A 140476-nucleotide genomic window follows, 5' to 3' on the forward strand; every position below is an offset into this window, starting at 1 on the left:
ACCCGTTAGTCCCGATAATACCCGTTATTATTAGTATTAGCCATATTCTATCTTTTAATACTCCATCCGTTCCATATTAATAAATGTGTTTAAATAGTCAAAGTGGAGAAAAAAAGTAAATAGTGAAATAATACTCCTACTTACTTAATAGCCATATACGCACTCATTTTAAAAATTTTAAACTAAATAGTTAGAACGGAAAAAAAATAAAGTTAGAGAGATAATAATGTAGAGAAGAGTATTTCTATTATTATATTTCCAAAATGAGTGAAGAAATTGAAATACCTCTATTAAGGGGAAATAATGGAAGTACTTTATATAATATAAGAGTCCTTTTAAAACATTTTTATATTCCAACGAACATACAATTGAAAACTCACCGGAATTAGCTATAAAGTGTCCCCTCACTTTTATTCTCAATTTATTCAACATCACCATCGATATTAATAAAGTAAATTAGGGAACATTGACGGTTATAATGGTTTTCAAATTTTTTATTAGGATTTTGGGTCGGGTACGGGTACCCGCAATATCGGGTACGGGATACCCGACACGGGTATCGGGTAATCCCGGTATGCCGCGGGGCGGGTATTGGGACAACAAATTTGGGTAAAATGGGTACGGGTACCCGACTTGTCGGGTGCGGATACCCGCGGGTAACCCGTTTCGCCACCCCTAAGAGAGAGGGAAAAGTAGAGATAAAGTTATTTCTATTTTAAGAAACGTTTCATTTTTAACGGGACAGCCTAAAAAGGAAAACGTTTCATTTCTAGTGGGACAGAGGGAGTATTTAAATTTAACGATATTGGTCTCTAAAATCATAAAATTTTGACAAATTCGGGTATTTCTCGTGAACTTTGTATTGATATTCCCTCTGTTCGTCATTAGGAGTCTGATTTATCATTCTAGTCCATCTACCATTAAGAGTATTGGTTTACTTTTACTATAAATGATATGTATATCTCACTTTCTATTGAATTATTTCACCCACGTTTATAAAACTAATAAGTATATATAAAAATTGATCTCACATTCCACTATCTTTCTTCACCAACTTTCTTTATACTCCCTCTGTCCTACAATAGGAGTCACATTTAGTGTGAGCACGAGTTTTAAGAAATGTTGCCCGCAGGGGCTTAGCGCAGTTGGTTCCGGGGGAGCAGATATTGCTACAAGGAGCTGGGTTCGAATCCCACTACTGGCGTGTGGGAGCTTCCATCTCTCAGGCACAAGTGTGAGGCCTTGGGAGATGGGCTCCTGTCAGGACAGTGGGTTGAAGGCCTCCTCTCTAACGGGCTGCTGTGTACCCTTATTGAACCCCCTCACAAACTGTCGGGCCGGGGTGTGGGGGCGGCCAGGGTGACCGCATCACCTTTTGCTACAACGAGTTTTAAGAAATGTAAAGAATAGTGAGTTGAAAAGGTCGGTGAAATATGAGATCTACTTTTTTATATTGATTTTATAATAAAATATGAGTGAAGTGAGTTAGTGGAATGTGACTATTATTGTGGGATGGACGAAATGGTAAAATATGACTCTTATTGTGGGACGAAGGAAATATTTCTTAAAACTCGTATCGAACTTAGATGGGGCTCCTAATAGCAGACGGAGGGAGTACATGATATCATAAACTTTACATTTTGTTTGTTATTTCCCAATCTATAACCAAAATAGATATTTTCAGTGAAAAACTTATTCTACTTGGACAATGGTGAAAAGTTTAAGATATTTTAGACCACATTTTAAAATTTGTTGCAAGTAGGATAAAAAGTCGTGTAGAAAATAATGTCGATTTAGTAGTATCAAATAAGATAAAAAAAATGCATGTAATTTAATTGGATATTATGATTGAACTGTTGTGGAAAATAACAAATAAAATATAAAATTTGTCATATTTTAAATCAATTTTAAAGTTCATAGTAATTACCAAAATTGACAAAATTTGTAGTATTAAGGATAAATATCCCTATATTTAAAGCTGATAAAAGAAAGATATCTTGACAGTATACATCTCATCAGTATTTATTTAAGAGTTCGCAAAGTACACACTCGATCAACTCAAATATAATTTTAATAATAGTGTATGTTTGTTACCTAAAACAAATTCTGTGTTTTTTTATATTAATGAATTTTGTTGGATCTAATGTGAGGGTTTATATTTAACAATTTCCAAAGGGGCTGAACCGCTCAAATTTCTTCAATTAAATCTTGTTGGATCTAGGATCATGATGCTGATAAAAAAACAAGGTTTTGATATCTCAAAATGGGTTTTCGCTACATGAAAAATAATTTTGGTAATGACGATGGGAGTTTTACTGCAAATTGTAAATTAAGAAAGTGATTGAAAGATAGACACGCCAAAATAAAATAGAAAGATACTACCTCCATCCCCCAAAATTTGCTACACTTTAACCCGACACGGGTTTTAAGAAATGTAATGGAAAGTGAGTTGAAAAAGTTGGTGGAATGTGAGTTCTACTTTTAAAGTATTAGTTTTATAATAAAATGTGAGTAGGAATGAGTTAGTGGAATATAAGATCCACTACCAAAAATGGTAAAAGTGAAGTGTATCAAATTTTCAAGGACGGACCGAAATAGTAAACTGTATCAAATTTTCAGTAGAAATTAAAGGTTAGAAACTCAACACCTTCCCACTCTCAAGTCTCAAGTGTGACTCCTGGGGGCGTTTTGAGAGAGAGAAGGCAGTAGTGTATACGTGACACAGTCTGATAGATCAATTCATTACAATTTACAAGTGGTAAATAACAGTATAGGCCAGTAGAATATAATATTAATGAAAATCAAGCCAAAGAAATAAACAGCGTCGCCCAAACCTAATTCAAGTTACCAAGCATTTTTTGGCAAGAAAAAAAAGAGGAAGAAAATGAAAACAGAAGTGAAAGAATATCAGAAAAAGGCAAATCAAAGAAAGGGAAACAGCAATCTGGTAAGTTACATGTAATCTCAGTGTCTCTATATCTCTCCAGTTGGGATAATAACAAACCTATATATTCTTCACAGTATGCAAGCAAGCAAACAAAGCAACAGATCTCTCAAAGCAATCCAAGTTAAAGATACTTATTGGACAGGTCAGACATATCCCCATCAGCCAAAATATCTGAACTCACCGTCGCCACTTCCGATCTGAAATATAAGCACGGGCATTCTAAAATTAGTTAAATGCGATGAACACAGCTTCTAAGCATAATCATAAAATATGTTAAGAATGTAACAGAAATACAGAATGATAACAAGTATATGTGCGTGCATGATCTGTAATCTGGAAGCGGCAAACAAATCAATGTACTATATAGTATGACAACCCAAGACTTTCTTTCTCTGCATATGGGTCTGCACTAACACCCCGAGATCCAGCCCATGTAACAACCAAGTCATGTATGTTTTAGCAATCATCAACCTCATTAAACATATTTGCTGATCCACGACACGAATCACAGGATTACCACTCAGTTTTTCCTTGACATGCATGGATACAATGAGTGGTTCGATATTTTTTCACATTGTAATCAACTAGGGACCAACATCCACGAGTGAAAAAGATATCAGTAAATTGCAAGTGGAAAATGTTGCTGGTGTTCAATGAGTGTCTTATCAATTATCATGTGCCTTCTTTCCTTCTAAGGAATATCTTAAGAGGAATATTATATACTACTAAGCTTGTGTGTGGATAGTATCAGAGATAAACAAAGAAAAAGGCAAATTAAGATCTAGCTCTAGGTTGTTCACTGAATAAGTTTCAAATATGACAATCTAATGAGACCTGAGAATGCTTTCTGGCCTGAGGGAAACTGGTATGGTGATTGGCATTAATATCAACAAGGCATATAAAACAGAAAAATCACGAGAAAGTTAATAATCTACCTTGAGGAGAATGGCTTGCATTTCCCTTTGTGTTCTGTTGTGTTTGTGACAGTGAACGATGAATACGAGGAGATCCTTGCCTTTCATCAGTACCAGGTAGTGAGTGTCTCTTCTTTATGTAGATCTCCTTGTCATGGACATCAGGACTTGATCTTGGAGAACCATTTGCTGTAGTCTTGGCTCTTGCAGATTCAGTAGCTTGCATGTAGCTTGGTAGAGAATTCCTGCTACTACTATCTCTTGGATCCTGTTCCTTATGATCCGGTTTTGCTGAACCAGAGGAGTTTCGCCTCTTTCCTGATTTATGCTCCTGTAACTGATCCAAGCTACTTCTATTAGCAGAGTCTGGAGTAAGATTGGAGGGCTTTTTATCATCCGATGAAGGCTTACTGTTGCGATTGGACTGACTTTTTTCACCTTTATTTTTTTTTCTTTTGACAGACCCTTGGCTGGACGGTGTTGCTACAAGTTCAGGGGTAGCTTCATTTTTTCTGGGAGAAGCTTCAGATGCTAATTTATTCAACTGGTGGCTTGTTTCAGATTCTGGCTTTACCTCTTGATGGCTCAGATCCACTGGCTTGTCCAGCTGTGGTGTATTTGCAGGTATGCAAGAATTATGAGATTCACCAGAAACTGAGTCAACACTTTCATTCCTTTCCAGCTTAGTTTTGCTATTACATGAAGGATCAGCATAAGTTGCATCTGAAACTTTTGTTTTTGTTTCACTTTCATTGGCTCCAACCTCTTCAGCCCTATCTGGTGAATCTAGGATCAAAGAAGTGGAAAGTTCGGTCCCACAATCAGAGCTACCTATTTGAACTGTGGAAACATTGGAAGTGAGGTTTCCAACTAATCCACTGTCTTTGTCCCCAGACCTGAATAGTTGATCTTGATTTGCAGAAGAAACCTTGTCCAAACTAGATTCAATTCCAGGATCCTGACCTGAGGAAGTGTCTAGTTTTGCAGATGGGGCAGCCAAGCTCAGTTCTTCAAATTTTGACTGTGCAGCAATGAAAGCAGGATTACTTGCCTTTCTTGAAATAAGTTTCACCTCTGTTTCAGGTTGCATGCTGGAAAACTTTTCGCAATCAGGTGCTTCCTGAACAATTCCTGTTTCCTCTTTTTTGAGAAAATAATCCACCTCCATCACCTCATTTTGTACTTCCTCATTTTGTGACTCTTCCATAACATCAACCAAATCTGTCTTTTTTATCTCAGCGGGAGAAGATTCTTGCATCTCACATTTTGGATCTGATTGATCACTATTCTGCAGATGGACGTCTAAGATGCTTGCATCATATTTTGTCATCTTGTTATCATTGGAAACATCATCTGATGCATTCAAACAAGATTCAGAATCTGTTGACAAAGGAATTATTTGAACTGAAGGGTACTCTTCGTTGCGACCAGGATGTCCAAGATTATCCTTTTGTTTCTCCACCACTGCTTCAGTCTCATGTGGCTCTTCATTGCTCACTGATGAAACAGACATCCATCTCTCCAGCCATGTCCAAGCTGAGTCAGGTTTTGAGGGGTCACACTTGATGTTCGTAGGTTTGGTCCTTGGTGAAGCTTCCATGAGCTTGAATCAAAATTCAGTAAGCAAGTCAAGGTCTAAATAAACTACCCCTGTTCTATGGAATAAAAGCTAAAATAAAAACATCAATTACAACAAGCAGTATATCAGAAACAGTCATTCACCTGACGAGCAAAGGCATTACTAAGAAGCTTCTCAATGGATACATAAGTGTGTGGCTGACTTGCTTTGGCTTCTTTCTTATTCTGAAAATGAAGGAATGATCAGAAGTTAAAATAAAACATCGTAGGAAAAATAGGGATGAAGATCAAACTATTTAGTCCATGTTCTATATATAGATAGATCATAAGGCTGCTTATAGTTAAGAGGAAGATTTGTTCCGACTCCACACTTGCAGTCAGTACACGGCCTCTATTCCAACTACAGATCGGTTGAAATTGAAACCGTTTAGGGTTGTTAGGTTTTCCGGGATGAGCAGCCTAATAACAGTGGAAACAAGGGGCAGTGGAATATGGAAAGCTAATTAAATTGTTACCAATGAGTCTGATCATTATTAACCTGTAAACGGGGATGGTGTGCTCTAACAAGAGCTTGCATTTTAATGATGGCTTGTACACACCGAAGAGTTCCCACTGCATGGCTGCGAACTATGTGTCCTCTGACAACAGCTTGCAATTTGGTTGCACTTTTTTGCTTCAACAGATATCGTCGAGCCTGGTAAGACAAAACAAAAATGATGCATAAATATGACTCATTAACTTAGAATGTAATACAAGAACACGTTGGCATACCAGCAGCCCCCTAACAGCAGTCTGGATTAAAATAATACAGTGCTCATCAGGAGGTGCATCTGCTCCCAAGTCATTCTCTCTGGATGCTTGACTGACAAGGCAAGGCAACTCAATCCTCTCTTCTTTCTGCAGAATTTCAGTGGTCTTCTCTTCTTTCTGCGGAATTTCTGTGGTCTTCTCTTCTTTCTGCAGAATTTCTGTGGCCGTCTCTTCTTTCTGCAGAATTTCTATGGTCTTCTCTTCTTTCTGCTCAATTTCTGTGGTGTCCTCTTCTTTCTGCAGAATTTCTGTGGACTTCTCTTCTTTCTGAAGAATTTCTGTAGTATTCTCTTCTTTCTGCAGAATTTCTGTGGACTTCTCTACTTTCTGAAGAATTTCTTTAGTATTCTCTTCTGTCTGTAGAATTTCTCTAGTATTCTCTTCTTTCTGCTGAACTACTGTGGGCTTTTCTTCTTTCTGCTGAACTACTGTGGGCTTTTCTTCTTTCTGCTGAACTGCTATGGTCTTTTCTTCTTTCTGCTGAACGTCTGTGGTCTTCCCTGTAATAGTCAGATCAGGCTGCACTTGGCAGTTGACAGAAATAGATTCTTGACTTTCCTTGTTGGTCAATGCAGGGGCTTCAGAAGTAACACTGTTACTCAGCACACGATGTCTTGCAGATCTCTTCCGGAAACTCCACCCACGCCGATCACTAGAGGCCTTGCTCTGTAAATAAGTTAAAATAACATTAAAAGGAATGAAACAACATGGACATTTTCTCAAAACTTGATGTTCAGTGTCCATGCCCCCAAATCCCAAATCAGAGAAAGCTTCACAAGATCATAACTAGCTACCTAGGGCACTCGTACAAGTAACCACTATAATAACAGAATTAACTTTATATTGTTGATGGAAACATTGTATGATAGAACTGCAACAAAAACCAGATATATTTCATGCATGCCTGAGCAATGTTTTACACAAGAAATGATAAAAAGAAAATTAATTACAGTTGTGAAAGCGCAATCATGGTTTTTAGTATAATAAATATACTACCGAGTATGGACGCAGGTTGGGGAGGGGGGAAGAGGACCGTATCTACAATTTTCCAAAAAAAGTATCCACCTGTACAAATATATGGGGCTCAAACAGTGCCAACGTTTTTTACTACATTTTGTGGAATAGAGTTACTAAAAGCAAAAGAAAAACTCAGGAAATTAAGAATTTATCTCGGGAAAAAAAATTGCGAGCAGATAACAGAGAGGACAAATACTATAGAGAGAAAACTGCATGCTGCAACCATACGACCCCAATATAAAATACACCAGAACTATGTTTACTGTTAGAGGAACATAAAATCTTAATTATCTCGGAAAGAAAATTGCAAGCAGATAATTACTACTTTAATTAGCAAAGCAACCTTATGCATTTAGTCCGGCACACAAAGCAAGTCGCTGTTGTCCTGTTGCCGGGATAAGCATCAATTAAGTGAAACATGTTTTACATTTAGTTGATGTTGTGTATCTAGGATTCAAATTCTTAGAGGTTGCGATCAAAATGAAAATTCCATTGTACTATGACTAGGAATCATCAGAAAGTTTGAAGTAACATATAAATTAATGGATTAATCGGTACATTATGAAATCGAGATAGCTTTTCTACACACTATACAGAATTCCTTGTCCCCTTTGTAACTTTACTCTCCTTAAAAATATCTTCCTAGTTTCGTATCTCAACAATTAAATTCATAAAACATGAGAAGAAAGTATCATTAAACTTCCTAAAGTCAGTAGCCAGGTTTTGCATGTGCATTTTTACTTGAGCAAAAAATCAAAAGATGATCAAAATTTGGGTCACGTGCACATTTGAAATCTTTTCACAATAAGGCTTTAGAAATATACTAAGTACAAAATATATAAGGAGTAGATAGATTTCAACAAAATATCATAATATATAACCTCTGAACATAACAAGTCCTTACAAATTCAGAGGTGAATGAAGAGCATTTCCAAAATAAACAAAAGGCACATCCCCTGTTGTTACAGGTAGGCATAGTTTTAATTGCTCACTACTTCCAACTGGAAACTAGGAGTGAGGCAATCATTCAACAGATATTGCCGTACAATGATATTACCAATCAATTTCATTTCTAACTGCCTTTTAAGCCAACTGTACTAAGTGACTAGAGGGGCCATATACTATAGCATCTAAAGCACAAAGATGTAGTTTCAGCAGCATTATCCAGCATCAGCTTTGTGACAGAAAATACTACTCCCTCCGTTTCCTAAAAATAGAAACTCTTTCCTTTTTGGTTCGTTTCCTAAATATAGAAACTCCCTCCGTTTCCTAAAAATAGAAACTCTTTCCTTTTTGGTTCGTTTCCTAAATATAGAAACTTCCCATTTTAGAAAATGGACCCCAATCCACTAACAGTAAATCCACTACTTTTTCACTTTACCAATTTTACATTAAAAAACCCATGCCGTTTCCGAAGTTCCTATTTTTAGGAAACGGAGGGAGTACATTTTTGCTAGAGTACCACCTAACATCTAACATTAAAAGTGGAAGTTGGTGAGTACTTTCATGCCTTCTACAGAAAAACACCATAGAAATAGATATGAATGATGCAGTAGATTGTATATACATTCACTATTTGTCGTGTTTGGTTATATTCGATTTGATGATTGATTGGGGCCATTTTGCGATCATGTATTAGCTGATTTAATGAATCGCATTAATGTTGGCAGCCGTTACTTCGGTTACGATGGAGTATAGTAGTGGAGGAAACTTTCATTGATCATTTCCCTAATGATTTTATTTATGCATTTATGTAGGAGACTATTATATATTTCCGCTTGGAACCTTGGAAGTTTGATGAGCACACTAGAATATTTTATGTATTCGAATGGCATTGTCGAGGCTTTCCACAAAGGAAAGAAGGTCTTCTTTACAAGGAGTTAATGAGTTATCTTTTATTTCAATCATATTTTACAGTTTCATTTCCGAAGTGTTCAAATTAATTTAATACGCCTTAATGTAGGCAACCACTACTTCGGTTACAAGTAGTGGCCGTCGGTTACCACTTACCACAGAGTGGAGTAGTGGAGGAAACTATCATTTATCATTTCCTATATGATTTTTGCGGATTAAGGAATTGATGTATAAAGGTTAAGTGGAGAGAGAATAAAGTGTGTGTTAGTATGCCTTGAATCTGTATTGTTTGCCGCTAGCCAAACGGGGCCTAGCCCGTCATCTATGTGCCTATTTATATAGAAGTATGGAACATAACACTGTAATCCGGAAAACAATCTGAATCAACCCTAAACCTTTCTCCTTTTCTACCCGTGGACGTAGTCAACACAACGTTGGTGAACCATGTAAACATGTGTCTCTTACGTTTCATGTTCGTCTCGATTACACAATTACTCTATTCTGTCACAACCGTGTGAAATAGAATAAAGTAGAAAAGAGAATGAGAGAGTTAACATAGGAGAGAAAATAAAGTTTTTGCAAAAAAATGGTGCAAGTAGCTTGGGATGGTCCAGATGGAATATTGTGCAAGTAGCTTGGGAAGGAGGGAGTATTTGTGTTTGGATGTTTGATGAGCACACCAAAATATCTTATGTATTGTACGACATTGTCGAGGCTTTCCGTAAAGGAAAAGGGGGTCTTCTTTTGAAGGAATTATCTTTCATTTCAACCGTATTTCCAATTTCATTTTTAAAGTGTTCGATGAGTTTCCGTTCGCTTTTTTGTCTAACAAATTGGCTCCGAGAACGTGAAAAGAAATGACTACACACACGAAAGGTTGTGGCGAGGCATTAGAAAAAGCGTAGGAAGATAACAATACTCGTATGGAATAAATAGAGGCCTGCATGGAAGAGCAAAATTCTTGTATGGATGCTATGAATGCCTAAAACAAGACTCAATTCAAAACTAGTAGACTCTTGACCACTACATGTGTGAAGCTTTGTCTCTGAAGTGTTTGACAACTCAGAATGAGCCAGCTAGGGAAAACAATCCCCTGATTCTGGTAGCAGCACCACCAGAACCGTGTGCTTCATGCAACTCCGGTGTTTGTCCAACTTTGTGGCTTCGTCCAGACCTCATTCCAACCCTGCTCGCAACAACACCACTGTCCCTACCTCCTGTTTACGTGGCAGCGTCTGCTGCTCATGTCAAGTCAACGATCTTAGTAGTTTCTATGCATGAACTTGTTATCGATGTTACTTATCTTTCGTAGCTAGTTCTTGCTCCAGCAGGAACGACTGTTGTTTCCTTTCCATCATCGGCAAGACACTCCAGCTCCGCGCCTGCTCCTGCACCAGCGTGTCGTTTCAGTGGTCGCTACCCACCAATCTGTACTCAAGCATCCCTTCCTTCATGTTCTTAGGGCCTCTTCATTTATGCTTTCATACTCATGTTTGTAAACTTGAGTATGAACCTCCATCAATCCATGCGAAGTGTTTAGGTTTCAGACCCAGCCTTGAGGACAAGGCTATTTCAACAGAGGTGCAATTGATACACATTAATGTTGGCAGTTGTTATTTCAGTTACAAGTAGTGGCCGTCGGTTATGGTGGAGCAGAGTAGTGGAGGGGACTATCATTTTATGTATTTTTTCCTCAATGATCTTCTTTATGCATTTATGTAGTAGACTTATATATTTGTGCCTGAATGTTTGATGAGCACACCAGAATATCTTATGTATTGAACGACATTGTCGAGGCTTTCCGTGAAGGAAAGAGGGTCTTTTTTAGGAGTTATCTTTTATTCCAATTTCCAATTGTATTTTCCGTTTCATTTCCAAAGTGTTCTATAAGTTTCCATGCGCTTATTTTCTTTAACATTCTATAAACATTAAGTACTCAAAAGAATTCACCATTAAACAACATGGATTGGACTAAGAAAATCAGCTTAATGCAGCCAAGATTAAAATAAGAATTCAAAGATATCACTCATAATGTTTATGAAACTCTTATGAATGATGAAAGTCTAAAACTGAATTTTAGCATTAAAGACACATGTTTTGATAGCTCGTAAGCTATGAAAATCGACAAATGGCTAAGACACCACAACTGGATTTGAATTACTTGAAACAAGTGAACCAAGAAGTATCATACAATGGCATTGAAGTGATCTCTGTCTATAAAAAGGCAAGAGTGGAAAAGGAAGCAAGCAATAACTAATAAGACTCCAATGGAAATTAGATAATGAACCTGATCAATTTATGAAAAGGAATTTTCCTGCACCGATTCAGTTAGAGTTCAACCAAATCAACTACCTATACTCGCGAATGCATCTACTTTAAAGATGAAATTTTCCAATTCCATTTCAATGTGTATAGCAAGCACAAGAAATATTAAATCCATCACGGCCTCTGTCATAGACCGAGCAGTAAACTAACAAAAGATGAGAGAAAAAGAAACAAAGCATATTCATACTAAACACGTTAATCGATATCCAATTTAACGAATTCAAAATGTGAGCTACTAAACCAGACGAGCAACTGATACTAAACGGATATATTTCAGATTCAGGCACAATTGCAGACAAAGCTTATATAAAATTATCGATAAAAAGCAATTTTTGAAAAATCAAATTAATAAACCAATAGCATATATACTTCGGGAGTATGGAGATCGTCATGGTCGACAGAATCGCCGCCGCAGCCGATGATCCTGAAACACGCCGGAGTTGATTTTCCCATACCGCTCTCTCACTCACTCAATTCTTGTGTGATCTCACTCTCTCTCTCTCTAGAAATGATGGTGTGCTCTTGTTTTTTTATGAGTGACAGGCCACCGCTTAGCAATATGCTAACTCAGCAAATGTAATTGTTGTACATTGCGTTGCTTAATTTGTACTCCCCAATTAGCCATAACCGAAATGATTCTTGGACATTAATTTAGAGAATTAAGTGATAGAAAATAAAGTAGTATTAAAAATATGTAAAATTAATCGATAAGTATATTTTTATTGGAGTTGCAGCTTTTGAAAAAGGGATACGTCAACATCTTGCTTAGATCTAATAACTTTGATTTGGATTTTGATTGAATAATTCAAACCGCTGTTACATCTACGATATATCCGTTGGGATGATTATTTGGATTTCTTTTTTTTTATACGTATATTCTTTGGTTTTATTTTGCTTTTTTTTTTGAAAAAAATGGAAGCTTGTATAACTGAATTCTAGTACGGCAAAAATATACACTATCGTTTTGGTGGGTGTTATGATTGGAGATTGCGATTGATTTGTTGTTTTCATTTTCTTTTCTATTTGGTTGATGACACTAGCAAAAAAACAAAATCTCAAATCCTTTTAAATACTAATACTATTATAGTTATAAAAATAAGAAAGGTTGAAATAAATGTGTATATAGAAGAAAATGAAGAATAAAAAAATAAATGAAAGTTAGTAGATTTTTTTTCAAACTGTTAAAAGAATGCCACGTGACGACCTCTGATTGAGCGACAAGAAAAATAATAATACCAAAATAGTAGTAATAAAAATGTATTATCATTTTGATAAAATATTTCTTTGCTTTGTAGTCATATATAGGAAAAATGTACAAAATTAATTAGTTCCTCTGAGTAAATCTTCGAAGGTGGCACCAACACTTTGTTTTATACGACGTTAAATGTTCTGAGGTGTATGTCTTGTGATCTAATAAATGCAAATAACATTGAAATGAGAATATCCACTCACATTTTTCAGCATTTTATAATAAATGCTTATATATGTATATTGCATCAAATGATTGTCTGTCAATTTAAGAATATATATACTCACAGTTTTCAGCAATTTATAATTAATGCTTACTTCCTATCAATAATGCATCAAATGATCATCCACCATTTTCAGAATATATATTGAAAATTTTCAGCATTATGTAATTAATTAATGCATATCTATAATAATGCCTCAAGTGATTATCAACCACTCATTTTAAAATATACACCCTACTAAAATTTGACTTAGACATGTGCATCGCCTAATGCATGGAAAATGTATAAGACCGGACCGCCCGATTCCACCGACCAACATATTGTCCGAAAACCCGGCCTATGTAGCCATGGATCGAGATCTACTGAACCAATTTTTATAAAAAAATGTATATTTTATAAATTATTTATTCTTATTACTTAATTTACTTGATTCAATAAAAACTAAATTAGGATTCACGACATTAAAATTCGCGTCATACGCCAATTGCTCTATTTTTTTTGGACGGAGGGAGTATTATATTCTCATATATTCTTACCAAATGAAGTTATATGCAGTTCAACGAGAGAATTATCATTGTCGACATAATTACTAATCCTAATCTCATATCATTACATACATCTTGACCTACTGCTAGCTTATCATAGATAATGATTCTAAATTACTACTTGATGATGATTATCTGTAACAGAAACTGTGCTTTCTCTAAAATAAATTATGACAATCTGTCATTTATCCAATTATTTAAATTATCAAACACATAGGGTGATAGTACTATATGGCACAAGAAGTGGGGCCTGTTCATACATTATCCACGTTGACATACCTAATTTCGTTAAAAATCAAGAACAAAGTTCATTTCATGTGCCACTTACATCTCAAATTGAAAAATATCACTTTTCATATATAAATAATACTATAATTATTTTCCATTACAATTTGGCTTAGTAGTGTTATTGCAAATATAGGATAAAGAAAAGAATTTGAAGATTCCAAAACAAGTGAATGACATGTGATCTTATATGTCTCCAGCCATGTATTACCATTTACCACATGTGGTACAGATGAAGACAGGTAATCCTATCTTAATAATTGAGGATTAAATACGTAATTAATACTAGTAGTATATGTTATAATGATTAAGCTTGCTTAGGCAGTAGGCAATCAGACCTATTTTTACATTTTTTTTTATCTTTATTGTTTTTTTTTTTAATTTGGAGTGTTTTAAATTTGGTATATGAACGTTTCCATAGTAATCCCAGCATCAAATGAATATATGTAGTCTCTTACCTTGAAGAGAATTATTGAAGGAGACATGCATAATTCTAGACCATTTGTTATACAAAATGTAAACAATTATAGTAAAATTTTAACAAGTATAAGTTGAGCATGTTTAACATTGATATATCCATTTATTAGTAAATATATATATATAAAAAAAATAAAAGATGGTGAAACATAAGTTGGTGATTAACAATAATTAGTTCACTACAATAGTTCATCGACCCACTTTCTCACTATTCAGATAACACGATTATGACTTTAACTACCAAAATGGCTAGATAACCTTTATTGCTAATCATAATGTTGAAAGTAATTCATTGATCATTAACGATAAAAATGATTTTCAGAACTCAATCATTATATGGATAAAAGAAATAATTATACTAAACTAGTTAATGAGCTTATATAACTAATTACTATAAATATAGAACAATCTTAAACACCAAAAATAAATTAAATTAAAATTGAGCCCAGAACACTGTAATTTGGAAATCGACGATAGATCAGTATTAATCACGATAGTGATACTGCTCAATATTAACTATGTAGTTAAATTGAATTTTAGTCAATTTAATTAAGCATAAGTGTATAAGAATAAGAGCTGTCCAAATTTCATTGGATCCCTAGTCAAGTCTGTTAAATATGATAGAATAATATAATAAAGTAATGCTAATGGAGACAAGACCCTATTTTTATACTCCCTCCGTCTGGTTAAATATGAAACATTTGCATTTTAGGGCGGGAATTTACGCGAAGTTGTTTTGTTAGTTAATAAAGAGAGAATAAAATAAGAGAAAATAAAAAAATAGAAATAATGTTGTTTACATTTTGGGAAACATTTCATTTTAATTAGAACAATCTAAAAAGAAAAAAAATTCACTTTTAATGAGACAGATAGAGTACATGTGAATGTGAAGCCGGAAAAATGAAAGTAAGGAATGATGAAATAGAATGTTTCATCTAATTTGATAAAATGAGTTCATCAAGTGGAGTACTTGATAGTTTCATTTTATCAACAGTGTGAATATGTATTAGGTAAACAAATTATGATAACGGTTGGACAACTTACACATAATTTAATGGTGAAGTGAGATTCTATCAATTAGTTGTATGACTTTTGTCTCCTTTTGCTTAATGATTTATCGTATATGGCCTACCTCTTTATCTTTTTAGCCCTAAAGTCATGTGGTACATCAGAAAGACGAATAATTAATAAATAACTTGGAAGAAGATAAGAACATGCAAATACACAAAGATGAAAAGAAGCAGCAAAAAGTAAAGAAACACACACAGTCCATCTTCCCAATCCCCATTCAATATATTTATTTGAGGTAGAAAATCACGACAGATAGTAATTGGTTCCAAGAATTTAAAAATAAGATCGGATAACTGATAGTAAAAATCTGGTGGTCCGGACATATTGTTACATGGTGTGTCTAACCAATCACAATTGCAGAAAGAGATAAAAGGAGGAGAGAAGTGATTTCTACAATTATAATTAATTAGACACCAAGTAAAAATATGTCTAAGCTATTGAATTTTTATCCTATAATGGACCTTAGTAATATTTTTACACAAATAAAAAATGGTTAACATTATTGTCAATATAATGTAAATGATTAACTAATTAAGTTCAATGTGCTCATACCTATAAGTCTAGCAAACTTTATGTTTAATTGATGTAACTAAAGCTTTTGCTTAGCAATCAATTGAATTGTGATATACTATAAATTTGGCACAACAGCTATTACCATATATCAGAATGAAACATTTATTTTTCTTCCCATAGGAAAAAGCTTTCTAATCATTATGTAACCTAGAGTGTTCATGTCACTCATCCTCACTGGAAAATGTAGAGTGTTGAGTCCATATCTTATAATGACCCTCTTCTCTTATCACTTTAGGTACCCTGTAGAAACAAAGAGAATGACTTGGCACTTGCCCTCAACTTTAACTGTAAGAGTGTAGACGTGTAGTCGAGGCTATTATTGTATGAGAGATACTCTGGTACGCGTGGATCAAACCCGGCCAGAAGAAGAGGAGGCATGGGAGGAGAATACGGAGGTGGCATCGGTAGAGGTAGAGCATGAACACATCAAAGTTTGTCTTTTTGTAATAATAATCATAGGGGTGGGTCGGTAGGGTATATATACCGTACCAAAATTTCCTATTGTATATCATACCGAAAATTCAGTATGAGTAAAAACCATACTTTTACATTACCAAAATTTTCAGTATACCACATTTTTAGTATGATCATTTTCAATACCATTATCATACCGTCATTTCGGTATGTCCTACAAATATTGGGTATGCATGATTTTTACAACATACCAGATTTCGGTGCTACTATTTACCACAATGTAGTTATATCATTATATAATACTTATATTATAAATATATGTAATAACATTAAAATGTACTATATTCGGCATTCAAGGTATATATCATTTTTACTATATATGTTAATGTAGGTATATACACTACGAGGATTGATATGCTGCGCGATTCATTTGAGCGACATATTTGAGCGCCCCATTCCACGTCAGCTCTTCTTCTCAAATTTTTTTCTTCTGTAAAATTGCCCCCACAGTTCCACGCTCCTCCTTTTCAATTTTGAGAATCATTCTATGCTACTCCATTTAAAAGCTATTCCAAATATTATCCCTGCCCATCCAATTTGCAAAAAGTCTCTCCATCCTTTTCTAGTCTTTTTTCACGTTTTTATCAATAGAAAGGTACGGCAAAATGGATATACATTCAGAAAATTTCTAACCCAATTCGATGAAGTTGATAATAGTGCTGGAAATGAATGACTAGAAGAGGATCCAATCATCCAATTTATTTGATACTACCGCCAATCGGAAGGCACAATTTTTAGGGAAATTTTTTCATTTTCCTTTTTAATGCCCAATTCTGAGGAGATAGAGATTATGGTCTTCTATGTTTAGGTGAAATCGATGAATAGTTGTTGAATCTTGATAAATGATTTGGAAATTTATCAGATAATTCATTGTTGAACAATTGGATTGGGCGATAATGAGATTTTGAGGAATTAGTAGAGAGATTTTTTAATTTTTGCAGAGGTAAATGTTCAGGGCTCGGGCAGAATTTTAGGGGAGTAAAACTTGAAGAAGAACTTAGAGAAATTAATAAAAACAATAATAATGTGGTAGCCGCATAATCTCTTGTCTGTTTAAACTAAAGACTAATTGTTTTAAGATCCAAAAAAAATTGCAGATAGAAAAAGTTGTGGGAAGGAATAGGGAAATAGAGAAGATGGCGATGAGATCTTGCAAGGACGACAAAGCATATCAAATAAAGAAATTTTTACATGGCTATAAAATTGCAGAACAAAATTTTGATGACAGATTAGAAAACGAGAATGGAGGAGGGAGGAAGAGAAAGAAGGAGAGAGAAGGAGAAGAACGAGGAGAGAGGAAAGAGGGAAAACTGATGATGACTCTGCCACGTCACTAGTCGCTCATGGAGCGCGTACATCGCGTCGCCTAGCATATCAATCCTCTATACACTACAGTATAAGTATAACAGAGATTGCGATATATACCATAAAATACATTATGTACCAAAATTTCAGTATATGAAAATTGTTTACAAGGCCACTTGATAGAAGGCAATGGGCCCTTAGACAAATATTCTTGATATAAATGGATTAAGGGGGTAATGTTTTATTCTACACATAGTAAGAAGATGGTTACATTTCATCTCATTCATAATAAATCATCATCTTGATTAAGCAAGTTAGGTCGATGTGTAAGTGCAAGGCACATGGTTTCTCAAACAATGGACAAGCCTTAGATGTCAAAAAACATCACCATAGACACGAACATGATGAGTTGTGAGATTCTGGGACAAAAAAGTTTGGTAATACTATAATCTTGTGGTCCAACACAAATTTTGACTCTTTATCTGTCCAAATATGAACAAATTAATTTTGAGTTGAGAATCTTGATGGGAAAACTCACACAAAATGGAAAGTGATTAGATTGCTTTAAACAATGACCAAAATCAAATATTCTTATATAGATATCCACATACCAAACATTGCAACATGATTTAATACTCCTTCTGTCCCACTGTAATAGTTCAATTTCATTTTTCATTTGGTGCATCTTAACATGAAACAGTGTTCATTTCATGAGATGATGGGGGGGAGTAATTCAGACGTTAAAACCTTCTAGCAACACGACCAGACCACGGTCCACGGCAACATTAAAAATGCTATTCTCTTTCAGCTTTCTTTAGTCATAAAAAAAATGTCAGTTACAAGACAAATAGAACTCAAATATCTTCCCTTCTACCACATACGAAGGTTGCATACCTTAGTTCTTGGATGACATTTTACTCGGAACAGCTTGAACTTTTGAATGAATCCGAGAAAATTGGTAAGAGAAACGCGCACATCATCAATTTAAGAATAAAAATATATGTGAATTCAAGACAGCACTCATGACTTCTTAGGTCTTCCCCTCCTACCCGTACCTCTTCCTCCACCAATTGACGCCTCAGATGCAGGGCGGCCCCTCCCACGGCCCCTGCCTTTTTTCGCTGAAGCAGATCTGCCTTTTCCTCTACCCGAGCTCTTTCTACTTCCATTGAGTGCATCACTGTCATCGCTCCCCTCATCCTCTGAAGAACTTTCATTTTTCCTTTTTTTCAGGTTTTGAGGTTTTTTAGCATTACTATTTTTTGGAGCTTTCTCGGGCACATCAGCTCCATTATCAGTTGGTTCAATTACTGCAGAGCATGAAAAATGTAGTGCATGGTCAAGAGAACTGGTCAAATCAAGCCATAGACAAGTCAGCTTCTTTAACCAGGCAAAAGAACACACTAAAAACACAAGCAAGGGCACTGTCCATCATCTTTGAATCAGTGCTCAGGGAACGAGACCAGGAAATTTTGTTATGGTTCATTGGTTTTGAATTAATTTTTAACAAGCAGTATATGTTAATTGTTAATATACCTTCTGCAGCTTTACCATCATGTACTTCAAGCTGTCGAGAAACAATTAGGAAATTCAGATACTTTCAGCAGTTTGAATAACTTTTCCAGGTGGGTGTCAACAAATTAATACCTCTTCAATTCTCTCAGCATTCTTGATTCTATCAACCACTATCAAGGAATGGGCAAAGCCACTGGCAACACTACAGAAAATCATACACAAAATCAGTGTCTATAAGGAGATACTATGTCTGGAATACTAATACTGGTACTGACCCAATAACATGCATCCCCTCTAGGATGTCCACTTTCTTTGGAATTGTGGATGATCTGCAATGAGCAGAAGAAAAACACGGCCTCAAAAACTGCGTAACTTTCTACATAATCATAGGTCCAGGTATGAAGTTGTGGAGAGTGGCTGTGCATGTGCAAGTGTGGCATGCAAAATTTACACATTAGAAAACCAAGTACTTTTGCCCATTAGGTCCATATCCCAGTTCCCCAGATTGTGCATGACCCCAGCTGATACAAGAAGAATCTGCCCCAACAAAGTAGTGTGAATTTCCTGAATCCATACAGCGCAGGTTCCAGCCACTGCGAAAGATGTTAAGCTTGTCAACACTGAATCAATTGGCATAGAGTAAGAAATTAATCTCTGAAGTGCATACGTTAAGTTTTGAATCAGTTACAAGAGGTGAACAAGATTCATCTTGGGTTGGGAGATTAGCTATTTTCTCATTTTGTTAAATGCAGTGCAGAGAAAGAGATCATATATGACAGGGTGTGTGCAGCTAAAAGAGAAAGTCATGTGATTTTTTCTTCCTCGCACATGTCATATATTTTTAGCACTTATATGAATAGAAACTGTCTTAATCATGGAATGATCGATCAATAGAAAAATCATTCAAACAATAAAACAAATTATTTGTAAATGATGCTGCAGACCTCAAATCCATGAGAGGCTTAGGGTACATCCAGTCATCCCCAGTGTTCTTAATCTTGCCCCAAACATAAAGCTGCCCACCTCCTGCAAAAGAAGTACTATTGTCAAACTAGTATTTTCTTACAAATTTGGTTTACATCTATAACACAGGCTATCAATCAATTTGAGTAAATTCTAATTCAGGTGTGAGACAATAAGCCCACAGCACTATAGGTACCACCAGTGCATGTCTTACATAGCCATAATCGGACAATCTTGAGATAAGTGAAATATTCATACCACAATCCAATGTGTATTTAAGAGTCTCTCATCTGGCACTTAGGGTCATTACTTTAACAACTCAAGCACTAGAGACATGGATAAAACTAAAAGGTTTTCTTTGTACAAGATCCAAGTTCTTTCTGAACATCACTGACATCTAAACAGTAACACAACATATTCTAAAAAACTGACACTGAGGAAAGCAGCATAAAAGGTCAGTAACAATTCATATTATTAGTGATACTGATTGTTGAAGTGAAGATCCCATAGCCAAGTACAGCCTACAACTGTACCCTCAATAAACCAATATACATTCCAACTTTGCTCACAACAGTATGTCCCAATACATACTGGCAACATACATAAAAGTATGCACATAAAGATGATGCAGCAAACACACAAAACTAATGGAAAAAGCTGCAGCAAGAGGGTGCCAAATCCTACCGGCTGTACATGCCGAGTTGGCAGCACCTGCTGAAATAATTGAATTCGGAGGTAGCATATTACGCCTAGTGAAAACATCAACAATGCGTGGAGCCCATTCATCCTTCTGCTCTCTATGCCCAAGCCTGCCACTTAGAAGCTATGAAATTTATCCCATGATGATCGAGAAGGTAACAACTGAGAACATAGCCAATGAGCCAAAAACAATTGCAATACCTTCCATAACCACCAAAGCCCCACCTATATTGCCACAAAAAAGACATTCAAAGAAATACACAATAAATCGAGTAAATTTGAATAAATGACAGATCGGTTACATTTTTTATAATAATTTTTACTGTGCAATAATGCTAAACTTACGTGTAAACATGACCATCCTTAGTAACAGCCACTGAAATAAAATAAACGAACAAGAATTACATGCCAGAACATTGTATAAAATATAGTACACTAGAATAATACACTGACTTAGGTAATTAACCATTTGAATACCTGTATGATTAGTTCCACAAGCAGCTTTTACAATAGTCTCTCCTGAAAGAGAGGCTATAGCTCTAGGCCTAGGCTGAGCTTCATAAGCAAGCCTCACAGAGCTGTCCTTGGTATTATACTGCCAATGATAAACTTGGCTTGTTACTACTGGGATGAATGGAACATCAAGTTACATGAGGACAAAGAACTGGAAGACGAGAGCAACGAAAAGGATAAGTAGAAGCTAAGTTCATCTTCAAAATGAGTACAAAAATCAATTTCAAATTATTTGAATTATGAACAGCAAAGTTACATCAACAGCAATGGAACTTGGAAAAAAGGATTAGTAGAAGCTAAGATCATCTTATGAATACAAGCTTTCAAATACATGTATTCAGAGTTCCAGATGATTAGGTTAAAACAGCTCTAAACCATTAGACAGTCCAAAATAGCTAAATCACTGAAATAAAAACATTGCAACTCCTTTACTGGGCCCACCTCATTGTTTGAACCATGCCCTAACTGTCCATATTGTGGAAGACCAGCAGTCCTTGTAGATCAAAATAAATTAAAAATCAGCATTAATCAGAAGAAGCAACAAGTACATTCTAGAAATGCACACAAAAAGAAGGTCCACAAACCATACATAATAGAAGATCCTTCAACAGAGGTGAGCCACACTGTAAATTCACCCCCACAAACAGCACTTTTGACTTCAGCTACTTGACAACGAACTGGAGACATCTCAAACTCTGCAAAATAGGAATACGTATTAATGTTAAGAACTGAAGACAATCAAACACAACTCTCACTTTACCCTCTATTACTTCACCCATTTTTCTCTTCCTCTCTCTTACTTTATAAATTTTTCATTAAAACCCGTGTTCCAAAGTTCCTATGTTATATAGAAGAATGATAATCTTAGGAAGCTTTCATCTTTGACCTCAATGATGCTCACCATTTTTCATGGATCCTGAACCGAGCTGTCCATGTTTATTCCAACCAAATGCAAATGACAGGCCATCTTCAGTCACTACCACAGAATGACTCCTACCAGCCCCTGCCTTAACAATTTTACGCCTGAAAATGTGAACAAAAGCTTAACGATCAGCCTGGCTTGCAAATTGCAATGCTGTACAAGTCACTATTAACAACTGGATAAAAGGGAATGGACTAATTATCACACAAGTCTCCATTCGCCAATCCTTTCAGTGGTAAAATACATAAACATAATAAGTACTTCAGACAATTCTTAAGATACAAAATTTTAATTTGAACAATGAGGTAAAAGAAGGTAACACAACACACTTGGACAATTCTGAAACAAATGTCGGCCTATCTCGCCGAACTTTATCACCGTGACCAAGCTGTCCTTTCTGCAGACTTAGCAAAATACAACAAAGAAGCACAATGAAGAAACACAACAAATCATCATCATAAACTGAAATTCCAGATAACATAAGAAACATGCCTCATTGCGACCCCAAGTGTAGCAGCGCCCCTCCACATCCAATGCCAGACAATGGCAAGATACTACATTATTACACAAATACATAAATCAATAACTACAGAAATGACAAATTATACAAAATTAAGTCGAAAATTTCACACAACCAACCACAGCCAGAGGCAACAAAGCGAATGTCGACACCCATGAGCGGCCTCAGCCTCGTCGGGGAGACCAAATTCTCCTCCGGCGTGGTCCTCCGGCGGCCCATTGCATCCCACGCCGTAGTGCCGCAAAAGAGCAGCTCCCCTCCTTTCACCTCCTCCTCCGTCTTATTCTCCACCTCCGCCGCCGCCATTTCCCGCCAATCCAACTCAACCACCCAAAATAAAATTCAAAAAAAGGAACAAAATCCTTGCTTGGAGGAAAATCCGGAGGGGTTAGAAGAAGGTAGAAGGGGCAATAAAAGCCCTAATTTGGTGAGCTGAAAAGCAACACAACAAATATTTTGAAAATTGGACACATTGCGACTAGAAGTAGAAGTGAAGTTGTTGCGCATAAATTTTTCTATTTTAATAAGGCGGGTGATGGCTTCTGTCATTTCCAAGAATGCTGATTTTGCTTTATTCCTAAGATTCCTAAGATTTTTACTATATACACACTCAAAATCACACTTGTGGTTATATTTGGTTTATCCCAAAAATTTTCAAATTTAGAAATATTGTTCATGAACTTTTGTTCTAAATATAAAATTGAGATAACAAGCTGAAAAAAAGTGTTAAACTATACTCATTCTATTTTTTTTTATCGATAAATGAATAAAAATTTAAAGATCTCGAACTCGAAATATTTGGCACCAAGTATTAATCAAATCTCGTACATAGTGAGTCTATATCAGCCATAATTTGAACTGGTGGCATAGTTTTAAATAATTATTATAAGTCTAAACCTTAATAATAAAATGGTGCATGTTAATTTTGACTCTGATAAATCTATGTTGTTGGTTTAAAATAAATTCTCTTTCAAAATGGATGATCGGGTCTTTAAGCCTGATTGGCCGCCTCCATCCTTGTGCTATTCTTAGATTGGGCCTAAGGATAATCGGCCCATTTCTTCTGATAAGAATCTCTAGCTCGGCCTGTGCCTTGAGACCCAATGTAGTAATTAAATTGCTAAATCACACTGGAATATACTATTCTCTCCGTCCACGAAAAATAGACCACATTATAAACAGCGTGGATTTTAATATGGAATTGGTAAAGTAAGAGATAAGGAAAAAAAGTAAGAGAAAAGTAGTACTCCCTCCATCCCAAGGAAGATGACCCTTCCTTAGACGGCACGGGAGTTTATGCAATTTTATTTTGTGTGTGAAGTGGAAGGAGTAAAGTAAGAGAGAAGGAATAAAGTAGAGAGAAATGTGTTTCCATTTTTAGTAATGAGTCATTTTGGTTGGGACAAACTAAAAAGGAAAGTGAGTCATCTTCAATGGGACAGAGAGAGTATTAGTGAAATGTGGAGTCCATATTATTAGTGGTGTTTAATTGTGTTAGGTAACAAATGTCGAATCATTTTTCAAACTTAATATATTTTTCGTGGACAATTAAAAATGGCAAATATGATCTATTTTTCGTGGAAAGAGGAAGTATAAAAAAGTAAAATAGAAACATATTTGACAAAAGATGAATAGATTCAACTGTCTTAAAGATATCCAAAAAAGAAAAATACGATCCAATTATCTTGAAATTGAGGGAATACAATACTTGCTCCTGATTCTTGTACTTAATTAGCATATAAGGATTATTCAAATAAAAGTTTTAGCTTTATTCTACTTTCCAAGATAAGGGGTCTGTCTTAACATTACTTAATCTTATGAAGGCAATCCACAACCTATATAGTACTATATCTTTTTCCTATACTGTTTTATTATGTCTCACAATACATTTTATTGCATTCCTTATTTAAAAAAGAAGGAATATTTTATTTTAGTCCGCGAACTTTGTCAATGTATCAATTTTGATTTATAACATTTCAAAATATGTTCTGAAGTCCATTAATCCTAGTATAATATTATTTGAACTACATTTTCACTACTTCAAACTTTATTGGATGAATCCCATGAAGGTTATTTCAGTCTATTTATTCTCTCTTCTTTATTAAAATATTTAATTTATCTCTCTTAATTTTTTTTGCCCCTTTATTTAAATAGAGAAGGAACAAATACGGAAGAAGGGAGAAAAATAGAAAGAAAAAAGGGACAAAGAGATTAAAAGAGATAAATTAAATATTTTAATAAAGGAAGAGATAATATGCTCTTCATGGGCTTGAAGGTATTTTTGTCAAAATAAGTTTGAAATAGCGAAAAAGTAGCTCAAACGATATTGAATCGAGGTTAATGAACATAAGATATTTTCAAAAATATTACGAACTAAAATTGATATCTTGGCAAAGTTTGCTGACTAAAAACATGTTCCCTCATAGCACTCAAAATCCAACACCCTTAACTATTATTTTAAATTATTTATTTTAAAATCTAATTATAGTAATATTTTTCTATTTAAATATAATATGTGATTTTTTAAATTAAAATATTTACATGCAAATTAATTAGTTAAAATTTTGAAATTAATCAAATTAAATTCATATTATATCATAAATATGAATATTATTTAAATTGAATTCACATGATAATAAAAGTATAAACATGGTACTAAAGAAAAGCCCATAAAAGGAAAAAGAAATACTAAAATTAAAATATATATATATATATATATATATATATATATATATATATATATTTACATGCAAATTAATTAGTTAAAATTTTGAAATTAATCAAATTAAATTCATATTATATCATAAATATGAATATTATTTAAATTGAATTCACATGATAATAAAAGTATAAACATGGTACTAAAGAAAAGCCCATAAAAGGAAAAAGAAATACTAAAATTAAAATATATATATATATATATATATATATATATATATTTATAAATTGAAATAAAAAAAAATATGGACTTAGGTTTTAAAATTATAATTTTTTATTTTAAAAATATTTGTAAGTATATAAAAAATGATTTTTTTTGTATAAAAATTAATTATATTTAAATATCTATTATATACTCCCTCCGTCCGCCATTAGGAGTCCCGGTCACTTTTGTGATACTACCTCCGTCCCAGATAATTCGTCCCAGTTTTCCATTTCGGTCCGTCCCACATAATTTGTCCCACTTCACTTTTACCATTTTTGGTAGTTGACCTCATATTCCACTAACTCATTCATACTCACATTTTATTATAAAACTAATATATAAAGGTAGGACCCACATTCCACTAACTTTTTCAACTCACTTTTCATTATCATTCTTAAAACTCGTGCCCAGTCAAAGTGACCCGAATTATCCGGGACGGAGAGAGTAATAGTAGTTAAAGTGTAAAAATAAGAGAGAAAATAATATAAACAAGACTCTTGACTACATTATTTTCTCTCTTACTTTACCATTTCAACACTCTAACTATTTATTATCATTTTTATAAAGTGAGTGTAAAAAAGTGACTGGGACTCCTGTTCGTAGACGGAGGGAGTAGTAAGTAGAATTTTAAAATCGGCAAGTGAAGCACACTCAAGGGGAGGCCAATGGACACGGACGAACCACGAAGAGCCATGTGTGGTGCGGAGCCGTGGAGGGACAGCCTGCGGCCCCTCCCCGCTTCGTGTACATTATTGATATTCTAATTAATCCTTAGGTAGAAATTCCTAGTGTACAACACATAAATGAAAAACGTGACAAAGATGTGAAATACTTATTGATTATGCCTGCACCTATACGGAAAATTTTCCATTTTTCTCTTTTGTTCTGTTTTCTTCTTTTATCTAAAATCGTGCTAATTGATTTATATACAATATACAATATACATCGTATATTAAACATCGTCGTGGTACAAATTTAACTTGATAAATAAGTTAACTCTTTAAGAATTCGTTGTAAAATATGAAAGTTAAGATAATCTAAAATTTGAAAACTTTAAATATTTTAAAAATAATTTGCTGAAGTAACAGAATACTAATAATATGCATAATTTGAATTAGTTGCGTCCAAATGATGTTGTTATTTAATTGACGTACAATTAATACTATTTAACTACAAATTTGTCATCAAATTGATTCACAACTGAATTCTAGGAGTAATAAATACTCAATTTGATTGAAAACTGTCTCTTTAATTATTGCATAGATTTTAAATTTGATATCTTTGATCTTCACCTGCAATTTAACGTGTATATTGTAGAACGAATAAACATATATATACATCTCTCAAGGAAAAGAATGTATTCATATACATATCTCTCAAATAATGGGTTTTGACCTGCAAAAACCTGCAAATTACTAATTGGTTTTGACCTTCCCTTGATCATTAGCAATTCCAATAGCGGGTTTAAGTTTCTATATATAATGACTCCTCTTTCGTGATCAAATAGTTCAATTAGATTACATTTATTCATCACAAAATTAATTAGTGAGGTTAAAAGTTATTCGAGCAAACGAACATATTCGATTATTTAACTTACATTTAAACTGATTTCGTTCTGAGACTTTTTTTTTTTTTGGAAGGAGAGAGTATTAAGTTATTAGCATTAATAGTTATAATATATAAAAATAAAATATAAAATTGAAATTAAAATTTCATACGGTTACCGGGTAAGAACCACCGGTTCTAGTTATTTATTTACGAGAAACAATCAAGACAAAATCTCATAGCCGGTCCGGACCAAAAACCGATGCTCTGATTCTTGGTTCTTCACATAACCGGTTAAAAACCGGTCCGGTTCTCAATCATTTGGGCGAGACAAGGTAAACATAAACCCGTAAATCTGTGCTATCGAATAAATGTCTGGAAATGATCACTCCTCAATGAAGTCAACCATTAACATATTTCTTGATTTCATGCCTTGTTCTTCATATTCACTTTTTAATATATTCCCTAGTAGTAGCTGACTGACTAACGCAACATATGATGCATTTACATTCTCTAAAACAATTTTGTTAGCGATTTTGTCCTCAATTTTAGCTCTTTGTATTTATTAATTGGTTGCACCTGATTTATGGGAGATCCTATTTCATGTTCTTGTTTAGTTGTCGGGTTCAAGTTACTTTTGGACTTGACTATGTTTGGAACTATTGATTTTGATTATATATACTGGTAGGGAGTTTGCTACATATATATGGTGTTTTGATTAAAAAAAAAATACAATCTCTAAAATAGCTGACCTATACATTTTAGAGCTATGTTTATCAATTATTTACATCCGTGAGTACATTTTAGAGCCTCGTTTAATTAGTTTATAGATTATTTACATCCGTGAGTACATATATATGATGTTTATCGATTATTTACATCCGTGAGTACATTTTAGAGCCTCGTTTAATTAGTTGTCATACCCCCAGGTATGATGATACCTTGATCATAGGCATTTACAATTTTGAAAATTGTTGGCCGACGAAGTGTAGGGATGAGGTGTAGTTGTTTTTATTCATGGGTTTGATGTTTGTTTCTGCTATTCGCGGTTATCGATCCTTCTTTGGTAAATGTATTGCTTCTTTGGTAATAGTGTTATTTTTTGGGTTTATATGTATTTTTATTTTGCACTCCTAATCAAGTAATCATTTTGGATAAAGTGATTTAATTTTTCCTATACATTTGATTTCGTTGTTTTATATATCAAAATGTTTATATATCAACATAACTTTGTTGCTAGCTAATTTTGAAATGCAGCATTTCTAGCGTATAAACAAATTTAGAAAAGGTAACAATTTTTTTGAAATTTATCCCGAGTCATCACCTTCCAGTCACATAAATATTGGTGGTAAAAATCTTGCACAATACATATATATATCGGCCAAAATTAGACTCCAAATAAAATTTAATTTATAATTACTTATGGAAAGTGGTTGTAAAAGGTGGCATTAAAATTTGTAGCTCTACAAAAAAGGGGTATTATATTAACAAAATTTTATAAACTATGGTATTTTTCAGTTGCTTTGACAATATAAAAGCAATATACAATATAGGATATGACAAAATAAATTATTTGGTTGAAAAGATAACTTTAATATGAGTACATAATTTACTTAACTTTTTTTATTTCTTTTTTCTTAATTCAAAGTAAATAGTACTATTTTAGTTGAAGAGGTGGTTATGACTCATCTATCTAAAATTAAATTATAACATTCAATCTCATAAATCAAATAATATATATATATATATATATATATATATATATATATAAAATTATGAAATACTATAATCTTTCAAATCAAATGGATATATGTTTATACTGAAGACATCTGATTAAACATAAACTTGAATATTTGGTAACATGATCTGATTGGTTTGTGTGCATGTGGCATTAAATTTGATAAACAAAGACATATTGCAATGATCCAAACTAAAGGGACCATTCAAGTAGTCATTCTCATATACACGACGTTGATGTGCTGTTTATTGTCAATAAAAACACATTTCGCAATTCGTTATTCAAATATTCATAAAAATGGCCGGGCTGTCAACCGGCTGGCGATATGGATTTCATTTAGTGACTCTATTTTCAGCCACCCTTTTATTGTTTTGTTATTTTCATGTTTTAATGTGGACTATTTTTTTTTACCACAATTGGGTTGGTGAAAACGATGTTCGGCCTATACCTTGTGTAATTACAATCAAGCATTGCAGATAAAATCCATAAATGTATGTGTTTCTAATATATATGGGATGAGATGCGTTATAATGCTAACCTTTTAAGTTGCTAATTCTGCTAACTCATCAATGCAGTGTATTAAAAATGTCAACACGGTGATATTAAAACATATCAACACATAATGTCAACAAAGTATACTGAAATGTCAACAAAATTATGTGATGTCATTTTAATGTCATCGCTTTGACATTTTTAATGCACTACATTGATGAGTTAGCAGAGTTAACAACTTAAGAAAGTTAGCAATTGATCACACTCCTATATTGACGCTTTTGGTTAAAATGAGATTGTATGATAGTAAAAACAAATACTATCTTCTATTGCGATAAGAGAAAAACACTACATTTGTCAGTCATATATTTTGTTTGAAACTATTCCTTGGATAAGTTATCATGAAACTATATTTGTTATGAGAGCTAAAAATATTATTCATAAATGTATAGGATTGCTGTAATCACGTAGAAATAAAATGCATCCTGAATTTCTTTTAACGACAAATCAATTCTTTTTATTTCGCTATTATTGTTGTCTTACCCTTACAAAAAAAAATAGTCATAGTCGTGTACGAAACGAATTTTAATGCAAAATTGATAATTTATAAGAGATCAATTTTAATGCAAAATTTATAATTTATGAGAGAGATAAACAAAGCAATGGTTAAAGTGTTATTAATGAAAAATTAGAGAATCTTGTTAGAGAAAAAATATTTAGTAAAAATAGATAGAGATTAATTTTGTTTTGAATTCATAACTCAAAACGAAAAAAAATAAAAATATTTCCAGTCTCAATTATTTAAACAAATCAGGAGTGTTGGGCATAAAAGCTAACTGTCTCAATTAATTAAATTTCCTAACGATAATCAATTCTTTAGAAAACATTTCGGTTGTCTATGAGAAAATAATGTGGCCAAAAAATGCCTCAATTATTTATTCTCTATCATATTTAGCCAAATTATTGACATGACGATATATACATCAACCAAGTTTCTGGCAGCATTGCATTAATTTGATTAGAAGAGCATGTGTATGCAAAACTTTGGAATTAAACCTCAACTTCTGTTTCCTAAATAAAATGATTTCTTCTGTTCCAGCTAGCTACTTTTAAGTATTTATGTTCTTGTATGTAAAATCGATTTATTCATCACGAACCGAATAATCCAAAGTTGCAAACATTTAATTAAATTAAACCATTTACTGCTAATATTTTGTCACACAAATAATTGTATACTTTGTATCTTTTATGGGTGACTAAACATAACTACTGAAAGCCGCGTCACAGGGAACTCAGATTCGGTCACGAGTATTAATCATTCTACATCTCTACCGCTTGGCCAACACACATTGTACCCTGATAATTTTATTCAACTTAATCTTCATCAATTATGAATATCTCCTTCGAAGAAAAAAAAAAAATTAAAAATGTGCCCATTTATACTTAATTGGCTCACACTATCAGTAATATATTTCAACAATTTTTAACTTTTAATTCTCTATTTTTTTGAACTCGTTGAAATTTTAACGACGGGCCATTATTAAAACCAAAACCAGTGTTACTTCAGTTTTTTATTTTTTGGAGAAATGGAAATGATGTGATAAACGTTAGCATCTGTGTGGATATTTTATAGAATTAATAGTATTTCATTTGGACGTATTTTATAATAACTCATATATGTAGAAATTTTTCAAAATATTTTAAAAATCATAACAGCTATAGTTTTTATAATAAAAGGGCAATTCTAATACGTACATTAATTTCCATAAATTTTGTCTATATATAAGTTTGTTTTTTTCTTCGTATGACCTACAATCGCATGTTAAATAACAATCATACAGAAATATTGACAAACCACATACACTAAAATTGAAGTAAGATATGTTCCTTGGGAAGTATATGAAATATTGACAAAACACATATACAAATAGAGATGTTTCCTTAAATTTATTTTATTTTCTACGTTAAAAACTCATAAAACTAATTCATACGTAATAATTGAATCAATTCATGATGAGTTAAATTGAGTTAAATGTTAGGAAAAGAACTGGAAGTTTTGGAGACCAAAATATTACTAATAAATAGGGAAAGAGTGAAAAAGAATATTTTTTCTAAATATTTTCTACTCCCCCTGTCCTCCACGAAAAAAATAGTCTCATTTTGGCATTTTGGGATATCCACAAAAAATAGTTTCATTTCTAAAAATGGAAAGTTTCTCTCTCATACTCTTTCTACTTTTTCTCTTCCCATCTCATATTTTACCCATTTTTTCTTCATATCTCTCTTACTTTACCAAATTTTTTAACCTGCTTCGTCCACAAATGAGACTATTTTTGCAGACGGAGGGAGTATAATAGAGTCTCGCTAATCTCAGTAAAAAATATACTATTTTCTTCGTCTTCAAACAATAGACACCTTTTTCTATTCTTGCATGTTCCATAAATTAGTTGATTTCCATTTTTGACACGTTTCTCTTTTGTGGTGAGCTTCATTTTCCATTATCAATATTCTAATAATTTTTTCATTCTTTACCTTTCCACTTAACTTATTTTACATTAAAATACGTAAAATATCAAAATTGCACTCTCTCCGTTTTTTTAAAATAGAAACTCTTTATTTTTTGGTTCATTTCTTTAAAATAGAAACTTTCCATTTCAGAAAAGTTCTTTCTCTTTAATGAGATGAGATTCATTTTCCACTATTACATTCACACCTTTTATTTCTATCTCTATCATACTTTATTAATTTTGCATTAAAATCCGTATCATTTTAAAAGATTCTATTTTTAAAAAACGGAAGGAGTATATATCATAAGGACAGAGGGAGCAATAAATACACACATGTTTAGGGGCGAGAGCTATAATTGTAATGACCACATAGTGCATTAATAGTATTAGTAGAGCCACTCATTGTGCTGAAAATTCCTCATAGTATGAAACAAGATAAACAAATCCATTAAGACCTCATTAGTACCCTAAAAACTCGATACTCACTCCATAACTGAATATATGTTGACTGCATTATTACAAATATATAACCAATAGAAGACTATACATTAAAATTAACTTCCCAAATAGTATACTCCTTACTCTATATTTAGTCACACGTGATATTACATATATGTATTGAGAGTGAGAAGATTCAAATAGTATAAAGGACAAAATGAAAGCCGATTTTGTATGCAAGCAATACTGCCCCAATTTTGACCCAATACTAATATTATATTTTTGATAAAATCCATTCTTTCAACATTTCAATTAATAATATCCACTCATTTTGCTTGCGTGTGGGAGTCTTTTATTTGAGCTCGCAATTTAAATCCCCCTGGCCAGTGACCACAATTCTCACTACCACTCTTCAACCAATGACCACTCCACTTCTTATTCTCTCCTTCTTTCTCCCCTTTGCCGCCGCGGCTGGCGGCGGCAAGTGGGACCTACTCCTCCCCAACATCGGCGTCTCCGCCATGCACATGCAGCTCCTCCACACCGACCGCGTCGTCATGTTCGACCGCACCGACTTCGGCCCCTCCAACATCTCCCTCCCCAACGGCCAATGCCACCGCGACCCCAACGACAACACCCTCCACGTCGACTGCACCGCCCACTCCGTCGAATACGACGTCGCCTCCAACTCCATCCGCCCCCTCACCGTCCTCACCGACGTCTGGTGCTCCTCCGGCGCCGTCATCCCCGACGGCACCCTCGTCCAGGCCGGCGGCTTCAACGACGGCGATCACGCCGTCCGCATCTACAAACCCTGCTCCGACAACTCCTGCGACTGGCGCGAAATCCCCAACGGCCTCACCCAGCGAAGGTGGTACGCCACCAGCCAAATCCTCCCCGACGCCCGCCAGATCATCGTCGGCGGCAGGGCTCAGTTCAACTACGAGTTCCACCCCAAAAAATCCGCCTCCGACGGCCCCCACAATCTCCCCTTCCTCGCCCAGACTCACGACCCTCGCATCGAGAACAACCTCTACCCGTTCGTCTTCTTGAACACAGACGGAAATCTATTCATTTTTGCCAACAATCGAGCTGTATTATTCGATTACAAGAATTCAAAAATCATCCGGACCTACCCGGCACTCCCGGGTGGGGACCCCAGGAGCTACCCGAGCACGGGCTCCGCAGTATTGCTCCCGTTAAGGAGCAATGCCGGAGCTCAGGTCTTGGTGTGCGGCGGCGCGCCGAAAGGAGCTTTTGTCAGAGCAAATAATCGTGATTTTGTGAATGCTCTCAACACGTGCGGGAGGATCCGAATAAACGACCCGAATCCCCAATGGGCTATGGAGACCATGCCCTCGGGTCGGGTCATGAGTGATATGCTCTTGCTGCCTAATGGCAATGTCTTGCTCATCAACGGCGCTGGCGCGGGCACTGCCGGGTGGGAAATGGGCCGGAGCCCCGTTTTGTCACCGGTTGTGTACTATCCAAACAAGCAAGCCGGGTCGAGATTCGAGGTTCAGAACCCGACCTCGACTCCTAGAATGTACCACTCTGCTGCGATATTGCTTCGCGATGGTCGAGTTCTCGTTGGTGGAAGCAATCCTCATGCATATTACAATTTCACTAAGATAATATTTCCAACGGATTTAACTCTCCAATCATTTTCACCGTCATATTTGGATCCGCAGTTTGAGAACATACGGCCGAAGATTCTTTCGCCCGTATCCGGATCCAAAACCGGGTACGGGCAGCAGATTCCGGTCCGGTTCAGCATTGGACCGGGTCAATTGGTTAAAAGTACAATCATGGTAACAATGATTGCGCCGTCATTTGCAACTCACTCATTTTCGATGAATCAAAGGTTGCTTGTTCTCGACCGTGGCGATGTGATGCCTGTTGGGGGATCCGTGTACCAACTCAAGGCCGGAATGCCGGGTTCGGGCAATCTTGCACCGGCTGGGTACTACCTTCTGTTTGTGGTTCACAAAGATATTCCGAGCAAGGGAATGTGGATCCATATCAATTGAGTTATTCGGGCTGACCCGGTTCGTTTGGATTATTGTGTGATAGATACACATTACTATTACTCCATTTGTGTACAAAATGACTTGTTTATAGGGAAAATATATGTATACTTTAATTTGTATCAAGATTATAGAAATGAACGTGTACGTATCAAACAAATGCTTTTATATCAATAAAAGTTCATGGTATATAGGCGAGAAATTGCATATAGTTGGCTTCCTACTACCACAAAGTGGAATTCATGACGTTTCAAACTTAAATTTTGAATATTAATGGTGAGATAAAGTGGGTATAATTTCTATTCTAGGTTATACACTAATGTATAAAAAGAGAGCTAGTGGAGACTATATGGGTAAGGATGGGGTTTTGCTGTAAGTGGTAAAATTTAGTCAATGTATATAAATCGTTTTTTTAAAATATGCCAAAGTGTGACTTGTTGTTTTACAAAATATAGCTGTGTTATTAATTTTTGACAAACAATCTTGTGCACCCACCAAAGGTATGGTTAGTATAATTACTCCCTCTGTCCCGCTTTAGCAGTTCCGGTTATTTTTGTGCGCTCATTTTATAAAAATGATATTAATAAATAGTTAAAGTGGAGAAATGGTAAAGTAAGAAAGAGATTAATGTAGATAAGTAAACGAGTGCACAAAAATAAGCGGGACGGACGAAGTAATTTTTTTTGGATAAAAGAAATTTTTGTACTATCAAATAAAATGAATGAATTAGTGTATAATTGTCAATCATTGTCTTGCAATTTTAAAATTTATTTTAAAAAAATCAAAAACTAGTTCGGCTCGAGGAGTGCATGAATTGAAATAGCATCTCTTAATAATCAACAACGAATTAGTGAATTAAAACCCGATAACGTGGGAGTTAGATTTAGGTGTATCTCATTGCACTATGAGGCTGGGCCATACTCCATATCCATACTCCCTATATTTAATTAATTACGGTGTATTTATTTTCACTAAGTAGTTCATTCATTTTTAACAATATTTAGTTAAATTAATTAATATTTACAATTAATTGTTAATAAATTATGAGTGTAATAATAACTTTTAAATTAAGGAATTTTGAACCCTAATTAGAGATATAAAAATTATATATTATTCATTCCAATGGAATAGTACTTGAATATTGTATATAGAGCATAAAATTATTACTCATTCCAATATTGGAATAGTACTTTTGGTTATTTGAATGCATTTATTGTTGCTTATGATATAATTATGTTACTGCTTATCATCATTTTAGTGGGCATTCAATGCCAATTACATCATCTTCTTTGGTTTAGGTAGGTCTTAGTTTAGTAATCGAGACCGATGGCAGTAATGTCATTCATGGGTATGCTGCTATTGATCATAATATTGTTGTTTCTTTGTATGTTCAGATATCACTTTTTTTTTATACAAGCGAAAAGCTCAAGCTGAGGGCACATCGAGCAAAACAGTCGATAACAAATAAACGAACATAGCAAAAATAACAAAAAAAAACAAAGTAGAAACCCCCACTAATCTGCCACTAACCAAAAGCTCATATGCTAAGCAAAGAAACACTACAAGTCAGCAGCAACCCGACCACGAGCCATTCCTCAACAAAAAGCCACACCACCAGCTCAACCAAGAGCAAGACACCAACAACAGAAAAGCAAACTATATTAAAATGGATCACCGAATCATGGACGAAGAGAGTAGCAATCTATGTTACACACTATATCAATTTTTTTCGACACAATATAAATTATTGACAATTTTCTTTCATAACTATCTTACCTTTATTGGACAATTGCACTATTATATGTATATTTAAAAATCGTGTGGTCGATAATGGTCTTTTGTATGGGCTGTGACCCAAAGATAGTATGATCTTTTGATAACATTAGATGCATTTAGAGGATGTGACCACTGACCCCAACATGCAAAATATTTTATTTTTGGTCAACTTATAAGATGAAGTACTATTATGATGAGATCTTCTTGTTTATATATATATATATATATATATATATATATATATATATATATGTTAGATAGAATTTTTTTTCACTAGAGCTATGAAGTACTTATATTTCAACACAATATTGTTTTATAACAAATATATCAATGAAGTTTTCTCTTTATAATTTATTAAACCGTTTTCGCTTTGCTTTTCTTCCATTTAGTTTTCGAAATTTCTGAAAATAAACTAAATACTAGTAGTACTATTTTTGTCGCTCATTCGCTATGAATGGGGGCATTACAGTTTAAGTAGGTCATATTTTAGTTACAGAGATAGATGACTGTAATGCCATAATTGAGTATGTTGCTATTGATCATATGTTCATGTTTGATTTATATTTTTCCATTTTCTTTAAATATATTTAATTTTCAATTTTGAGCGGTGTATTTTATTGAATTGAAATAGTAGAAAATAAATTAAATACCAAGACTACTTTTACAATATGTGTCAAAACAATAGCTGCACCATATGGCTCAAACCATGCCCCTTTTTCTAAAATGGCTCACAATATGTATCACAATATTTCAACTTTTCTTTGATTCTTTATCCTTATTTGAGCTCCGTTAAATTCTTGTAGGATCAAAGCCAATTTTGTATTAGAGCAATACTTGCCAATATTTATCCATACGGATATTTATCACACGTAATGTATTCATATAATCATATACATGAATTGGAACGAGAGTATGAATATAATTAATTATTTCCATGTTTAAATAGATTTTGATATGTTAATTAGATAATACCCACACGTTTGTGTTGGCTGTGGCCTGTGGGAGTCTCGTCTCCTTCACTATTAAAATGATCTAAACTTATATATACCTCTAATTAATTATCAGGATCGAATTGGTGAGTTTAAACAAAATAATGAGTGATTTTTATATCAAATAAAGTATATGTAACTATACTTGTCTTTCATATAAAGATCATTGTGTCGAATTAAGGAATATTGAGCCCTAATAAATCAATTAATAAACTATAAATCAATTAATAAATTATTCGTAAGATAATAGAAACTTTTAATTAAGGAATATTGAGCCCTAATGGAATAGTATTTGAATGTACACACATGTGTCGTTCGGTTGCTATGATTCATTATCATATGATTATCCATTTAGAATTAGGTCGCGAGGTTATTTTAGTTGAAGGGGATGACTATGACTAATTAATCATAAGACTATCCATATAAGATGAAATTGTGGGATTTAATCTTATTAACCAAACATACTGCATATACAATCACAAGATATAATTTTGCAAATCGAAAATAATTAACAATTTTCCTCCCTTACTATCTTAAAGTTATTGGAATTCTTATCAATATCTTGTCGTCAACCATCATGGCTCTTGATATGATCCTACTAATTTCGACATCTTGGACGGACTAGATAACCTAGAAGATATACTATGCCATAATGATATCAAATCTAATTTTGGTCATTTATAAATTTCTCCTTAATTTAATATATAATGGAAGAAAAATAAAATATCTCAAACCATGGCCCTTTATCTAAAATGGCTCACACTATGTATCACAAATTTCAACTTTTAATCCTTTAATTCTTATTTGAGCTCGTTAAAATTCTTGTTCGATCAAACCCGATATTGTATTCGACCAACACTCGCTAATATTTATCCATACGGATATTAATCACACGTAATATAATCATATGCATGAATTGGAATGAGAATATGGATATAATTAAATTTTCTCCATACGCAAGTATTAGATAATACTCTCGCCTCCTCTCCTATTTAAATGAATCCACCATGACCACAATTCTCTCATGCATAACTCTGAAAATTAACATGACTCCACAACCTATTGCTCTTTTCTTCTTCCTCTCCTTCCTCCTCTCAGTCTCCGCCGCTGCGGGCGGAGGGAAGTGGGACCTACTCCTTTCGAACGCGGGCATCTCCGCCATGCACATGCAGCTCCTCCACACGGACCGCGTGGTCATGTTCGACCGCACCGCCTTCGGCAACTCCAACATATCCCTCCCCAACGCCAAATGCGTCCACGACCCCGACGACCCCGCCTCCCGCCTCGACTGCACCGCCCACTCTGTCGAGTACGACGTCGCCTCCAACTCCGTCCGCCCCCTCACCGTCCTCTCCAACATCTGGTGCTCCTCCGGCGCCGTCCTCCCCGACGGCACCCTCGCCCAGACCGGCGGCAACGGGAAAGGCGACCACGCCGTCCGTCTCTACAAAGCCTGCACCGACAATTCCTCCTCCTGCGACTGGCAAGAGATAGTTAAGGGACTCGCTCAGAACAGGTGGTACGCCACCAGCCACATCCTCCCAGACGGCCGCCAGATCATAATCGGCGGCCGGGGCCAGTTCAACTACGAGTTCTACCCCAAACAACCCGGGGCGGATGGGTCCTACAGTCTTCCCTTTCTCCAGCAGACATTCGACTACGCTGACACTGACAACAACCTCTACCCGTTCGTCTTCTTGAATGCAGATGGAAATCTATTCATTTTTGCAAACAATCGAGCTGTATTATTCGATTACAAGAATTCCAAAATCATCCGGACCTACCCCACATTACCGGGTGGGGACCCGAGGAACTACCCGAGCACAGGCTCTGCAGTATTACTGCCTCTGAAGGGCAATGCTGCAGCAGCTGAGGTCTTGCTATGTGGCGGTGCAATCAAGGGAGCTTGCGACAGAGCACGCAAAGGTGATTTCGTGAAAGCTCTCGACACGTGTGGGAGGACCCGGATAAACGACCCGAATCCTCAGTGGGTTATGGAGACCATGCCCTCTGCTCGGGTTATGGGTGATATGTTGTTGCTGCCTAATGGTAATGTCTTGATTATCAACGGTGCTGGCACGGGCACCGCCGCCTGGGAACTGGGGCGGAGCCCGGTTTTGTCACCGGTTCTCTACTACCCGGATAACCAACCCGGGTCGAGATTCGAGGTGCAGAACCCGACCACTACTCCTTGAATGTACCACTCTGCTGCAGTATTACTTCGCGACGGTCGAGTTCTCGTTGGTGGAAGCAATCCTCATGAATTTTACAACTTCACAAACGTACTATTTCCAACAGAGTTATCTCTCCAGTCGTTTTCACCACCATATTTGGATCCGCAGTTTGACTATCTGCGGCCGAAGATCCTTTCGCCCGTATCCGGATCCAAAATCGGGTACGGGCAGCAGATTCCGGTCCGGTTCAGCGTTGACCCGGGTCAACTGGTTCAAAGCACAATCATGGTAACAATGATTGCGCCGGCATTTGCGACTCACTCGTTTTCGATGAATCAAAGACTGCTGGTTCTCGAGCGTGGGGATGCGATGCCGGTTGGGGGATCCGCGTACCAGCTTATGGCCACAACCCCGGGTTCGGGCAATCTTGCACCGGCTGGCTATTACCTTCTGTTTGTGGTTCATAAAGATATTCCGAGTGAGGGAATCTGGATCCATATAGATTGATTTATGGCTGACCTGGTTTAATTATTGTGTGGATTATTTCTGTACAAATAATTTGTTTATAGGGCAAATATTTGTATGCGATTTATTCAGAATTATGCTTTTATGTCAAGACCCTTTCATGGTATATATATAGGCGTGAAATTGTTTCTATTAGAAATAGGTTACTCATCTTTTAAAAAATATGGGACAAGATTTAAGAATTTTAACAATTCGCACGTGGTTGGTTTCCTACTGCAACTAATTCAAAATAATTTTCATTCCTGAACTACGGACCCCTACCACCAACTCAAGAGCTCCCATCAAGGGGACCTCTCCCACTCGCCCATTAGAGCATTTGATAGTATTGTGAATATTAAATACTTTTATATATTAAACATGAATTTTTTTTTATCTACATAAACTTATAATTTATGTGTAATTTTATATTTTTTTAAGTATATAGAATACACTAGCTATTGATATTAGTATTTTTTAAACCAAAATTAACTAACACAGGTTTAATTATATATATTTGGTATAAAATATTTCACATACACTTTTTTAAATTGATATGAACTTTATCTATTTTTATACAAAAATATTAATTTTTATATACACTAATTAATAATTTATATATTTACTAACAAACAATTTATTTAAATTTTATCATTCACTACATTACAATATATTTTTTTTTATTTTATAATTTTACACATAAATAATTATAGATAAGATTTAATGTATTCTTATGCGGTCTTAAATATTTTTTTCATTGCAAAATTTAATACTATTTTGTAAATTATACTCCTTGTCCCATAGAAATAGGAAATTGAAGATGACACGAGTTTTAATATATAATTAATAAAGTAAAAGAGAGAAGAAAAACTGCTTGAAATAATGTAGTGGATGGTGAGGCTCATTAATGATAAAGTTAAAAAAAGGAGAAAAAAAGGTTTTCGTAAATAAATATTGACTATTTCTATGAGACAGACGAAAAAGAAAATTCAACTTATTTCTATAGGAGGGAGGGAGGGAGTATACATTTAATTTTATATATTTGTATTAGTAAAACGATCCAACCAGTTGAACCCTGAATCAATAGCTTCGTTAGTACGCTCACCTCTCCAGTTTTTAAAACAATGGCGACAATAACATGGTAAGAGAATGCTGACCAAGATTGAAAACCAAATCAATAGTTGAATTGGAACCACAATTTTAGGAAGAGTGGATGCTCAAATCTAGAAAACCAAACTCATCATTACATAAAATGTTCTCTAAATAGTAAACCTGCGTATTTGCAAACAAGAATATAAAACCCACGCCAATACTCTGCTCAACTTTGACACATTTATGATGGGTTCAATTTCTAGATAAAATAGCATTAAGATATAATTTAGAATTAAGTTGGAAGATTATTTAATTGGAGGAAGTTGACTATCCATATAAGATCAGATTAAGTTACGAGATTCAATCTCGTGAACCAAATATAATACAAATTTAATAATGAGATATAATCTTGCAAACCGAACACCCAACATATATATATATATATATATATATATATATATGGTGCGACGATGACAATGATATGTTAGCTTGTGCATCGACTAACACTACCATTAGATGCATGCACTGCAACCGGCGGCCAAAACATTGACAGAAATAAAGTGTTGCATTGATGCAAAGTAAAAGAGAGTGTTATCGTGTCAATAAGACAAAACTCGCCATAATTAAATATGAAAATGAATATAACTTGGATAAATAGATGATAGATTTTCTTAGATCACATCATCATATGGTGAACGGTCGAACTATACACTACACTGACTTGCATCGTTAGCGATTTCATTGACATAAGAAGAGGCATCATAAGCATGAATGAAAAAAGTGTTACTACTATACTAAATAAATGAATATTTTAATTAATGAAAAAAAAATATACCTTGAATAGTCTACTTGTCATCTTCCCCCTAAATATTTGAAGGGAACCAACCTAGAGGAGCAGAGCGTATAAAGCAGTCAGTTGTGGATTATGTGGCTTCCTTGCTCATGCCCCTTTATAAAGCAAGGAAAATTGATAGGGAAGGTTACAAGTCAATAATGAAGAAAACGGCAACCAAGGTTATTTCTTATATCATTGTTTACTGGTCTTCCTCCCTGTGAAACATGTTTTATGTGACTTACTTTGTTCTATGTTTCAGGTCATGGAACAGACTACTGATGCTGAAAAAGCAATGGCTGTTTTTGAATTCTTGATTTCAAATGTAAAAATAAGGTGGGTATCATATATTCTCACTTATAAGGCCATATAACCCTTATGTAGTATAACCAATGTGATAGAGGACTGCAGAAAGTCCTGTTTTACACTCTAGCAGCTTGGGATCCATCCCAAAGAGTTGCTTTTCAAGAAACTATTTTGGCAACCTTGTGCCATGATTGCACGATAACATGTAATCAACTCTTCAAATTATGTCCTCTCAAAAGAAAGCAAAAAACAAATTCTTCATTATGTTAAAGTTGTCTTATAGGCTTTTTTGCTATGATTAGCACATGTATACAAAAAGAAATGTTTGTTCTTTCCCTTTGGTTTACCAAAAATTGCCAATCCATGAGCATCTCTCTACAGGAAGATTTTTGTGGTCTGCTGACTCTGCTCATTTTGTTTTACATTAGTCCTTTCATGTGGAATCTAGAGTATGTACATTGACAAACTTAACTTTTATGCCGACATTTTTAACCACAATTTTCAACAGTAAAGGTTACTTACGTGATCAATTTTTTGTGAAGGCTACTTATGTGATCTTTGTTGTGTTTTCCTGAAATGTTTGCTATTTTCCTCAGTTGCTGTATGCTCTCTTATCTATTTAATTGTTTTTTTTGTTTTTGTGTGGATTTTTCACAATCTCGCTTTATCATGTGGGCAGATTCGTGCATTTGTGGACATGCTGATTGAAAGGCACATGAGAATGAAGCCAGGTGCAAAGTTGTGATATTTTGACAAAGATTAATTGATGCACCCGAACACAGGATTGAGAAGCTGTGTGGCTATTTAGTCATAGTTCAAGCAGTTTCTTACAGCTTGTGGCTATCCCCAAACGGAAGCTCTACTGGTATATGGTACTTGTGCCTGCATCTGTACTGAATGCATACAAAGATTGGGAAATAGCTATTATTGTTTGTCTAAATACGGCCAAATCATGACGACATAGCAATGCCCTTAAACATTAGATGGGTGTAATCAGATCTTATACACAATTTTTCATCTTCCAATTTAAAAGTTGGTCGATTGATGTGGAATACTTTTTTGGAACTCATTATGCTAACTTGTATTTTAAAGGTAGAAGCTGGAGACCCCTAACCTTTTTCTTCAGGCTCAGAAGAGAAATGAATTGTTTTGTGACTTGTAAAATGTGTACAGCTTAGAAATTTTTATGGAAACAAATATACAGAATTCTGTCACATAACCTGCTTATCTCTTGGCTACTCTTAGTTTAATTTGTTACCAGTTATAAATTCAAATGTGTATGCTTTCAAGGTTAAATTATGCTCTTTTCCTTGCTCATACAAAAGATAAACCATCTCTAATAATGATGATGTTTTGTTGCTCTTTTGTCTTTATATTTTGGAGTTCAAGACTCGGTGCTTGGAAAATATAGCTTTCTCCCCTTCTTTTTAAAGGTCAAATGTGTAAAAGGTAATGTTTTTGTTTATTACATTAATAATTATGTTATTTGCTTGTAAAGGGTAAGATTGCATGTTTGTTTATGTATTCAGTTGTTACTTCCATGAAAGTTTACTGGAAAAGACATATTTTATCCCCTATACTTCTACTTTTATGTCATTTCCTCCCTGTACTTCAATTTTTACAGTGTTGCTCCCTGTACTTTCATTATATATATCCTGCTCCCTTGTACTAAGTTTCTTTATGTTGATCTCTTGTGTAATTCCATTCATATGCATTTTATAAGTATATAGAGCAAATATGTGTGGATCCTGTTAAATATATACTAAATGTAATTGTGTTTGTTGCTACCTTGTATTTTTCAATAAATGATCCTCGTCTCTGAATGTATATTTTCTGAATCAGAGAACATATAAGGTGGCTATTGCTGACTTTATTATAAAATTCTGTTTGTTGTATTAGTATTAGCACAAGAACCTATTCCTTTCTCCAAGTTCTCCAAGCAAGCCCCCACCGAGGTATAAGAAAGGATAGGATAAAGAAAAATTCTAAGTGCTTGATGATTTACTGAACATAAACTGATGCAGTTTATATATTTTGCTTGCAGGTATGATGATCATAAATTCCTATCTTGCTGTGGTAGTCATTGGACTCTTTTGGGCTTTTAAATTTATGAGAGCTGAGATTGTTTGAAACATCTCGTGGCTCCTTCAATAAGGTAACTAAGAGCATCTCCGGTGGTGTCCTTCCCACTAGGACTTCTCACAAAAACCTCCTGCCACGTCACTAGGACTTCCCATCCCACTACACAATGTAGGACTTCCACTAGGACTTCCCGCAATAAAATAAAATCACAATTATTCAATTTATGCGTTTCAAATTTACAAAATTTAACGAGCCATATATATAGAGCCGTATTTATAGAGTTTTAAAAAATAAAAAATAAATAAAAATAAAAAAATTTAACTCGGACGTCCGACCGGGACGTCCAACCCCCTCCCCAATGGCAGACGTTTGGTAGGACGTCGCGAGGATATCCGAGGACATCCGACGGGCTAATGGGACGGGCGTGTCCGACCTTTTGATCCACAATGGCGGACGTCGGGTAGGACTTCCGCGACGTCCGCCGTTGGAGATGCTCTAACTATAATGCCTACACACCCTCTGACATCTAGCTCGCTAGCATACTTTTATATACTATTGCAGAAAATTGTTATACATCTACCTTATTCTGTTCACAAGATGTTTCACTGAAGCCATGGTTACTTTGATAGATCACCTCAATTCTGTTATGGAGTAAAGTTGTATTCTTGTTCATGGTTCTCTTGCATATGGTTCATCCAGGAGATATAATGAGCTGAGGGGTTCGGTAAATTGATAGAACATACTTGATGGGCTTGTGATAGACTGTTATCTGCTAGAAGAGGATCCATGCTTTCATTTGCAGGTAGATCAGTAGTATACAGACAGGATGCAGTCTTTGAAGCTTCCTCTCTACATTTTCCATTTATTTTCAACTTTGATTGGGCAAGGATAATTTATAAATTTATGTAAATTTGTTTAATGTCCCATGCTTGGGAGAAATAGCTCATCTCCATCTCCCTGTGGTTTTAGTTGGTGCAGGGAAAGATTGTTTATATTGGAAGGTTGTATGGTGCAATTCTTGCAGCTTGGTTAAGTATGTGTTGTAGTGGAGTACTACTTTGGCTTTCGAGGATTAAAGAATTTATTCTGCACTTGATGTGTTTGATTTACGAGAACGGATCCCCTTCTGTGGAGAAATCACAGCAGGGGCTGCTGTGTTAAAAACGACAGCGTTCCACCACTCTATCCCTCTGTCTGATTTCTGTACATGAATAAAAAAATGAAATCATTTAAGTTTTTCAAGTTATTCTTCCACACCAAAAAGCTATATGCAATTTTCTTTTTCTTTCAAAGCTTCTGATAAGCCACGAGTATTCAATTCAAATACAAAATCATCTATATATTTGTCTATTATTAATGCTTTGTAGAGATAGAGACTTTCTGTAGTGAAATAATCTATTTTCTCAAAATTATCTTCTCCCGAGTATATTATTGGTTTTGATTGTTATGGAGCTTGGTACTTAGTATCCAAATACTGAGAGGAACATAACATTGCATACATATTATGATTTCATGGTTACCTCATATATTTTCTTCTTTTTTTGGATTTTAAAGACCCTTGCAATAATTTGTCATTGATGAATTTGAGTTTAGACACTAATTTTAAGCCTAGAATTGGTATGGAATTTGATAGCTTAGATGATGCTTGGATGTTTTGGGTTCAATATAGAAGCAAAGTAGGATTCAGAGTTAGGAAATATTATTTTAACAAATGCAAAAAAACTGGTCGAACAACATCATATAAATATATTTGTTGCAAGGAAGGAGTGCATAAAAGAGATTCGAACATATTGTAAAGTAAGATTCATTGAGTAAAGTAAGACAAAAGAGATTCATTGAGTAAAAATCCTCGACTTGAGACTCGAACATATTGTAAAGTAAGATTGGGGTTGATTTATGTTAATGGTATGTATAAATTAAACGAGTTTATCGAAGACCATAGTCATCCTCTTCATCTCCCTGAGACAGTACATATGTTATCTTTTCAACGTTGCATTACAGATGTTCAAGCACATGAGATTGATTTGGCGGATGCTATTGGACTCAATCAGAAATCGTCTTTTAATTTGATGAGTAGACAAACTGGAGGAAGAGATTTAATTGGCATGCACACTACTTGAGACACTTAACTCCAAGAGACCTTTAATTGGATGTCTTAAGTCTTAACCACAAGATACCTACTTACCTTACAAACTAATCAAATGCTACAAATGATATAACTCCTCCACAAATGCTATTCATATATTTAGTTTATATCAGATCTGACGTAATATCCGGTTTTTTACTTTTTAAAGAATAACTAAGTTTCCATGTCCAAGTAAAATAAAAGAGAAAGAGTATGTGGGAAAAGAGAAAAATTGCAGTAATTAAAACTTAACAGCGACAACTTTTATAATTGAAATAACTATTTTGGAAAAGGCGTCGTTTTTAACACAGCAGCGAAAAGAAAGTAGGGAGTATTTGGGAAAAGATAGAAATTGCGGCTGAATATTAAAACGTCTTCAATTGAATTAAGAATTGTCGAAACGGCACCGTATTAGAGTGGTGGAACGCTGTCGTTTTTAACCCAGCAGCCCCTGCTGTGGAGAATCCACAGCAGGGGATCCGTTCCCTTTGATTTACTTTGGCTTTCGAGGATTGTCTCATGTTTAAAAGGTTTTTTTGGGGGTTTATTTTTGTATGGAGTATATCTTAATTCATCTAGTCTTGGCTTTTCTTTCGAATCAAGGTTATCATTCATTGTTATGCTCATTGATTCTTTTCCACAGCAGGGAATCCGTTCCCTTTAATTTACTTTGGCTTTCGAGGATTGTCTCATGTTTAAAAGGCTTTTTTTTGGGTTTATTTTTGTATGGAGTATATCTTAATTCATCTAGTCTTGGCTTTTCTTTCGAATCAAAGTTATCATTCATTGTCATGCTCATTGATTCAAGACTATTATTCAATTTATTAGTACAAGTTAATAACAAATTAAATACTTTAAAACTTGCTCTGATAAGTATCGTAAATTTAACTCTGGGACAAATCCTTAATCATGTTAAATTTTCTAGATTTAAGGGGTTGCCTACATCTTTTTCATCAATATACTACTCCCTCATCCCGCTTAAGATGACACGTTTTCTTTTTTAGTTTGTCCCAACTAAGATGATACATTTCATTTTTTTGGAAACTTTTTCTCTCTAATTAATACATCCAATCACTTTTTCTCACTCCTATTAAAACATTCATCTTTCTTTCTCTCTCTATTTTAATACTTACACACATTTTTTCTCTCTCCAATTAAACACTTTAACCAATAACTCATAAAATCTCGTGCCGGCCAATGAATGTGTCATCTTAGCCGGGACGAAGGGAATAGTAGATTAAACTTTAAAGTTCAAAATTGTCGTATATTTTTGGTCAAATAAATTTTGTCGGCCATATACATCCTACATTCAATTTCCCTTGACCCATAAAATAATCTATCTACGATCAAACTTTAAAAATTTGTCATTTATTTTCATTTACGTATGTTCCACATAATTTGTCACATTTAACATTTATAACTTGGTAGACGTTCCACTAATTCAATCTCGCTCATATTTTATTATAAAATTAATATATAAAAGTTATATCTATATTCTATTAACTTTTTCAACTCACTTTCCATTATATTTTTAAAAACCCGTGTAAAATTATTCCATAAAAAGATTATTCCATATTTTATAACTTTTTAGTGAATTTTCATTCTCTACAAAAAAATACTTTAATTTTTTTTTTATCTCTTTTATGTTATTAATTGTAAATTAAAATTTTTGGCATCTAAAAATATGTAGGAGTAGTTTTTTGTGCGACGAAAAATGTAGGAGTATGTTTAATTTCATATTAATTTCACAAAAAATTAACGATCAATCGCGTGTTTTGACCTGATTAGTACTCTCTTCGTCCCGCTTAAGATGACACGTTTTCCTTTTTAGTTTGTCCCAACTAAGATACACATTTCCTTTTTTGGTAACTTTTTCTCTCTCATTAATACACTCAACCACTTTTTCTTACTCCTATTAAAATATTCATCTTTCTTTATCTCTCTACTCTAATACTTATACACACATTCTCTCTCTCTAATTAAACACTTTAACCAACTCCTAAAATCTCGTGCGCCGGCTAATTAATGTGTCATCTTAGCCGGGACGGAGGGAGTAAGTTAAATATACACTAGAATATACCGTGGAGTATATTGTTTTGAAAAAAAGGTTAAATCTATATCAAAACATTCACTATGTGACAACAATTTTAGACTTTTATTATATTGAAAATCTTGCTCGACAAGTATGCCAATAGAAGGATCCACTGACCTTCGATTCCCAGATCAATTCAATCCTTCTCTCTTCTTTCACAGTCAACCTCTCATTTTCACACATAGCAGTAGTTCTATAAAATCTTCATTTATTCTTTTCAATTCATTTATTCTTTTCAGTTTTCCAATTAGAATTTTTTGAATCGTATGAGAACTGCCCTTCGCCGCTGGTCCAAATTGCCGCGAGATTTAGCTACTAAAATGGCAGAAGAAATCAACTCATCCACCGCCGCCTCCGCCTCCAAGACCCGCTCGCTCTGGCCCTCCGTTTTGCGCTGGATTCCGACCTCCACCGACCACATCATCGCCGCCGAAAAACGCCTTCTTTCTCTCCTCAAGTAAGCATACCTGCAATTTAACTCAATTATGCTAATTTCAAGTCTCAATCATCGGATTTATTATTCATTTCGATTCTCCAGAACGCCTTATGTGCAAGAGCAGGTCAATATTGGCTCCGGTCCGCCCGGTTCCAGAGTCCGCTGGTTCCGCTCGGCCAGCGACGAGCCTAGGTTTATCAATACGGTGACGTTTGATGCCAAAGAGGGCGCGCCGACTCTAGTCATGGTTCATGGATATGGAGCTTCTCAAGGCTTCTTTTTCCGTAATTTTGATGCCCTTGCAACGCGTTTCAGAGTAGTTGCAATTGATCAGCTTGGGTTAGTATATTTGATTGCTGATTTAAGAGTCATTGATATCAACTTGTTTTCTTAATTAATTTCTCGTTTATAGCATGCCATTGCTTAAATGGAGCATAGTTTGGTATAACAATTAACCTTGTTTTCTTTCCTTTTAATATTCCATCTTCGCAATCAAAGAGGAATAAGTTATATTTGGAGTATAAAGCTTCAGGAAATACATACTACAGTACATGTTAGCAATGTACTCATGTTTTTATCTCCATTTTCGTGCAGTTGGGGAGGATCCAGTCGGCCTGATTTCACATGTAAAAGCACTGAAGGTCTGTTTTTCTGGTTTCTGAAGTGGTGTCGAAATGAACTCTCAGTTCTGTTATTATTGCCGAGGATGATTTATCAAAGGAATTTTATTACTGTACAAAATCTTTAACATGGATATTATGTATGTTGTAGAAACTGAGGCATGGTTCATTGACTCGTTTGAGGAATGGCGTAAAGCGAAAAATCTTAGCAACTTTGTTTTGCTTGGGCATTCCTTTGGAGGGTATGTTGCTGCTAAATATGCGCTTAAGGTAGATCAGTGTTTTTTTTCTTTCTAGTACTATATACATCTTTAACAACTATCCAACTACAACCCTAGTCATTTGCTTTCGTCATTGATACCATTTACATGTTAATTGCAGCATCCTGAGCACGTTCAGCATTTAATTTTAGTAGGCCCTGCTGGATTCACATCTGAAACAGAACATAGGTCTGAGTGGCTTACTCGATTTAGAGCAACATGGAAAGGTGCCATTTTAAATCATCTCTGGGAGTCTAATTTTACACCTCAGAAGATTGTAAGGTATTTGATATTTTTGTCATAAACCTGTTAAACTGATGCTAGAACTATGATAAGCTTTATACTTCTCTACCTATTGGCTTGTTTTGTTTGTTACGCCTTTGTTGAGCTCCTTAAACTTCTTTTGAACCATGATTAACAATCGCAATATCTACCCCTAGAAGCCACTTTATATCTAGTGTTGTGGACTGCAATAGAATGTAATGGAACCTAGCTACTCCATATGTGTGTTAATGTGTGCTTAAATAGTGGTTATACTTTGCAAACTGAGATTACAGCACATGTCATGTCTCACTTTGATTATGTGTACACTTGGAAACCACAAACACAAAGGCTTAAATATTGATAGGTGAACTGTGTAGCATGCCAGGTTCAATGTAGTTAAGTATCACATGACTACCAGAAACACCAAGTCTACTTCTGACTGGTGAAATTGGTAATTTGTTATCCAGGACTATTGAAGAGCATGAGAACTCTTCTGTCCGAGTAAATTAATTTATTTGGAATGGCAAGGTTTTCTAATTACAAATCACCTTAAAATACATATATGTTGAATGGAGCTGTCAACACCAGAGAGAAGCCTCCAAGTCTTACTCTTTCTTTTGTCATGCTTAGACCTTAATGTACGATTCAACTTGGCTTGGTGGTGCCAATCTGGATAAACAAGGAAGGGGAAGGGACGGGACATTATTAGCCGTGATATTTAGATACTAGCTCTGAATTATGGCTACCATTTTTTTGGAGAGAATGAAAGCAGGAACATGGGGTATCATAGCAATGTAGGTTATGTATTGGTTAGGGTTTAATTAATTTTCTGGCTTTATTTGGGTTGTCATGATCCAAATAATATAAGAATATTCATCTCGCTGGCTGTGAAAAGTAGATTCTTTTGCTTGCCTAAACGCTTGTTCCTTGGCATCCTTGATAATCTTTCCAAGGTTTATTTTAAGAGTTCGAGTATAACCCCAGTCATGTGAAGGATGCTTTATGAAGGATGTTTTGGCTGCCTAATGCTATTATGCTTACTTCCTATTTCGATTAGAATTTTGATCTTAAATGACTGCTAACTAGCATTGTGTCCAAATGAAGAGGTTTAGGTCCTTGGGGTCCAGACCTGGTTCGCAAGTATACCAGTGCTAGATTTGGGTCATATTCAGATGGAAGTATATTGACTGAGGATGAATCAAGACTACTTACAGGTATTTTTTGTGTATCTCGAGTAATATAAAAAATTATGTATTATAATCTAATCTCAAGATGTTTCTTCTATTGGAAGATTATATATACCACACGTTGGCAGCTAAAGCTAGTGGAGAGTTGTGCTTAAAGTATATATTCTCCTTTGGAGCCTTTGCCCGAAAACCTCTATTGCAGTGGTGAGTTGATTATTTCTTAATTTCTTAAATTGGAAAAAAATTTGGAACAGCCACTCATGTATTCATGTTTGAATCTTGTCGCCATTCATAAAAATGGTTACCATCTAATGTAATGTGGTCTTGCATATACAGATTGCAATTTACTTGCGAAGTTGCACTACCTTCGGATCATGTTTGTTATATTGTTCACATTTAAATTTATCCACCTGCCACCTATACATCTGAACTGCCTACCCTCCTCTTAGTCTACTTTCACCCCTCCTCCAGTAAGGAAAAACTCTCTCTCTCAGCCGTAGATGCAGTCAATTCCAAAAACTTCCCCACCACTATCCTAGTTATAGAATAATAGAACTTTCTAAAGAAAAATGTAATTCAATTTGCATATATGTGAAAATCGCTAATGTTTTGTACTCGGATAGGATAAGTCCTTGCTAGTTAATACCCCCCCCCCCATCCATCGCTACTGATAGGATAACTTCATGTTGAGAACATCATCTTCACCATAGCAGCACAGTTATATTTTGGTTCTTGGGAACTTAGGTAATACCTAAATAGATCCTTGGGGTATAAATAGGTGTACATAATGCTGGGTCGATGGCAGGGGGTAAGAGCACACTGCACAGTCTCTCCTCTGAGTCGAAGGTAGCATACCACATACATGCGATCTTCAAGTGTCTATGATCTCTGCAAAGTATCTTCCCTTAGCTGTTGATTCATTACCTTAATCCTGCTGATCCATTAGCTTCTATGCAATGAGCTGTGGCTGTGCTCAGTGTGGCCCAAAATTGAAGGATGAACCACCAAAATAGGAAGGAGAGAATAGGAGAAATATTGTCCCAGCAGATGAGAAACAACATTAGGGAGGGAGGAAAAGGAAATGAGAGATTGAAATTGGTCAGAATATTTGGGATTAGAGAAAAAACAATGCTGACTAGTTTGCGATTATTACATCATTTACATACTACAATGTTTGTTCAGCATTTTGTTTTCCCTTTTCCAATCTCGTGTTTAAGAACCCCACTTTTTGGTACAGTGCTTCTGAATGGAAGGTCCCGACAACATTTATATATGGCCATCAAGATTGGATGAACTACCAAGGAGCACAAGAAGCACGCAAGCAAATGAAGGTTCCATGTGAGATTATAAGGGTTCCTCAGGTTGCTTTCTCTCCTTGTTACTCAGACGAGTAGAATTTTCTTCGTTCATACTCTTCCTCTTCATCTAATTGCATGAAAAAAATATGATTCGGACTTCCTTGCAGGCTGGACACTTTGTATTTATCGACAACCCCAATGCATTTCTTTCAGCTGTGTTTTATGGATGCCGCAAGTTTTTCCCGTACACCCCGGGCAGTAACAATCTCCCAGAAGGCCTAGAAACTGTTTAGAGGAAGGAGCGTAGGGTTTCTTTTCACTTGTATTTTGTTGTAATACCAAATAAATGACTGTTCCATCACATTCATGAATCATTCATTTGTAACTATCATGTATAAGGTAATTTATAAAAATATGATTTGAATATCTGTTGTTGGTTAAACACTCATGGAACGATTAGTGCTCAAAGATTGTAGGGGGTATTTCTTTTCTAGTTCCGGGCTAAAATTTAAGTTCCATAAGTCTTCTGGGCTTTTTTTAAATTCCGATTTTGGGAGAGACGAATGACCCTCATGCGTCACCAAATTAATGAAACGCACTACAGTCATGCGTTTTATTGAAAGACGCATGACCTTCATGCGTCTATCAAATTTTGCATAATTTTGTTAAATGAGGTTGTACATTGAAAGACGCATGAAGGTCATGCGTCTTTCAATAAAACGCATGACTGTAGTGTGTTTCATTAATTTGGTGACGCACGATCCTCATGCGTCTCTCCCAAAACCGGAATTTAAAAAATGTCCAGAAGACTTATGGAACTTTTCGTGTTTGTAGCACTCGTAGAATTCCAACGAAGGGGAAGGGTTCGACAATGAGCACTTAACCACCCCCACCTCGACTCCCAAACCACTCTTATCCAGAGAGCCACTGGTGATATTTCTTGACTATTTGCAGCTTAGAATCGACTTTTTCATTTTGCCTTTTTTAAACACACAACGATAAGCATTTTGTTTGATAAATTGCTGGGCTGGTATGGTTTATGAAGCTGTGGAATCCCTGCAACAGACCTTACACATAATCATGATGATCTCATCACTCCTGTTAAACAACAAATTATATCCATCCACGACAAAGCTGTTGTCTTGCAGTTCAATCTCAAACGATTTCCTGATAAAGAAACAATAAGGGAGGTATCAAATGCAACTGAAGAGATTATTGTCCGACTTTCAGATTAGTTAGGGGAATTGGCTGAGGAGCTCGATTCAACTGTTGGATATGTGGTTTACTACAGCATGATCTACGGCGTGAGTGATTCTCCTGCTGTTAGTTCATCATCAAGATCTGCTCTGAAGAATCAAGTTGAAGATCTCGCGCTTGCAATAAATACAAATGTGTTTATGATGATCCAACGATCATGGACCAATATGATATTCGAGCTTGGGTCACAATATCACAAGATTATAGTATAGCAAGTATTCTCTCACAATTACTAGCTTCGCTCAAAGGAAAAATAGATCGAGTTGGAAGGGATTCATTGAAGGTAATCGAAGCAGAGAAGCTTGAAATTTACAAAATCTTATCGGAGAGGAGGTATCTCATAGTAATGGACGATATTTGGAGTGTGGAAGCTTGGGATCAGAGGGAGTAGTTCACTGACGAACGATGTAAAATGTTTGTTAATAGTATATCATTAAATGTTGTCAGAAAACCTTTTCGATAAAAATCTAGTTTTAGCATTTGTGCTGCACTGAGTTGTTTGTCGTTATTGACGCACGTACCAAATCTACAGTAAAAAAGTAAATAATTTATGTCGTTAGCATACAAACTAGCTCCATAAACAATCAACTAGAGAATATCAATCATTTAAAATTACCATAAGAATTTGAGTTGTAACTGCAGAAATCATCAACTTTATCAACTCTTTGTAGTTTGTATGAAAATACAAACATTGCCCATATTTTATGTCTGTCAACCTTTTTGAGTTGTAACTGAAAATATAAGTCTTTGGACAGATTTCGTGCGTCTTCAGTTAAATCATAATATTTGAAGAAAACAACAAATATGTGATATAATCCCATCTGAATGCAACCCTTGTAAATAGGGAATCAAGAAGCCCCAAAAAATGTGTCAACTGAGAGATTTCAAATTAAATCAAACTAGCTAGAACATTGTACAAAAAAAAGAAGGGAAATGGTGGGCACTGAAGCCGCAGTTGTGATCGATAGCTCCGTCCCTTCAACGGTTGCTGCTTCTGTGGCAGTGGCTGCTGAGGTTGAAGTGATCAAAAATACCGAGTCGAAGCTCACTAACCTTGACCAGCAATGCATTCTCGATTTTGATAAGTATGCATTGTTTTTATTTTTCTTCATTTCTGTTTTATGGTCTCTCTTTCTGTGCATTGGTGTGTTTTTTCACACATTGTGTGCATAACCTACTAAGTACTATATTTCGGTGTGTGTTGAGCGTGTTTTAACATTTGTGATGCACAAGTTTTTTTGTCGTTATTGACACGCGTACCAAATCTATGATAGAAAATAAATAATTTATGTGGTTAGCATACAACCTAGTTCCTTAATTAGAACATAAACAATCAAATCAATCATTTTAAATTACATACCATAAGAATTTGAGTTGTAACTGCCGAAATCATCAACTTTCACTAATCTTTGTAGTTTGTATGAAAATACAAACCTTGCCCATATTTTATGTTTGTCAACCTTTTTGAGTTGTAACTGAAAAATTGAATCTAAGGACAGATTTCATAAGCCTTCAGTTAGCATAATAATACTTGAAGAAAACAACAAATATGTGATATATTCCCAAACCCCTATAAATAGGGAATCAAGCAGCCCCTCAAACTAGTTAGAATTTTCTTGAGAAAAAAGGGAAAATGGTGAGCACTGAAGCAGCAGTTGTGATCGATAGCTCCGATCAAAACTACCGAGTCAATGCTCACTAACCTTAATCAGCAATGCATTCTTGATTTTGATAGGTATGCTCTGTTTTTATTTTTCTCCAGTTTTGCTTCTGTTTAGTTTTTTTTTTTGTTTTGTGGCCTCTCTATTTGTGCATGTAGTGTGTGCGCATTTGTGACACATTGTGCACATTCAGTGTGTGTTGAGATTGCTGCATGTGTACATTTTTTCTGTACGGATGTCTTGAGAAATTAAAAATTGTGGAATAATAATATCCCCACCATGTACGAGGCCTATTGGAAATCACCATTTCAGCTTCCGAAGCCCTCAGCTACTTCGCCAACCCCAAGAGCTTCTGCTGGTTTATGCTGCCTAAACTCGAGCAAGAAATCAAGAATCTCCACAATTATGTCGGAAATGCCGTCGTGGAAGTTCGCCACATCGTGGTGGGGAACGGCTCCAGCCAGCTCATCCAGGCTGCCCTTTACGCCCTTGCTGAACCCCTCGACCCCCCAAGCCCCATCAACGTCGTGTCCGCTGCTCCCTTTTAAAATCCTCATCAATTGAAATGTTTGTCATTGATTGTTTCATATTGCTGCTAATTTGGATCTGAGATTAAATCTTTGTTGATTGCAGTGCTATCCGCAGATAGCAGACTATGTTAGATCTGGGTTGTTTAAATGGGGAGGCGACGCCCATGCTTACGATCAGCCTTACATCGAGATGGTCAATGGCTAACTAAGGGGCCCTGTTGTGAATAAGGCCAATGGCATGCTCGTTCATGACCTTGCATACTATTGGCCTCAGTACATGGCCATCACGAGCCTGCAGATCATGACATCATGCTTTTCACCGCTTCCAAATGCACCGGAGGACAAGCGGGGTTCGAGGATCGGGTAGAGGATCTAATTATAATGCTTTGGTTTTCATACAAAGAAGTGCTCTTTTGTTGATGTGTTTCTATATATATGTGGCTAGTTTCATTTTCCTTTTTTAGTGTATGTGAAGATGGGCGATAGTGAAGGACTCGCACGTGGCAAAACAAATGGTGAGGTTCTTGGAGATCAGCACCATCGGGGTATCCAAGGAAGCTCAGCTCAGAGCTATTAGCATCTTGGAGATTATCTCCACCAACAGCTACTCCACTAATTTCTTCGAGTTCGGGCAGTTTGTGATGGCTGGGCGATGGAAGAAGTTGCGAGAAGCTCTCGAGGGAACTGATGTGTTGCAAGTCCCCGATTTCCCTCCTCGACACTGCAACTTCAGAAACTATAAAGAATGCAATCCAGGTAAAGAAGTCCAGTGATTGTTAGACTTTGTACATTCGCGTTAGCGAACAATACTTATGATATTGTCTGTTTTGTTTTGAACAGCTTATGCCTGGATGAAGGCCCAAGAGGGCATAAATCTTGAAGAGGTGATGAAAGAAGAGAGTATTCGAGTGCGAGGAGGCGGGACTTTCGGGTGCCCTAGCAACTATGCTAGGCTTAGTATCCTTGGCAGGGATAACGACTTTGATCAATTTCTGAAGAGGCTTCCCTCAATTTTTAAACGCCTAGCTAATTCAAAGTTTTAATCATCTCCTGCGTATGAGCTTTAGTCTTGCACTCCCCTCATCTGTTTCCGCCATGCGGTGCAGTGATTTTCAATATTCAATCATCATGGTTTTTGTAATCCCAGAACTTGTAAGGTTACTGTTCTGGTTGGTGTTTTGTGTAATTGGTGTTCTATAACAACTCAGTTATAATAATACAATGAAGAAACTCAACTTGTGCATCAATCTGGAAAATTGACAATTATTAATTAAGTTTGAGAGCATAAACAAACGACAATCAGCACGATGAGTAACCTCGCAACTGCAGCCCGAAGAGAGGGTTGGCCATTGAGGTGCAACCCAAAGATCATGCGGCACCTCAAAAGCCAGCCCAAAACAAAAAATATTTATTTTTCTAAAAATCCACAAAATTTGACAAAACTTAGTAAATTCATAGGCAATTAAATGAATTAATCCAAAAAGATTACAATTTCTCCCACAGACAAGACAACCAAGAGATAGTATGGGTGCTTCTCCTATAAGGGTCCGTTTGTTAGAATTGGTGAGGTTTTAATGAGTTTACGGATAAAAGCTTTTCCCATATTGTGTGATAGTCTTTTCCGGATTATACATTGTTTGGTACAAATTGCCCACATTAAGAAAACTCATTAACGTGTGTTTAGTACAAGCCTTTCTACAAATTGCCACATGTGTAAAATGATAGAAAATGACATTAATGATGACCCTAAATTCAATAGTGAAATGTTCATACTTCATCTGAAAAAAATGGCGGCTGCAGCCTTCTCTTTTGTGCCATCACTTCTCTCGACCTCCATGATCCGAGGCGAAGTGGCGGTGAGCAAATGGATCAATATAAGCTCCAATATTGCTCGTTACAATCATGGCAACACATTCTTCTCGTCCTCCTTCATCGCCTCCAAATGGGCCTATCTGGAGGCGGGTGTGGAACTCCTTCAAATTGCCATGGACTGCAGCCTCCGGCTCTGCACAACTACTCGTTGCAGTAGACGGGAACGACACAACTGCTGCATTTGAACAGTCACAGACTCTTCTCACGGCTAAAGAGTCAGAACTGGTAGAAGAAAAATTAGAGATCCAGCATTTAAAGTCTGAACTGGTTTCTCTTCAACTTATATTGAAGCAGAAAAACTTGGAACTCTCAGATGCAAAAGAGATGCTGGAGGAACTCAATCATCAGATTGTTGAACTCAAAGGGATTTTGTCCAGCCGAGAAGAGGAGCTCATTGGAGCTGTGTCCAAGCTCAAGGAGAAGGGCCAACATGTCCTAACAATGCAACATGAACTAACCAATGCACAGTTAAAATTCTCTGAAGCTGAGGCTGTGGTAGGAAAGATTGTAGATCACACTATTGAAGTAGTTCTATCATTCAACGACCTAGGATACTGCGCACTAATCCCAACTGATAAGGAAAACCATGGTTTGTCATCTCCTTTGCTAGATAGGCTGCCTGATAGCTCCAAGTGGCAGGTGAAGCAAAATTCTGGCGCAAATCCTTTCCAAAATGACAGACACAACTCTGTGCGAACCAGGTGCAAATCCTCTCCAAAGCACTACACTTCACTGAAGAAGAAAATCACATTAATCAACACTAAGCACACACTACTTGGATAATTCTTAACCAAACAATAAGACAATATGTGGTTGAAACTAATACAACGCTAAGACATCAAGTTAATCCAAAATTCTCAAATTCGATTGATTTATTTTTAGATATAACATTCACCACAACAATTCCAATTTCTGATCAAACATTCGAACACCTGCGTACACCATTCGAACAGCACCAAGAATGGATAGACAAGAGCAAATATCAACATAACATACTCAGTAGTCACCTATGAGCTTCTTTAGTAGACTAGTAGATAAGAACCGGACCGGCAAGCGAACCGGTATCAATACTGGTTCACTGGTTCAACCGATTCATTGGTCGAACCGTTTTACTGTTACAAATACATATATTATATATATAAATACAAAATATATAAAATTTAGTAAGTAATAAATTATAATTAGCAATAATATACTCCAATAATAAAAACACACTATTAAATTTTATGTATAACAGATTATTAAAATAAGTGAATGATAAAATTTAAATAATCTTCTTATCAATACATAAATTATTAATTAGTGTAGCTAAACAAGTACATATTATATATAAAAATAGATAAAATTTATATTAATTCAAAAAAAATTATATGATGAAATAATACTATAGCAATTATATAAAATTAAACATGGATTCGTAGTTAATTTGGATAAAAATATATATTAATATTATTAGTTATTACATATAAATAAACACGAATTGTTAGTAAGTTTGATAATATTTAGTAAATAATAAACTTTAACAATCTTAGGTATAATTAATTATATATATAATATAAACAAAATTTAATGACTAACAAAATATAGTTAAAATTTAGTGAGGGATAATTAAAATTGGACAAAAATTATGTTTAATGTATGAGAATAATTAATGTTCATGATAGACCTCTAGCCTCATATTTTATATAATTTTAAACAAGCCATTTTAAACATACAAAACCGGTTTCCCATTCCCGGCCCAATCGGTTTCATTGGTTCAAAGCGGACAGACATGCTCACGGTTTTTAGGGGTGAATTGAATCGGATCATTCACCAGTTCGCGGTCCAACCGATCGGTCCGGTCCGATTTTTAAAACACTACGACAAACAGAAAGAAAATAAAAGCTAATACATTGTATATTTATGAAGACTAATATAATCAATATTAACGTAGCAAAACATCAAAAATACAAGATGCATTTTCAATTCCGTAACTCTCTTTATTTAATTGTATCGAACAATTAGTAGTATATTGAATTGGCATATAGTACTATATAAAAGTGTATCTATACATATATAAAAGGGGAGTTTTGGGGGTATTTACGTAATAACTATTAGAATTTTAGGGGTATTTATGAAATAACCATTTAAGCTTAAAGCTATAATTTCTGATATCATAATCTAGCCATTTAAGAATAAAACCGATTACTATATAGATGTTGCCTTCCACATTTTGTAACTGCATGCCATGAAGATTTAAAATAAATTTAGCTTGGCAGTTACACTATTAAAAAATTTGTAACTGCTAGAATTGTGTTAATAATAATTATGTTCATTTGTTCATACATGTATCATTCAGCTTTATAATTGACGCGGATATTACTATAATCTATACATATATAAAAGGGGAGTTTTGAGGGTATTTATGTAATAACTATTAGAATTTTAGGGGTATTTATGAAATAGCCATTTAAGCTTAAAGCTATAATTTCTGATATCATAATCTACCCATTTAAGAATAAAACCTATTACTTTATAGACGTTGCCTTCCACATTTTGTAACTGCATGCCATGAAGAGTTAAAATAAATTTAGCTTGGCAGTTACACTATTAAAAAATTTGTAACTGCTAGAATTGTGTTAATAATAATTATGTTCGTTTGTTCATACATGTATCATTCAGCTTTATAATTGACGCGGATATTACTATAATTATTATCATAATTTCTAAATTAGTTATAAATGTGCATGACGCCAAGAACGTGTAGTAACGGTTACTAATAGTTATAATATTGTATTCCATGGAAGGTGTGAAATGATTCAAAAAAATAACTCCCACCCGTTTGGAAAAATCTAATATTTTGCCTCCATTCAATCTCTTACACATGCAAATAAAGAGAAACCTAAGTTAATAACAAATTTAATTTTAACCTAAGTGGAGAATTTGAAAAGTTTTAAAAGAGCCTCATATTTCATTTTTTGCCCTATAAATATGACATTTGATCTACTCACACATGCCTACTTACCTTATACAGTTCAAACTTCATCTTTTTGTTCTTCCCATGAATAGCAAGGTTGATACCATGGTACTATTCCACACCTTGCTCAATGATCTAGAACTAACGAAAACTGATTCGATTATCAAGGTTCGTTGTATCCATGTCTATGAAGTTACCGCTCCTAGAGCCAGAGAACCAATGTCGTGAGTTTAGTATGTGCGCTTCACGATCGAATGGTATATTGTTTTATGCTTTTTCGTTATGTTTGTTTTTAAATGCTTCTCTGTTTTTAAATGTGTGTGTAGACGGATTGTAAAGGCTTCTCTGTTTTTAAATGAGCAGCGAAATATTTTGGAAAATGATCCTAATTAGTACTTTTTGGGCTTATAAATATGTTGGGTTGTCCTTTATGTTAACACAACAAACGAGGCAATAGACAACCTTTTTATGTATAAACATGAGAGCATGCGGTGATTGATAATGAAGAACTTGAGCTTGGCGAGAATGGATATGTGATCCGAGAAGATTGAGCCTTTGTTGGCTAGCAAAAGACGCTAACACCGAAACTATATTTGCAATCCGAGAAGATGGATCCTTTGGATACTAGCAAAAGAGGACAACTCCACAACTATATTTGCAATTGTTTATCTCTCTTATCTCCTTTTTTTTCAATGGAAGGGAAGGGAAGGGAGAGAGATGATGTTGAAATGAGGATTGTGTTCATGCATTTGTTGTAGTGGTGGGTGCTATTTTTTTTTCCTTCTTTTATTATTTTTTGTTTTTGATTATGTGTTTTAGTTGTCCTTAACTTTTTTGTACATGCACCCAAAATATATTAATGATTTATTGGCACATGTACTGGGACTATATGTACATGAACGTTCCTACTTATTTATTAATAATTTCAAAAAAAAAATATCAAAAAATATATATTTTATATATATATATAAAAGGAGAGTGTTGGGAAAATTAAAAAAATAATGTCATTGTTGTTAATTTAAATGCATATTATAACAATAAAACTATATAATACTCCATATGACATGATATTTATAATAATGTTAGCTATTTTATAGTATTAGTATTGTGGTTTTTTTATGTAATCTTTAAATGTTAATAATATATTTAATAGTATATTTTTATTTTAAAGTTAGTGAAATTTGTATTCAATTTTTAGTATATTTAATATATAAATACAATTAATAATAAAAAAATTGTGTTAAATTATTTACTTTATGAAGTTGTTGTAGTAGGATATATCATGGGCTTGAAAGAATTATTAAAGAGGTAGCTTAGCCGTTTAACATAAATATGATATCTAAAAACTGTTATAAAATTAGATGCACAAAATTAATGACAAATAATTTATTGATTGACAATTAATATTATTTAGTGCCAATTTCATTTTTAATTTTTGGAATTGATGAGATTAATGAAAATAATGGTATTTAAATAATTAAATGCATAATCATGATAATGTAAATGGAATAATGGTATTTAAATATATAAATAATATAGTACTACATGTTTTGAGCTTTTTTTCCTATTACAAGAAGATTGATTTGAGTAGTAAAAGTGAACTAAACGTTGATTGACTTGCAACTTTAGTGGCACAATCTTTTACATTGTTCTACCACGTTTCTACTTAGTTACGTTAATTGTACATTATAAGTTAAATGCGCATATTAAATTATATGAATAAAATATAAATAATTTAATTTAATTTTCGGCTCCAATAAAAAATACCATTGGGTGAATAGATGCTTAAATGAATGCAAGCAAGATTTTTTTTGGTTTACCGTTCACATAGCCCTATTGTAAGACACTTTCTTGATATGAGTATATAAACATATTTACAGCCAAGATTCAGGTAAAAAAACTTCTACTATCAGTAAGGATTAGCAAGTAGGCCAACCCAATGTAATGGAATATATCGAATACAGATCTAAAACCTCCAAAATAGAATAAGTGATCACCAAAGTAAAATTGAACTGTGATAGAGGGAGAATTTTATTGATATATGGATCATTTGTTGGTCATGATGAGTATATTTTAAAGTTAAGGGTTTAGGATTTAGATTTCAAGGTTTGGGTTTTTAGTGTATAGGGTCACTATATTGGGATGAAATGAAGCTCGACTAGAAAGTGTCTCACCAGTGCAATCTTAAATTATAGCTTTTGATAAATAATATCTTAAATCTCATTAGGAGAAGTGGTAATTATACATTACTTAGGTTTTTTTGTTTTGTGTGATGTAAATTTGCTTTATTTTTTAGTCTCACGGTCAGAGTTATTTTTCTATTTTACAAAAATAATGTACAATATTATTTTTCACGTATTTATATTTTAGCTGAATCTCAACATAATCACATTAATCAACACATATTTGTGGTGACATTTTAATAAAATGTGTTGACATTTAAAATTTATGGAATTTTAAATGAATGCTTAAATGAATGCAAGCAAGATTTTTTTTTGTTTACCGTTCACATAGCCCTATTGTAAAACACTTTCTTGATATGAGTATATAAACAGTTTTACCGCCAAGATTCAGGTAAAAAACATCTACTATCAGTAGGGATTAGCAAGTAGGCCGACCGAGTGTAATGGAGTATATCAAATACAGATCTAAAACCACCAAAATAGAATAAGTGATCAACAAAGTAAAATTGAACTGTGATAGAGGGAGAATTTTATTGATATTTGGATCATTTGTTGGTCATGATGAGTATATTTTAAAGTTAAGGGTTTAGGATTTAGATTTCAAGGTTTGGGTTTTTGTGTATAGGGTCACTATATTGCGATGAAAATGAAGCTCGACTAGAAAGTATCTAACCAGTGCAATCTTAAATTATAGCTTTTGATAAATAATATCTTAAATCTCATTAGTAGAAGTGGTAATTATACATTCCTTAGGTTTTTTTGTTTTGTGTGATGTAAATTTGCTTTACTTTTTAGTCTCATGGTCAGAGTTATTTTTCTATTTTACAAAAATAACGTACAATATTATTTTCACGTATTTATATTTTAGCCGAATCTCGACATGATCACATTAAAATGTCAACACATATTTGTGTTGATATTTTAATAAACTGCGTTGACATTTAAATATCAATGTCAATATAATATATTAAAATATCAACTTAAGTTTACGTTGACATTTCAGTATCGTCGTGTTGACATTTTAATACATTGCATTGATGAATTATCAAATTAGCAATTTAAGAAAAATTAACAACGGATTACACCCCTATGGTCATATTTATTAAAAATATGGAAATGTACATTGATTTTTTTTCTATATTTATGTACAATTTTCAATATTATCATTATATAATACAGTGAAATTTTCTTATCTCAAATTTGTGACACAAATTGTTATAAACTCATCATTTGTATATCACAACTTTATTTTAATAAAATTACTACTTTAATCGAATGTATCATTGATATTAATTATTAAATACATTATAATTTTAGACCTCATATAATTTTATTATTTAAAAAAATATTTCATATTTGAAGAGAATAAAGTGGACCGTGCATAGTTAATTTGTTATTAATGTTATCATGTAAATTAATTTATAATCTTAAATCAATGTTTAAAATACCTTAGTCCGTGCATAGCACGGGTGTGATACTAGTTGGCATAAAAGTTAAGAGTCATTAGTATAGAACTAAAGAAATATACTGTATATAAAACAAATGTTTCAAATATGTACTCCCTCCGTCCCATTAAATATGCAACATTTGTTTTTCGGTACAAGATTTTATATAGTGGTGTTTTGTGAGTTAATGAAGAGAGAGTAAAGTAAGAGAGAAGTAAAAGTAGAGAGAGTATTGTTCTCATTTTTAAAAACGTTTCATTTTTAATGGGACAGACCAAAAAGGAAAAAACGTTTCATTTCTAGTGGGACAGAGGGAGTATTAGTTTGGATTTTTATGAAAAAATAGTTTAGTGAGATTTATTAAAGAGTTTATGTGAAAGCTTTGTCTTATTATTAAAAATAAAGTCAATTTCTTTGCAAAGTGTAAGGGCATCCGCAATGGGGCGGACGATGCGACGGACAATGCATCGTTCGTCGCATCGTCCGCCACTGCAGCATCGCGGACGATGGGTTACCCATCGTCCGTGCTCGATACATCTTCCGTGGACGATGCGTGGAGGATACTCATCGTCTGCAACTGTGGACGACGCGGACGATGGGTCACATACAATGCGACGCGTTTCCGTTTTTTTTAATTTTATTAAATTTTCAAAACTTATATATTCCTCTCATTTCACTTCATTTTTCACTTCACTCTTCACTCTCAAATTCATTACATTTTCTACATTTCAAGCAAAATGGATTCCGGAGATTCTCTGAATAGTCCGATGTTCGGTGGTGCACGATGGCCGGGTACAGAACCCGACGAATATCGGCCATTCGACACCAATGCCGAGTATGATCCCGACTTCAGCACCGATTCGTACGAGTTGTCCGACATGGAGCCTTCTCCCCACCGCCCCTCCTCCGCCGCCGCACCTCGCCGCTGCATCTGGGTCCGCCACCAAGAAGAAGCGGACTAAGGCACGAGCCCAGAAGTTGCCTACCACGGAGGTGTGTGAAGAGTTCGCCCCGGGAATGACGAACTACTCCGACCCCGAATCCATCGTCTTGACGAGATGTTGGATTGATGTTTCGGAGGATCCAGTGTACGCCAACAACCAAAAGGTGACTGCGTATTGGGAGCGCATCGCCGAGAAATACAACGCGGCCAAGCTGGCGTACGTGTACAAGCGCCAACGGGAGCAGCTCCACAAGCACTGAGATCAAATAAAGAAGCAGGTAAATTTGTTCACGGGGGAGTACGAGAAGTGCGAGAGGGAGCAGGCCAGTGGCGAGAGTCTCGCGGATGTGCGGGACAAAGCGATGCAGTCGTACATTTCATTGTACGGCGATTTCAAGCACTACCAATCCTGGGCGCTGTTGAGGGACAAGTAGAAGTTCGTTGGTGGTGTGATTCCCCAATCGACGGCGGCGGCGAGGAGGGCGTCGAAGCGCACCCTCGCTGATTATAAAAGTAGCGATAGCGGCGCGTCTCCAATGGACCTCAACAGTCCGGTGTTCGATGATGAGAGTTCCGGCACACCGATGTCCTCCCGGCGTCCCCCTGGCATCAAGGCTGCCAAGGGCAAGGGCAAAACCACATCATCCTCCGCCGTGCCGCTTGACCAGGCCCCGTCGCCGACCCCGAGTTCGACGCCGTCCACGACTTCGACTGCGGCCCATGCGTACGCGGATTTGGCGGCTTCCTCCGACTACCGGACGTTGTTGGACGCGCACACCGCCCTCATGCAGGCGACCAACCCGACTCAAATCGAGGGCATCCAGCGGATGATCGATGGCCTCAGCCGCAAGTTGGGACTTCTCTAGACTAGCCTCCTTTTTTTGTATTTAGTGTTTTTTTTTTAATTTCTTATTTTGTAACTTTTTTTTAATTAAGTAAATTTAGAATTTCCCTTTAATTGTGTTGTTTTTATATGTTTATTTTTATTTTTACACTTGCAAACATAAAAATATAAATACAAAATAGAAATAAAATGTTTAGGGCGTCGCTTAGGAGGGGCTTTAGTCCGCCCCACTGCAGGTGGAATAAGAGGAGGATAAAATATTGACGTGGCAGTGCATAGGGCGTTGCTTAGGGCGTCCCATTGTGGATGCCCTAAATCTCAGAAGGAATATCAAAATTGGGCAATCAATTTAAACAAGACCAATAACATTTAAGATTGGACGAATAATTTTTCATTGAACCATGGATAAGTTAAACCCAAAATGGAAATATTACTAATTAACGGAAAAATGAGTCTTCCAAAAAAAATGAAAATACCTGATTTTCAACTTTTGAATTGGAAAAACTAAAGCATGCAGTAAAAAATAGATGACCATTCTCAACTAAATTACAAACTAAGATACATGAAATCCGACGTCTATGGAAGTATTCCTACAAAAACTATCAGCTCAAGTTGAACCGCTAATGACTGGATACAAACCATCAACAAAACAAAGCTGACACCAGTTGCAAATATTGTTAATCTTGTCACCTCATCTCAACGAAACCGTGTTGTTCAGATATGATGTAATATCATCTTACTATTCGTATGTAACTGTTCACGCAACAACCCCTTTTGCAAATATTGTTAATCTTGTCACCTCATCTCAACGAAACCGCATTGTTCAGATATGATGTAATCATCTTACTATTCGTATGTAGCTGTTCGCGCAACAACCCCTTTTGCAAATATTGTTAATCTTGTCACCTCATCTCAACGAAACCACGTTGTTCAGATATGATGTAATCATCTTACTATTCATATGTAGCTGTTCGCGCAACCTCTTTTGCAAATATTGTTAATCTTGTCACCTCATCTCAACGAAACCGCGTCATCATCTTACTATTCGTATGTAGCTGTTCGCGCAACAACCCCTTCCTATTCCCAGTATCATAATTCCTCTGTTCCAGTTAATTTTGCAAATTCATTTTCATCGATCCTACCTTTTTTCAATTTCTTCAGGAGGCGATAATCCCGTTCTAACTCATCTGCATCATCTGTTGATTGAACTGCTCGTCTCTGTTTGGCTGTTTTCTTACTTGTGGCCACAGAGCTAGAAGCTTTCGTCGTTGCTTTTGACTGCTGCTTTTTTTGCTCTTTTGCAGCCTGTTTCGCTACCAGGTTTTTCTTCCTTTGCTTCTCCCGAGACTTTTCTCTGATAATATTGAAATAAGCAAACAGTTATCTAGTTATGCACTTTATAAGTAAACAATTATGTGTTAAAACTAGCTCATCTTGGGATAATGTTACTGACTCCGTACTTCATATATTTTCAGGTGAAAGAAACCATTAGCAAAGAAGATTATTTCCGAAACAACCCTTACTTGTACTTGATATCCTCCAGTTTTATATCTTCAACGGGAACAAAACCTTGGGTGGATAGAGAGTAGTGCCTTACTTCAGGCATCGCTGGGAGCTGCAACAGTCCATATCCCATCCCCAACTTCCCGATTTCAAGATCTTTCCACCTGCATATCAGAGCAATTAACGAGAACTGACTAATTATACAATTAATATCTTGGATAAGGGCAACAATTTAACAACCTGAAGATAAAAGAACATTGGTGTTCTTTATAAGCACGAACATAAGATACAAAGGCCTTGACTCCTTTCTCCATAATTTCACGGTCCTTTTTGGCTGCTAAACGTATCTGGAAAGTTATTGATTCGCTAATTAGAGAAACAAACTAATTATTATGTGAGAGAAAAACCTCCCTAATCAGCGGCCAGGAGTGTATCGAAAGGCTCTGGGACAAGGGACAGAAGAAGAGGCAGACTAGCAAAAACAATTGGCCTAACTTGTACAAGCAAACTCACATGCTCCATCCATGAGAAGCACAAATTACTCTACTGGAAAAAGAACAGTGCAAAGAATAATGGATAATGTCAGCATAAAGGTATTTACCTGGGGTATGATATCGGGAGCCTCATCCGAACATTGTCTCTCTTCGAGTGGAACTCTCCTTATCCTGAGGAATTCAATGTATGCCTCCTCCTGTTAATCAGAGATGAGTTCTATGAACACAAAATCAATGGTGCAGCAGTTTGCCAATAAAAGAAGTAGCTATGCTGTTCTGCAGTATCAAACCTTTGGTAACAAGAACACAATAGCAGTTCCTTGTCGTCCCATTCGGGCAGTTCGGCCAACTCTGTGTATGAACACATTAGGATCCTGTGGGGGGTCATACTGTACAAGAAAAATGAACAACTCAAAATATCAGTGTCAGCTTTAAATTTAAGACAAAATCTATAACCATGTTATATCTTTTAGCATAAATAATAATGTTAAGATTGAAATTAACATGTCATAACATCCATTTATGGAAGTGTCGAACCAATTTCAAAGCCATTTCATTGTGTCAAATAGCTGAACTTGAGATAAAAAGTCAGTATTCAGTAGTCAGTAGCTACCTGTATAATGCAGTCAACACCAGGAATGTCAAGCCCTCGGGCTGCTACATCAGTGCAAAGAAGAATGCCGCTTGAAAGAGATGTAAATGATGATAATGCCTTCTCCCTTGCAGCCTGCATGCATAATATAGTGTCAGAGGAATGCTTAGTCAATGTATAAGCTTCCTAAGATTTTTCCATACTAAAAACTACCTGCTTCATCTTTCCATGAAGAGGGATCAGAGAGAATCCTTTCAATAAGGAAAGTCGTGGAAGTACAGCTCCCCAGTAATCAACACAGGCACAAGTCATGAAATAGCTGCAGAAGAAAGGAAATACAATGCGTGTATGAGAAGTGAGAACTTATTTCAGCTGAAGCAACTTATAAAAGAGTACTGCAGTTTCAAAATGTAAAACTGTATCACCACTCACATAATTATTTTCTGGGCTTTGTTTTTTAGGAGAAGATCAATGAGCTGTTGAGGTTTCTGGTCTGCTTCACACTGAAAATACTGTAGAGTCAGGGAACCATGGAAACAAGTACAAATATCAGTTCATGTGATTAAGCATCATTTATGATCTGGATCTTGAAATGAGCGAGGCAGCATGATTAAAATGATGAAAACCTGCATTTGGAGCCCTGAAGGAGTTTTAGAAGAGGCAATTTGCTGTGAAGAGGTTACATCCTTTGGTCTTTTTATTTCGGATCGCACTTCTACCCTCACAGGATTCCTTAATCCTGCTCTGGCTAGCTCTTCAACTGCTTCAGTTTGAGTAGCTGAAAAAAGGCCGGTCCTCCGAAGCTTTGGTAAGCGAGATATGATTGAACTTACCTGTTTCTGGAATCCCATGTCTAACAACCGATCAGCTTCATCCAGAATCAATATCTGTTTCACAAGTTTAAACAAGTAACATTACAATGCATAAAAGGGAAATGATTCAGATAGTGACAGTTTGCAAATGAGAAATAATGGTGGCAAAAAGAACACCAAATAATTTCACCACCAACATCAACTAACAATAGAACAAATGGGGAAATAAAAGTCATCATTAATCACAATAATCTTATCCACAAACTTTCAACTAAACACAGAACCAGAATAGCCTGGTTACAGAAGAAGAATATCTACAATAAATTTGACTGACCTCACAGATACCACTAAAACCAAAGAAAAATCAGTTATTAAACCTCTTGCAGAAAATAAAGCTTTCTTTACCATTCAGTTTTGCTTATAAAGATTAGCACATCCAGATAATATTTGAAAAAAACATGTTGAATTAAATAATAACACAAAAAATCAATGTAATAACCAAGATTTTTATCAAGAGCTAAGGAAATGAGTAGAGTGTACAAAAGATCCAAAAAGCCAAAGAGAGTCCTAAAACAGCCAGGAAATCACGAATGGAAAATCAACGAGCCAGCACCTTATTAGAATTTAGAACCTTTAGACAAAACCCACTAAGAAAAAACCTCCAGTAGGAAAAAGAAGACCGAATCTAAAAGAGTTAAACAATATATAAAGAATAATTTACAGGTGCATCTAAATTGACAGAGCTAGAAAATGACAAAGCATCTTAATCACATTGAATATTGATACAGAATATGCCAACATAGAGCTAACGTGATTTACAGATAAGAAACAAAAAGAGGTATACAATTACTTCCAAAAAGACAGGCAACTTAAACGAACCTCAAGGTTTCGAAAGTCCAGCATTTTCATATGCTCCATTATATCACTAAGCCTTCCAGGCGTCCCGATTAACAAATTAGCACCTTCCTCTTCAATTTTAGTGGTATCAGCTTTCACTTCAGCTCCTCCAACTAATAGCATTGGTCTAACATTTGACAATGTCGCAATAAATGGCTCTGCAACTTTAAATATCTGCAATGCCAACTCCCTAGTTGGAGAAATTACTACTCCCACCACCTGTATACACGTAAGGCACTCAAATATAACAATATTTTGGCTCTTAAAGTTGCAAGCTTTTTCTTTCTACAAGAATGGAAAGAAGTGCATTTTAACACGAATTGCAGTACGAACAACTCCTTCAAATAATCAATTCAGTAAGTCTGAGAAATAAATCTGCTTTTTATCATATAGTAGTAGTAGTAGTAGTAGTAAATAAAAAGAGAAGGAATTGTACAATAATAGAGTAAAATTGAAGACCTGGTGGGGTTTGGGAGGGGCGGCGCGGCGGAGAATTTCAACTAGGGGGAGGAGGAAGGCTAGGGTTTTCCCAGAGCCAGTGGCGGCGTCGACCGCAACGTCTTTGTGGGTGCATAGCCAGGGTATGGTGGCGGCCTGAACCGGTTTGCAGAACTCAAAACCGGCGGCTGAAATAGCTTGGAGCAGTGGTTGGGAGAGTAGCGGTTCGAGTTCGAATTCGAGTTCGGAGAACCTAGTGGTGGTGAGAGCTTTGTTTGGGTTATTGTCTTCAACGGCGGCCATAGCAAAATCGAACCAACCACTCCTAATCCTAAATAAATATGCAAATTCATTCATATACCATTAATTTTATTTACTAAAATTATCAGCCCAAAGCCCATTTAAAACCTACAAATAAGAACCTGGTTCGTCTGTATGTCTTCCAAAATCAAGTATGGAAATTTTGAGTGAATGAGGGATGTTAACAGAACGATCAAGCATATGATCATACAGTATGTTTTAAACACTAAATTATTAATTAAACCTAAATTCTTAATTAAACAAAATAGTACTACTCCACAAATTAGTCAAATTCTCTATTTACCTATGTTTCCCATCTTTCTCCCCACCATTTTTGGGGAGTTACTCGCTTGGTTTTTCATTATATCGTCTGCCTTAATCCTCTTTAGATTTATTGGAATTTCTATTGATGATTTTGCTAAGACAGTATCGGTTGGAGATGGCCTTATAGGAAATTGGAATTGTTTATGTTATGGAATAAGATTTTCTGTTGTGAAAGAAGGACAAATTGGAGAATGTTTTCTAAGTGTATAAGTAATTTTGGTTGGCTGGTTTAGCTTGGTATGGAGTCTGAAATTCAATTGAAAAGAACATTTTTTTCAAATTCATGTTTCAGTTTTGAAGCATTCGACCTAGAATGGTTTTCATTTCAATTGAATACGCACTTGTATTTTTTTCAGCATTAAATAAACTGGAAATTCAACTCTTTGCCAGTAGAAAATTTAGAAATTTCATATGTTAGCCTTTGATATCTGGTGTGGAGATTGATGCCTAGCCTTCGCCAATAGCTTGAATAGTGAAAGAATCAGTAGAAAAAGTTTATATGAACTAGGGAAATTGTGAAATCTTGTATTTTCTGACTGAGTGTTGATTTGGGGGTTTAGGGTTAGGGGAGGGGATTGGAGGATCATATCAATATTCAATATTACTCTTGGAGCTGTACTTGAAGGTCGAGAAAGACGGCTTTTCTGTCCTCGCCTCTGCTTGATTGTGTGTACATCATAATAGCTCAGATTTCGTTATGGTTGCATCTATAATTTGGATTTAATTGTTTTGAATGATAGCTGAAATACACGTGTTCTTTGTTTATTCATATCACAGAGCAGTTACATTGGAGTGAAAGGTTTATGGAGAATGAGGATGAAGTGAGACAGGATCGAGTGGTTGAAGCACGGGCCAGAAATATAAGCCACAACGTGCGGTGCACTGAATGTGGTAGTCAATCTATTGAAGACTCGCAAGCTGACATTGCCATTCTCCTCCACAAGGTGCCTATTATTTCATTCTTTCTAGGCATGCCATGCTTTTGCTTCTTCTTCTCTAAGATGCTATTGTGAGATGGGAAAGCTGTGATGATCTATCTGGAACTTCATCTCTGATAAAGCCTGTAATTTAAAGTAGGTTGATTTATATGTATATCATTATGTATATAGGGATCGTATGAGGGGTATGTTATTATTTTAGATCTAAACAAATTTGATGAATCTATACTAAAAGAGAAGTTTTCAGTCATTTGTGGATCACTCTGATAAATTTGGAACACATTTATTTGACCAGGTTCAGCTTTTAGGTACTTCTGCTATAAACAGCAAATCCCATTTCTCTACTAGCTTTTGTAATGTGTATACATTTGATTTTGATATCTCTTGCATCTTTGTTTGTGTAAGTTAATACGAGATGAGATTCGGTCTGGTAAAAATGACAAAGAGATCTACAAGAAGCTGGAGGAAGATTTTGGAGAGACAGTGCTTTATACACCAAAATTCGATATACAAACAGCGGCTATATGGCTGGCACCGGTTAGTAGCATGACGCACTCTGAAATTTACGTTCGTCTCCCCAATTACCTCACTAATGTTGTCGATTATGCAAAATCTGAAAACAGCTTACACTTACTGGTGGCGCTGTGTTGATATGGGCATTCAAGAGATACAGGCGAAAGAACAGCGTGCATATCATGGCCCTAGACCTCGACCGAGGAGTCCCATTGACTCCGAAGGAGAAGGAGGCGATGCTTGAGCTTCTGACGCCACCTTCTACTCGATGGTGGGGAAAATGGCTTCCTCGATGATTTGAGAGTGTCAAACTTTTCACCATCTTGCAAACTTGATTTTAGCAAAGTGCAGCTATTTATCTGTTCAAAATAAATAATTGTAATGTGGTGTTGAAACATTGAATATGTATTATTCAGGACAGTTAAATGGGCTTCATAATGTATTTTTGAAGTGGTATGAGTGGTAAATAAATTGACGTAGAGGGGCGTAAAGATTTCCTAAAATAGAAAGTTTGAAAGTTGTAATTTTGACAGAACGGACTAAAATGAAAAGAGTTGCTATTTTTAAAAAACGGAGGGAGTATTGAATATTGATATGATCCTCCAATCCCCTCCCCTAACCCTAAACCCCCAAATCAACACTCAAGTCAGAAAATACAAGATTTCACAATTTCTCTAGTTTATATAAACTTTTTCTACTGACTCTTTCACTATTCGAGCTATTGGCAAAGGCTAGGCATCAATCTCCACACCAGATATCAAAGGCTAACACATGAAATTTATAAATTTTCTACTAGCAAAGAGTTGAATTTCCAATTTATTTTAATACTGAAAAAAACATACAAGTGAGTATTCAATTGAAATGAAAACCATTTTAGGTCGAATGCTTCAAAACTGAAACATGAATTTGAAAAATAAGTTCTTTTCGATTGAATTTCAGATTCACATGTCAAAAAATTATTAGTGGGGCATATCACGTCATACTGCCATATTTTTTCTCTAAGGCTTGAGGAATATTGATTTATGTATGTTGTTTGGGCTTATAGTATGGATTCTGAAATTAAGATTTTGGTTTATAATTTTGTAAATTGATATTCTTTTCAATTGAATAGAGTTTAATTTGAGTGTTGAATTTTATTATTTATTTTATAAAATTATAATTCAGGAGTAATAATTTATTGTTTTATGATATTATTATTCTATTTTGATAAATGAATGTTTTGATCATTATTTATAAATTTTCATTAGTAAATATAAATATTTTTTTAATTAGTTACATGAATTTTTTTAATAATTATATATTTGAAGTGTGGTTGACTTTTTCATTATTTGGAAGTACTTTAATCTATTTTATCAAAGAATTATTGATTTATGAATTCCGTTAATTTTGTTAGTACTCTATTAATTTATTTGTTGATAATCTCAAAGTACATTGTAAAATTTTCAATATAGATTATTTATGTCAAAGGTCAATTATAGTATTTTGTATTTTCAAAAGTCATAAAATTTTTGTCTAAAATGAAGAGGTTGACGTCACATTTGATTTTATTATAATGTTGTTTATTAAGAAGCTTTATATAATGTAGAATATAATTATTAGTTCATTTCATTATTATTTTATCTAGAATTTTTTTATGTTATGTTTAATACTTATATACTCCATAATTTTTTTTTTAACATTGATGATTAGTAGTTACTACTTCTTATTAATAATGTCATAAAACAACAAAAGATTAGGTAAGAATTCTTGAATATTTAAAAGTAATTATAAATCATTTTTATAATTGATTTTTAAAATCTTCAAAGCTTGGGCACATCGATTTTGTATATGAAATCGTTAATCTTAAAAAATACTCATAAGAAAATAATTATTAAAGATAAAAATATACAAAAATTCTACAGAATTTAATATTTAATAGAATAAAAAAGTATATAAGATATATGGATAAAGAAATAAAAATATGAAAGTACACTATTAATCATCAATCTTAAATATTTAATAGAATAAAAAAGTATATAAGATATATGGATAAAGAAATAAAAATATGAAAGTACACTATTAATCATCAATCTTAAAAATGATTAGTAAGAAAGTTGTTACTTACACAAATGCGTTTTATTAATTACTAAAATAGTATTCCCTTCGTCCCATTTAAGATGACACGTTTTAGTTTGTCCCAACTAAAATTGATATATTTTTTTTTTTAACTTTCTCTCTCCAATTGATACACTCAACCACTTTTTCTCACTCCTATTTAAGGGCATCCGCAATGGGGCGGACGATGCGACGTCCGTCGCATCGTCCGCCACTACAGCATCGCGGACGATGGTTAACCCATCGTCCGCGGACGATGCGATGAGGATACCCATCGTCCGTCGCATCGTCTGCCACTTTGGACGACGCGGACGATGGGAACGCGTTTCGTTTTTTTTTTTTTTTTTTCAAAAAAAATTTCTTATTTAAACACTACTATTCACTACCATTTCACACACTCCAATTTCACATCTCTTCAATTTCTCTTCAATTATTCTCTCTCAACGTCTAAAAAATGAATCCCGGCGACTACGATTTGAGTACATCGGATGGCTGAAGACAGGCCTTGACTCGAGCCTTGTTCGATGCCGTTAATGAAGCCAAGGCGGAATGCTTGGCACAAATGCAGCGGGAGCAGGCGGCGGCGGAGGCGCGGGTCCCCCGCCCGATACGACGTCGGACATTTGTCCCCCGCGAGCACGACGTAGCGCACGAACGTCTGTTCGCAGATTATTTTGCCGAGAATCCAAGGTGGGCCCCGAATGTTTTTCACCGACGTTTTAGAATGAGCGGAGATCTTTTTCTCCGCATTGTGCACATGTTGGAGGGACGTGATGAGTACTTCCAGTATCGGGAAGACGGGATCGGCAGACCCGGCCACGCCGTTGCAGAAGTGCACGGTTGCGTTCCGCCAGTTGGCCTACGGCACAACAACGGATATGTTCGACGAGTACCTCCACGTCGGGGAGACAACTGGCCGCGAATGTCTCAAGACTTTTTGTAAGTTAGTTGTGGAGGCTTTTGGCGACACATATTTGCGACGCCCGACTGCTGATGATTGCCAGAGCCTGATGCGGATGCACGAGACGGTGCACGGCTTCCCTGTGATGCTAGGGAGCATCGACTGTATGCACTGGCAGTGGAAGAACTGCCCGACGGCCTGGAGAGGCCAATTTACTAGCGGCTACAAGGGTAGCCACTCGACGATGATCCTAGAAGCCGTCGCTGACCACCGCCTCTGGATCTGGCATGCCTACTTTGGTGTAGCCGGGTCGAACAACGACATCAATGTCCTCAACTCATCCACCATATTCGCCGATCAGTGCAGGGGTCGCGGTCTGGCCATTCAGTTCACTGCCAACGACCGCACACATCATATGGGGTACTACTTGGCCGATCACATATACCCAAGGTGGCCTGTTTTTTTGAAGACGATCAGCTGCCCAATTGGTGAGAGGAGAGTCTTGTTTGCGGCAAAGCAGGAGTCCGCGCGGAAGGATGTGGAGCGGGCTTTTGGGGTGCTCCAATCGCGGTGGGCAATCGTGAAAGGTCCGGCGCGTTTCTGGTACAAGGAAGTCATCGCCGACGTCATGTATGCGTGCATCATCATGCATAACATGATAGTCGAACAAGAACGTGGACATGTCACCGATTGGGTGGATGATGATGATTACCGACTGGTTTCGGTGCGGTTCTACAGCGACAGGCCTCAATGCGCAACCAACAAGACCATACTCAGCTCATGACCGACATGATTGAAGAAGTTTGGAACCGCAACCGCCGCCGTTGAGAAATTGTAGTTTTTTTATTTCGTATTGTAATGTTTGAATTTTAATGAAATTAAGTTATTTTTCCAAATTTTGAAGTATTTAAATATTCAAATAATAGATAAAATGCTTAGGGCGTCGCTTATGGCGGGCTATAGTCCGCCCCACTGCAGGTGGAATAGGAGGAGGATAAAATGCTGACGTGGCGGTGTATAGGGCGTCGCTTAGGGCGTCCCATTATGGATGCCCTAAACAAAGAGTTCGTTCCACATTGGAGGAAAATAAGTACTACTACTAATTCATCTAACAATTCATGCGTCTTGTTAGAGGTTTTTTTTTTTTTCCTTCTAACACCTTCACGGTGGAGGGTTGAGTAGGTCCCTCATCCCATATATATCATCAAAACGAAGAGGATACAATATTACAAGATATATCATCAAAACGAAGAGGATACAATATTACAAGAGAATCATCAAATATATTCATCTATCAATTCATGGGTCTTATTTTAAATATGGGCCATTGTGACGTAATTTTTCAATAATTCTTATAATATTAAAATTGAAGTTTTATATTGAAAAAATAATTTTAACAAATAAAAATAGGAATTTAAAAAAAAAAGTTAAGTTTCAACACTGCCGAGAGTGTTGCAGTGAATCCCTTATTCTTTCTCTCATTTTATATTCTAAATGGATACAAACAAAGCTATTTTCCGTTTCAACATGAATGCGCAATAACAAATGGATGAGTTTGTTCGTTCAAAGGATAGGGATCCACAAGACCGACAGAATATGAAATAGAACTAGATAGCCACCTTTATTTGTTGACAGGGTCGACCGACAGCCTGTTCCAACTGTCAGCGGTGATGAATACTAATGACTACAAGGTGAGTGATATGGAGCCAAACTCGGAGAGCGGCAAGGGCAAGGGTCGCAGAGTTACATCTCAAAGGAATCATTATATTTGGCGCACATCTACATCGACGTGTCGGAAGACCTCATCCTCAGCAACAACTAAAAGTTCAGGATGTTTTGGAACCGAGTTGCCGAGAAGCACAACACGACCAGACCGAGAGATGCACCCCCGTGCCTGATTACAACATGTTACTCCCTCCGTCCGCGAATAAGAGTCTCGGTTCATAATTACTCCCTCCGTCCCACAAAAGATGTCACACTTGTTGGACGACACGAGATTTTAGGAGGTTTTGTTTTATGTGTTAAATGGAGAGAGAAAATATAATTTTTATATTCATGTGAGAGAGAACTTTTTCCAAAAAGAGAAATGTGACATCTTTTGTGGGACAAACTAAAAAGGAAAGTGTGACATCTTTTGTAGGACGGAGGAAGTACTATAAATGGTAAAGAGACCTCACATTCCCCTAACTTATTTTACTCACATATCATTTTAAACTTCCACTAACTTTCTTATACCCACACTGTTCTTAATATTTTTTTAAACTCGTGACGGAAAGAAATGAGACTTCTATTCATAGACAGAGGGAGATGCTAAACAAAAATTGAGATGAATAGTAATATTCGTGGATGGCCTAATAGCCATGTTTTAAAAATCGGACCGGATCGGCCGGTTCGACCGGTCCGACCACGAACCGGTAGATAGGCCGGTCCGCTTCACCTATTTAAACCAGTGTGCTGTTGAACCGTTAAGAACCATTTGAACCGGCCGGTCGGATCAGTCCGACCGCGAACCGGAAACCGGTTTTTTATTTTTATTTTTCCAAAATTTTTAAAATTGTTGTTGAGAGGGGTTGAACTCGTGACCTCCACTCTAATTAGTAGAAGTTAAACCACTCCACCACAAGGCCATCTTGGGAAAATATAAACACTAAATATTCTTATACTAAATCATTAAACTTTTGATAATGGAAATACTAGTAGCCTCAAGGATGATTTTTGTGATATTAGTTGCCTTAATCTTGATGCTGGAAATGAAAGTGATTGATATGATAAGTATTTTGTTCTGAGTTAGTAGTTTGGTATTTTGATAAACTCATATATTTTGTTAAAGATTTGTGTATTTTGCAAGACTTATGTAGCTATTGGTCTCATGTATTTTGGTTTTTGAACTCTCAAGTATTAGTGACAAAGTGACAAGCATGGCATGGCAGTGTGTGGAAAAATCTTGATTGCACTCCCCAAATATTTCATTTTTTATAGTTTTATAAGGCTATTTTTTTATTTTTATTCACATATGTTATTATATGTATTTAATAATATATAATATATGTGTTTATTATATATTCCGGTTCAACCAATGGTTCGACCAGTGAACCGGTTGAACCAGTGAACCGGTAATGACCCCGGTTCGCCAGCCGATACGATTTTTAAAACATTGTCTAATAGTGTATTGGATTTGGATTCCCCGCCGTGATTGATAGCACAGCAGGGGGCTGCTGTTTCTCCCATTGTTAAATAATAATGTTAAAATATTCATATTTGTTATTATAAATAAATTTGACGTGTGTGTGCATAATAGCACAGCCCTGTGCATAGCAGGGGATCCAGCCCCTAGTGTATTTGGGGGTGGTGACATCATTTTGTCTCCCAAAAACCCTGACTCAAGCCCCCAAAAACCCTTACCACAACATCTCCCGCCAACGACCGTACGATTCTTGAATTCTCTGAGAAATACATACAGATTCGTATAGAAATTACACGTGAGATGCACCACAGTTATGCAGAAGGTGCTGCGCCGAAGCCCCTCTTTTTTATCCGCTAACACTCCTCTCTCCTCCGCCGCCAAACAACTCAACCTCATGTCTCCTTTCACCGCCGCTCTCCGCTGCCCTCACAACTTCTCTTCCGCCGCCGCCGCCCCTTGGAAAACAACGCCGCATAGGGCATCGATAACTACGTGCTCTGCCAACTCGAATATGCAGAGAACCTCCGTGGCTGGGAATCCGGATTTGCTCACAATACCTGGAGTCGGGCCCAGGAATCTGCGGAAGCTCGTGGACAAGGGCTTTGACGGCGTCGCACAGCTTAAACAGCTCTATAAAGATAAGGTATCGAAAATTTTCACCGATTATTACTGTCTTGTTTAATTGCTATTTTTTCCTGAGATTCATTTGTTTTCAGTACTGTAATTTGCTTATGAATGTTCCAAATTTTGTTTCTCCAAAATTAGTGAGTTAACTGGAGATAAAGTAAAGTAGACAAATGAATAAAGTAGGAGAAAAAAGAGAGAATAAGTAAGGTTAGATGTCTTGTTTTTGGCCTTTATACAACTCAAGCAACTTGGGACGGAGGGAGTATGTTTTTGGTTAAAATTTAATTTCGTAAATAAATGGCTTAAGCAAACAAAATTTGTTGGCTTCGTGCTTGAACATGTGCAACTGTGGTGCAGTTTTCTGGGAAATCCAGTGAGAAAATGGTGGAGTTCCTGCGGAGTTCGGTGGGTATCATACACAAGAACCATGCTGAAAGTATAACAACGTTTATCAAGGAAAGTGTGGATGAAGAGCTGAAGGATGGTGGTGTGAGGCCAGCTCAAAAGAAGCGGATCACTCTCTGTGTCGAAGGAAATATTAGTGTCGGGAAGACTACCTTCTTGCAGAGAATAGCTAATGAAACACTCGAGCTTAGGGATATTGTGGAGGTTGTTCCTGAGCCAATTGACAAGTGGCAGAATATTGGTGCGGACCACTTCAACATATTGGATGCTTTTTATGCTGAGCCGGAGAGATATGCCTATACGTTCCAGAACTATGTGTTTGTCACGCGAGTTATGCAGGAGAGGGAGTCATCAGGCAGTGTTAAGCCCCTCAGGCTCATGGAAAGGAGTGTTTTCACTGATAGAATGGTAAGATTTCACTCTGTTTTATTCGTATATGCAGATTATAAAGTATGAGACGAGTGTGGATGGTCTTTTTTTACTAGCTTTTTAGCTTGAAGCATTCCTACCACAGTGGTTTAGCATCACAAGCTTATCAGAAAAGTGTCATGTATTATGCTTTTTAGCTTATTAGTTATGCATTTTGCTGTTCATGTTGTTTGTGATTTTTTCATGTGTCGGAATTGTTAATGCAATAAAGGATGTATCTGCTATCTACTGTCCTCTAAACGTATAAAAAAATAATGAGAGAAGGGTCGTGCTAATTTATTAGTAATACGATGCATAATTTCTTGTTTGCTGATGTACATGTCTCAACTCTCGTCATGCAAAGGTCTTTGTGAGAGCTGTTCATGAGGCCAAGTGGATGAATGAGATGGAGATCAGTATCTACGACTCGTGGTTTGATCCTGTTGTTTCAAGTTTGCCCGGTCTTATTCCTGATGGCTTTATCTACCTTAGAGCAAGTCCCGGTACTTGCCATAAGCGTATGATGATGCGCAAGAGAGCAGAGGAAGGCGGAGTCTCCCTTAAATATCTGCAAGACCTGCACGAAAAGCACGAAAGCTGGCTTTTCCCTCTCCAAACTGGAAATCATGGAGTATTGTCAGTAAGCAATGTACCTGATGACATTGATTGGTCCGTACATCCAAAGATAAAGGATCAGGTGTTCTATCTGGATGGTGGCCATATGCACCCGAGCATCCAAAAGGTATTGCGCTTCATCCTGTTGTGATTGTTTCAACATCTCTAATCTTTCAACTTACCTTACTTTTGCAATTAACAGATCCCTGCTTTGGTTCTCGACTGTGAACCGGATATTGATTTCAGCAAAGACATCGAGGCAAAGCGAGAGTATGTTTATCTTTCCCTTTCCCTCTTCTCTGCTCTGGATTTGTTACTGATCATTGCTTCTGGTTGAATGTTGCAAATATAGATTAAGTGCACAACTCTGAAAAAATGTTTCATTTACATTCACTGGCTGCATTGTTATATTCATTTCAATTAATGGCGAAAATCTATACCATCTCATTTTGTTGCGTAAAATTGTTACTGGTGAAGGTATGCTAGTCAAGTTGCTGAGTTCTTCGAATATGTGAAGACGAAGAAAGAAGTTTCTGCTTCTAACGATGGGGAAGATGCAGCAAAGGGCAGCCAGCATCAGTTATTGATGCCCCATAACGGAAATTTGTGGATGCCGGGTACACAGCCCTTCCCCGAATCTGCCCTCAAGTCGCTTGGTCTTACAAGGTCCATGTCAATTATGCCTCAGTAGTAGTGTAAGTAAATTCTCTCTATTGAAAATTGTTCATTTCTTCATCTTGTAAAGAGACGCTTGTGGCAGAGCTCTTTGTAGGGTTGTAGATTTGGTAGATAGTGTTAATTGTTATTTCTGCTCTGGAAAAAACATTTTTGCTGTCATTTTTCAAGTTGGTCAGCAGAATCTGAATGCAGCAATCTTCTTCTCTATAAAACATGAACTTGACATCAAGAATTGCAAATTCGGCGTCATTGGAAAAAAAATCAAGAGAATTCTCTGGGGTTTGGACTTTGCACGTGTGTGGTCTTTTAATCAAAAGGCCCACAACCAAATTTAGCAAATACAATTTGAGTTTACTAAAATGCCCTCTGATGATGGAGGGTATTTTAGTCTAAAAAAGGTTCTAAATAGTTGGATAGGATTTCGAATACGTGAAGGGCAAATTCCAAAAACTTCTCATAATATGCAAACTAAAATCTTTAGAACATTTTTGTATTTTACTCTAGCATAGAATGTTAATTTTAACATTCGATTAGTAGCGGTAAAGGGGCAAGGCCATATCCTGGATGTCACGAGTTCGATCTCTGAGAGGCGCAACCTGAGATTAATTTTCCCTGTGGACCTGGCAAGTTAACTAGCATTACCCAGCTCTAGGCCGGCAACTAGCCATAACTTGCCATTACCCAGCTCTGGAAGTTGGCCGACAACTAGCCATAACTCGAATTCAACAGGAGGTAGATGGGGAACCATTGACAATCCTTTTAAAAAAAAAAAAAAAAACATCGATTAGGACTTCATATCTAGAAAATGAAGTTATGTGAAATTAGCATGTGGAACAATGTTTACAAACAATATTCTGGGCCGGGTATATGGCCCAAATCAAGTGGACTGATTTTAGCGAGTAAATTGGAGCTAAGAATAAAATCCCCAAGCCCATTTTTAATTTCTTGGACCAGGTGTTGACTCGTTTAATTCCACCTTAGTCTTTGTGCTGTACACGTTGTGAGACAATTAAAATAAAATTGCATGAGTAATTCAAATATTATTCCTAACAAATTCTGGAAGTTGGAACATTTTATCGGCTTCCAACAGTATATTTGTGTATGCTTCACAGATTTAAAATAATTTCTATAGCTTACATGCGGTTGAACCTTTTTTATTAGACGATATGACTATTTGGGTTCATATTGCAATGTGCATATTACTATATTAGGTAGTACGTAACTCGTAGGATAACAATGAAGGAACAGACAGCGGAAGCGTTGCAGTCGTGGGATTATCATAATTTAACAATTATTAATTGAGCAAATAAATCATATAATAATCAGATCTATTTAGCATATTATTTAGACAAAATCTATTCGCGTAATTCTCATATGTATCATGCTCATAACTTGAATTAATCATGCTTTAAGATTATTGAAACCTAAAACATGCTTTTCTACGGAGCAGAAATAATACCTAATTAATTCTCCATAGAATTGAAGATGGCTAGCAGCTTCTCCACGTGACGCTTTGAATACTAGACCACGAATCTTCTCTCTGGTTCCCGAACTGTACTCCGATATCAGTGTGGGCTGATCTCACCGGAATACTAGGACTTAAATAAAGAAGACAAAAATTCTACTCCTATGAGGAGATGAAAATTTCGAACCCTACTCTATATGGGGGGACGAAATTTTGGCTATATAAAATTATGATTTTTGTCTCATTTATTCTCCTATTTATATAAAGTTCCTTTTGGGCCTAGACAGGGATCTATGGAAGGTTTTGGATATGGCTCATCCAATTTACTTTTTACTAATTAAATTGAACCCACAATTTAATATAAGCTTTAATTGGAATATTACGAGCAATCACTACAGAAGTAATATTGAACTCTCCCCATTCAAATCCGAAATTATAAGTAATCCAGGTTTCCATTTTAACTTTCATTTCCCGCGCTTAAGATAAAAATGTCCATTAATTAATTAATGTCTGCTATGGACTTAATTAATTAATTTCTTGTTAATTCCAAGAGTGGACTTTGCATGAAACGCTTATTTATTATTCATAGAGTAATCAAACTCCAACTAGCTAGGTTCCGAATAATAAAACCTTGTTTCGCGCTCCTCTTGAGGACATTATCAAACGAGACTCACCTCGCGCACGATTCAACATAATAGCAATCCTAACACCGCTAGATATTAATCACCACTACCCAATATATCAAGATTATTGGGTTACGAAAAACCCGCACCGTTTGATAAGTCAAAGTAATGCATAATCAATACCGTATGCTCAATGCTAACCTACATTGATTAAGAAACAAATATTTATCAAGACCTCGCCTTTCAGTAGATAGCCCAAGGACAATTCTTGCTTTTAGATCCGTTCAGTGCTATACCACACTAATGTCATCTTATTTCAGTAAGGCTTAGAAATATGAGGACTGACATTGCAACCTTTCACGATGGATAGTCTAATTCCATCTAGGTTGTGAAATTCTTCTTTTTCTTTGTTTAGGACTGACCATGTTACCTTAAAGTGGACGCCGTCCACAACCGATCTACTAAAACAAAGACTTAGACTCTGTTAAGTTAACTTATACATTTAAACATGCAATTAACATCCATTAAATGTAAAACATAACAACATTATGACAAAATTAATCTGTTTTATTCATTGAAAAATAAAATAAGAGTTTTACAGTATTCAATAACTCGAAACGTGATTTCTAGTATACAAACTCTAACAAACAACACATAGATACAAGCATACTGTTCAGTTATTTATTCAAATCGAATCGAATTTAAAACTAAAATTGTATAAAATTAAACACGAACCAAAAAATCGAAATTCTAACTACAAACCGATCCAAACCGAAAAACCAAAATTGCACAAATAAGTTTAAAAAAATCGATTGTCCAAACTACAAAAGCTGAAAAACCAAAATTGCACAAATAAGTTAAAAAAAATCGATTGTCCAAACTACAAAAGCTGAAAAACCAAAATTACATATATATCCAAAATCAAAAAATCTGAAAATAAAAAAATTAACTTTAAATATTCATAGTATCAACTAATTAACATATTCAAACAATTATAATGTTCATAATACCTAAATATCATATACTAGCATTTATTAGTACAAACAACACAAATAGAGTTTGTTATAGTTATAATATTATTATATCTGAAATATTAAAAAGTAAATTCATTTTTTCATTTTTTTTTATTTTATAAATTCGAATCGAACCGAACTAAAATTTAAAACACCCCAAACTAAATTTTTTATTTTGATTTGGTTTCATATCAAATATTCAAATTTTGATTTTTTGGGTATTTTACACACCCCTACACACAGGTGATGACATTTTCCATGTTTTTCAATCAATAGACATAAAGATGTTGATTATATGTCACATTGACACTACAAAATTGGTGTATTGGTTTTATTAAAATTGACATAATATCGTGTTCATTTAATACTTTGGTAGTTGTAGGCGGTCAATCCTTGTGAAAAGAAAAGAACATTTGCAATAATGTGATCATATGCGAAGAGTGAGTGATGGAAAAATTTGAACTGACTTTATATATCGGAATTATTTTAAAATACTCCATGGGTATGCAACTTCTTTGCCTTGCTTAAGAAGAGGTATGAAGTTTTCATTTATTTTGGACATCCATAGTCCATAGATGAGACGTTAATGTGCTTATCTGTTAAATATTTTATTTCTGCAATAAATTATTATTGAAGGGCTATTCAATTTATTTTTTAATTATAGTCTGAATATATGACAAGGTTGTCCTTTATAATTACTCCTCCTGTCCTCATTAAATGTCTCATATTTCAATGGTCCTCAATAAATGTCAATTTTCATTTTTAATATTTTCATAGTGGACTCTATATTCCACTAACATATTCTCACTCATCTTTTATTATAAAATTAATATATAAATATATGACTCACATTCCACTAAATTTTTAATAACCCACATTTACTAACAAAGTCAAACAATTCTTAAAACTCGCACCGATCAAATATGTGACATTTAATAAGGACCGGAGAAAGTATGTTGGAATGGATATCGCTATACAAATGCTAACAGTATCTACAAAAATTTCCGATGTCTTTACCAACAAAAGTATATAAAATTCGATATCAATAAATAAATATTCTTTGGACGAAAGGAGTATTATAATTTATTTCTCTAATTATACTCATTTCTTTCACCAATAATCGTCTCATTTTACCATTTTCGTCCGTCCATCAATAAATAAATACTTCCTCCGTCCACAAAAAATAGATCACTTTTGTCATTTTGGGACGTCCACAAAAAATAGATCACTTTCTAAAAATGGAAAGTTTATCTCTCATACTTTTCCTAACTTTTCCTACTTTTTCTTCCATCTCTCATACTTTACTCACTTTTTCTTTCCCTCTCTCTTACTTTACCTACTTTTTGCCCCCCTCTCTCTTACTTTACCAATTCTACATTAAAACTCGTTCCGAACAACAATAGATCTATTGTTTGTGAACGGAGGGAGTATCTTATTTGCTTTTTATTACTTTTGGTAACGCACTCCACATTCCATTAAATTTATTTTACTCACAATTCACTATAAGACTATATAAGAGCATCCACATCCCAGCTCCATGCCTTCTCCATCTCGTCTCGTCTCTCGTCTCGCTGAGACGAGACGATGAGGAGCTGGGGCTGCAGCTCTCTCATCTCCAAAATTTCTCGCCCAGTAGAGAAATTTTCGAGCTAGCTCGCCATGCGTGCCCGCCCACGTGGCACGCTCTCATTGGGGTGTGACGCTCACTCGCCGCTCCATGAGTGGACGTCAAATTTGAATGATTTTAATTTTTCTGAAATTAGAAAAAAAAATTATCAAAATTAATAAAATTTCACCAATTCCTCAAATGTTAAAGTTTCATGACCGTTTTCTTAAAAAATGATTTTTTTTCTTTTTTTATTATCCAATTATTCTAAACTATTATGTGAATACCTCATGCATCATATAATTGTTTTTATACCAAAGAAACACACTATCTCACTAAATATATGAAATATGTAATTCGTATTTTTGTATAAAATATATGAATATCATTTTTAAAATAATATTTCATCTCAATTTAAATTAAATTTGTTTGAAAAAAATAATAATAAAAATAAAATAGTACTCCCTCCGTCCCACATAATTTTACACATTTTGATTCGGCACGGGTTTTAAGAAATGTAATGAAAAGTGAGTTGAAATAGTTGGTGAGATGTGAGTCCTATTTTTAAAGTATTAGTTTTATAATAAAATGTGAGTATGAATGAGTTAGTGGAATATGAGGTACACTACCAAAAATGGTAAAAGTGAAATGAGTAAAATTATGTGGAACGGTCCAAAATGGAATACTGGATAAAATTATATGGGACGGAGGAAGTAGGATCTATGAACATTTAATAGATGAGATGGATTGGAGATGGAGAATGGTAAGTGTCGTCTCTTCTATTAACCATGTGCAGTTGTGCACCCACACTCTTTTACATTTATTAAAACGCTTGGTCCCAAACAAGAGCGTCATTTGAAAACAACATTAGCGAATTCCTCAGTCAGCCAACTTTACTTGATCAAAGAAATTCAGGAAATAGACTTTGTAAACTAAAATTATTATTTATACAAAGATAGTACTCCTACCTAGCTTCAACTTAAATGCCTCAAATATAGTCATTGAAAAAATTGAAAAAATGACTCAAGTCAAATTAGTGAACAGGCTATCATTGTAGAAGGATTTACCGTGGTAAAAATAAATTGTGATTGAGAATAGTAGATTCATGAAAATGGACAAGGAGGCCCCAACTAACAGCCAACCAGCGCGCGACCCCAGCTGAAACGGTACGCTTGCCCTTTTCCGATAAAAACTGTCCTCACTTCCACATTTCCATACCCTGCCCCTCTCTAACGGCTACTTTCTTCGAATTCTATTTTAAATAATCCTATATTATATTCATTGTTACTATTCACGAACTGCAACATAACACGATTCTTTCTGCAGGAATCTGGCCCTCTTTTTTCTGCACGTTTCAGAATCACGGCCACCTTTATTCATAATTGCAATTGCTCTTTTGCATATACACATGCAATGCTAAAATAAATTGCAGTACTACAATAAATGTGCATTTCTCTCTAGAGTCTAGACTAGAAATAACAACAAGGATGAATAAGCTTCATAATCTAGTGCAAGTATATTCTTGCCATTCTACAACAAGCATCACAATTGACACACAAAAATAATGTAAAAAATACTAGATAAAAACAAATCAAACATACTACACCAAGTTCTCTCAAACATGAAAGAATACAACAATAAATGAGTTCTTTTCAGCTAGGCGAAGGCATTGTGGTGGGATCAGCAGAGGAGGGAATTTCGGGGCCTAACCGGCAGCCTTCGAGCATGAAAACGACATCGTTCATTGAAGGCCTTTCGAGAGGGTCTGGCATTGTGCAGAGCAATCCAACCTTGACCCCTAACAAGAACTCTTCCCACTCCGATGACTCCGGGTCGAGCTCCACTAAACCGGGCTCGAGCAGTTCAGAAACTTGGCCTCTTTGCAGCTGCCTCTTCACCCACTTCACAATGTCCTCATCCTCTGTGAACATCACCGGCTTCTTCCCGGTTAGAATCTCCAGCACCACGATCCCGAAACTATACACATCCGCTTCTTTAGATGGCTTCCCTGTCAATGTAGCTTCCGGTGCTACATAGCCAAGAGTTCCAACGGGGCTGGCGGATGTAGAAGCCTCAGCTGATGTGGTAGCGATCGTCACTTTATCCAGCCCGAAATCCGAAAGATGGGCTTCGAAATCAGCATCAAAGAGCACGTTCTGTGGCTTCACGTCGCCATGGATGATTGAGACCGAGTGCAGAAACGCTAGACCGCGAGCTATGCCTAGTGCGATCAGGTGGCGCATTGGCCAGTTCAGGACGTGGCCTTCTTGGTGCGACGCCTCCTGAAGCAGCGTCGCGAGATTTCCATTAGGCATGTAGTCGTATACAAGAAACCGCATGTCAGGAGGCGGCCCAGCATAGTAGCCACGGAGGACAGTCAGGTTGCGATGCTTAACTTTTCCCAGAGACTCGGCTTCCTTCCGGAACGTGCTCTCGTCGATTGATGTGTCGGGGACGCGGCGGATTGCAAGCACCATACCATCAGCATAGGTGGCCTTAAACAGTAGCCCATATTTGCCCCTGCTTAGCACATTCTCCTCATCATACTGCCTGGTTGCTTCCACAGTCTCTGCATATGTAATCATGTTGTTGAACATAATAAGCTTTGGCTGCCCATTCTCCTCACTTCCACGAGCCTGTGAGCCGGGACTGGGGCTTCGTTTCTTCACCCCTTCTACCCCGGCTCTCAGCTTCTTTCGCCACCTAAGAAGACTGTACACATACCCACAGCAACACAGTAGAAGCATCAAACTCCCAACAGAAACCACAACCATGAAAAGAATCAACTTCCTCCTCTTGCGTTCGATCTCCCTTTTGCACTTCCTTCCCAGTGGCTCCCCGCATAAATCCTTATTCATAGCGAACACAGAAGGATCACCGAACCGCGCAGCCAAAGCAGATGGGATCTCACCCTCAAAACCATTGGCAGACAAATTCAATCTTTGTAAAGAAGATATGGTGGAAAGGCTTGCAGGAACAACACCAGTCAGATTATTCGAGGAGACATCCAATTCATTTAATATCGGTAACTTGGATAAGGCCTCTGGAAGGCCGCCCGAGACTTGATTCGAATCCAGCAACAAAACTTCCAAAGAAGAGCAGTTGGAAATGCTTGCTGGGATTGTGCCAGTTAAGTTATTCTGGCCCAAGTCAAGCCTCTTTAAATGAGACAACCTTGAGAAATCAGCAGGAATTTGGCCAGTTAGGCCATTCTCTCTCAGCTCTAAAACTTCAAGACCAGTACAGTTGCTCAACTCCACCGGAATCGCACCACTTACTCGATTACCAGACAGTGAAAGAGCATTCAATGATCTAAGAAATCCATAACTGGCTGGAATCTCACCAGAGAAAGCATTCCCTGAAAGATTAAGTTTCTGCAAACCAGACAAGCTGCTGAAACCTTCAGGCACATTTCCAGAGAGTGAATTCTCCTCCAAAGCCACAACTTGCAGCCTTGGTGACCCGAAAAGCTCAAACGGCAACTCCCCCGACAAGTTTTGCTTGCTCAAATCGAGAGACGTGAGCTTCAAAAGATTCCCAATGCTAGAAGGGATCACTCCTGAAAGCTCACAACCACTCATATTCAGAACTTCTAATCCTCTCAATTCCCCAATATTCATAAACACCTGACTGGAAAATCTGTTAAAGCTCAGATTTAGGATAGTCAAATTGGCAAGGCTCATCAACTCTACAGGTACAGTTCCACTCAACACATTATCACTCAAGTCCAAAACCTGTAAAGACTCAAGACTGCCTATGCTCGACGGAACCACGCCAGTAAACACATTCCCACCGAGAATCAACGTCGTTAAGCTCCTCATTTCCCCCAAAAACTCGGGTATTGAACCCGAAAAATGATTTTTCCCAAGATCAAGCACTTTAAGAACCCCACATTTGGCCACACTCTCAGGAATTCTGCCGGTTAACGAGTTGTTCCCAACTCGAAACTCCTCCAAATTCACCAAATCCCCGACATTTTCCGGCAATAGCCCGGAGATCAAATTTCCAGAAACATCAAGCGACCTTAACATAGAGAAACTCATTAGAAGATCAGGAAATGTTCCAGCTATCTGATTCTCGTGAAGATCTAAAACTTGGAGAACACTGCGGCAATTTTCTCCATCGTTATTTCCAATGCCCGTGAGTGAATTAAAACTCAAATCCACAATCCGAATGGTGGCATTCGATACCGAAATGTTGCAGAGCAATGATTGTGAAACGACGCCGGTTAGGTGATTACGTGGCAGCGAGATGACCTGGAGATTCTGAAGCGCGCCAATCGTGGCCGGAACCACGCCGGAAATCATATTATCGCCGGCGCTGATGTGGATGAGCGACGAGCAGTTCGATATCGCCGAGGGAATTGTTCCGTAGACGTAATTGGCGTCGATCCAGAGATACTGCAGGTTCTGCAGCGCGCCAATGGTTGCTGGTATCTCGCCGGAGAAACGGTTGTGTGACAAATCGATGAGCTGGAGGTGGTGAGCGGCGGAGAAGTTGGACGGAATTGGACCGGAGAAGGAGTTGGAGGAGAGGTCCAGCACGCGCATACTCGCCGGAATGTGGTCGGAGATTTGGCCGGAGAAGAGATTCTGTGAGAGATTCAAAACGCCGAGATGAGTGAGGTTGGTGAAGAATTCAGGGGGGAAGTCGCCGGAGAGGGAATTTCCCTGCAAGTAGAGGGCGCGGAGGAGGGAGCAGGCGGAGAGGGTGGGAGGGACGGAGCCGTTGAGATTGTTGGAGTGGAGGCTGAGCGTCTGGAGGTGAGCGAGGTTAGAGAGGCGGGGAGTGAGGGTGCCGGAGAGGTGGAGGCGCGGGAGGCGGAGCTCGACGACGACGGAGGCGGCGGAGCATCGAATGCCACGCCAATCGCAGGGGGCGGAGGGGGTGGAGGCGCTCCAGTTGGCCAATGCGCCACGTGGATCGTGGAGATTGGACTTGAAGGAGAGTAGCGCTTCGATCTCGGAGACGAGGCCGGCGCATGTAAAGGTAGCCGTTAGAAAGGCGCAGAGCGCAACGGCGAGGAGTGAACGAGTAGGCGTAGGCATTGGAGGTTGGATTTCAAGAATGTATGTTAGCACTTAGCAGTTAAGGCCATGTATTTTGAGGTAGCGGCCGCCGGAGAGAGAGAGATGGTGGAATGTGAAGTAGAGCTTTTTCACCCCTACTTGAGTGAGAGTGAGTAGAGTCTACTGTCTATGCAGAAAAAGGGGATTCAAATAAATAGAGGAGAAAAGGGAGTGATGTGAAGAATAACTTTTTGCACTTTATATATCCACTTAATTATTACACCAACGCCGCGCACGCACTAATTGTGTTTTGGCAGTATTTGGAGTAATTTTACGTGGAGTATTTAATTAGAGTTCGGAAAACAAATTCGCCGGAACATGTTCTCCCCAAACTGTGACTCCGGTGCGAAGTAGTCCTCGTACAACCGATAGTGTGCAGCGATGTGGTCCCGGGGGACTATAGATCGACGCTGGATGGGTCGAGGTACCGCCGGCTGCCGCTTGTAACATGTGATTTATCTCCCTCGATGTAATGGACCTCTTTCATTCGCCGGCGTAAGTCATCATCACCCCCTCCACTACCACCCGCACCACTACCACTATCACCTGCCATTTTGGATATACTAAAAATAAAAGAAACGTAGAGAGGGAGAAACTCGTTTAATAAGAGAAGTGGTGCGAATGAAATGAAGTTCAACGAGTTGTATATATAGAGTTTTTTTTTAAATTAAATTTAGAAATGGGACGTCCGCCGGCGACGTCCGCCGGTTCTCCGCAATGGCGGACATAGCGCAGATATCTTGACGGACGTCCCGGGAACGCCGCGGATATTCGATGTCCACACCTTACGTCCGTGTCCGCCCCTTGATAGCCTAATGGAGGATGTCCCGAGCGGACGACCGCCGTCCGGCGGGACATCCGCCATAGCGGATGCTCTTAGGTAATCACACTATCTAACTTTTATAGACCCACCCATGTAGTATTTCAATTATAATATGAAATTATTGAAACATTGTATTCGCATCACAACTATACTTTCTTCGACTGTAAAATAATATTTCAATTTTAATATTTTGAAATGCATGTAATTTAATTTTATTAAAATATTCAATTTTCAGATATTAGTGTTACACTTGAAGTTTGATGATGTTACATTATTTGTTATATTAAAAATATGGAAATCTTTATCTTTCACACCTCCAACTCTGTACACTAAGATGGAACTTTAGTCGCAACTCTTCTTTCTCGCAACCAGTCCGATCCCACCATTTCCATCATCTCTCTCACACTCCATGAAACCTTAGTTGTGTTTTCACCTGTTCCCAAATTCATCCCCTTATTTAGGATTCGAGATGTCGACTCCAATCCGTAATTTTTTTGACGCTTCCACTATGGTATCAGAACTATCTACACTAAAATAAACATTGTTATATTTTTTATAGCTAAAGGTAACCACATATATATCAAATTCGCACGGACTAATAATTAATTTTGAATTTGCAACTTGGATATCTAACAATCTAAACAAAATAATTTAAGATGGATTTATTCAACTAAGAAATTGAAATAGAAATTAAATAACTAAAGCACAAAAAAAATTGTAAGAAAGATTCATGAAGTCCTTTTTTTTTAGTCCATATATTAAAAGGTTTAAATAGTCCTATTTTTTAAATTTTGGTCCATCCATTAAAATTAATTTTGTAACTTTTAATCATTAGAGTAAAAAAAATAATTCCAACGGTATCTTAAAATCCATCTCATTTTGAGTTTTTGACAAATAAATGTTTATTTTCGGATTTACATTATAAAATACTTAAACCATTTTTTTACAGATTTCGTGGATATAAAAAGGTTAGTAGATAGGGAATATTTTTTTTAAAAATTTAAAATTAGTGTAAATTTTTTAAATAAAAATCACTATTTACAATAAAATATGTTTGAGTTCAGTGTAACAGTTGAAAATGATATAACTTCTTTTTCTTTATGTTTGTCTTTTTATTTCATATTTTACATTTTACTTTAAAATTTATATCAGCCTAAAAATCTCTATTTGAAGGGCAAGGGTAATATTTAAAAGTATTAGCGTATAATATTACGAAACTTTCCACAAATTTAACTAAAGAATAATACATGCAAATTAGTAAAATGTTAGATTTCATCGAAGATTTAAAGATATTATTTTGATAATAAGAAGAAATATGAATTGGTAAAATAAAAAATTAAAGAATGGAAAACATATGTTGAGGGTTGAACCCTAGACGTAAAAACCCATCAACCAAACAGCTGGGCAACTACATTTTATATGACATTTATTGAAAATAAATATATTTCTACACTCTACGGACGGGGCGGATATGCTCTTTCCAGCTCGATTCAAGAGAAAGTTTAGGCTCTCCGAACGGCCGGTGGGGGCGACCGCCCCCTCCTAAATCCATCACTGCTTATAATTTTGCTTCTTTATTAACCAATATGGTGGAATGGTTATGAAAGACATTTATTTGCGACGTTATAGTTTTAATACATATTGATTATTAATTTTGTGGATTGCAAATTGATTTTGTTCCTTATTTTATTGTAGTTTTAGGTGAGGCGAACGGCTTTAAAAATGACAAACGAGTTATTTTACCTATAAGTTCTGTTGAAGAGTAACAAATTGTGAAGAATTGAAGGTTTTAGTTTATAGGGATGAGATTGATTTTAATTTTAAAGTTAATGTAGTGTATAAAGAAGTTTTAAAAATGATGAGTAATTATCCATTGTGTTTAATTCTTTATTGTGATATATTTTTATCTTCCTTCTCCATGATTTAATGTTTAAACATTATATTATGTAATTTATTTCAAATTTATTATGCTTCAATGTTGATTTGTATAGATTTTTGATTCTCATATAACTAAAATTGTTACTCATATTGTTCATTGTTAATATAGATTCTAATTTTATTTAATTAATTTAAAATTAAAAATTAATATTTTAAAAATATATTAATATGTGCATAGCACAAGTGTGATAGTAGCTATAAGTTAAATTTAACATCTATACAATATATAAAAGAGGAGAGTTTTGAGGGTATTTAAGGAAATTCTCTTTTAAAATAGATATTACTCCATTCGTTCCGCTTTAGCATTCTCATTGACTTTTCTGACATCTTTTTGTAAAAATGATAAAAAATAGTTAAAGTGGAGAAATGGTAAAGTAAGAGAGACAATAATGTAGATAAGACTCTTCTCTATATTATTCTCTCTTTTAATCTACCATTTCTCCTCCTTAACTATTTTTTATCATTTTTACAAAAAGATGGCAGAAAAGTCAATAGGATTGCTAAAGTGAGACCGAGGGAGTATTATTCTCTTACATGCCTACTCAGCAATGTTCTTGAGTTTAAACCACACAATTTGAAACTATTATATAAATTAACATTATGAGTTGATTGGAATATTAAAGGAGCACTTAGAAGTTATGAAGTAGAGAATAATGCATATGACCTGATGATTTCTAGCCGCCAATGTGTATCATTGGTCTGTTTGGAGTCTTTGCAAGGTCGAACATCCCAGCATGAGTTTCTTTCTTTCTTTTTATCTGGTAAATGGAATAAATGCTTGAAGAAGTGAGATGAAAAAAATCAGATGTGATTGCGAAAATTGGGTAGAATATCCACACATACCTACTTACCTTATACAATTTAAGTATACCCATTTTTGCTCTTGCCATAGGAAAAAAGCTTGATGCCATAGAACCATTCCACACTTTCAAAGAATATTAGAATTAGTAGTATTTTATTAGCTTATATTCACTTCCTTATTATCTTCTCAGGTTGCATCACTGAATTTTTTAATAAAGTTTATGGTTTTCACTCTTTACTTATAATAGTATTAGCACATTTATATTCATTTATTTTACATACTTATTTTGAGTGATTATTATGTTACTAATATTTTGATCATAATTCTTACCAAATGAAGATATTAAAACCATGTAATTCACATTACATGATGAATCTGGAGACAAAATATAATTTATTTCAAATTAATTATGTTTCAGTGTTTCAATTCATTATTGTATATATTTTTAATTCTCATATATACTAAAATTTTGATACTTAGTTTTTTTATTGTTATTACGCTGTACAGTTTTATTTATAATAATGTCGATTCTACTTTTATTATATTCATTTATCATCAGAAATTAATATTTTGATAAACAGAAAATTGAGTAGTGTATTTGTATAATGAAGTTAGTTGAGTGAGTAAAAACTGAAAATGGAAGCTCTTTCGCAGCTGAGCGTAGCACCCTACCCTCGCCGCCTCCTATCACCTCCGCCCAACCGTAAACCCCACTTCAAACTCAGCGCCGCCGTCAGCGGTGGCCCCACCACCTCCAGCAGATGGGCCGATCGCCTCTTCGCCGACTTCCAATTTCTCCCTTCCCCCTCAGACAATCCAGACGTCGCATTTTCTTCGCCGCCTCCGCCTCCGCCTCTTCCTTCCCTCCCGGAGCGCCTCGTCTCAATGCCGCTAGATTTCTACCGGGTGCTCGGAGCGGAGCCGCATTTCCTTGGAGACGGCGTTCGCCGAGCCTACGACGCTAGGGTTTCGAAGCCGCCGCAGTATGGTTACAGCGACGACGCCTTGATTAGCCGGCGCCAGATTCTTCAAGCAGCGTGTGAGACCCTTGCGAACTCCAGTTCTCGCAGGGAGTACAATCAGGGGCTCGCTCATGATGAATTTGATACCATTGTCACTCAAGTGCCCTGGGATAAGGTTTCTCTCTAGCAAATGTTACTTTTTAAGCTCAATTGTGAATATATTTTGGTTGCAAATGTGTTGAATTGGAATTTCTGCTGCCTAATTTCGACTTTGCTATGAAGATTGCGAAATTGGAAGTAGTGTAGTCTGAGGGCATATTTCTGTATATTGAGTATTATTGAAAATATTGGAAATTATTGATGTATACTTTTTTGGGAATGTGAAAATAATATCGATACACATTGTGATATAATCTCACAAAATAAGATACTAGTAGTATGTTTTTCGAGAAATCAGCAAGTTGAGGATAGTGTTAATACTGCTATTAGGACGTAATAATTGGTTTTTGTGCGTTGATTTTTTCGGTTGTGAGAGTGAGATTGTTTACAACGGGCATTGGCATTGTAGGTTCCGGGAGCCCTGTGTGTACTGCAAGAAGCTGGGGAGATGGAGTTGGTTCTTGAAATTGGAGAGAGCTTGTTGAAAGAGAGGTTACCCAAGTCATTCAAGCAAGACATTTTGCTGTCAATGGCGCTTGCTTATGTTGATTTATCTAGGGATGCCATGGAATTGACACCTCCTGATTTTATTAGAGGCTGTGAAGTGCTTGAGATGGCACTCAAGCTATTGCAGGTAAGATTTTTTTTTTTATCATTGTATCCTTTGTATTCTATTTCAACTTGTTTATTCACTTTTATGAAATGGATTTAGATCAGTTTTTTTTTTTTATCACCATCTTAACATCCACATGGCCTGAAATCTTTGCACTGTCAACTTCTATTTTTTGCTCGAATCTTTAGATTTCTGATAAGTTTTCCCAAATCTTATGTGCATACATACATGATTTACACGTCTTTCTTCTTTATGAGTTCCTTGGAACTCTATAAAAATGAATTTAATTATGTAGGAAGAAGGTGCAAGCAACCTTGCCCCTGACTTGCAAGCACAAATTGATGAAACCCTAGAAGAAATCAATCCGAAGTGTGTTATAGAGCTCCTAGCACTTCCACTGGATGATGAGTACCAGTCAAGAAGAAGACAGGGTCTTCAAGGTGTGCGGAATGTTTTGTGGTCTGTTGGTGGTGGGGGAGCAGCTGCTGTGGCTGGAGGATTCACACGTGAAGATTTTATGAACGAGGTTTTTTTGCGTATGACTGCAGCAGAGCAGGTCTTTATTCACTTCATCCAAATTATATGTTCAGGTCCGAAATCTATATTCTTACTTGTTTGTTTTTTGATGTAAGGTTGATCTTTTTGCTGCCACACCACGTAACATACCCGCAGAAAGTTTTGAAGCATATAATGTGGCCCTTGCTTTAGTTTCCCAAGCCTTCTTAAGCAAAAAGCCCCATCTCATTCAAGATGCTGACAACCTTTTTCAGCAACTTCAGCAAACCAGGATTACTGCTAGTGGGAACTCCTCAACTGCCTATGGCACCAGAGAAAATCGTGAAATAGACTTTGCACTTGAGAGGGGTCTTTGTTCTCTTCTTGTTGGTGAAGTAGAAGAATGCCGTGCATGGTTGGGATTGGATAATGAAGAGTCACTTTACCGAGATCAGTCGATAATTAACTTTGTTATAGAACACTCTAGTGACGACAATGAAGATGATCTCCTCCCTGGCCTCTGCAAACTATTAGAGACATGGTTGATGGAAGTGGTATTTCCTAGATTTAGAGAGACCCAAGATGTTATATTCAAGCTTGGAGATTATTATGATGATCCTACGGTTTTGAGGTATTTAGAGAAACTGGAAGGTCAGGGACGCTCACCCTTGGCTGCTGCTGCAGCTATAGCAAGGATTGGAGCTGAAGCTACAGCTGTGCTTGACAGTGTGAAGGTTAGTGCAATTCAGGCACTGCAGAGAGTATTTCCTCTTGGCAGTGGGGAAAAGAATGTCAGACATTATCAGAAGAATGATATCAAGAGTTATGGTATGCCGGTTGTGAGTGGAGAGACTGTAATGGATCTTGATCATGATGACTCCCACAGGTTTGGAGTTCCGGAGATTACTGGTCGTGATGGACTGCAGCAACAAGAAATTATTACTAACAATATAAAAGATGCAACTATAAAGATCATGTGTGCCGGTGCTGCAGTTTGTCTCACGACTTTAGTGGGGTTGAAATTCATGTCATATCGCACTGGCTCTTCTGATTTACATAAAGACCCTAGCACAACTTCTGTGGCTTCCGATGTCATCAACGTAGGTATGTTTCAGTGGATTAATGTAATTATGTTTCTTTAGTAGCAGTTACTAAACCCAAATTTCCTTCTCCTCAACAAATGAACCAGTAAAGTAATAATTGGAAAGAAATCCTCTCCTTGGTTAAAAAGTGGATTGACTGCAAAGCTAAGATGTATAATAATATTTTCCAATTTTGATTCTTGGTCTGTTGTTTCGTGGTTTAAAAATTTTGTATTCATCTCAGGGGCCCCAGTCTTTGAAAATTCTGAAGAAATACCCCGAATGGATGCAAGATTAGCAGAGAATCTGGTGCGCAAGTGGCAAGCTGTTAAATCTCTAGCGCTTGGTTCTGATCATTGTCTTGAAAAATTATCAGAGGTGAGTCTGAGAAACTTGTCTATCATGCCTGACTTTGACTTAATTGTTATTTTACCTACAAAAGCCCCTGCTACATCTGGTACCTTTTAGCCCTTAGCTTAATTTGATCATGATCCTATAGAAAATCACATTCAGCCATTATACATCCCTTACATGGGCTAGAAACTCCTAAATACTCCGAAAAATAAAATAGTTGCTTGAGGTAAGCATCTAGTTATCATCCCATATGATGAGTCATAATCTATTACCATTTCAGTTGGGCTAATCACTTGTATGTAATGATATTATGGGTAGGACCTAAATATAGAAAGATGCTCATTTTGTTATATGTTCCACATTTTTCCTCTAGAATTATTATCTTTGTTAAAGTGCTCTGATTATGAGTTTTCATTTAGCAAAATGCTTCTGCCTGTCGTATTATAGCTGGTAATTCACGTTGCTAGGTATTGGATGGTCAAATGCTAAACATCTGGACTGACAGAGCTATGGAAATTGCTCAGCGTGGCTGGTTCTGGGATTATCAACTTCTGAACCTTAATATTGATAGCGTTACTGTGTCAGTTGATGGCCGTCGTGCTATTGTGGAAGCAACTTTTGAAGAGTCTGCACAGTTAACTGATGATGCTCATCCCGAGCATAATGACTCGTATAGTATAAAATACACAACACGGTACGAAATGTCATTTGCAAAGTCAGGCTGGAAGATTGTTGAAGGAGCTGTTCTCAAATCTTGAGTGCATTGTTGATACTAACCTCTGTACATTTTGTATTTTTTTTTCCTGAAGAGTGCTGTTCAATAAATTAGTGTTGTTGATGCTAATCTTTCTTTGAGATTTCCCTCACTCAAAGGCCTAACCCTAATTGCAACATACTCCCTCTGTCCCATTAAAAATGAAACGTTTTCCGTATTGGTCTGTCCCATTAAAAATAAAACATTTTCTAAAAATGGAAACAATACTCTCTCTATTTTTTCTTCTCTCTTACTTTACTCTCTCTTCATTAATTCACAAAACAACACTACATAAAATCTTGTGCAGAAAAGCAAATGTCACATATTTAATGGGACGGAGGGAGTACATTTTCTCTCCACAAACCGATGCCATTTTCTATTCTTTTTTCTTCTTCAAATGCAGAGCAAACTACCCTTGTTTTTTACAAGCAGATGAATAAATTTAAAGGTCGTGTCATGGTGGATTCAAACCTAGACTTTTGGCCTTAGGCATTTCCACTCTAACATTGCGTGGATTAAGCAACAATTCAAACAAAATCGTGCATTTCATTAATTTATGCCTTAAAGATCATAGTAGTATATTGTAAAGAAAATTAGAAATGTTACAATGAACATCATGGTTGGTGAGGAGAGTAGGCATCCTTTGCATGAGGTATAGGAGCTCCATATCCTCCATCACCAAAATACGGCGCCGGATTCCATATAGCATAGTCTTTTTCGTCGTCTTCTTCTACCTTCATCACAGGCTGAGCTGCCACAGCCTTTGGCCATGGCGGTTGACCCTCCGCCACCACCTTTTGCCGGACATTGGTGGAGGGCGGTGGAGCAGGTGACGAGGATCCTCCTGCAACCGCCGCAAATATCAACAACATAACTATCATTGCCATAAATAAGTTGGAAGAATTTCCTTATTCTGTATCCATTTCTTTTTCTTGATACCGATTGTCAACTGAATCGCAAAAAAAATGGGAAGTGGTTTCATGCAAGATGTGTGATGGAATCATGATTCAGGCGTGTAGGTATTATTTATATTATCTGAGTATAACAGTTAAAAGAAAATGATAATTGATTTGTAGCTCAAGACTTCGATTTTGGTGGCATTTTTGTGCATATGCGGCCTGGTTTTTTTCTTCTTCTAAATATCGTTGGATTTGTAATTTGTTTGTTTTAGTTTGGAAGGAAAATAATTCCGGCGTCCAATATTTTCTTGAGTTTGGGTTACTTTGAAGTGTATCACCCAGCGGAAGCGAGTACTCGTGTGAGTCGCTGAACATGGCAGAACAAACGGAATGCATGGAAAAAACTGGTGTGAATATGTGAAACGAATGATGTGGTGTCAAGTGTGAAATTCGAACAATGAGTCGAAATCAAAATCCGAAACGAGCATTTTGGTACAAAAAATCAAAATCAAAATCAAAACTAAATGATAGTAATTTATAAACCTTTGGAATTAAGTCCTAGTCGCCACCCTATTGAAGATTTAGAACATGCGGCATGAATATCGAGCATAAGATGAATCCCTACTTAACAAACTCAAAGGATTCTAAACACAAATCTAAAATTTGCCTCTCCCTTTAACACTATAGCTTAAGACTCTTGTTGGCTCAATCACCTTACTGACAAGTCTCTCTCTCATATGCGAGTTCCACGCTGCTCTTCAGCTTCAACGACTGTTCAATTGGCCAGAAAAACAAAAAAAATTCTATGGTCAGGTTTTCAGGTATACCCTGTTACCCGACCAGGTAATACCTGCATAACTCACTACCTGATCCCGCCCCGTTCGAGTGACAATCGGGTGTTAGGGTATCCCATACCCAGCCAGTTTCGCCTGTGTACATCTACAGCTTGTACCGAAAAACTAAGACTAATGCTAAGAATGAATTGTTTATATTTTAAGTTCTGAAAGAATAATTGCTCTTTGAATTTCTCGAGATCATTTCTAGTACACGGTTATGTAAGATAAAATAATTATACAAAAGAATTTGTTAGAATAACAAAATTCTTCAAGATCCCCTAATATCTCTACAATCAGCACAAAGCATGTACAAGCATCAGGGATAAAAATTTCATATCTACTTCTCTAGTTCCTGTGAAATTAGTTTTTCTACAGCATATGAACATACTAAAAATTTGTAGTCACCCAGGTTCAAAAAATGTGGTTTTGAATAATGAGTAAACGGATGCAAGAAAAATCTCGGTACCAAGAAAACAACGGTTTATAATCTGCTAAACCCCTCCTCTCACAGCGCTATCGATGTATTGCTTTATCATTTTATGGCTTGTCATGAACTCAAAGCTCAATCCCCTTACCTGCAATTTAGAGCATTGATTAATTTGTGATAATTACAAAAGTTCGTTCTAAAGAAAAAGAAAATCATGCTGTTCCCTGTATGTCAGATGGAAGAATTAGCCGTAATACCAATTAAAGTGCGATATATACCTCAAGAAGACAGCCAGAATTAAGTGCTACGCTCTGTCCAGGGGCTACTTCTTTGCCATTCATGTAAACTTGATTTCTTCCGAGGTTCTTCAAATGGAAGATTCCTTTCATGTCCATCTTCAGCATTGCCTAACCAATGCCAATAAAAAAAACATACGTGTAAGTGCTTCAATGGTAATATATTGTGCAGTACATCATTTTGAATCTTGCATCGCAGAAACCTCCTAACAGAAAGATTAAGCCATGAAAGTCCAGTAAAAGAAATGAAGAAATTATCCAGGAACTTGCAGCTCAGACCAATGTTCTAACTAATGGTATTGCCATGTTTTGTCAGCACTATATGATGGAAAAAAATCGAATGGTGGGTTCCAGATGATAATGAAAACTGGGTCAACTCATTCAGTAAAACTGTCAAGACAGTACAGACGCCTAGACTTTTTCGTTCTTTTTCCTCTTTTAATAATCTGAAGTTGGGGCATCGCTAACAGTGTCAGACATATATATTTAACATAGAGAAAGCATGCATAATTAACAAATGTCCTCTGTGAGTTGGAAAATGTACATCTTATGGATTATGAAATCAAGAAAAGCTGGCTCTTATCTCATACAACAACCAAACAAATAGGAAACACTTCAACTAAATGGGGACCCTGATAGAGTTAATTTTTAGTTATTTACGTCTGAAATAAAGTAACAGATCCGGCTTGTTTGTGGGGCTCAAGTTTCTGTAGGTCTTGAAATAGGTATTAGTGAGCCTGCTTAGGATCATTGTCATTTGAGTATTATTCAGGGGCAGCTTCTGTTGAAGGGACTCGTTTGAGGTGTTTGGGAATTGGGACAGCGCTCCTCTAGCTGTCGGGCCTCGCAAGAGGAGGGTTTCTCTCTGTTCCTGATACCAACATGAATTCCGCAGATCCGAGTTTTAGGATTTGTTATTTCATAGTTATCTTTTATTTATTTCCATGTTTTTTGGAGTATAGGATTTGTTATTCCATAGTTAACATTTATTTATTTCCATGTTTATCCGGAGCAAAGGAAGTAATTTTCATTTGGGGCAGAGGTCTTTGTTTAGAATAATATCCTATTGAGGTTTGATCAGAGTTGGTTGAGAATGTAGTAGGAAATACAGATCAATGACACCCAAAAGGAAACTTCTTAAACTAACAATTATGATTATCTACTCATATAACATAAGTTTAGTGTTAGCATACCTGTCTTCGAGAAATTTTACCACCATTTTTTTCTCTTCCCAAATCAATGTCAACTTTAACACCATCTGTTGCCCTGCCCAGTAACACCTGAAAGCCATGATGTTTCATTTTCTAAGTTCAATTCAAACAGGAAATTGTATATAAATTACCTCAAAGTTCATAGTATTTCCATTAGTCACAATATAAATCTTACAGCATTTTTACCTATCTCGGTCAAGCTAGTACTGAAATCATCACAACTAAAACTTATGCCTACTATATGTACTCAATTAATAGTTTTGTAACTCATTAGTCATAAGTACATTAACAAGTTTGAACACAAGTTAAAGAGCCGAGTATCAGAATCAAGAATCAAGATTGACTCGTTTAATTAAACAAGCCTCAGCAGACAAACTCAAACACGCTTTAAGTATCATGCTCTAAGTCTCACAAAAGAACATGGCCAATTGAAACACCTAAATGTGACTAGTTGTGTTAATTGAGCCTAAGTATTGAGCCATTTTCCAATTTAAATGATGACCAGACCTAATATTTGATTAGTGGCGAGGTAGTGGATGGAATTCCACCTCCAAGCATTGATATATAGTCAAAGAAGACGACATGGAAAGCTTATTGCATAATTTGTAATCTCTCAAATGGCAGTGTTCTCTACTTAGCAATGAAACTGCTCGGAATGGCAGAGGTAAGCAACATTTTGATGCAAAATTAATAGAGTTGTTTAAGAGGTGATACCTCAGTTTTCTTTATGAAATAAGTTGAGAAACGCCCATATAAAACAGCATATGCGCCCTGACCAGCAATGGCTCTCTGCCTGGAAGCATCAGCTGCCTGCTCCAGCCTTATGATTGTTCTCTTTGTTTCTTCATGTTGATATCTCTGAACTGCAGGGGTTTCATTGTGTATAATGTGAGAATCATGATAACCTAAAGATTACAGCCAACTAAGGGACAGAGTTACACTCTATATACTACAAGAGCACGCAGGGTACTATAAAAAAATTGCTATTAGCCAAATAGTAAATCAGTGTCAGGTAAGTTCTTTTCTGGTAAGAATATAGGCTAAATAGATTCAAAACAAGGAAGTTAAAACCTTCTACAAGCAACTCTAGCGAACATACCCCCTAGAACTAATTTAAGATTAGAAATACGAACATACATACAATCTAAGTTATAATGTAATTTTATGTGTACGAGCATTCATTTACCTAAGAGTTTGGAATAAATACAAGTCAACATGTAGGAAAGTAGAGAAATACCTTCAGGATTGGTGGATAAATCAAATCCATTTGGACTCAAATCCATATCTAGAATCTGCAAGATGTAACAGAGGCTGAAATTAACACAAGTAAAGCACAGGAAACTAAAAAATTGTGAGCCTTCAGATGTTATACCATTGCTTCTACATCAGAAAAATAAGGCACGTCAGATTCATTCTCAGACAAGAGCTCCTCCTTATCTGAGAGTAGGGAATGACCAATTGCCTTTGGGACTGCAGTGTGCTGGAAACTGAAGTCGACATTTGACGATATATTAATTGGAATTTCAGCTATGCCATCCACTCCACTCCGACCACCAATAGAATTATTTTGAAGGTTTTGATGAACATCCAAACCACTTTCTTGCTTGATTAGGCATGAGCCTAGAGATACACGGCCATTATTCTTTCCCTGTCCCATCTCTGTAGGACCTCCCTTGACTCCAGTAATTAAATTGTTGGCATTCACATTTGCAACACTGACATGATTCGGATTATCACTTTTCCGAGTTTCTCTAAGTGCTGCATGCTGGACGCTACTAACATGATTCGGATTGTCACTTTTCCGAGTTTCTCTAAGTACTGCATGCTGGACGCTACTTTCAGGCAACTCGAATTTAACTCCATGGTCACTTTCGCCTCTTAAACCAGCATCTGACGGATGGAATGATCCCATCCTTCCAGAAGGAACATATGAATCTTTCTGGGGGCTTTTCATAGCAAGTTGTCCTCCATTTGCACTTCGAGTGCTTGAGATATTCTTAACTGATGGAGACCCTAGATAGCTAGGGTTATGCAATCCCCAGTGGGCCCCTGAGGAATTAGTTGGAGAAGGAAACCGAAAGGGAAGAAAAACATCATCATTGCTAGGAATATCTGGGTCTTCGGTATTTAATGTGCAACAAATGACTCCATTGCGATATTCAGGACCTACTTTCAGAGTAGAATCAGAAGCTGACACTTGAGCATCTGTAACTTCCTGCTGATTATAGAGGTCCTCGTTACATGCCGCTTCATTATGTGCATCAATTCTATCAACTAATTGTCCATCTGCAACCACTGCAGCCTCACCTAGACCCGAACCAGACAAATCGCACTGGTTGGGAGAATCCAATAATAGTGAACTCAAACCATCAAGATAAGACTTCTCTATAACCTCTTTTCCATCATTATCCATGTAGAGAAGCTCTTCGTCATTAGAAAGGTCGAACAATTCCTCAAGGTATTCTTGTGTGTTAGAGGTCATATCTATCAAGCTATCACAAGAGAGTGAAGTTTTCAGTTTAAGGTTTGAGGGGCCACCACCATATCCTAATGCCTCTGACTCATTTGCAATCTGGGGGATCATAAATTCATCTCTTAGCTGCAGGTCTGCATCTGGAATTTCAATGTTTAGTTCTGCTGCAGTAATGTCCTGGGAAATTTGCCAAATTGGAAATGACTGGTCACCAAAATCTGGACACGCACTAGCCTGGTTCACTAAATCCTCAGCTTCAAACAAGTTACAGAGAGGCAAATCACTTGATTGGGCAAATTCAGGGATCTTACTGCAATCTCCAGTTATTGAGATATTCTCTTCATATGGATAAAGGAGGTTGCCTGACACATTTTTTCCATGAAGATTGTCTTGCCCATGATTTTGAATACCACCGAAAGAGGGTGTAAGACCATTTCTACTGGACTCAGCAGCATGCGGCCCAAATTTGGCAAATGGATGAGGCCTAATGCTGAAGTCTGGGCCTTGAGCTGCCAGAATATTTGAAGCTGGATTGCCAAATTTGCCATCTTTGGACAATAATTCATTTCCTTCTCTAAAGTTAGAATAACCAGGCTCAGAAGCAACATTAATCCCCCCCATATCCGATGGTTCAACAGAGATTCTTTTACGCATAGCATAATATTGTTTCCGGATACTTTCAGCTTTTCTCTTCCCTGAACTGATATTTTTTACTCCTTCGAACTTATTAGGTCTCAATTGATTTATAACCCCATAGCTTTCAACCTCAATCATGTGGGCTGATGCCTCTACAGAAACAATGGGATCATAGAGAAGAGAAAGCCATCGATCTTTCAGCTCTTGTACAGTATAACACCGAGTAAATTGCACAGCACCCTTAGCTAGGGATTCCAAAGAAGCACCAGCCTAGTAAAAAAATAAACAGGGAACAGATGGAAATTATAGGAAAGTACAGATGATTGGGTCATGAAGGACAACCAAACATGATAAATACCATGGAAAGTAACAAATAATCTCTGAAAAAGACACCAAATCCAGCAATCAATGAATTTTGAAAATATTCATTTATTTTTGTATATACTCATTATTTTAGAAAGAATTTACCAGGCATGCAACCAAACACTGACTATTATTTAAACATATGCTTGTACTACATGAATATAGAAATTAATAAGCATTTAACAGCTGTCTTACTATGGACAAGGAAATGGACATAAATAGACACTAATTCTTTAATATATGTTTCACATTAAGCCATTTATAATAAAGATATGGAGAATTATCACTTTCCGGCTCGAAGCCAACAATAAATACACCACAAATACGACATTCCTTACTTTCTCTAATCTGGAAGGCGTAATTGTGATACTTAATGCCTAACACAAAAAATAAAATAGGTACCCAGACTGAGATAATTGTTTCTTTCAAAGTTAAGAAAAGGGCTTCCAAACGGCAGAATTTGTCTTAATAATCCCCTTTCTTACTTAACATGTATTAACAATTGAAAAGTAGGAACCTCAGCGCGCATTGATAGCATACGGTAATAAATACATTTGAGTAGAACACCATATATCTCATCTCCATACACCTTTATATTATAATCGAATTCCACGTAGTATGAAGAATCAAAGAAGCGTTACCTTTATTAAAGTGCATGATCTGAACAAGCATAGAGAATACAGTATGAAGTTAACCATTAAGAATATTCTGAGCAACCAAAGCAGCAGCTTTCAATTCACCATCCATAAAATAGTTTAGGAAATTACTTTTTGATATTTTATCATTAATTTCACCAGAAAAGTTTATTGTTAGTGGACTCAGTGTAGAGCAGTGAGCAAAACCAGTCAAGGTTCTAGAATAAATTACCAATTTACTATTGCAACTAACTTTTACGTTTGCTCAAAGTTTTCTACCATTCCGACGTCGGTAAGAGTCGAGTAATTAAGCACCAGCTACTCAGAGAACATAAAGAAAGAGGTTGCACTATTCGCTACATATGCTCATTTAAACTTATCATCTGGCAGGTGTGATTCATAGCCATCTCACTAGTTAGTCACTATCATTTACGACGAAAGCTCATGCCCACTTGAAAGAATTTTACCCCGATCGTGATACCAGCCTATATTGGACAACTAAATAAATGTAGATTCCTAGAACTACACATCATACGGAACAACAACGCATCGCATAGCAGTAATTACAAGTCCACAGCAAAAACACTGAAAATTGAAAACGAAAACATTTAGTTAATAAAAAGCACATCTTCATCAGCATGACCATATTTCGAAAACTACCTCTTATCATAATATACATCCTTACACCATGCATTTCTAACCGAAGATAAACCAAATTCCACATATTTCTCTTCATTAAGATATCAGTTTTAACCCAATTCTACATAATGCAAGAAATCACCATAAAAATAAATGTAGTCAGTTAACTATCATGTAGTCAAATTCACATATAATCACAAGAAACTCATGCCAAGCACACAAACAATGTCCATGCAACGCACATCAAGTATAAAATTGTTCAAACCAAAAATTAAAGTTGCCAATAAAGACTTCAAATAGCAATAACACACAAATCTAGATAGCAGAGAAACAAACATTTACTAAAAAGGGGAAAACAAAACAAAAATTGAACTCGATAAAAGATAAATCACTTCACTCGTTCCATCTTAAACAGCTCCAAATCAATACAAGGGTTTTAAGTTTTAACGAATTAGACCTAGATACAAAAAAAAAAAAAAAAAGGAGCAGTAGCAATTGGCGGGAGAGGTAAATACAGCAAATTAACGTGCTCAAGGAAAAAAAATCAATGAAAATTAGAGGTTGTTGGAGATGCACCTCAACGGAGGTTTTGAGCAAAACGTCGTCTTGAGGATTCCAAGTAGGAGGCGGAGCCATTGCTCCCATTGTTGTACAACTCGTTGTGGTCTGCGCCGTTTATTTCTTTGTACAACTCTCCCTCTCTCTTTCTCTCTCTGTATCTCTGTCAAGTGGTGGGGACAGTGGAGAGAGACAACGGTAGCAGGAGAATAATGAAAGCTTTGCTAATATTTTGTATTCGGAAAATTCACTTTGGAATATTTTGGTTGGGGCCTATCTTTAATTTAATTTAATTTAATTTGAATGATTTATTCTTTTTCAAAATTAAAACGATAATTTAATTTAAATTTAATGGGTTACTTTTTTCAAAATTGAACAAAATCGGAAACGATTTTCTAATGATTAGTTTCCATATTATTCACCGGGTATTTGTATTGGTAACTTTGACTATTTGGGGTGGGAGAGTTGCAAGTTTTTTAAAAGAGTATTCACTTCAAAACACACAAAATTTAAATATATTTGTAAATAATTACATATTGTTGAAAATCAAATTCGATATGACTATTGAATTGGCTTCACTTCGTATGGTTTTACTTATGAAACATATAGTTGTATTGTTATGATTTTGAGTGCATCTTGGTTTTGCACACACATTTTGAAATTTTTAAATAAATACATAAATTCAAATATTACTATATGTTTGGATAAATCTACGTGGCCATATTATGGAACATACGACAAAATATTTTTGTGCGCCACTAATCTCGACACACGCGCACACACGTTCCAAATATGGAAGAGCTTTTTCTCTTCTAGCTTTTGTGGCAACTCGATCTTTTAAAATTTTTAATAAACTTAGAAAATATACGTTTGGTGTTAAGCACGTGAATATTTATTTTAATTTCTTACGAGAGCGCGAGATTTTTAAAGAAAATCAATATTTTGGTTTAAGAAAAAACGAGACTAGTTGTATATGATTTTTTGATGTGTTCTTTTATTTTAAGAAATATGTATAATCGAGGGTAGCTTTGAAGTATTTAGAATAATCCTATTTAGAACGAAATAATATTTCTAAAGAGGAAATTAGTGGTCGAGTATATGCAGATGTTAATCTATAATAAGTAAAGGAGAGAGACATATAAGTCTCGAGCAACCCTTTTGGCGGCCACACACACGGTATACCTTCGTGCATCTTCAAAACTTCCAAAAAAAAATTTCATAAAGAATAAAATTAATTATGAGATACAATTAATGCAAAATCATCATATCTTATTAAATGCAAAAGTTATCATGGCTAAAAGCATTTATTGTTATTACATTTCCATGGTAGCTAAGGAAAAATGTAATAATTAAATTTTGTCAAAACAACCATCAACTATATCTGTCATATTAATAGATTTTTTTATTTATTTTGGTCAATCTTATAAAAATAGTTCATTTTCATTGGTAATTTATTTCTTTCTAATAAGGTGACTGTCTTCTCCACCAATATATTTCAATTATTTTTTTATCTCTCTCTTATTTTATCAGTTAGACACTAAAATCTGTGTCGTTCCACGCATCTATATTTAAAGCATCATCAATAGTCAATCCTTTATTTCATCCTGTATCTTAGGGACAACACATGTCATTTATCCCTTAAACCATTTTAGCAGACCTACTCCATCCGTCCCGCTTAAGATGACACGTTTTCCTTTTTAGTTTGTTCCAACTAAGATGACACATTTCTTTTTTTTGGTAACTTTCTCTCTCCAATTAATACACTCAACCACTTTTTCTCACTCCTATTAAAATATCCATCTTTCTTTATCTCTCTACTTTAATACTTACACCCACTTTCTCTCTCTCCAATTAAACACTTTAACCAATAACTCCTAAAACCCTGTGCCGGCTAAGCAATGTGTCATCTTAGCCGGGACGGAGGGAGTACTATTTTATTTCTTCAATTTAAAAATACAATAAATAAACAACTAATCCAGTAATAAAAATTCATTAACAAAATCTAAAATTACATTACAAGTTCATAAAAATTAAAAATTACATCATTAAATGTAACAGCCCGATTTCTAGGATATAATAAATACGGCGACTGCTACCAAGGCGGACTTAAAAACAATAAGAACATAGGCTAGGGTTTCATTTACAGAGATTTGACCAAGGTATTAAACGAACTATCAAAACAATAAGTCAACGGTTTAATCAAGAAAATCAATGAAGAATAGATACCATAAACTATGATCAAAAGTCAAGGGTTTGACATAAATCCAACAAAACACAATATGTCTCAATCTTCTAATTCAAAAGGAATAAGTTCAAAACAACCAAATGATAATAAGTTTCATAATTCAGCGGAAGCAACCAAGAGAAAGTGAAGTCATGTATGAAGACACAACTACACTCGAAGTTCAAAATATCCATCTTATTCAATTAAATTTGCTCAACACCGCCAATCGCTCGTCGCCGCTCAACCTGCACATAGGAAAAACACATGCAGGGCTGAGTATTTTAAACATACCCAGTGGACTCATGCCAAAACATTTTAATAGTTATGCCACCCTTACCATAGTGAACTCGAGTTTGCATTTATTTTAAAGAATATCATCGAGTATCACAAAATAATTTCATAGACTAGTCAGTCAAACAATACCTCTCATTTTCTCATCAATCAACAATTCCATAGTGCGACGAAAGTGTGGCCACACTATTCGCCCACGAGACTGGCCGACTAGCAAGGACGGCTCCCGATCCCAACCGTGTACACTAGCCTGATAGGGTTTGCGGCCCTACTCAGACCCGAATTCGTTTATATAGCCCTATAGCCTAATGGAGCGCACTCGCAAACTAGGCATCAGACACACACAATATCCAAAACAATCACAGGCATGGCATAACAGTTTAATCCACCCTTATTTCTCCACTTTAATAAATTTGCAACATAAAAGAGTTTAAGAATAAAGCCCACCTCGACTCCTTAGATTTCAAGTATGTTCTTCTTCTTGCTATCACACCGAGAGCGCGAGTTATCACCTTTAATTTATGTGTATCACAAGTAAGTCTCATTCATTGATCAAAATCATGCATGTTCCCAACGTTTCCCTTTTCCCATCAACTCATTTTAATATCACTATTCAAAATCACGGTATGATTATCGTATCACTTTTATTCGCCTAACAACTCCAGATCTATCATCAAATCGTGTCACGCATGAGTGTTTTTCACACACATCACACATCACACGCACACACACCACACACACACACGCACACCGAGGTACGCACACATACACACACACGTTCCACACACACACACACATGCATCCCATATTCATCAATTGTTTTCCCCTTCACTCAATCTAAATGCATGTGGACTCAAGAACACCGATTAATCGGTTAGATGAAGAAAGATTAATATAAAAGTACCTTTTCTTGCTAAAACGAACGGTAGAAACAAGTAATAGTCTTGATTCTTCAAAGATTCTTGAGTTTCTAACTTCAATTCTTCTCAAAGGATGAAGAAATATTGGAGAAAGTGGAAGAAAATTTTGAGAGAGTGGGGAGAGAGGAGTGGCGTGATTTTGGAGAGTGGGGGGGGAGGGCGATTTTTTTTGTGATCTAGGGTTAGGTTTTGCCTCTTATTTATAGAGTGCAAGATATAATCCCATAATTAAATAAATAAAAGATTTGGAAGAGATATGAGAGAGATTGGCGTTAATATGGGTGAGAAATAAGGGGGTTTCGAATTTTAGGCTATTTAATTAGCCTATGATTTAATTTAGATATTTCACGGAGTAGAATAAAATATCACGGAGCAGAATAAAAATAATAATCCTCCCCAAATAATATGAAATAGGCGTTTTTTTATTGGTTCCCCACAAGGAATAAATTTCAAATATTATTTAAAATAAGATATGGCAAGATCTCCTTAGATATGGTAAGATTTGCTAGGATATTTGAATTTATTTATGGAAGAGAATAAACAAGGGATCAAATAATATAATAAAATAATCCATTTTCCCATAATATAGGAGATTTTCGAAAATCTCCTTGAAACCATCATAGGGGCCGAAAATTTCATGAAATAAATAAGGAATAGTTGGACTTTGGATTTAATTTGGATAATTATCCCAAACAATAATTAAATCCAAGAAAAATAGAATTTCTTTTCTACAAAATAGGATGGGTCGAAAATTCCATGTAAATAAATAATGCTCCTATTTAATTCTCACTCATCCCTTAGGAAAATAATTCACCACGATATTATTTCGCCCTGTATCAAATTATTCACATATTCGCATCACAAAATCCACCATTCAAATTTCACCGCCACGTCACATTTTCAACGACTTTGACCATTCCACGACCACGTCATATTTTTCACAATATTGACTATTCAATAGCCACGTCATATTTTCCACAAGTTTGACTATTCAACTCCATCTCAACTCCAAATCGCAATTAGGTCACAAGAAATCATGCAATAAATTACTCATAATTAAATCCACATATTTCATAGCATTAAGAGCATTTAATGCGAAAATTTTCACGTCTTAAAAATTAGGGTTCGAAAAAGTGGGATGTTACATTAAAATTCTAAAATTTAAAAATTACATAATTTAAAATCATGTGATGAATTAGGTATTTATAGAGGATTTTGAGATGAATTGGAGGATAAAAAAATAAAATATAAAAAAAGAAAATAAATGATAATGTTTGGGAAAGTTAGAAATATTTATTAATTTTAAGTTTTTCCCTATTTAAAAAAAAAATAAAGATAAATTAACGAAAATTGTAAGTACAAAGTGCCCTCTCAAATTTGAATAGGATAAGATCAAACTATTTTTAATTGATAGCATCATTAATTACATATTTTATGACTAATTTGACCCCATTAACAATTATAAGAGGAAGATTATACTATTATAATTTTCCTTAGTTATTTATATATTTTTAAAATATTTAATTGAAAATTTTCAATGTTATTAAAAAGATTCACAATAAAATTTTTGGATAGAACAATCATTCATAGTATATTAGCAGAAAGTTTTTTTATTCGTTTTATTGTAACTATCAAAATGATATGAAGTTAAATAAATCGTTCCTTTTCTACAAAGTAAAAACTGGGAAAATACTCTTTTATTTGAAATTTCTCTCGTATTATGCCATATATATTTTTAAAACTACTGCTTTTTTTTTTTTTAAATATCTAACTTTTAATTTCAAGTATTATATACATATTGGTAGATATTTCAAAAAAGAAAAATTATTCGTTTTCCAAAAAAAATTCTTTAAAATTTTGTTAATATATTTCTTTGTAACAATAATTTTTTTATCTTTTAAATATTATTTTTCTAGTATGTATACTATTTATTTCTTTTATCTAGTGTAATATACATTGATAAAATTTCAAAATGAAAATTTTATGTAATTAAAAAACTATTATCATTGAATGATATTATATGGATATATGACATTGCTATAAAATTTTATTAATAATAGAGGTCAGATGATAGGAGATTGTTTGACTGGATCATATAATACAATCTAGTACTAATATATAGCTTGTGCTACACAAATTGATAAGGTAACGAAAAGTTAAAATTATATGATAAATTACTATAATTTTAATATTTCACTAAAATATTTTAAAATTAGTTTCATAATTATTTCCGTATTGCATTAAATAATATTCATAATAGAGATGGTTGTATGGTAGCAACCCGTGGCGCCCAACATGTGGTATATTCTTTAATTGTATGGTGATCAGATAAATTATATAGTGAATAGTATATAATAAACCCTTATAATTTTTTTAAAACTCATATCATAAAATTAGTTTTTTATTAATATTTTGATATATTTTACGGTGCATCAAATGATAACATAATATAGCTAATTCGATATGGAAGGTCGTCGCACTTGGCGCTTACCTATGCTCGTGATACATTCTTCAAATGTATGTTTGTATTCAAAATATATATTGTATATACTAGATAATTAAATCTTTCGTTCATGTGATCTTGACGATAGTATCAAATGACCATATATTATCATAAGCTTCAAATTATACCAAATCACAAATATTAAAATAATTTCAAATAACATATAATGTACGTGAGACCCAAATTTTAAAAATATACAAATTAGTTTTTATAATAAAATGATAATTTAAATGTTTTTATGAAAAAAAAGTTTAAAAGAAATGTTTCACAGATAAAAAAACGTTAAGCATTGAAGGAAACACTAGCAAACTAATCTTCAAATAATTTCATAGCAAAATTATATCCATTTTTTAATCAAATTTTTTAAGTATCAATGTTTACTACTCCCTCCATATTCAAAAAATAGAAACATTTGAAACGGTACGGGTTTTAATGCACAATCGGTAAAGTGAGTGAGAAAAATTAGTAAAGTAAGAGAGAGGAAATGAAAAATGGCTAAAGTAAGAGATATGAAGAGAAAAAATAGTGAAAGTAAAGTTAGTGGATTGTGGGGTCCATGTCCTAAAATAGAAAGATTCTAAAATTTCTATTTTTAAGGAACGACCTAAAATTGAAATAGTTGCTATTTTTTAAAAACAGAGGGAGTATTTATTTTATTGTATTCTTTTTTTAAACTCATGTTTCATATTTTTTTGCTAAAACAATAAAAGCATAATGTAAATTTTTGTTGAAATTTCTAAAAATCAAATATTTTTATCAGAAAAAAAAATTTAAGTACAATATTATTTTATATTTAGTTGAAAATATTATAGTCCATCCCTTAATTAACAGGAAGGGTTAAAATGTAAAATTAAAGTACAATTAAAATAGATAAGGATCCTTATCTGATCAACCGAATACGAACCCAATGATTTTGAGTTAAGTTGGGTTAGGTTCAAGTTATCCGATAAGATATTTTAAAAAAATATTACTCTCCCTCTGTCCTACTGTATGCGACAAATTTATTTTAGACACAAGTTGTTAGGCAATGGTGTTTAGTGGTTAAATAAAGAGATAATAAAGTAGAGTAAGAAAAAAAAAATAAAGAGAAAAATTAGAAGATCGGAGGATAAAGTAAGAGTGGAATAGAGTGTAGCTTTTTGACAAAAAAGGAAATGCGTCAAGTTAGTTGGGACAACACAAAAAGAAACACGTCTCACTTATTGTGGAACGGAAGGAGTATATTTTAATTTTATTATTTCAATTAAAATCATGATAAAGTTTTAATTAAGTTATAACAAGTTTTAATAGTGTAATATCAAATTTTATCGAGTAATATTAGATTTTAATTATGTAATATTAAGTTCAGGTTGTTATGGTATCGTGTCAAGCTAAATTGTATCGTAACGTAATAACGTTGACGGTAGGACTGATAATTTTCGACATGACACGAATGTGATACAAACACACACGAAGTTAATTGGCGGAACCTAATAAGAATCTGATGATTATAGGTTAGGTTAGGGTTTAACCTTATTGAGTTGGATTGATAATAACCTAATTGCACGATTTGACAGCTCTAATATTATGGAGTTAATGATGCCACAAACCGGTGCGAAAGTTTGTTTGATAATTCGAATAAAAGTTTCAATGAATTTAAAATTCAAGAGAGATCAAATTATGTTAATATTAATTTCAAGGCATCTAACAATGAAACCTTTATATATGCAAATAAAATCACAAATATAATGAAAAAAAAACCTTAAAGAAAATAACATAAAATGAAACTTTAATAGAAAGAAATAATACCAAAGTCAATTAATATGTTTCCATCTATTTTTTTTCAATTTAGAAAAACAAATAAATAACAAAACAATTTAAGAAATTTAAGGAACTTAAAAAAAATGAAATTAAAATAATTAATTCCAACCTTGCATATACATATCCTCACAAAATTGTGATATAGACAAAACTAATTTCTAATGCCGAACCATCAAACTAAAAAATAGTATTTCATTACTAGACAACATATAGTTCATTTTAAGATCATTTTAGTACAGTCTTTCTACAATGAAGTAAAACGATCAAATAACGAAGGTCATATAAAATGAAGCAAAACGATATAGAAATGAAGTATATCGTATGCTTGATTTATTTTATCCACTAGATTAGGAAAATGGATGGCTGAGATTTGGTCTCTAGTTCGGTCATTAAAATTAGTTCGGCATTGAATACAATGTTTATGTACTCCCTTTGTGAAGGAACTGGCAGCGGAAGCGTGCAGGGATTTCGAATTGCATAATTACAATAATTAATCGAACAAATAAATCACATAATAATCAGATCTATTTAGCATATTATTTAGACAAATTCTATTCGCGTAATCCTCACATGTATCATGCTCATAACTTGAATTAATCATGCTTTAAGTATATTGAAACCTAAAACATGCTCTTCTACGAAGCAGAAATAATACCTAATCAATTCTCTAAAGAATTGACGATGGCTAGTGACTTCTCCACGTGACGCTTTGAATACTAGACCACGGATCTTCTCTCTGGTTCCCGAACTGTACTCCAATATCAGTGTGGGCTGATCTCACCGGAATACTAGGACTTAAATAAAGAAGACAGAATAAATCATACTCCTAAGAGGAGAGAAATTTCGATCCCTACTAAGAGAGGGGGACGAAAATTTGAGCAATAATAATTATTTTATCTGTGTCCTTTATTCTCCTATTTATATTAAGTTCCTTTTGGGCCCAGACAAGGATCCGTGGAAGGTTTTGGATATGAGTTCATCCAATTTACTTTTTACTAATTAAATTGAACCCACAATTTAATATAAGCTTTAATTGGAATATTACGAGCAACCACTACAGAAGTAATATTGAACTCTCCCCATCCAAATCCGAAATTATAAGTAATCCGGGTTTCCGTTTTTACTTTCATTTCCCGCACTTAAGATAAAAATGTCCATTAATTAATTAATGTCTGCTATGGACTTAATTAATTAATTTCTTATTAATTCCAAGAGTGGACTTAGCATGAAACACTTATTTATTATTCATAGAGTGATCAAACTCCAACTAGCTAGGTTCCGAATAATAAAACCTTGTTTCACGCTCCTCTTGAGGACATTATCAAACGAGACTCATCTCGCACACGATTCAATATAATAGCAATCCTAGCACCGCTAGATATTAATCACCACTACCCAATATATCAGGATTATTGGGTTACGAAAAACCCGCACCATTTGATAAGTCAAAGTAATGCATAATCAATACCGTATGCTCAATGCTAACCTACATTGGTTAAGAAACAAATATTTATCAAGACCTCGCCTTTCAGTAGATAGCACAAAGACAAGTCTTGCTGTTAGATCCGTTCAGTGCTTTACCACACCAATGTCATCTTATTTCAATAAGGCTTAGAAATATGCGGACTGACATTGCAACCTTTCACGATGGATAGTCTAATTCCATTTAGGTCGTGAAATTCTTCTTTTTCTTTGTTTAGGACTGACCGTGTTACCTTAAAGTGGACGCCGCCCACAACCGGTCTACTAAAACAAAGACTTAGATTTTGTTAAGTTAACTTATACATTTAAACATGCAATTAACATCTATTAAATGTAAAACATAACAACATTATGACAAAAATAATCTATTTTATTTCTTGGAAAATAAAATAAGAGTTTTACTGTATTCAATCACTCGAAAAACGTGATTTCTATTATACAAACTCTAACACTCTGTCCCACTAAAAATGAAACGTTTTACTTTTTGGGTTGTTCTATTAAAAATGAAACGTTTCCTAAAATGGAAACAACATCATCTCTACCCTTTCATTTCTCTTACTTTATTCTCTCCTCGTTAACTCACAAAACAACACTACATAAAATCCCATGCCGAAAAGCAAATGTTTCATTTCTAATGGGACAGAGAGAGTATTAGTCCTTTGCTCAGGGGCGGATCTACAGTCATGAATAGAGGGGCAATTGCCCCACCTCATATTTTCACATTCACGTGTATATTGTACTCCCTCCGTCCCATAGTAGATGTCACACTTTTCTTTTTAGTTTGTCCCACAAAATATGTCACATTTCCTCTTTTGGAAAAAGTTCTCTCTCACATCAATTACTCCCCCCATCTCACTCAAGATGACCACATTCTTGAGTGGCACGGGATTTTAGGAAGTGTTGTTAGGTGGAATAAAGTAGAGAGGAAAAGAGTAGTTGAATATATTAATGAGGAGAGAGGAGAGATGATGTTATTTCCAAAATGGAAAAGTGGTCATCTTGATTGGGACAAACAAAAAGGAAAAATGGTCATCTTATATGGGACGGAGGAAGTATAAAATTATATTTTCTCTCACCACTTAACACACAAAATAACATTTTCTAAAATCTTGTGACATCTCCCCAAGTGTGAAATTTACCTTGGGACGGAGGAAGTATATTTTATCATTTTTTTCTTTCAATTTCTCAATAAATGCCCCTCCACAAATTCTTAAAATTTCCTCATACATAAATTTGCCCTCCCCTTATAAATTTCTGACTTTGCTTTAGCTTCTCGATAGGGGTGTGTTAGGGTCCTTACAGCATCTTAGTGTAAAACACAGCACTAATCACAGCCCTTGGACCATTAGATTGGATGGTTGTGATTAGTTACATTATCATACTAAAAATCTACATTATTAGCCGAGGTACATTATTAGACTAGACATGTACATTGTAAGACTAAAACTGTACATTATTAAACTAAAATGCTACATTATTATCCGAGCTACATTATTAGTCTAAAATTCTACATCATTAGATGACACGTGGCATTAATCTAACCGTTAGATCATAAGATCCAATGGACTGCAAGTGTTTTGAGTTTTACTTATACTTAGCGTTCTGACCTGAATACATCCCTCTATATATATATATATATATATATATATATATATGAGAGCATTAAACTCCTATTGCCCTCTTAGAGTTAAGTTCCAACACAATCTCATCCATTAGATTTAAATGGTGGACGGTCCAGATGATTTAATATCTCAGTCCGTGTTGCATTATTTATTCAATTGGTGCATTATAAGGGTAATACTGTAAAAAGACATTAAATTACACACGATTCAAAACGGCAGGTGCGATAATTAAGCGAGATTTCGATTGACCTTCCGTCTTCCCACTCTCTCTCCCTCCAAACCCCTCACTCCACGATCAAAATCTCTCTCTACCAATTCCCCCCATTTTCAAAACCCTAGCCGCCGTTCCCCCCATTCTCCTCATTCACAAACCGCGTCGATCACCGTTTAAACACCCTCCGGTCGACGGTTCTCAGTTGAAGTGTGTGTAACTACGCGAGCGACAAGCATCATCGATTCCACAACAGATTAGAGTTGCCAAAGCTTGGATTTTTGGTAAGATTCCCGTCTAATCCTCGATTTTCGCCGTTAAAACACCAACTACTCGACGATTCACGGTGTTCTCCAAAACAATTTCACTGTTTTCACAAAAGCTTGGTCGATGTAATGGTTTTTTTTTTTGGGCAGTTTGTTGACGACCTGTAATGGTTTTTTTTTGGTTTTTCTGCCAGAACACAACCGTTCTACAATTGTGTACTGGAAATCGTAACCAATTTGAAATTTTGTTCGTCTAACAACAGACCCACAATGACAAAAAGAGGACGGCCATTCAAATCCCAACCCACCCAGGCTGCAGGTGTGTAGTAGATTACATTTGGCTTTGTAATTCATGGTGTGGGGGCGTGAATTATGGTTTATTTGAGCTTTGCATAATTGGGATGCATTTGTATTTACATTACTTGTAGCATTATATGCCGGTTGATATACATTATATGCCAATTGACATAATTGGTGTAACAAATGCATTATACAGACCGTCTCGTACATTATTGAACTTTATCTGCTGCATCATTTAGGTTTCCTTAAATTGTTGTGGATTTATTTTATGCTACATTATATGGACTTGTTTGATACATCTTTGAAGTTTTTTCTAGAATCATCAAATTCAGCATGGCTTTATTAGCTTCCTGCTATCCATTATTTTTTTAGTGGTATCCTTTTAATTAGATTTTCTGTGCTTTATATGACTGTCTGTCCTTCATGTTGTCCCTTACTGATATGCACATAGACACCTTTTTAAAATTGATCTGTGCATTATATGGGTGCATGTGTGCATTATGTAATATATATTATGCAATACATTACAAGCATGAGATACATTATTAATGCAACGAATTGAACTCCTTGCTTATTCGGCAACAGTGAAGCAGCCAAGGGTGGACTTCGAGGAAGCTGTTGACGATGTCATTCCTATAGCTATAGCACAAAAATTCCGGCAGAGATTGGCCGAATATTGTAACCAAATATTCTTAATGTAGGATAAGGGAAGACTAATGTACAAATTTGATATAATTATGTAACCAAATCTTCATAATGAAGGATAAGGGAATAATAATGTACAAGTTTCATATAATAATGTAGGTGAAACTAATTGAATGTTGATAAGGTAATGTAATTGTTTAATAATGTAATGTAATGGATTAATAATGCACAAGGTGTACCATGTACTGAACCAAAAGATTCGAATCGTAGTATAAGGGAATAATAATGTGCATAATTGATAGAATAATGTAGTTTCAACTACATGAGTTTATTAAAGTGACTCTACTGTATAATAACTGAAGTGTAATGGCAAACAATTAATAATGTGGTTTTAGTGGGTAATAATGTACTATAAGTGACTAATAATGCACTAGGTGTTAAAACCTTTCATAATTGCAGTGTTCGAAACTGATCTGAAACCCAAGCTCATGGAGTGTAAAGAATAATAAAGACAATGGGAAAAGCAAAACATATAACGCAGTTTGCAAAAATAAATCAACATTTCCTCTTTCCCTTCCGCAGCTCTGTGTCGTTCTCCATCTCTTTAAGCATTCGAGAGTCATGACGTTCCATCTCGTCGCAAGCCTTACAACGTCGAAGGGGCCTAGTAGCCTCCTTTATAGCCTTTTATCTCTTCGAAATCAGACGGCTAGCTGAGCTGCTAGCGTGACCCTTCGTCTTTACAACATCCGGAGGATGGACCTGTACGACTTCAGGCCTTTCCATTCCATAAAATCCAACAGCCCGAGCATATACATCGTAGAAAGCGAAAGCAAAATCTAGCAATTGAAACTTCAGACCGACTACCGGCTTCAACTCCGGAGAACATTCAGGTACAACGAACACTGCATAAAATCATAGCAAAAACGTATAAGGAAACATATACATTACAGTACAAAAAATCTTACTAATAAGATAAAATACATTATGCAAAGATATTTGTACATTATATTCATCAGAATACTAAACTCTAGCCGAGATGAGAACTAAACCCTATAGGAATGGGTAAAACTCGTCAAGTTTGAGGGCAAATGTGTTACTTACTCCATACTACACCCTAGCCCCAACGATTGATAAACCCTAGGGGGAAGGATTTAAATTGCGCAAAAAACTCAAACACTGCCAATGTTACCGTATAGAATAACAACAAAAACTGCTCCGAAACATATACATTACAGTACATACATCGACCATTATTGATTTGATAAATTACATTACAAACAGATATTTGTGCATTATGTTTGGCAGAAAAAACTACACCACATAGGTTACATGAAAATTCGAGATGAGAACTAAACCCTATAGGAATGGGTAAAACTCGTCAACTTTGACGGAAGATGTTTTACTTACTACATACTACACCCTAGCCCCAACGATTGATAAACCCTAGGGGACAGGATTTAAATTGTGAAAAAAACTCAAACACTACCAATGTCACCTTAAAAAAATGACAACAAAAACTGCTCTGAAACATATACATTACAGTACATACATCGACCATTATTGATTCGATAATATATTACAAATAGATATTTGTGCATTATGTTTGGCAGAAAAAACTACAACACAGGTTATATGAAATCTAAACCCTAGCAATAATGGCTGAAACTTGAAAATTGAGTTAATAAATTCATACTACACACCCTAGCCCCAATGATTCCTAAACCGTACGGGAATAAATAAAACTACTGTCAGGGATTGCAAAAGAGTAAGATGAAAGAGCCGGATTTTTTAAAGATTACAACAACGTTTGAGAATCAAAATATGAACAAATTAAATTACCTTCTTCCATTGTTGGAGAACAAGAACAAAATTCACAAAGGGTCCAACTTTTTCGATTCTTGTAATTCAATAATTTCTACAACTTAACGATGCATTCCCGACTCGAATCTTCAAGAGAGGTATCAGAGGTTTTTGTCAACAGAGAAGAAAAGATTTCAGTTTTGAGAGAGAAAGATTTAGTCTAATTCAATGACAAAAACCGCTGTGATGAATTGATAGAGAAAATCAAGCAAGTTTCCATAACTAACTCCATTGTGAATTCCTAAAAGGCCCTGCTCGAATTTTAAAAACAGTTTAATTAATTCCATGTGGCATTATTTTGGACCATAAGATCTTGATATTGAACCGCCGAGATTCAGTTGAACAATTGAACAAAACATATAAAAAGGATATGAATAATCCCTATATATATATAATATATATACACTGATGCACATAGCCATGTGCAATCTACTTTACACGTTCTTTCCAACAAGTCACTGAAATCACTCACAAAACATATATCACTAGAAATTAGGTAAAAGTCCGTTGATTGATAAAAGTAAATCTAGTAGCATGAGCTAGTTGGCAGATAAATAAGTAGGAAAAGTAGGACCGAAGAGCAAGTTGGGGTGGAAAGCAGTGCAAAGCAGCAGACCAAATATGACCAAAACAGACAAAGCCGAGAGGAAGAGACGAAGGGCATGAGCGACTCCATCGTTCACCTCCTGCGCGTATCTTGTGGATGCCAGTGCAAGTATTGTTATCGGGTACGAATACGCCCACCATGCCACGTTGAATTTTCTCATTGCTTTCTTGAATAGACACGGCCTGCATATCTTTTTTTTTTTCCAAACCAAATTAGATACTATTATAACAGACATTCAACTTTAAATTATTAACATGGAGTATTTTTTAATTGCAAATTTAGTAATATGAGAGATCTAGAAAATAAAAGTGGTTGAAGTATTATTGGCAGAGAGAACGAAGAACAATCTCATAAGAGATTAAAAAATTATCAAAAAAGAAAATGAACTATTTTTGTGGAACTTACCAAACTGAAAAGAAATAATTTTATGGGACAGATGAGTATATTATGAAATTTATTTTTTAAATGCATCTACATATTTACTGATCAAAATCATAATTAAATTAAATTAGGAGCAAAATAACGATAAATTAGAAGTATTGGCATATTTGTAATGGAATATGGTTTTATTTAGAAAAGAAAGAAAAGATGATTTGTAGCCGAGTAGTAATTTTGGTACTATGATGCCCGACACCAAGAAAGAAAGCCTAACGCAACTAGACAAGAATATGCCAAATTGTTCTTGTACTATTGTGGGGAATAACTTATCCAAAATATTGTTTTTATCAAATAAACTTGTCATTTAGAACTGAGCATTTGAATTTTGCTTATATTTATCAGTTTTATCCATCTGAATTGTGGGGGGTCAATTTTCCTGCTGACGTGCTTAAATGGTTGGATTTATCTCTAGAAAAGTCACAATATACTACTAGTAAGTTTATAGTACTATAGTACTCTCTCCGTTCCCAAGATAAGTGACTTATATTTCTTTTTAGGGTGTCCTACTATAAATGATCTATTTTCATTTTTAGCAAAAAGTCACCTCTCTTGCTTTATTTTCCACCTACTTTATTCTCTCTTCTCTCTTCTACTTTTCTCTCTCTCATACTTTACCCTCTCCATTTTAACTTATTTAAATACCATTCCTTAAATCCTATGCCCAAAAGAAGTAGGTCACTTATCTTGGGACGGAGGGAGTATACAATTAGCCTTTTCTATGCACAGATGTTTAGGCCTATATTTTATTCATTGGACGGAAAAAAGTTCAAAAGGCTGGATGGTAAATTTATAAAAGCTAGACTTTCTAAGAAAAATACTACTTGTATTATCTTAAACTAACATACTTTTTCATTAAATATCAAGCACATACACTAAACAAAAAAAAAGTTCAAAAGGCTGGATGGTAAATTTATAAAAGCTAGACTTTCTAAGAAAAATACTACTTGTATTATCTTAAACTAACATACTTTTTCATTAAATATCAAGCACATACACTAAACAAAATATAGTGAATTTATATTAAAAAATGGTAAAGATTAACATAAATACCAAACCCCTTTTTTGATACGGTTGAATGGAAGATACTACTTCAATTCTATTCATTTGAACAGGTACAATGAAATGAAAATAGTACCTATTTTACTCTGTCTTACTTTGTCATTTTGACATTTTAGTACTTTCCATAATAATAGAATTATTTCTCTTTTAGTAAAAGTCAACACATTTCTCTCCACCTACTTTACTCTCTCTTACTTTTATCTCTCTTCATCTCTTTACCTTTTTCATTATCCACTTCATTCTTTATTTACATAACTCACCTAACACAATTTTTCTTAATATCCGTGCTGAAAAGAAACGCCTCCGTTACTATGGAACGGAGGGAGTATCATTCTATTCCAACTCATTCCATGTCAGAGTACGACTAACTAAAAAGGACCTAATTAACTAGCGGAGATAATAATTAAGTACTCCATCCATTTACGACTTTTATTATACGCTCTTCATCCCATAAAAAACATGATAACGATCAAAATAATGAATATAGCAGTGACTTACCAGTGACGTAAACAGAAAAAGCGAGAGGAAAAACATCATCTTCGAAGCGGTATCAAACCTTCCAGAAATAGAATACCACGCCAGGCTAGCAGCGCTGGGCGCCGCAAAGAAGAGGAAGAAAACCGGGCGCAGAACCACCGGCAGCACCTCCCCTCCGGAGAACCGCTGATACAACGTCACAAACAGCACAAGATAATGCACCATCCCCAGCGAGAACAGAAACACCGACACCTCCCGCCACCCCATTTTCGAAGCCGCCCTCGCCCCCACCAAGTTCCCCACCACGGAGAGCTGGCTGCTCGGGTTTGCCACCGCCGTCAGCACCTTCCTACCCTTCGTGAACCACTGCCCGTAGATCTTGACGTCGAGGACGACCACGGGGACGGCCAGCACCACGAAGGAGGCGTGGGTGGGGGCCGCGAAGGGGGCTGACTCGAGGATCAGGAGCCACGAGATCCATGGGGCGAAGAGGTAGTTCACTCCGACGTGGTGGGAGAATTCGGCTTTGATCATGTGGAAGAGGAAGAAGCATCGTAGGAGGTAGAGGAGGGAGAGGAGGAGGAGGATTGAGAGGGAGAAGGACCATAGGATGGTGAGGAGAGGGAATGGGATTTTTGTATCTTTGAGTAGGATTTTCCATAGTAAAGCTTGCCATCCGAGGGAGAGGGCGATTCGGAAGTAACCGGCGTGGGTTCTTGTTAGTACGGTTAGGGCTATATCTTTGCATGATTTTTCACTACTTTGAATCTCCATAGCTTTCTCTTTTTTTGTGTGTGGGTTTGTGTTTTGAAGAGAGGATGGCCTAACTTTGACTATTAATATAGGGCTTGTTGAGTGAAGTAGTACATATGAGATAAAACAAATAAAAAGGATAAGTAAAAGTGCTAGATAAATTGTTAATTGATTTATTTGTTTTGTAGTGAAAAAAATGGATTGAGAGTGGTCAAGTTGAATTTTGCAAAGTAGTAGTACAAAATTGGCTAGTTAAGATCTCCTCGAGCAGTGGAGGATCTGCGGCGTGTATAAGATATTTTAATTGCTTGTTCACAAGTTAATTTAATTGAACTGATTAAACAAACATGCTCAATTCCAACTAATATATATATAGGCACGTATCATTTGAGTATTCCTGCAAATTAAGCCAACAATTTAATTCCTTATAAGAAGCATTTCACCTGACTTTAAAATCTTTCTAGGGGTTCACTAGTATTTTAATAATATGATCTTGAAGGACCATCCACTTTAGTCATTTCGTAAACTTTAATCCTTAAAAATCCATAAAAACACTATTTTTGTTGCAATTTTTTCTGTTTTCGTACATGTTACAACATCAATCACTCGCAACCCTGGTCCGACCGGATGGAGGCTGGAAGAGCGGTTGGATCTTGATGTGTGTGAAGCAAATGTTCACTCTAAACGCCCTTAGGCTTCGTACATTTTATTGTGTTTCTGGACTCATATTTAGACTAAATTTCCTTCTTAGATTGAGAATCGAGGTGAAAATGAATCGATGACATAGCTCGGATTGAGAACAAGCTTAAAGTAAAAGTCGTGCAAACTGCGTAGTTTGCACGGAACTCCAGCTACAATTCTACCCGGGCCGATTTGATGTGAATCCGGGAAGTGCCAAACCAATAGAAGGAACGAAGGCATCCAATGAACCACACCGGAGCTGGGGTCCATTTCAAACATCAATATACCTATCAAGATAGTGTCCAAATTCTCTTCTAAGACCATCATTGTCTTCATCGTCAAAATAGCTTCACGTGAGTACCTTACACGCCTCAATCGGAGCCCGGATGAGAGAGTTATGATCGTTTTAAGAAAGTCGCGTAATGCAGAAAGAAACACGCGGGCGGGTGTTTTGCCAACCCGAAAACACCCGGTCGGGCGTTTTTGCCGAGAGATCAAATTTTGTCCAGAAACTTCACCCGGGCGGGTGAAATGAGCCGTGGGAATCACCCGGTCGGGTGTTTTGTCCGGAATGTGACTTTTTTACCAAGACTTGTTTTGTTTTGCTTCTTTTTAACTCCTAGTATAAATACTCTTGCTAGGGTTCATTTCAAGGAGCTTTTGAATATTTGTAAGAGACAATTTCTCCATATTTGAGAGCTCACCTTCTTCATCTTTTGAAGACTTATCAAATTCCTTCGGGTTGCATTCGATCTTTTACCGGGCTAAGATTGATTGTAAAGGTATGCTTGCTAGTTCTTGTGTTGCTAGTTTGTGGAGCCATTAGGTGTTTGTATGTGAAAGTGCCTTTGGGATTTCTTTCTTGTTTTTCACCTAAATCATAACACTAATCCATCCTCTATTCTTTTATCCATTTTTCTTGTTCCATTTCTTGGTTTATCTTGTTTATTTGTTGGGTTTATTTACAAGAATAAGTTCGGGGCAAATTAATGAGTCTTCAATCTAGAAGATTCACATTACGATTAGACTACCTAGTCTTTGTAACTACCCACCTTCCGCCACACGATTTTCAATTTATACAACCACTTTTTGAGCAGTTATTGACATTCTTCCACACACGAAAATTGAGAGAAAGGGAAGAGCGAAGAATAGGAAGAACACCACGCAATTATGGTTATAGTTTCTTTTGGTGTGTTTACATTAGTATGAGTGGCTAGTGTGTTATATATTTGTGGTGGACTTTCATTTGGGCTGATTTTTGTGTAGCCCATGAGATATTAACTTGGGCTGAGCCCAATGCTCTTACCCCTTGCTCCAGATGCTGCCATGTGTACTCCCACCTGGATCTTGGCTCTGAGCCGTTGGATTGTGATGTGTGTTAGTTATGTGAGAAGATACTCTTTGAGTCTCTCATTCTTCCGAACTCTTTCCCTCCTTCACTCGATTCAGTGATATTCTCTCTTCTCTCTCTACTTTCTCTTGATCTCTGATTCAGTGCTCGACAATATCATGAACGGGGGAGTTAACTTGCGAGCAATACCGAGTGCGGTCAACGTGCTCGGTTTAGCAATTTAAGTCAGGGAAGCGTTGTGCTCGAATATTGCCGACCACCCGAAATATGCTCGCATAATAAATATATTAGCGAGCGCTTGATTCGTGCTCGGTAATTCCGACCACGCTTAATGTGCTCGGCATTCAAAAATAAAATACATTCATGCAGCATTCCAGCAATAATATACGCGTATTTTTATAAATATAGCGAGCACCAAACTTATTCTTGGAATATTCCGACCACCTGACATGTGCTCGCCATTCCAAAAAATTCAATGTTATAATGCGTATAGTTTTAAAAAACAAATACACAACACTTATGTTCAGAATATTGCGGTTTGTAGATATATATTTTTCAAACATAGCGAGCACATATAAAGTGCTTGGAAAACCCCGACCACCGAATATGTGCTCGGCAAGATACTCATTTTAATTTTATTGATTGTAACGAGCACTTTATATGTGCTTGGATTATCCCGACCACCCTGTGCTCGGCATTCTAAAAAAAATTCCACCATAAAATTCATATGCAATATAGTGTGCCGACGTGTTTGGTTTATTTTTATAGATTACCGAGCACTTTATATGTGCTTGCAATATCCAGAGTACATCACTTGTGCTAGGAATAAGCCGAGCACTTTACTTGTGCTAGGAATATTTTAAAATTTTATTATTGTTAAATAATTATTATTTATATATTTTTATATACTTGTCGAGCACGTTCAAGGTACTCGGCAATTGCCAAGCACTTAGATGGTGCTCGGCTTGTTTAAAGTAATTGATATTTTATGTTCAAAATAGATTTTAATATTTACGGTGAATGATCCATAAATTTTCACACATGCAATTTTTTCTAGATATTTCTGTATACATGTAAAAAATATTGGCATGTTTGAAAATTTTATTATTGTTAAATAATTATTATTTACACTATATTTTATATAATTGCCAAGCACGTTTTAGGTACTCGGCAATTGCCAAGCACATAGTAGGTGCTCGGCATTGTTTAAAACATTCCAGTAATTATATATGCAGCGTAAATGTTTAATTTTTATAGATGTAGCGAGCACTATGTTCGTGCTTGGAATATTCCGACCACGGGACCTATGCTCGGCATTCCTAAAAAAATATTTTCATAAATACTTCAACAATTTTGTAGCATAAAATATACCATAAAATATATATGCAATGTTTTTCGATTTATTTTCGAATTCCCAAAAAAATATATATATTCATGAAACATTCCAACAATTTTCAGATATTCTTAAATCTATTACATCAATATATTTCATTTTATTTTTACCGATACAGGCGAGCACTATTTATGTGCTTGGCATATTCCGAGCACCACTTCTGTGCTCGGGAATTCCCAAAAAATAAATCCACCCATTATTCAGCAATAATAACAGCAATAATAATGCCGTACTATTCTGAACGGTTTTTAGCGAGCACCTTTGTAAGGTGCTCGGAAAATTACGAGCACATCGTACAAGTGCTCGGAATTATTCAGATCTTTTTACACCAACCATGCCATTATTCTTCTCATTCTATCCACCTACGAATTTTTCATCTTCTTCGAATTTTTCCTCTTCTTCACTCACATTTTATTAATTTTTCAACAATTTCTTTGAATCGGAGTATTCCCATGGCTTGTGGTCAACCCATCTTCTAAATTATATAAAGGTATCATTATAATCATTAGTTATTCTCTCTTAATTAGTTAGATATATTAAAAGAAATGTTATGCTTGTGCTCATTTTAATTTATATTATCTTTTTGTGGTAGAAGTGTTCATTTTGCTCGTGGTTGCCATATTTCGCCATCTTCTAAATTATCTAAAGGTATAATTGTAATTGTTAGTTATTTTTTTTTCTAAATTATTAATTGAAAATGTGATGCTTGTGTTCTTTTTAATTTATATTATTTGGTGTGTTAGGGTAGTGAAATGGATATAATTCCAAGAAGAGAGTGAATGTATAAGAGAAAATTTGCTACTGGAGAGTACAATCTTGATTTCATTAATGGAGTAGATAACTTTATAGCTTTTGCTATGCAATATCCCTCTAAAATGGATGGTTCAAAAATTAGATGTCCATGTGCACGTTGTGATAATATGGAATATCTTTCTACGGATAAGGTGAAGGAGCATCTTGTTAAAAAAGGGTTTACTAAACATTATTATGATTGGAGATTACATTGTGATGTGGAAGCATCGTCCAGTTCAATACTTGATGCATCCATGGATTTCTCTCCACCATCAAATTCATACCAACATATGTTGCATGCTGCGTGGGGATAGACAACCGGTCATGAGTCTTATCATTTCCAAACGCAACACTCTGCACAATATGTTCCGCCTGCCTACATGCCAGAACCTCCCACTAACGAGTCGTATCATTTCCAAACGCAACACTCTGCACAATATGTTCCGCCCGCCTACATGCCAGAACCTTCCACTAACGAGTCGCAACGGTTTTACAATGCATTAGAAGCGGCGCAGAGTGATTTGTGAGCGGGATGTGATTACTCTGAATTGTCAACAAATGCTCGACTGATGACTCTGAAGTCTGAACATCGAATGTCTCAGCGAGCTGTTGACGAATTGTACCAATTTATGGAATAGCGTCTGCCGAGGCCGAATCGCATGCCTAACGGTTTCTATCAGTGTAAGAAAAAAATGCAGACATTAGATATGCCCCATCTAAAGATACATTGTTGCAGGAATGGGTGCATGATCTACTGGAGAGAAGATGAGAGCATAACTGAATGCAAAGTTTGTGGTCAAGCTCGATTCAAGGATAATGGTAGAAGTCCATTCAAAAAGATGTAATATTTTCTTCTTTGTCCAAGACTAAGGCGGTTGTATGCATCTGAAGTTACTGCTCAATCCATGCGATGGCATGCAGAGCACACTCAGACTCCAGGAGAGATGTCTCATCCGGCGGATTCTGTAGCTTGGAAAACCTTTGATCAAACACATCCCTTCTTTGCTTCCGAATCAAGAAACGTCAGGTTGGCACTTAGCACAGATGGATTTCAACCATTTGGTTAGACTAGTTCACAATACTCATCGTGGCCAGTGATTCTAACTCCATACAATTTGCCACCGTGGATGTGCATGAAAGATCCGTACATGTTTCTCACTTGTGATTGTGCCTGGTCTGAAATATCCAAAACAAAACATTGATGTGTTTCTACAGCCTTTGATTGCAGAGCTCAATGATCTATGAGTTGAAGGAATTCAGGTATATGATATATCTAGAAAACAAAACTTTCAACTGCGTGCAGCGTTGATGTGGACTATCAGTGACTTCCCTGCATATTCAATGCTGTCAGGATGGAGCACATTTGGGCATCGTGCATGTCCATATTGTATGGAAGACTCACAAGCCTTCTCCCTGAAGCATGGAAGAAAAAACCACTTGGTTTGATTGCCACAGGAGGTTTCTCCACATGAATCATCGGTTTTGCAGAGACAAAAAGAACTTTCTCCATATGATCCATTCGTCTTAGCTCAACAAGCCTCTCAATTTTTTTTTTTATCTTTTCCAAGCAAGAAAAAAGACAAGGTAAACTGGCTGGCAGTGTTGAAAGTTCGAGCAAAGAAATTTAATGCCAGTTATGCCATCACGAAAGAGGCAGATGAAGACACAACTTTCCAAGAAGATGAAGTGGAAGTTCATGAAATTTCTGATGATATGGAATTCGTAGAACCTTCACGTTATGATCCTAGTGGTGAAATGATTCCAATTTTGAAAGAGATTGCAACTGATGAAGAGGACGATGATGAAGAGGATGATGATGATGATGATGATGAGGAAGAAGAAGAGGAGGAGGACGAGGATGAAGAAGAAGAATAAAGCTTTTAATCGAGGTTTACATCTAATATTGTTAATTTATATTAATGCAAATTTATTATTTATTTTTAATTTAGTTAATTCTACACTTATCTACACATAAATTAAAAGAGAGGCAAATCTCACTGCCATTTTGAATAGAATTTCAATTTCAATTTTCACTTTGAATAGCACCGCCACTTTGAATAAAATATACAAATCTCACCGCCACTTCAAATTTCACAACCCCCTCTCTCTCTCAAAAAACCCTAAATCTCCCTTCTTTCTCTAATTCTTCATCCAATCTGTTGGTGTTTAGGCATTTGGAGAAATGGCCGAGCCAAGTAGGAGGAGAAGAAGAAGCGCGTCTGTTTACATTTGGAGAAATCGCCGAGCCGAGAGGAGGAGAGCCGAGGGGAACCAAGTAAAGCATTAGGTGAGGAGCCAAAGCAATGTTTCTGATGTGTTCAATTTTTTTTTCTACGCGGCAAATAGACGAGCTTGATTTTCTGTTTCAGCGTTTCTCTTGTGTAAATTGCGGTTGGTGGACGGATTTTTCTTCGTGGTTGACTGTTCCGGCGGCTGAAGGTAATGAGGATGTATTCTTCTATCGTTCATGTTTGTGTTGGATGGAGCTGGAGTGTGATTATCTTACGGCTTGTGCATGCAATTCTGAATTTGTGTGGTTTTGTGCAATGTGAGATGATGCCTATGTGTGATTGGATGGAGCTGGAGTGTGATCATGATGCTTGTTTTTTCTTTATTATCTTTCGATTTCCTTTAAGTAGAAGTCCTATTATTGAAAGTCAAGAGATTACATTTTTCACAAGTTCATGTTCTGATTGAGATTGAATTCTGGAATGAACTTAACTGTTTCTGGTTCATGTTCTGATTGAGATTGAGATTGAGACTGAGATTAGGTTCAATCTGTATTCATTTTATTGCTGCTAAGATTTGGTGTCTCCGGTAATATACTGCAGTTTGTGTGATTAGTAAGTGATATAAATTGAACAAAGTCAGCAGACACTGAATTTAGGCATTCTATCTTCTCTGGTTTGCTTATGTCTCTGAAATTGGTATTGTGGCCGGGTTGCTCAATAGACAGTTTCCAGTGTGTATAACTTCATATGTTTATTTGTGTTCTATGTTTAGATGTGCAAACTAATAATTTGTCCCTAATAATAAGTCTTAATTGTTTGTTGTTCACCTTGAGTAATGCATTCTATTATCCTCTCTCACTCTCAATCTGATTCTTCATTTGTGATTTTCTTGAAGGTTGAAAGCGAGGGAGATATTTGTGCTCTTCCACTTTGTCCATTCGCAAAGGTAAATTTGTCTATTTGAAATGGTGTCTGCCTATTTTAGATTAATCACAAAGTAGTGCTTTCTATTGTTCGTCATTCATATATAGAAAGAGTTCACCTTGAGTAATGCTTTCTATTGTTTGAAATGATGTCTGTTTGTCTGTTTGAATTTGTTGTTCACCTTGAGTAATGCTTTCTATTGTTCGTCATTCATATATAGAAAGAGTTGGGATAGTTATTATCTAATCTAAAGCAGAAGTAGTATTAGTTTCAGCTTTCTTTAATGTGGTTGTTGGTTTTGAATTTTTGTTTTTTCTTAAAGTTTAGCATATGTTACTACTATTGTATTTCTAATGTTAAAATTTCTAATGTGATTCACTGTTTTCTCCTATTTTCTGGAACCAATCCAGGGAGTTGATCTTCTTCATACAACTTGTGGAACTCCAATTTACGTTGCACCCGGGGTATGATTTTCATATGATGCTAAACTCTGTTGGATAGATATCTTGAAGCAACACATAGTCTGAGTATTTTGTGATGCACTTTTAATAACATACTTTTTGGAAAAGTTTTCTATACCATTATATTGCTATCTTTTCCTATGCTTGTATTGCAGATCGATCATTAGAGTGCTAGAATTTAATCTGTCCCTTTCTTCTTGTTATACCACCAATTCTACTTTTTCTCTGTACAGTCATCACATGGACTAGTCTGAAAAAACTATCAGTGAGTTTGTGTTGTGTGAGAGAGAAGGAGAAAGGGAACAAAGATTAATACGGATCTGCACTGCTAACTTGCCACAATTTCAGCATCATTTGGAACCATTTCTAACTTTATCTAGATGAAAATATTATGAAGTTCATTAAAAAGACTTGACAATAAGCTGTAGGTAATGTATATTGGTGACAAAGTTCATACCAAAACTATACAATAGGTAGGGATTTCTAATCTGGTGAACTGCCACCCTGATGTCTCATATCAGTTTACATCTCTATGTTGCTATGGAAGTAAACACTGTAAGTTTAATTAAGATGGCCATATAACATGGGTTTAGCCTATAAGTGCTTTATTGCAATGACATTTGAACTAGCTTCTCACATGGTGATATATTTTTAGACTAGTTTGAGAAACTCTTTATTGTTTGATCACATTAAAAGTTAGAAATTATTTTCCATATACTAATTTTGAATTTGTATGTATTACATATGTAATTGAATTACATTATCATATACTAATTCTGGTCTATTGCTGCAGAGAAAAGATAGGTGTCTATTACTGTAGAGAAAAGATAGGGAGAGTCTGGTCGCATCAGAGAGAAATTCTAGATAGAATTCCAGTGAGGTAATCAATTTATTCCACAGTTGAGGCGTAATTATATGCATTTTTTAAACTCTGATAATCACACAGCAGCAGGCAGATTAAAAACTCCCCCTAAATGGCTGACATACTTTTAGTTAGTTGTTGTTTAAATCTTTGATTATAAGAAAGAGTTAACTGTGTCTAATTCTACCTTTTTCTGGTCGAATTGAGATCAAATATGCATATTAGAATGAAGAGGTGTATGATTGTGGCTCCAAGAAAGAAAGGTCTTGAGATTGAGTACCTTTTTCTGGTCAAATTGTGTCTAATTGTGCCTATTGTAGTCCAATCTGCATATCAATTGTGTCTATTTGTACCTTTTTATGCTATTTATGTGGTTTGTGTTTGGGTATGGTACTGTGGATTGATTCTTTGGGGGTTTAGTCGTGGTAACTGGATGAAGGATTGGATTGAGCACCAAGTGTTTATGATGTTTTGGTGATAAGTTGGAGGCTTCAGCTTTCTGTAATTTGCAGCAACACTTTTTAGGAGCACCAAGTGTCTATTGTGCAGAAATGCCTCAAGGAGCATCAATTAGACGACGCTTAAATGATCGTGATCCTTCACTCTCAGGTGATCATCTACCACGCGGTGTGTCTTGTGTGAACTAATTGTCACACACTTAAATTTCCATTTTGGGTTAACACAATCAAATTGTTGTTCATTGTCTGGTTATGTTATGTCCACAGCAGTGTATTCTACACTTCAATATTATCATTGGTCCATTTGTGTTCATTTATGAATTTAAACTGCAATTCTCCATCTATGTCCACTTGTGTTATGCACTTTTTTGTTCCATTTTTCGATTTTGACAGCATAATGCTTTGTCTACTGTGTAGAAATAGCTCAAGGAGCATCTGTTGGACATTCCAATGATCCTTCACTCTCCAATGATCCTTCACTCTCCGGTGATCATCAACCACTGGATAATGAGGATGGAGAATCGACAACACATAATATAGAAGGGGATGATACAACAAGTAACTCCCTAAACCAGTCAGGTGAAGAAGAAGAGCCTACACATGATGCACGCGGCCGCCCATTCATACATCTTAGGGGGAAATAGTAAGTGATTTGATAATTTTACTTATATCATTATTTTTGTGAGTTAACTAACCATATATTGACGTGCAGCTTGGAACCTTCCAGCGTCGTGGCAAGCATATGTACTTATAATTTCAAGCAAATTGTTGACCCGATTGGATTCAGCCAGAAAACTCTAACCGAGGAATACATTAACCTGTATTGGGCTGAATTTAAGGTAAACTTGTGCATTATATATAAATTTTTTCTATATTTATCTCTCTTTCTCCCTCTTTTAGTAAGATTACTTACAATCTTTAATATCTTATTTTGTAGTTTAAATTTGATTGTCATTTTGTGTTAATTTGTAGAAATTTGCTAATTGTGAGGCATATGATCAAGACGAGTGTAAGAAGGCTTTTGTTAGCAAGTGTAAACTCAGATACTGGGATTTTATTAGCTATTATAAAAAGAAGACAAAGAAACCTTCTTTTTACACAGATGCCCAATGGGCTAATTACCAGAAAGGCTGGAATTTACCCGAGAGTATTGCAGCTTCTGGGAGGTGCTCTGAAAACCGTAGACAAGGGCTTGAGACTGCGCTTGGCACACATTGTAATGGATGTATATCATTTGCGGAGACAGCAGCAAAAATGGTAAAAGTTATAATATTTCATTAGTTTGATTTGTTTGTTACTTTTACACTTTCTTATGCTGAAAATTGTTTTCAGGCCAAAGAGAACAATGGAAAGCTTCATCCATTTATGGATTTCTTTCTAAAGACCCACAAGCTAAGGAACGGAAGGAACGGTGATTCACAAGGCAACTTGTGTTCGCAACGTGCTCAAAAAATTGTAGTAAGTCTTTTCACATGTTTGGCTGATTTTCTGAAATTTTATTTGGGATTATAGTCTGTGATTATCTAAATTTGTTGTCTTGTGCTATGAGTATTGCTTGTAGTATTTCTTTTAAGAGTTCTTTATGGAAAGTTAGACTTACTTATTTTCTCTGCATAGCCAACAATAACTTGATATGTCTATGTGCAACAATGAGAGTCTGCATATTACTAATAAAAGGTGAAGCACATAGGAAATAGAAACTCACTTTCAGCAATGCATCACTGTTAGTCATAGAAACTATGAGATTGGATTGGTGTTGAATCATGGTCTTTATTCATTCTGAGTTTTGAGTTTGATAATTTGATTTCTGATCTGATAAATCATATTCATTCTGAATCTGTAGCTTTATAATGCTGTACAAAATTGTCTGATATGATGAGCTTGTTGCTCGTGAGGTTCTCCCTTTGTTGTTACACATTTTGAATGTTTCTCATGTTTGTTTAATGGAAGGATGATTTTATGGCACAGGTTGAAGAACTACGGGCTGAAGGAATAGAGAATTCGGATCATGAAGCCATCTTCTTGGAGCTTTTTGGGAAGGTGAAGAAAAGAAAACAAATTTATGGCGCGGGGCAAGCAACAAGCATATTCTTCCCATTGGCTACCTACTCATCTGTGGGTTCTAACCGCGTCAATGCTAGCCAGATCGATGAAATGGCCGAGCAACGTGTTAAAGAACATCGTGATCAAATGCAGCTACAAATTGAAAAGGTGCAAGCCGATTCAGATCGGAAAATTGCACTAGTGCGTGAGGAAGCGGCTAGGAGGGAGCAACAAATGCGAGAGGAAGCGGCTACGAGGGAGCAACAAATGGAAGAACGAATGATGCGCCTTTTAAATGAAAAATTGGGACACTTGAAAAAATGTGTAGTTTAGTGGTACTCCCTCCGTCCCGGCTAAAGATGACACATTGCTTAGCCGGCACGGGGTTTTAGGAGTTATTGGTTAAAGTGTTTAATTGGAGAGAGATAAAGAAAGATGAATATTTTAATAGGAGGGAGAAAAAGTGGTTGAGTGTATTAATTGGAGAGAGAAAGTTACTAAAAAAGGAAATGTGTCATCTTAGTTGGGACAAACTAAAAAGGAAAATGTGTTATCTTAAACGGGACGGAGGGAGTATTTGGTAAGACAATCTTTATCTTTATATATTTTTGTTAAACAATCTTATCTTTTTAATGTTATTTAAGCTTTCTTTATTATTAATAATTTTTTGAATAATTAAATTTGTAGAATATATATATATATTTAAAAAAAATCAGAATAATCAATTTCCCGAGCACATGGCCGTACTTGCTAACATGCTCGAAGTGGTCGGTACAGCTAGTTTCGTGTATGTGCTCGCACACCTGCATTACGGGCACATGTATGTCCTCGCACACCTGCTCGAAGTAGGTTGTGCTCGTTGGTTTCATGTACCTCTCGAAAGTGTCGAGCACCACTAGGTGCTTGCTGAATTACGAGCACATGTATGTGCTCGCCACCTGCTCGAAGTAGGCTGAGTGCGCTGGTTTCGTTTGTAACCTCTCAAAAGTGCCGAGCACCACTAGGTGCTTGCTGCATTATGAGCACTCATAGGTGCTCGCCAATGCTCTTAGTTGACCAGTTAGACGAGCACCAAGAAGTGCTCGGATAAAAATGCTGACGAAGGGAAAGCCGAGCACCTTAAGTACTCGTGAAGTGCTCGGTAAAGTTGGATATGCCGAGCAAATTTCCCTCTTTGCCGACCACTTTGGTGCTCGGGAAACGCCTCTTTTTTTGTAGTGTGTGAGAGATTTTGTGTGAGTGGAATGAAAGTGGTGAGAGTGTGTGTGTTGCTGTGTAAATTTGAACTTCCCAGATCCAGAGAATCCACTAGACACTGGGTCTAGGAACTCAGAGAATCCTCGAGTTACCTGTCGTTGGGCACACAATCACTTCCTTCCCCTTTTAATACCCTCAACCCGCTATATTAAAAGATTAGTACAGGGAAGCAGGGATCGAATCCACAGATATGGATGCGTAAGTAAACATGTTAAAAGACTTGGAAACTATTTTTGGCTGCTGCCACGCAATTTTCGGGGTTGAGATTTAATTCTTAGACTTCGGAAATGAAATGCTATATCCTAACATCTAGATCTAGGCGAAGATAACAGAACATGCATAATGATGACCAGACGTGCTTGAATTGACTACTAGACCTGGTAAACGACTTCCTAAAACTAACCTAGACAGAGGAAAAGCAGGGCGTGGGACCATTTCCCAAAACAGCATGATATGACAGAAAAGCTGCAGATTAACTAACTAAAGATTTAACTAACAGCGACATCATATTCTCTAAACTTTGATCACGAAATGCAGAGGAAAAACAGAGTAAAACAAAGATCGAAACAAGGTAACTAAATTAAACCGATTAATGCGATCAACTACCGAAACTAAAGCAGATCTACTATTACTAGACGAGGTAAACAAGAAAACAGAATTTAAACATCACAACCATGCAAACGTGAACAGATCCAAACACTGAATGCTTCATCCACTCCGAGTCCAAGCCATCCACAACAAACCAACACAAATTCCATCTCCGATCTCACAGATTTAACCAAATTCAGCCGATCAACTACAAATCTCCACGCAATTTAAACTCCAAACTCAGATCAACCACCAATAAGCATCAAAAGTAAACAGAAAATGCAACTATAACGTAAAACGAAACCAAAGCAACAGATTCCATAGCAAGTAGTGCAATATCCAACAGAAACTGAGCAGGTAAAGAGATTGTATCTTCGCCTCCCATGGAGACGGTGTTACACAACGACCGACAAATTTCTGAACCGCAAACCCCTAAAATGATTCCCCTAAAAAGTGTGTGTAGAGAATGAGAAAAGCTGAGCTAAGAGCAGATGGTGAAGAAACGCGGATCCTTTCATGTTGGGTGCGTGCTCTTATTTATAAGGGATGGAGCTTCTAGACTCTTCCCTGTGCTTCCCATTTTTCCCTCCTTTCGGATGCTCCTTCTTCTAGTAAATTCCTCCTCTTTTCTGCTCACTTTCTTTGCCAGCTTCCTTCTCCAGGTGATCCTCTCCTTCTTCCTGGATCTGGCAATTTCTCTACACACCTGGCTTATAAAACCTTATTAGACCCAGGAAATCACAGAATTTATCCCCATAACTAATGAATGAAATTAGCCTTATCAGTGAGATAGAGTTCTGGAGTTCGAGATCCGGTGTGAAGGAGTTCATGGTGTTGATTTTTGCGGTGTGAGGTGAATCACTTGTGGATTCAACGGTGCTCCCTTAGATTTAGGTTTCTGGTTAATAGATTTGCTCTATAGGTGGGTGCTTGAGCCACTATCTTGATCTGTTCTGTTCTTCCCTTGATCTGTGGTCCACTTGTGTAATTGTTTAGATCCGCAAAGATCTGGTTTAGTGTTACTAACAAAGTTACTTAGTTTGCAGGTTGTGGAGACTCAATATTCTAGCTAGGGTATACTATTGATGGTAATAGCTAGACTTTACATTCTTGTATTCAAGCTTGTAATCTTGATAACTATCAGTCGCATGGTTAGAGTTTGACTGAGCTCTCCTAATGAAGAACAAAGAGGTCTTGGTAATTTGTGAATCCGATCCTAATCTGATCCCTACAGTGGTATCAGAGCCACGGAGGGATTAGGTCGGCACGCCAAGTCGCTAAAGGAGGTGTGGGCAAGTGGAATCCTCCTTCGAGAGGGGATTCACTCTGTGGTAAATTGACTGTAT

General features: G+C 35.8%; 12 protein-coding genes, 1 long non-coding RNA gene and 2 pseudogenes across 21 annotated transcripts; 9 read left to right on the forward strand and 6 right to left on the reverse strand.

Annotated features, from left to right (window-relative positions):
* Nucleotides 1-2763: 2763 nt before the first annotated feature.
* Nucleotides 2764-12052, reverse strand: LOC125221482 (protein IQ-DOMAIN 32-like). Its single transcript, XM_089060862.1, has 6 exons — nucleotides 11815-12052; nucleotides 6211-6915; nucleotides 5978-6133; nucleotides 5584-5664; nucleotides 3883-5464; nucleotides 2764-3144 (listed from the first exon to the last, which is right to left on the reverse strand). Exons 1-6 carry the CDS (start codon nucleotides 11896-11898, stop codon nucleotides 3125-3127), a joined length of 2628 nt encoding a protein of 875 aa, XP_088916988.1. The 5' UTR covers nucleotides 11899-12052; the 3' UTR covers nucleotides 2764-3124.
* A 6380-nt stretch (nucleotides 12053-18432) lies between these two features.
* Nucleotides 18433-23324, reverse strand: LOC148923036 (uncharacterized). 3 transcript variants are annotated; one of them, XM_089060087.1, is made up of 16 exons: nucleotides 22899-23324; nucleotides 22752-22813; nucleotides 22589-22656; nucleotides 22239-22360; nucleotides 21927-22032; nucleotides 21779-21830; nucleotides 21302-21419; nucleotides 21170-21200; nucleotides 21026-21049; nucleotides 20810-20940; nucleotides 20107-20188; nucleotides 19633-19755; nucleotides 19438-19491; nucleotides 19295-19364; nucleotides 19184-19214; nucleotides 18433-18957 (listed from the first exon to the last, which is right to left on the reverse strand). In XM_089060087.1, exons 1-16 carry the CDS (start codon nucleotides 23083-23085, stop codon nucleotides 18668-18670), a joined length of 1551 nt encoding a protein of 516 aa, XP_088916213.1. In that variant the 5' UTR covers nucleotides 23086-23324; the 3' UTR covers nucleotides 18433-18667. The 3 variants fall into 3 exon arrangements, with proteins under 3 accessions (XP_088916213.1, XP_088916214.1, XP_088916215.1); XM_089060088.1 differs by having other exon boundaries at nucleotides 20810-20934; nucleotides 22899-23323; XM_089060089.1 differs by having other exon boundaries at nucleotides 22589-22663; nucleotides 22899-22948.
* Nucleotides 23325-32813: 9489 nt separating this feature from the next.
* On the forward strand, nucleotides 32814-34651 carry LOC125204821 (aldehyde oxidase GLOX1-like). Its single transcript, XM_048103560.2, has one exon. It carries the CDS (start codon nucleotides 32842-32844, stop codon nucleotides 34450-34452), a length of 1611 nt encoding a protein of 536 aa, XP_047959517.2. The 5' UTR covers nucleotides 32814-32841; the 3' UTR covers nucleotides 34453-34651.
* A 3637-nt stretch (nucleotides 34652-38288) lies between these two features.
* Nucleotides 38289-39935, forward strand: LOC125203675 (aldehyde oxidase GLOX1 pseudogene; annotated as a pseudogene).
* Nucleotides 39936-43500: 3565 nt separating this feature from the next.
* On the forward strand, nucleotides 43501-45504 carry LOC148923037 (uncharacterized). Its single transcript, XR_016132352.1, has 3 exons — nucleotides 43501-44074; nucleotides 44901-45003; nucleotides 45171-45504. It is a non-coding gene; the product is annotated as an uncharacterized LOC148923037 (long non-coding RNA).
* Nucleotides 45505-48537: 3033 nt separating this feature from the next.
* LOC125207826 (alpha/beta-Hydrolases superfamily protein) lies at nucleotides 48538-52909 on the forward strand. The gene is made up of 9 exons (XM_048107324.2): nucleotides 48538-48875; nucleotides 48957-49193; nucleotides 49449-49495; nucleotides 49626-49744; nucleotides 49856-50016; nucleotides 51103-51212; nucleotides 51290-51389; nucleotides 52423-52546; nucleotides 52651-52909. The coding sequence occupies exons 1-9, from the start codon at nucleotides 48685-48687 to the stop codon at nucleotides 52774-52776; spliced, it is 1215 nt and encodes a 404-aa protein (XP_047963281.1). The 5' UTR covers nucleotides 48538-48684; the 3' UTR covers nucleotides 52777-52909.
* Nucleotides 52910-54673: 1764 nt separating this feature from the next.
* LOC125205257 (tryptophan aminotransferase-related protein 1-like) lies at nucleotides 54674-56974 on the forward strand (annotated as a pseudogene).
* Nucleotides 56975-66686: 9712 nt separating this feature from the next.
* LOC125205255 (DEAD-box ATP-dependent RNA helicase 18-like) lies at nucleotides 66687-71348 on the reverse strand. Of its 2 annotated transcripts, XM_089061955.1 has the most exons (12): nucleotides 71333-71348; nucleotides 70932-71241; nucleotides 70455-70691; nucleotides 69390-69650; nucleotides 69196-69275; nucleotides 68977-69082; nucleotides 68785-68898; nucleotides 68462-68560; nucleotides 68279-68368; nucleotides 67918-68024; nucleotides 67698-67841; nucleotides 66687-67528 (listed from the first exon to the last, which is right to left on the reverse strand). In XM_089061955.1, the coding sequence occupies exons 2-12, from the start codon at nucleotides 71211-71213 to the stop codon at nucleotides 67264-67266; spliced, it is 1785 nt and encodes a 594-aa protein (XP_088918081.1). In that variant the 5' UTR covers nucleotides 71214-71241; nucleotides 71333-71348; the 3' UTR covers nucleotides 66687-67263. The 2 variants fall into 2 exon arrangements, with proteins under 2 accessions (XP_088918081.1, XP_088918080.1); XM_089061954.1 differs by lacking the exon at nucleotides 71333-71348 and having other exon boundaries at nucleotides 69196-69266; nucleotides 70932-71253.
* Nucleotides 71349-72310: 962 nt separating this feature from the next.
* LOC125205252 (cytochrome c-type biogenesis CcmH-like mitochondrial protein) lies at nucleotides 72311-73394 on the forward strand. Its single transcript, XM_089059996.1, has 3 exons — nucleotides 72311-72478; nucleotides 72878-73009; nucleotides 73096-73394. Exons 1-3 carry the CDS (start codon nucleotides 72338-72340, stop codon nucleotides 73279-73281), a joined length of 459 nt encoding a protein of 152 aa, XP_088916122.1. The 5' UTR covers nucleotides 72311-72337; the 3' UTR covers nucleotides 73282-73394.
* Nucleotides 73395-79321: 5927 nt separating this feature from the next.
* Nucleotides 79322-82109, forward strand: LOC125203782 (uncharacterized). The gene is made up of 5 exons (XM_048102224.2): nucleotides 79322-79807; nucleotides 80149-80604; nucleotides 80969-81346; nucleotides 81422-81489; nucleotides 81697-82109. The coding sequence occupies exons 1-5, from the start codon at nucleotides 79478-79480 to the stop codon at nucleotides 81908-81910; spliced, it is 1446 nt and encodes a 481-aa protein (XP_047958181.1). The 5' UTR covers nucleotides 79322-79477; the 3' UTR covers nucleotides 81911-82109.
* A 5965-nt stretch (nucleotides 82110-88074) lies between these two features.
* On the reverse strand, nucleotides 88075-91824 carry LOC148923038 (uncharacterized). The gene has a single exon (XM_089061092.1). The coding sequence runs from the start codon at nucleotides 91650-91652 to the stop codon at nucleotides 88257-88259; it is 3396 nt and encodes a 1131-aa protein (XP_088917218.1). The 5' UTR covers nucleotides 91653-91824; the 3' UTR covers nucleotides 88075-88256.
* A 4012-nt stretch (nucleotides 91825-95836) lies between these two features.
* Nucleotides 95837-99745, forward strand: LOC148923039 (protein ACCUMULATION AND REPLICATION OF CHLOROPLASTS 6, chloroplastic-like). Its single transcript, XM_089061880.1, has 6 exons — nucleotides 95837-96373; nucleotides 96767-96991; nucleotides 97266-97526; nucleotides 97603-98569; nucleotides 98792-98925; nucleotides 99369-99745. Exons 1-6 carry the CDS (start codon nucleotides 95873-95875, stop codon nucleotides 99657-99659), a joined length of 2379 nt encoding a protein of 792 aa, XP_088918006.1. The 5' UTR covers nucleotides 95837-95872; the 3' UTR covers nucleotides 99660-99745.
* Nucleotides 99746-101605: 1860 nt separating this feature from the next.
* LOC148923040 (uncharacterized) lies at nucleotides 101606-108835 on the reverse strand. The gene is made up of 7 exons (XM_089061962.1): nucleotides 108647-108835; nucleotides 104697-106703; nucleotides 104562-104616; nucleotides 104039-104187; nucleotides 103307-103393; nucleotides 102096-102224; nucleotides 101606-101965 (listed from the first exon to the last, which is right to left on the reverse strand). The coding sequence occupies exons 1-7, from the start codon at nucleotides 108713-108715 to the stop codon at nucleotides 101882-101884; spliced, it is 2580 nt and encodes an 859-aa protein (XP_088918088.1). The 5' UTR covers nucleotides 108716-108835; the 3' UTR covers nucleotides 101606-101881.
* Nucleotides 108836-123115: 14280 nt separating this feature from the next.
* Nucleotides 123116-126158, reverse strand: LOC148923041 (S-type anion channel SLAH4-like). The gene is made up of 2 exons (XM_089062108.1): nucleotides 125358-126158; nucleotides 123116-123552 (listed from the first exon to the last, which is right to left on the reverse strand). Exons 1-2 carry the CDS (start codon nucleotides 126108-126110, stop codon nucleotides 123295-123297), a joined length of 1011 nt encoding a protein of 336 aa, XP_088918234.1. The 5' UTR covers nucleotides 126111-126158; the 3' UTR covers nucleotides 123116-123294.
* Nucleotides 126159-132339: 6181 nt separating this feature from the next.
* On the forward strand, nucleotides 132340-137904 carry LOC148923042 (uncharacterized). 6 transcript variants are annotated; one of them, XM_089060224.1, is made up of 11 exons: nucleotides 132340-132593; nucleotides 132676-132745; nucleotides 133433-133483; nucleotides 133872-133925; nucleotides 134716-134802; nucleotides 135280-135393; nucleotides 135660-135885; nucleotides 135955-136081; nucleotides 136215-136499; nucleotides 136575-136700; nucleotides 137211-137904. In XM_089060224.1, exons 6-11 carry the CDS (start codon nucleotides 135336-135338, stop codon nucleotides 137616-137618), a joined length of 1230 nt encoding a protein of 409 aa, XP_088916350.1. In that variant the 5' UTR covers nucleotides 132340-132593; nucleotides 132676-132745; nucleotides 133433-133483; nucleotides 133872-133925; nucleotides 134716-134802; nucleotides 135280-135335; the 3' UTR covers nucleotides 137619-137904. The 6 variants fall into 6 exon arrangements, with proteins under 6 accessions (XP_088916350.1, XP_088916354.1, XP_088916351.1 ...); XM_089060228.1 differs by having other exon boundaries at nucleotides 135297-135393; nucleotides 135666-135885; XM_089060225.1 differs by having other exon boundaries at nucleotides 135334-135393.
* The last annotated feature ends 2572 nt before the right edge of the window (nucleotides 137905-140476 follow it).

Source organism: Salvia hispanica, chromosome 6, assembly GCF_029641045.1.
Source record: "Salvia hispanica isolate PSC_SH4W2 chromosome 6, Shi_PSC_v1, whole genome shotgun sequence".
Taxonomy (NCBI): Eukaryota; Viridiplantae; Streptophyta; class Magnoliopsida; order Lamiales; family Lamiaceae; genus Salvia; species Salvia hispanica.

Coding starts and splice junctions, on each gene's coding strand:
- LOC125221482 (XM_089060862.1), bottom strand. CDS start 11,898: ATGGGAAAATCAACTCCGGCGTGTTTCAGGATCATCGGCTGCGGCGGC. Junction 5,665..5,977: donor CACACCATCCCCGTTTACAG/GTTAATAATGAT, acceptor CTTCATTTTCAG/AATAAGAAAGAAGCCAAAGC. Junction 3,145..3,882: donor TGCAAGCCATTCTCCTCAAG/GTAGATTATTAA, acceptor CTTATATTTCAG/ATCGGAAGTGGCGACGGTGA.
- LOC148923036 (XM_089060087.1), bottom strand. CDS start 23,085: ATGGCGGCGGCGGAGGTGGAGAATAAGACGGAGGAGGAGGTGAAAGGA. Junction 22,033..22,238: donor TTCAGGATCCATGAAAAATG/GTGAGCATCATT, acceptor CCTATTTTGCAG/AGTTTGAGATGTCTCCAGTT. Junction 18,958..19,183: donor TGATGGTAAAGCTGCAGAAG/GTATATTAACAA, acceptor CATGCTCTGCAG/TAATTGAACCAACTGATAAT.
- LOC125204821 (XM_048103560.2), top strand. CDS start 32,842: ATGACCACTCCACTTCTTATTCTCTCCTTCTTTCTCCCCTTTGCCGCC.
- LOC125207826 (XM_048107324.2), top strand. CDS start 48,685: ATGAGAACTGCCCTTCGCCGCTGGTCCAAATTGCCGCGAGATTTAGCT. Junction 49,496..49,625: donor CACATGTAAAAGCACTGAAG/GTCTGTTTTTCT, acceptor TGTATGTTGTAG/AAACTGAGGCATGGTTCATT. Junction 52,547..52,650: donor AGATTATAAGGGTTCCTCAG/GTTGCTTTCTCT, acceptor ACTTCCTTGCAG/GCTGGACACTTTGTATTTAT.
- LOC125205255 (XM_089061955.1), bottom strand. CDS start 71,213: ATGGCCGCCGTTGAAGACAATAACCCAAACAAAGCTCTCACCACCACT. Junction 68,899..68,976: donor TTCATGGAAAGATGAAGCAG/GTAGTTTTTAGT, acceptor TTATGCATGCAG/GCTGCAAGGGAGAAGGCATT. Junction 67,842..67,917: donor CAATGTTCTTTTATCTTCAG/GTTGTTAAATTG, acceptor TCTGATATGCAG/GTGGAAAGATCTTGAAATCG.
- LOC125205252 (XM_089059996.1), top strand. CDS start 72,338: ATGGAGAATGAGGATGAAGTGAGACAGGATCGAGTGGTTGAAGCACGG. Junction 72,479..72,877: donor TTGCCATTCTCCTCCACAAG/GTGCCTATTATT, acceptor TGTTTGTGTAAG/TTAATACGAGATGAGATTCG. Junction 73,010..73,095: donor CGGCTATATGGCTGGCACCG/GTTAGTAGCATG, acceptor ATCTGAAAACAG/CTTACACTTACTGGTGGCGC.
- LOC125203782 (XM_048102224.2), top strand. CDS start 79,478: ATGCAGAAGGTGCTGCGCCGAAGCCCCTCTTTTTTATCCGCTAACACT. Junction 81,347..81,421: donor TGCACCCGAGCATCCAAAAG/GTATTGCGCTTC, acceptor TGCAATTAACAG/ATCCCTGCTTTGGTTCTCGA. Junction 81,490..81,696: donor GACATCGAGGCAAAGCGAGA/GTATGTTTATCT, acceptor TTACTGGTGAAG/GTATGCTAGTCAAGTTGCTG.
- LOC148923038 (XM_089061092.1), bottom strand. CDS start 91,652: ATGCCTACGCCTACTCGTTCACTCCTCGCCGTTGCGCTCTGCGCCTTT.
- LOC148923039 (XM_089061880.1), top strand. CDS start 95,873: ATGGAAGCTCTTTCGCAGCTGAGCGTAGCACCCTACCCTCGCCGCCTC. Junction 96,992..97,265: donor TGGCACTCAAGCTATTGCAG/GTAAGATTTTTT, acceptor TTAATTATGTAG/GAAGAAGGTGCAAGCAACCT. Junction 98,570..98,791: donor TTCCGATGTCATCAACGTAG/GTATGTTTCAGT, acceptor TATTCATCTCAG/GGGCCCCAGTCTTTGAAAAT.
- LOC148923040 (XM_089061962.1), bottom strand. CDS start 108,715: ATGGGAGCAATGGCTCCGCCTCCTACTTGGAATCCTCAAGACGACGTT. Junction 104,617..104,696: donor TTTCTGATGTAGAAGCAATG/GTATAACATCTG, acceptor TACATCTTGCAG/ATTCTAGATATGGATTTGAG. Junction 102,225..103,306: donor GTAAAATTTCTCGAAGACAG/GTATGCTAACAC, acceptor GGCATTGGTTAG/GCAATGCTGAAGATGGACAT.
- LOC148923041 (XM_089062108.1), bottom strand. CDS start 126,110: ATGGAGATTCAAAGTAGTGAAAAATCATGCAAAGATATAGCCCTAACC. Junction 123,553..125,357: donor TTTTTCTGTTTACGTCACTG/GTAAGTCACTGC, acceptor AAAAAAAAAAAG/ATATGCAGGCCGTGTCTATT.
- LOC148923042 (XM_089060224.1), top strand. CDS start 135,336: ATGCCTCAAGGAGCATCAATTAGACGACGCTTAAATGATCGTGATCCT. Junction 135,394..135,659: donor TCGTGATCCTTCACTCTCAG/GTGATCATCTAC, acceptor TCTACTGTGTAG/AAATAGCTCAAGGAGCATCT. Junction 136,082..136,214: donor TGTATTGGGCTGAATTTAAG/GTAAACTTGTGC, acceptor GTTAATTTGTAG/AAATTTGCTAATTGTGAGGC.